General features: G+C 45.0%; 2 protein-coding genes across 2 annotated transcripts; both read right to left on the reverse strand.

Annotated features, from left to right (window-relative positions):
* Positions 1-9564: 9564 nt before the first annotated feature.
* On the reverse strand, positions 9565-54219 carry LOC309555114 (asialoglycoprotein receptor 1-like). The gene is made up of 9 exons (XM_082256947.1): positions 54071-54219; positions 48963-49076; positions 39418-39513; positions 39274-39330; positions 39031-39102; positions 28086-28160; positions 24608-24759; positions 20730-20836; positions 9565-9866 (listed from the first exon to the last, which is right to left on the reverse strand). The coding sequence occupies exons 2-9, from the start codon at positions 49066-49068 to the stop codon at positions 9713-9715; spliced, it is 819 nt and encodes a 272-aa protein (XP_082113073.1). The 5' UTR covers positions 49069-49076; positions 54071-54219; the 3' UTR covers positions 9565-9712.
* Positions 54220-83534: 29315 nt separating this feature from the next.
* LOC309552163 (asialoglycoprotein receptor 1-like) lies at positions 83535-102580 on the reverse strand. The gene is made up of 10 exons (XM_082252976.1): positions 102419-102580; positions 100941-101019; positions 99679-99789; positions 94999-95094; positions 94865-94921; positions 92233-92304; positions 91750-91824; positions 89288-89439; positions 84969-85075; positions 83535-83881 (listed from the first exon to the last, which is right to left on the reverse strand). The coding sequence occupies exons 2-10, from the start codon at positions 101014-101016 to the stop codon at positions 83734-83736; spliced, it is 894 nt and encodes a 297-aa protein (XP_082109102.1). The 5' UTR covers positions 101017-101019; positions 102419-102580; the 3' UTR covers positions 83535-83733.
* Positions 102581-118746: the final 16166 nt, after the last annotated feature.

Raw genomic sequence — 118746 nt, forward strand, 5'->3', positions numbered from 1 at the left:
GCCATGGAAGTCTCCTGTAATGTTTTACCTGTTGCTGTGTTAAACAGCATTTCGTTTCCACAGCTGAAAGCTTTGTTCTAGTGGAAGAGAAGATGACAGCTGAAGCTCTTACCAATGCAGAAGTAACTATGGACTCTGCTGTGAAGACAACACGAATTATGAATGTGTAAGCAAGTATTAAGAATGACAATAATGATAAAGCAATGAATATGGTGGGTGGTGGTGAAGGGGTTAATATTGCTTGGAAAAATAAAAATGGCATTTCTCCCCCTTCTCAGCAGAGGAAGGATCCATCGGTTATACAGATCAATCCCGGATCTGTACAATCATTATCTGCTAGGTGTGTGTCAGATAGTTTAAAACAAACGGATGGATCTTCTGCTGGGAGGAATATAGGAAGCTATGCTTCAGTTTTGGGGAGTCGCACCAGGGTGGGTGGTGGTAATTCTGTTAATAGTCACAATTCAGGGAGGTTGGATGGGGGGCTGGTTAGTGGGTATAGGAGGAGGAATGTGGTACAGTTGAGGTGGGAGAGAACCCCATCAGTAAGGGGGAGGGTGGCTGAGCTGGTTTTGGAAATGAGGTTTAAAGCTTGTGATGTTTTTGCTTTGATTTGCCAGGTGGGAAGTTATGAATTTGATTTCTCTTTTGTGAAACCTGAGGGTTTGGATCTCTTTGGGAGAGATATAAGAGGTGCAAGGTCCTTCAGCAGTGGAGTTGTTTGGTGCCAAAGGTGAGTTCAAGGCAGCCTTTGATAAAATCGGTGACAATCTTGGTGCGTAACAAATCAATACCAAAGGCTGATTTAGTAGTGTGGCTGTTCCGATATGGTGAGGTCTTCACTCCACTGTGGAAGGTCCTTGATGAGCATGGGATGTGGACAGGGGCCTGGACAGTGTCACTAAATTGAGGGTGCTGGGCAATGTAGTTCAGCACCTGCCCTGCTCAGCCTTTCTGGGGAGGGATAGGCTGACCATTTTCTACCAGGGTCAGCCTAAGGTTTGTATTAAATGTGGTGATAAAGGCCACTTTGCATCATCCTGCACCATCAATAAGTGCTCACTGTGCCAGGATTTAGGCCATTTGGCCAGAGAATGCACCCAGATTCGGTGCAATTTGTGCCAGCAGCTGGGTCATTCATATAGCCAGTGCCCAGAGGCACTGCATAACCTGCCAGGATTGGAGACTGAGCTACAGAGGCTTGATAAAGAGGATGAAGCAGCTGAAGCTAGGGAGGAAATTTGGTATTGCCCCTCCTGTGTCTGTTGTGTCAGATTCTGTTTCCTCTGGTGATGTGATCCATGAGTCAGTCCCTCCTGTGGGGGTTCCTACATCTATTGTGCGTAGATCCTCCAGACTAGTGGAAGTTGCTGGGGGGGTGGGTTTAGGGGATCTTCCCTCGGCCTACTCCACCTCCAGCCCCTGTCCCTCAAAAGCGCAATGGTGGCCAAGAGGTTGCAGGAGTGCTGGATGGTGGTGGGGGTGATGGGGTTGAGGGAGGGGTGTCCATTTCCCATGTCTCACCCTCTGTTTAGGAGGATTCAGATGATGAGGGGTGAGAAGGGATTAGGAGGAAGAAGAAGAGGTAGACCAGTAAAGCGGTCATTTCTTCCTTAGTCGGACCCAGGAGGGGTTCCTCTTGGCAACACATTTTCTTTTTTTATCAGGGGATGAGTTGGTATTGGATTTGTCTATTTGTTTATCACCTATGGATGAGGGGGATTCACATAGTCTGAAGAGAGCTGTTTCGGGTGATGAGAGTGTGGAAGAGGTTAAAAAACGACTACCCCAATCCTCCTCCTGATGGCAATCCCGCTCCGACAAAGTTGGCGACCATTAATGTCGCCAGCATTAAATCTGCACAAGCTCCAGATATTGCCTTATTTTTGCTCATTAAGTGTGATGCTGCGATTTTATTTTTGCAAAAGACCAGGCTCAATACTTTGGCCGATGTCCATCTAGCAAAAAGGGAGTGGAGATGCGGTCCCTCCTTTTGGTCTCTTGCGGCTGAGCCTTGCAACGAAAATGCAGTGCTTTTTAAAACCGATATTGTAACATACTGGTGGGTAATTGAGATAGAAATGGAGAGATGCATGGTTCTTGATGTCTCTGTTAGGAGGCAGGACCTGCGACTGATCAATATCTATTACCGCAGTCAAAATGGGACAGGAAAAGCTTCCTCACAAAGATCAATCCTTTCCTTTTTATATCCCAGCAGGTTGTCTTTGGAGGGGACTTTAAAACCATAATTAGGCCTGAAGACAGGAGAGGCTCCATAGACAGGCTGGGTTATGATGCGTTTTTCTTAGAGATATAGTTAGACAAGCAAGCCTGGTAGATGTGCACATTAAGCACTGCCCTGGCAGCACAGGATTCACGTTTCAGAGAGGGAATAGTCAGAGTAGAATAGAGAGGTTTTTTTAAAAGGAGAACTCTGCTTTCTCAGCTCCTGAGTTGAGGGCAGTGGAGTTCTCTGACCACTGTATGCTTTCTGTGACTCTGAATGCCTCAAGTAGGGATGATCGAACTTTTGAAAAGTTCGGTTCGACCAGAACACCCGAACTTCACGAAAGTTCGGCCCGGATTTCAGAACCCCATTGAAATCAATGGGACCCGAACTTCTGTAATCAAAAAACACCATTTTTAAGCCCTAAAACCCAATAAATGCCCCTAAAAAGTGCCTAGGGTTCTGGGTCATGCCCCATTAACTATTAATCACACAAAAAAAAGTTCTTAAAAATTGTCATTTTTGATAAAAAAGCCAATTATTGAAAAATAAAAAAAAAAAAAAAAAAGAGATTTTTTTGATTTTTACTTTGGATTTAGTATCTGGGGGGTCTAAAAAGTGTACATGTGAAGTTTCAGCTCTGTAGCATGTCCAGAACCATAAAAAAAAAGATCGTTTGCATTAGAAAACTTTAAGCACAGGAATATGGCTTCTCTGCTGTAACACCTTGCCGGTTTAATAGAAGGCATTTTTTTGGGTTCTTTGCAGTCAGGAAAAACATCTGAACTTGTGTATAGTAGTACTGTGCACAAGTTCTGATGTTTTGCCTGCCTCCAAAACCCTCCAAAAAATGCCAGCAAAAACACACCTGGGCATTTTTCTTTTTTTTACGCTAGCGTTTTTTTTGGCATTTTTTGGGGTTCTTTTGAGGCAGGCAAAACAACTGAACATGTGTATAGGGGGGATATATAGACATATATGTCTGAATATATACCCCTAGACATATATAGGTGTGATAGTAGCAGAAATAAATGCTTGCGCTAATGAAATCATTTACAGTAATATATTTCTGCTACTATCACACCTATATATGTCTAGGGGTATATATTCAGACATATATGCCTATATATACACCCTATACACATGTTCAGATGTTTTGCCTGCCTCAAAAGAACCCCAAAAAATGCCAAAAAAAACGCTAGCGTCAAAAAAAAAAAATGCCCAGGTGTGTTTTTGCTGGCATTTTTTGGGGAATTTTGGAGGCAGGCAAAACATCAGAACTTGTGCACAGTACCACTATACACAAGTTCAGATGTTTTTCCTGACTGCAAAGAACCCAAAAAAATGCCTGCTATTAAACCGGCAAGGTGTTACAGCAGAGAAGCCATATTCCTGTGCTTAAAGTTTTCTAATACAAACAATCTTTTTTTTTATGGTTCTGGACATGCTACAGAGCTGAAACTTCACATGTACACTTTTTAGACCCCCCCAGATACTAAATCCAAAGTAAAAATCAAAAAAATCTCTTTTTTTTTTTTTTTTTTTTTTTTTAATTTTTAAATAATTGGCTTTTTTATCAAAAATGACAATTTTTAAGAACTTTTTTTGTGTGATTTTGTGTCTGGGGGGTCTAAAAGGTGTACCTGTGAAGTTTCAGCTCTGTAGCATGTCCAGAACCCCAAAAAAAGATCATATAAGTGTAAAAGAGGGGTCCCACCATCCCTGCTCTACTGAAAAATGATATTTTTTCTGGTTCTGGACATGCTACAGAGCTGAAACTTCACATGTACACTTTTTAGACCCCCCAGACACTAAATCCAAAAAAAGTCATGCCTGCCTCCAAAAATGCCCGATAAATGCAAGAAAAAGCGCCGTAGAGAAGCCGTATTCCTGTTCTAATAAAAATTATAAGAAAATGCTAATTTTTGGGGGGTTCTGGACATGCTACAGAGCTGAAACTTCACATGTACACTTTTTAGACCCCCCAGATACTAAATCCAAAGTAAAAATCAAAAAATCTCTTTTTTTTTTTTTTTTTTTTTTTTTAATTTTTCAATAATTGGCTTTTTTTATCAAAAATGACAATTTTTAAGAACTTTTTTTGTGTGATTTTGTGTCTGGGGGGGTCTAAAAGGTGTACCTGTGAAGTTTCAGCTCTGTAGCATGTCCAGAACCAGAAAAAAAAGATTGTTTGTATTAGAAAACTTTAAGCACAGGAATATGGCTTCTCTGCTGTAACACCTTGCCGGTTTAATAGAAGGCATTTTTTTGGGTTCTTTGCAGTCAGGAAAAACATCTGAACTTGTGTATAGTGGTACTGTGCACAAGTTCTGATGTTTTGCCTGCCTCCAAAACCCCCCAAAAAATGCCAGCAAAAACACACCTGGGCATTTTTTTTTTTTGACGCTAGCGTTTTTTTGGCATTTTTTGGGGTTCTTTTGAGGCAGGCAAAACATCTGAACTTGTGTATAGTGGTACTGTGCACAAGTTCTGATGTTTTGCCTGCCTCCAAAACCCCCCAAAAAATGCCAGCAAAAACACACCTGGGCATCTTTTTTTTTTTGACGCTAGCGTTTTTTTGGCATTTTTTGGGGTTCTTTTGAGGCAGGCAAAACATCTGAACATGTGTATAGGGGGTATATATAGGCATATATGTCTGAATATATACCCCTAGACATATATAGGTGTGATAGTAGCAGAAATATATTACTTTAAATGATTTCATTAGCGCAAGCATTTATTTCTGCTACTATCACACCTATATATGTCTAGGGGTATATATTCAGACATATATGTCTATATATACCCCCTATACACATGTTCAGATGTCATGTCTGACATCAAACATGTCCTCAAAAAAGCACTGGCAGTGGCAGCCCCTGCAGCATTAAAAAATGCTTGCTGGTGAGAAGCCACATTCCTGTCCCGAAGCAACACAGAGAAATGATCATTTCTCTATAGCAGTCACCCTGATATGGAAGGGTTTTGTCACCCTGCCATAGCAGTCACTGTCAGTTAACCCTACACTACACTACGGTCACCTTACACTTAACACTTTCCCTACAGAAACTACATTTTTGAAGCTAACTAAAGTGTAAAGGAGCACTCTAACTACACTAGATATCCCTTTCCTCACACTAAAAATAGCTAAATGACACTTTTAAAGTAAAATTAACAGAACTGCTTCCACTCTCTTCCATGTCCAGTATAACAATGCTGGGAATATGGCGGGGGCGATCTTATATACTGGGGGGCGTATTCACTAATGATTGGTCTAGGGACCCCCTAGTCACTCCAATCACATTCCTAGCATTCTCCTGCCCCCTCAATTGGCTTTTGCTAATGGTTCTGGTCCAATCACGGGCTTTTAAAGCCCATTTCCTGAAGCATTGCATTTTGGGCGGTTCTGGTTGCCGAATTCCGAACTTTTTGGGCAAAAAGTTCTAAATTCGGCCGAACCTCGAACACCCAATGTTCGGGCCGAACCGATGGTGGACCCGAACCGTTCGATCATCCCTAGCCTCAAGCATTCAATCCAGGGGAAGGGGTACCTGAAAACTGAATTAGGCTCTCCTGGAAGATAGAGAGAGAAGACAATCCTTTGTGGATTTTTTTCAGGCACAGCTTTCTATTCTGGACTTTTGAAGTAGGACGTCAGAGTGGTGGGAGCTTGTGAAACAAAGGGCAATTGAAAATTTCAAGGCCATAAGTAAGAAGAAGCAGCTTGGTATGTATATTGCCTACCAGCATTTGGAGAGGAAGCTTGATCGTCTTGTCTCATATGGAGGAGATCCAGGGGAGATCTCCGAGGTGAAGCTTCTTCTTAGGAAGTGTCAGTACGACCGGCATGCCTCCTTGGTTCTGGAGAGAGATTATGGGAAATATCACTCGCCTAATCCTTACTAGAACTGTAAGTAAGGCATAGCCATAGTCATAGGCCTGAGAAATAGTACGGGTTCCCTGGTGAAGCCTAGATCAGGGATCCTGGAGATCTTCAGGTCATATTACGCAGACCTTCTGGGAAGAAAGGACCTTAATCGGGACAGGATGGAAAGTTTTCTGGATTCTACTCCAGGATTAGGAAATGGTACATTGCCTTTGATGGATTTGACAGAACCAATTTTAGCAGATGAGGTAGTTCATGCTATAGAGAAGCTGGCTACCAAAAAATCACCTGGACCAGATGGGTTGACAGATGAATTCTACAAGTGTTTTAAGTCCTTTCTGGCTCCCTTTTTGGCAGAGGTTTCTAACAGCTGTCTAGAAGGGAGTTTGCTCCCTCCCTCCATGAGGAAATCTGCTGTGATTCTTCTGTCAAAAGGTAAAGACCTATCAATGATTGAAAACTGGCACCCCATCAGTCTTCTCAATGTTGATAGAAAGATCTTGGCGAAGATTCTTTTTTGGCACTTGTCGTCAGTAGCAGGCTATTCGTTGTCCAATCATCAGCACTGCTTGGTCCAAGGTAGAAGTACTTTTTCAGCAGTTTTAACTGTGCGGGTGGCTTTTGAGCGATTCAAAGCTGCCTCATGGAGAAAGTACTTGCTGCCATTGGATCAGGCGAAGGCTTTTGATTGAGTCAATCATGAATATTTGGTAGATATGGCCTGCAGGGGAGGCTTATAGATTGGCTAAAAACATTCTATAAAGGGGCTGAGAGCTTCCTACTTGTTAAGGGTTGGTTTGAATGGCCTTTTGAGGTTGGCTCTGGTGTGCGCTAGGGGTGTCCTTTGAGCCCCCTGCTATATGCATTCACAATCGACCTCTTCATAAGAAGGCTAGATGGTGGATTGTTGTGCAGGGTGCCTTTGGGCATTGCTAGTGTGCCGCCTTTGAGGGTCATGGCCTGATGTATTTGTTATTATCTCTGGGACGGAGGAGGTGCAGAAGGTGGTCTCTGTGATAGAGCAATACACAAGGGCTTCTGGCTCTAAAGTCAACCATGAAAAGAGTGATGTTTTCTTGATGGGTGAGGAGGGTGAAAGCTTTGAACTTCCGGATGCCTTTTCAGAGCCCCAGCAGGAAATTAAAGTGTTGGGCAACAAATTTCATCCTGGTGACTATGGTCATCAAAATTGGGAAAGCAGGTTGGTGGATGCCCATGCCAAAGTAGCAAGCTTTAAGAGATGGAAAATTTCCTTGAGGGAGAGGGTGACTTGATCAAAACTTACCTGATCCCGTTCTTTTTATATGTCCGCTTTTTCTGTATCTTGCTGGAATCTCCTCATGCAAGGGTGTACAGCTGCTTTTTTCAACTGTTATAGGGAAATAGGCTGAACCTGATTAAACGCAATGTGACTTACCTGTTCAGGCAGGAGGGTGGCCTAGTAATGGTCAACCCAATTGTTTTTTTTTTTTTTCTGCTCTTTTTAAAGTACAATCTTGGTAATATGTTAGCAGAGACCCCACAAGGATGGAAGGGTATTTTTCAATCTTTGTTTAGGCCTTTTCTAGGATGCTATGAAGATGGCGGGTCAGTGAAAAGTCTGAAAATCTCACATGGCAAGCTTCTGGTCTATGTTGCCCTGTGTCTGAAAATACTTTGGCAGTGGCAGGTAACAGTGGAGGATATCAAGTCCCTTCCCAGGAGAAGAGGATTTTGGGCTCTTCTTTCAGTGTGTCACTGGCCTTAAGGGATTGTCAAGGCTCTGTAATGAGGGAGGGGTTGCATTTAATCAATTTGGGAAGAATCCCTTTGAAGTTTAGGGATCAAGCCTGACTCGCTTGCCATGGAAGGTTCTATGTGAGAAGGTACCTGAAGCATTGTCCTGTGGATGATCGGGATTGTCCTAGAGCAGAGTGTGTTGGTAAAGTGGAGTCTATGGACCACTTTTTGCTCCAGTGTCCCTTTAACATAGAGGTGTACAAAATGGTGGGGAGAGTTCTAGGCATCTCCTTTCTTAATCGCAAAAGTTATGCAGAGTGGGTGTACGGGGCATTCCAGACTCACTGAGATTTTGATTTGGATACACTTTTTCTAGTTAGTATATTGTCCATTACTTCACGTGGAATGCTTGGTGCCAGATTACCCTGCGGAAGAAAGTCCTCCCTGTCGAGGTGGTGCTGCACGATATTCTGGGTGAGGTTGGAAAGATTCGGGGTCTTGAGAAGGGCAGGGAAGCTCAGTGGTCTGGATAAGGGCGTGGAGGAATATCAGACCTGCCTTTGGTGAACTGTCCATCTCTGCGTGAGGAGCTCTTTTCTTTTTGAAGAAGGGCTACATGCATAGGGGGGCGGGTTTTGTTTCTTGAACTCACAGGTTTGATGTCTGGTGTAGTGGATGTAGTAAGATTATTTCCCTGGTAATGACATTTTCATGATGAGAGTTTTGCTTTTGCTGTAATGCCATTCTTTGTTTGAGAGTATAATTTGCTATATTTTTTTCCCCTTTTTATGTAAATATGTATATATTTATTTATGTATATTGATTTTATGCTTATTGATTTTAAGACTTCTAATAAATAAAAAATGGGAAGAATGTTCCTTACATTGGTGGTCAGTGGGAAGAATGCTCCCTTCATTGGTGATCAAAGAGAAGAATGTCCCTTACATTGGTGGTCAGTGGGAAGAATGCTCCCTTCATTGGTGATCAAAAAGAAGAATGTCCCTTACATTGGGGGTCAGTGGGAAGAATGCTCCTTACAATTCCCATCAGTAGGAAGAATGCCCCGCCTTACAGATAGCTAAAAATGTAATTAGTGTCAGTGGTTACTTTTCTGAGAGATGGAAATTCCACATTGATCAAAGATCCCCAACCAAATTCTGTGGAAACCTTTTGAGTTCCATAGAACCCTGGTTTAGAAAGGCTGCCTTAGAATTAAAAAAGTAAAAAGAAATGCTTAAAATTATCCTTAAAAATGGGCTTTTCCCTGATGAAGTCCATTGACGAAATGCGTTGGACGGGACCTCCAGGAACACATCATCACACATCATGCATCTAAACCATTTTACAGAACCATTATATGGGTACATCTATCTCTATAAAAAAGCTAAAGTAGAAAAATTGCTCTTTATAATTTATTTAATTATTTTTTTATTATTGTTTAATATATATTTTTTTTTTGTTTCTTTATACATTTAGCTTAGGGTCTGAATATAACAGAGTATTTGTAGGTAGACAGAAGATACATAGCTGCACGCTGGGTGTGGTCACTGAAGAGCTGTGGGTGGCACCACTCATGGCTTTGCTCTGACCACACCTTTGAGGTGATAGTTCAATGCTATTTCAATAAGAGAGACAACATGCTTCCCGATGTATTTACCTAGAGACGCAAGGGTCTGGGAACAAGCTGTACTTTCATTACAGACAATTTAGTTCTTTCATGGGAAGAAGATTTTGGAGCGGTTGCAGACACCAAGACCATTCCGCTCCCGAGATACTACAAATCTCAGCATGTCCTGCAGGGTCAATACATTTTCTTTTGCTGTTGATGGTGGAGAGGTCATAAGCAGAAGGAGATGCTTTCTGGGATTTGGCAGAGTGGTTCAAGATGTTGTCTTCTCGCAGATATACGGAAAACTCCGAGAGCAATTTTCGTCCTCCCAGCCGTCTCCATCAACAAGTTGAGCGCAGTCTTCCCTTTCCTCTACATCGTCATAATAGCTAATATAATTATCAGGCTGTCCAGGCTTCCAGAACCTGCAGGAAACAATAGACAACAGTGACCAGGCCAAAGTACTGACTAGAAATGGTGAATATTTTGGTAAAGAAGGGCCTATAAATGGTAGAATCTTAATTTAGGGATGAGGTTCTGAATTGCGACAGTGAAGGGTTCACATCAAACCCTGTCTGTTCACTCTTTGCAGACCAACTGAACTGTTTGGCCAATTCACCCATACAAATCTCCATCAATAAATGACACTTAGAGTTGGACGAGCAAAAGTTTGTCCCGCTTATCGCCTGTTTGCTCGTTCGGCGAACATCTTAATTTTCTGGGCAACATTTTCCTACTGAGCACTCCACAATGCACTGCACAGTGCATTCTAAGCCCTGATTAGGCAAAGCTTTGCTCAATCAGGGTACAGAAAATAGCTGGTTGTTAAGAAGCAGGGCCGGAAAGCCAGCCGCCGTGTCCTTAACCACGGATTAGTCGTCAGCTATTAATTGGGTTCCTCACTGACAGCTGAATGAAAAAAAAACATTATCGGCAATCGAAAATCTATACCAGACCCTTATCTGAGCATGCAGCCTGGCAGGCCAGGAAAAAAGGGGGGCAGGTGAGCTCCCTCCCTCCTGAACCATACTAGGCCACATGCCTTTTGTACCCCTACTCATTCACAAAGAAAGGGTCTAAAATAAGGAAAAACAGTAGACCGTTTTGACAAGTCCTGTATAAAAAAAAAAAAATGTCCTCCAATGTAGATCCATCGTCAATAATGATGCCCGCCGCCCCCCCCCCTCGGAACCAAAAGAAAAAAAAGCTCTACCCCTGACGAAGGCTAACCTCCAAATGCCTACGTTGTGGGATGACAGCTCCTAAATAGATTAGGGGTCGTTTAGCCTTCATTTCATGCTGTTTATTTCTTAATTTTTTTTTAAATAGCAGAGTGACGGCTTGCAACTGCAAATCAATTTAAATGTGATTTGACTCATTTATTTTTCTTTAGAAATGTTATTATTGCTGCAGCAGGTTCTATACATGCTACAGATGTGCCACTTTACAGGCAGAATAAGGGGACCCCCAGACACTATATTTGAAGGGATTTTTCATTTTTATTGCTTCACTTTAGGCAAAGTTAAAGTCACTGCTCCTTTAAAAATGATTGTTTTTGAAAAAAAAGTTTGCATTGATACATGCCCCCCAGGGTGGTAACCAAGCCCTTTTTATGCCATTTACTTGCATATAAGCCTTCAAATCGGGCACTTTTGATTTTTCATGTTCGTCTCCTATAGACTTCAATAGAGTTCACAGTTCGGGGCTTGCAGGTCGCTAGTGTCATTGGTTGCTAAGATGCAGATAACCGCCCACATCCTAGCAACCACTGTCCTGCTGTCAGCTGGCTTATCTATATACAGCTTTTTACCTCCTAATTTGTTTTAGCGACTGAGAAGAGGTACTACGTATCCCCTATCATTTACAAGAGGCCAGATATCAGATGCCAACCCATGATTTTTAAAAGGGCCTTCCAAATTGCAAAATCCCCCTCACAGACCCCCTCATCCACTGGCCAGGGATGGGCAAAAGTAGCCCTTGTCCGTATCAACATAGACACAAAGTGTTTTGCCCCCCACTAAGATACCTTCCCAAAAATGAGGGCATGTGACTTGGTATGGTTCAATGGGAATGGGGGCACATGCTCATCCCTTCCTTCCTTCTTCTCCTTCCTGGCCAGGCAGACTGCATGCTTGGATAAGGGACTGGTATGGAATTCGGAAGGGACCCCACACTTTTTTTTTATTAAATTCAAAACAGACACTCCAATTGAAAAAAAAATTTAAAATACGGCAAAGGCCCTCCTTCCCCAAAATCCATACCAGACCCTTATCCATAATGAGGGTCAGGTATGGATTTTAGGAGGAAACCCCAGGCAAAACAAAAAGTGTGGGATATCCCCAAACTCTGTACCAGACTCTTTTCCAAGCACGCATCCTGGTTCTCCAAGCATGCATCCTGGCTGGATAGGAGGAGGCAGTGAGAGCGCACTCTCTCTGGCTTAATGCCATTAACTTTGGGGGGATACCTTGTCAGGGGAGACCCCCACTGGCATAGCACCTTATCTCACAATCCCGATCCAGTGGATGTTGGGGTCCCACGGTGTAAATCCATCAGTTGCTAGAATGTGGGGGGTGGTTTGCCTGCACTGCCTCCTTGGTTGCTAGGATGCAGGTGGTCATTTTTTTGTGTGTTTTTTCTTTGAATCCCCCTTATAATTGTTACACAGAGGTTTGAAAATTATGAAGGGTTGCCACTAAATGCCATTTCTCCGATGTTCCCTTGTGTTTGTAAAGAAAACAGCAGGGAAATGTAATTTAGCAGCCTTGTGTTTTGTAAATGTTACTTTTTCCTGTATACATGCATTATCCTACAGGTAAGCAACTTCACAGACATGCTTTACAGCGTCTCCCAGGCATGTTCGAAGACCCTTTTTCTTACACTTTTTGTAAAAATCAGTATTTGTTGCTAGAACATTACTTAGAACCCCAAAACATATATACTCTATATATACATATATACACACTGCTCAAAAAAAATTAAAGGAACACTTTTTAATTAGAGTACAGCATCAAGTCAACTAAACTCCTGGGATATTAATCTGGTCAATTAAGTAGCAGAGGGGGTTGTTAATGCAGAGGGGCAACAATGAGGCAACCTCCAAAACAGGAATGGTTTTACAGGTGGAGGCCACTGACATTTTGTTTCCCTACTCATCTTTTCTGACTGATTTTCACTAGTTTTGCATTTGGCTGGGGTCAGTGTCACTACTGGTAGCATGAGGCCATACCTGGACCCTATAGAGGTTGCACAGGCAGTCCAACTCCTCCAGGATGGCACATCAATACGTCCCATTGCCAGAAGGTTTGCTGTGTCTCCCAGCACAGTCTCAGGAGCATGGAGGAGATTCCAGGAGACAGGCAGTTACTCTAGGAGAGCTGTACAGGGTCATAGAAGGTCCTTAACCCATCAGCAGGACCGGTATCTGCTCCTTTGTGCAAGGAGGAACAGGATGAGCTCTGCCAGAGCCCTACAAAATGACCTCCAGCAGGACACTGGTGTGGATGTCTCTGACCAATCAATCAGAAATGGACTTCATGAGGGTGGCCTGAGGACCGGACATCCTTTAGTGGGCCCTATGCTCACTGCCTGGCACCGAGGCGCTCAATTGGCATTTGCTTTTGAACACCAGAAATTGGCAGGTCCACCACTGGCACCCTGTGCTTTTCACAGATGAGAGCAGGTTCACCCTGAGCACATGTGACAGACGTGAATGGGCCTGGAGAAGCTGTGGAGAACGTTATGCTACCTGTAACATCATTTAGCATGACCGGTTTGGTGGTGGGTCAGTGATGGTCTGGGGAGGCGTATCCATGGAGGCACCCACAGACCTCTACAGGCTAGACAATGATATTCTAACTGCCATTGGGTATCGGGATGAATTCCTTGGACCCATTTTCAGACCCTACGCTGGTACAGTGGTTCCTGGGTTTCTCCTGGTGCACGACAATGCTTGGCCTCATGTGGCTAGAGTATGCAGCCAGTTCCTGGAGGATGAAGGAAATGATACCATTGAATCGCCCTCACGCTCACCTGACCATTCTGAGTTGCTGCAATGAAATTTCAGTAAAATAGACTTGCCTGCTGCATAATTCTTTCATTTTTATTTTTTCGGGTGTCTTTGAATTCAGCCCTCTGTAGGGTGATCATTTTCATTTCCATCAAACAATGTGGCATCCTTTCATTCCTAACAAATTACCCAGTCCATACCAGTATAGATCCTAACACATTACTCAGTCCATACCAGTATAGATCCTAACACATTACTCAGTCCATACCAGTATAGATCCTAACACATTACTCAGTCCATACCAGTATAGATCCTAACACATTACTCAGTCCATACCAGTATAGATCCTAACACATCACCCAGTCCATAACAGTATAGATCCTAACACATTACTCAGTCCATACCAGTATGGATCCTAACACATTACTCAGTCCATACCAGCATAGATCCTAACACATCACCCAGTCCATAACAGTATAGATCCTAACACATTACCCAGTCCATACCAGTATGGATCCTAACACATTACCCAGTCCATACCAGTATAGATCCTAACAGAGTACCCAGTCCATATCAGTATAGATCCTAACACATTACCCAGTCCATAACAGTATAGATCCCAACACATTACCCAGTCTATACCAGTATAGATCCTAACACATTACCCAGTCCATACCAGTATAGATCCTAACACATTACCCAATCCATACCAGTATAGATCCCAACACATTACCCAGTCTATACCAGTATAGATCCTAACATATTACCCAGTCCATACCAGTATAGATCCTAACACATTATCCAGTCTATACCAGTATAGATCCTAACACATTATCCAGTCTATACCAGTATAGATCCCAACACATTACCTAGTCCATACCAGTATAGATCCTAACACATTACCCAGTCCATAACAGTATAGATATCTAGCCTGAGATTTTTCCCCATTGAGTTCTGATGTGTTTTCAGTGTTTCTTTAATTTTATTGAGCAGTATATATATATATATTTTTTTTTTTTACCGAGTCCCTAGAGAATAAAATTGTGGGCTTTGCAACTTTCTACGTCTCACGGTATTTGTGCAGTGTAATAACCTTTTTTTTTTTTTTTTATTTCATGTTTCATGTGTTACATATATTTTGAAGAACAGAATAAAAATCTTGGATGAGATTTGAAAAAGAACATTGATGAAAATGAGAGACCACTTTCAGATCCCTCCCAGTTATTGGTGGGAATCTGCCACCTTGTGCTAATTTCTTTAATTATCTGACAAACCTGATTTAACTGGCAGCCTAACTTTCCAGTTTTCACTGACTTTGCAAGATGGTGAGCCGTTCTAAAGTGAATGACACCCTCCGGCGGCAGGTTGTCCAGTTGAAGGCCAAAGGGATGACCCTTTCAGCCATAGAAAGAGAAGCGTGTCGTTATAAATCTGTGATTTCTAAAATATTGTATCTTTATAAAGTCACAAACTCCTTCAAGTCTTCCAAGAAGGCTGGTTGTCCACCAAAGACAAATGCAAGAAAGGAGGGGATAATGTGGAGAATCTCAAAGGGCAATTGGTTCAGCCCTGCAGCTGCGATTGCTGGCCAGTTTCTTTTTTTTTTTCATTTTATTATTTTCTTTTCTTATTTTTACAGTGTACCTTTTATAAAAAAAAATTCTGACCACTTTTATGGCTGTCACAAGGAATGTAAACATCCCTTGTGACAGTAAGGCTTCATTCACATGTCAGCTTTGCGATCGCAGGCAGAATCACTGCGATTCTGCCTGCGATCCGGAAATCATTGCAAATCGCGGGACACCTGTGCGTTGCCCGTGATTTGCAATAGCACCCCAAACACTGTGCGATGTTGCCGCGATTTGCGCCTGCCGAATCGCGGTAACATCGCGCAAAAAAAAATTGCGGGACACATGACGCCCCGCGATTTGCAATGATTTCCGGATCGCGGGCAGATTCGCGGTGATTCTGCCCGCGATCGCAACGCTGACATGTAAATGAAGCCTAATAGGCAGTGATAGGTGCTCTTTATGGAGGGATTGGGGGTCTAAAAGACACCGAACCCCTCCACTGCATTTCAAAATATTTAAAACACGAAGATCGGTGTTTTTTTTTTTTTTTAAAAAAACTGTAATTTTTTTTTGCGCCGTTGGCTGACGAGTAAGCTGAAAACATAGCTTCCAGCTGTCCCTGATTTAGAAGGACTGTGCCTCATTCAGAACAAAGTCCCTCTGTCCCTCTTTCCTCCTCATTTGATCCTCATTTTGGTCTGATCCATATATTTGAATATAAAATGCACTAAATGACTGCATTTGTAAATTCTAAAAGCCAATATAAAGGAACAGTAGTGGTAAAAAAAAAAAAAGCACTCGTGGGTTTAACCAATTTTTTTTCTTGCACACTTCCCTTTAAGAGGGGCGTGGCTGGCAGGGGGTGTGTCCTGTGCCTACATATGTTTGCTAATAGGTGTTCCTCATTCCCATCTCAGAAAGTTGGGAGGTATACGGAAGTGACGTTGCTTCTGGGTTTCTACATTAGAGACCTGATCAAAGCTGAATCCGGCTTTTGTTTGGGTCTCCGGTCAGCCGGTGGATGTGCCGGCTGGTGGCTCGGGTCTCCTGGTAGGACGGGAGACCCAGGGGGAGGCAGCAAATATCCCCTCTAGATCCTTGTAATAACAGCTGAGCGGCTGATTAGCTGCATTGGTTGTTATTCCTAGAAAGCCGACCGTCGGCTCTAAAAAATGGTTAACGGGGTTATGCCTGCAGCTGCATATCAACCCACTACAACCACTTCAACAAATTGACTTACAAATATGTGATTTTGCTGGAAGTGGTTCATTTATTTGGGTCCGATGGGAAACATTATGTTTGTCATCAAACTGGGGAAAGACTTGTAGCACCCTCCTACGTAGGTGCTAGTGAGAGAGTATAGTTTTGGCTCTGTCTGCCTATCAGAGGAGAAGCAGGGAAATCTATATTGCTTTCTGCTTACCGGAGAGCAGGATCTGTGAGTTAGGTCTGCTCATGGTGCTCAGTGTGTGATTCATCTGGTCTAGGGAGTGTCCCCACTGGTCCAATATGGAGGCATATTGGACAGTGGATGAAATCTGACCAATGGGTACACAGGCTTTGATACAGTCCCAGTGATTGGCACAGACTGATTGTCTCGGTGCATTGTGGGGGTGTGGTATAAAAGCCAGGAGCACATGTGCTGCGGGGTCTTTGGCTGGTGAGCAGACTCCCAGAGGGAGGGTGTCAGCTGCCTTCTCCTCTGTAGCAATGCCATGCGGTCACAGGTAGCTGGCCTGTGTACCAGGAAGGAAGGAGTTGAACCCAGAGGTCCATAAAAGCTGACTAGAGGGGTAGAGACACTGGAGACCCTCGAAAAACAGTATCATGAGTAAAGGGAATCGTGTCTAGGGGCCTGACCTGAGGGCGGCCACCCCGGTATGGGTTAGTCAGAGGACGGATGTCAGCAGTGTGTCAAGTGAAAGGGGGTACTAGGTGTGTATCCCGAAGATCATTCATCCTAACAAATCAATGGTATAGAGACTTAATCTTAGATTTATCTAGTGGCAAGGTGAATTATCAGCCTGGCTTCATCTTCAGACAGGAGTCCTCGTCTATTGTGAATAGTTCAAGCTGGAGTATCTCCCTCTTCCCTTCTCCCATCCCTAATTTAAATAAAACCACAAAAACAACTATATCCCCTAGACCAGTGATGGCGAACCTTGGCACCCCAGATGTTTTGGAACTACATTTCCCATTATGCACATGCACTCCGCAATGTAGTTCCAAAACATCTGGGGTGCCAAGGTTTGCCATCACTGCCCTAGACTGTTCATTGACTGAGCCAGAGTGTAAAGAGTTAATTTGTGCATGCTGCAGTTGCTATCGGTAACCCAGGGGAATCCCAAGGTGAACAATCCAGCAGTCCTCAAGGGGGCAGTGCTACCGACTGAACCCAAAGTGTGTAAAGAAGTCAGTGGAAAAGTGGAGGGGGAAGCCTCGTGTTGGGATGTTTTCTGCAGCAGGAGTTGGGCTTCTTATACAGCTACATGGCAGAATGACTGGGAATGTTTATCAGAACCTTCTTCAGCAAGATGCATTTCCTTCCCTGTGTTCATTGCCCAGTCAGCCAGCAATTCTCATGCACGGCAATGCCCTGCCGTCACACAGCAAAATGGGGGGAAAGCAGTTCACTGAAGAATGAAATGGCCAACCCAGAGTCCTGATCTAAACCCAATAGAAAACCTCTGGAAAATCCTTGGCAACAAAGTTATGGCCAAGATGGGGTTTTTTTTTGATCTCTATAAACTACGACAGTGTGTGTTTGCCTTCGTCCCAAATTAAATTGTATGTTTTTGGTACCTCAAGCCACGAGGAGTGGAACTTTAATGGCAAGTAAACTTTTATACAAGGTATAAACCGTAAAATATTAGAAATGTATTTAGAAAAAGAAAGTATTTACATAAATATACTCAAAAAGTATATGCATTCATTGTGCTGGGTTATAGACCCAGAGTGAATGAGTGAGAAGAGCAGAAAGTATTGTGACATGTGTCATATGGTGACATAGTTTTGGAATATTTATCTCTGTTTTTCCATGCTCGTGGGCTTGGAAGTTTTGTCAGAGAAGATTTCTGGTGCGTATCCTACGCGTTTCTGCTTATAACTAACCTTTATCAAGGATTATACATTTATTGTCACCTTTTCTGTAACAGTAAGAACAGAATAAATTAATTATTTTTATATACCCAGGATTTAACCATTGGCAGGGCTTTTTTTTCAGCGGGAACGCGGGAGAACGCAGTTCCGGCACCTCCAGTACTGAATCTGCTGTATATAATGGCAAGGGGTGCTGGGGTGTGCGGGAGGGTCTACTGATGCTGGCTGCCGGGGTATCTATTGTTGCTGGAGGGTATCTATTTTTGCATTGTGGTCTATTATTGCTGGGGAGGTCTACTGTTGCTGGTTTGCTGAGGGGGGTGGGTGGGCTTATGTTGGGGGGTCAATTGTTGCTGGAAGGGATCTTCTGTTGAGGTGGGGGACCATTGATACCAGCTTCTGAGAGATCTGTTGTTGCTGCTCAAGATCTGTTGTTGCTGGATTGGTATTTTTTTTTTTTTTTCAGGGGTCCATTGTTGCTTGGGGAAATCTATTGTTGCTGGGAAGGGTCTATTGCTGCTGGCTGCAGGAGATCTATTTTACTGCCTTTCTTGTTATCATTGACAAATTCCATACAAATTACTTAGCACCACAAAATGATACTTGGCTCTGTATTCTCTAAAAGGCCTGGAATGGAGAGGTGGATGGGGGGTGTAATCAAGAAATGGTGCTTGGAAATAGGTAGGGGGTAGATACAATAATTGACTCAGAAAGAGGAGTTCCTGCACCTATTTTGTGAGAAAAAAAAGCCCTGACCATTGGTATATCAGGATTATATATATATATATATATATATATATATATATATATATATATATAGTATATATATATATATATATATATATATATATATGTATAGATACATGCATTTTTTGTGTTCAGTCCATGTATGTATGAATGTAAAAATGTATATAAATATATCTATATATATATATATATATATATATATATATATATATATAATCCTGATATACCAATGGTTAAATCCTGGGTATACCAAAATAATTAATTTATTCTATTCTTACTGTTATAGAAGCGGTGACAATAAATGTATAATCCTTGATAAAGGTTAGTTATAAGCCGAAACGCGTAGGGTACGCACCAGGAATCTTTTCTGACAAAACTTCCAAGCCCACGAGCATGGAAAAACAGAGAAAAATATTCCAACACTACGTCACCATATGACACATGTCACAATACTTTCTGCTCTTCTCACTCATTCACTCTGGGCCTATAACCCGGCACAATGAGTGCATATACTTTTTGAGTATATTTATGTAAATACTTTCTTTTTCTAAATACATTTCTAATATTTTAAGGTTTATACCTTGTATAAAAATTTACTTGCCATTAAAGTCCCACTCCTCGTGGCTTGAGGTACCAAAAACATACAGGTTATGGCCAAGAAACCCATTACAGTCACCCAACTGTGGAAGAGACTGGAAGAAAATAACACCAGAGCCGTGTGAGAGACTAGAGATGTCCTGTGGCCAAAGTATGTGCTGAAGTCATTCAAAGCAAGGACCTCTCCCCCACTACCTACTAATTGTTCATTGTTGTAACCTTCAGAAATTTTAGATGTAATCTTTCCCTGTGATACAGTCTCTGTTCTCTCATTTTCTTCATTGCGTTTTCTACAAAATGAAGGTTTTTTTGTTGTTGAAGTGCCTCCTTGGTTATTTGGAAAAACGCGGTCCTATTAGCATGGTATCGCCACAACAAAAATTCCATCAAATGTTCTGCAATGAAGATTACATTATTCCTGAAAAAAATTAAATTGTTCTCTAATTTTCAACTCCAGTCTACATGTATGTGATTTGGCATTTAGTGGTTAAAGGAATTTGGCATTTACAATGTTCACTTTTTAAAAAGCTTTTTGAATCATTTCGGGAGGCGTCCAACAAATCGAACATCACAACTGACATCTGCCCAGAAAATGAAATCCTTCACATTTATGGAGTGTTTATCTGTACAGCTATAAAAGAGGTAATCTAATGTGAGGGGGGGGGGGGGGGGGGGTGACGGTACTCACCGTCACTGGGAGTGAAAGACAGATACTTAATGGTTTGGATTGCTTCAAGCGGGACTGTAATATTTGTCAGCCATGTATCTCAAGAAATATGTGAGGACTTTTATTGTTTGATTCTGAACATGTTCATTGAAAGAGCTAATCACATTGGCTTCTGTTCCATGTCCTTCAATGTCAGAGACAGGCTTTCCCTATTGTTTCTGTATTGAGATAATGTGTATTGTATTTCAGGAGCTCGAGGACGGAATGTCTGCTAGTTAATTGGCTCAGGTTGATTGAGTCATTGCCCTCTGTTAGTTGCTGAGTGGAAATAGTATACTGTTTGTGTTGGTTGTTCTTTAGATATGTTAATTCTATTTCTGTATACAAGTTCATCTGCATATGATAATGTAATCAGGCAACCCCTGATTTACATTAGAACATTAATTCCAGTAGAAGCTAAGTTGTCGGCTAGCTTTGTATGGGGGCGGCTGGAAAAACCTGGTATCTATGTTTATGACAGGGAGGAAGCCGTATACTGACGGAAGCCCACAAGTACAGTGTGGGTTGAGGTTCTGTTACAGGGGGGTCAATATCTTACTTTGGAGTCTTCTCCAAAGGAGTCTTATCCACCCATTTCCAGGATTCACTTTCCTTTCTGAGACCGATCCACGATGTTGATGAGCGTACAAATCCACGTAGGAAATCCTACCGAAAGACAAGAGATGGAAATTGTTACAATGTGACTTCTGATATTTTCTCTTTAACACCCACAGCGCTCCCAATCTCTGCACCACAGGAGCTTACACTTGAATCTCCACATCACAGTGGGTTGGATCCAGGGCTGCTGTAAGAAATTGCGGGGCCCCGTACAGATTACCTGGCAGGGCCCCCCCCCAAGAAAATATTAAAGATATATTTAGCTAAAATTTCAACAAAATCACTATTAGCAGACACAAATATAACATAACTCGCATAATTCCTGCTAAATCTAAAAAAAAAAAACTGTTAAATAAAAAAGAAGATGAGATGAGAAAAATATACAGGCTGGGCAGTTGGAGCTCAGTGATCACAGATACAGAGAGAGAGAAACAAAGTTGCAATTTACAAATAAACTCCTGAGCAGAGATAAGTGCTGGGAGGGGGGCCACACAAGGGAGGGGGATTAGTGAGGGATGACTGTCTCTTTATCAACAGATAAAAGCTGATAGCAGGGAGAGGGACAGATCAGATTCAGGTGCTGGAGGAAGATTTCTGTATTTGTTGTCCATCATTAATCCCCCTCTCTGTCTGGGCCCCCCTGTGTGCTCGGGCCCCCTACAAGAGGGCTGGTGGTCCCCCCCTATCAGCGGCCCTGGTTGGATCACACACCGATCAGCTGATCTAAACACTTCCAGGCAGAAACAGGATTAGGTGCCTCAAACGTTACAGACATTCTGAGCATAGACATGTTTTCCTACAAGTCAATTTTTGGCCAAAAAAATCTGAGATTTGGATTTATATGAATCTCTGACTGGACATACAGTAGTAACAAATGTCAACTAATCCGATCAAAGTTATAACGAAATTAACAAATGCATTTGTTCTATTCTTATGATGTCACATGATGCAATAGAAATTTGGGCCAATGGGGAAATTAATTACATTTTTGAATTCATTTGATAATTCAAGTTTGGATAACGAAGGATCCAAATTTTGTTCTGTTCGTTAACTAGTTACGGACCGCCTGCCGCAGTTTTGAGTCGCTACTCTGACGTAAATCCCGGGGTTATGCCAGCAGATACCTGCTATAACCCCAGTATTTTTTTTACTGGGCAGGCAGTCCTTTTTCATATACAGTGGGTACGGAAGGTATTCAGACCCCCTTAAATTTTTCACTCTTTGTTATATTGCAGCCATTTGCTAAAATCATTTAAGTTCATTCTTCTTCCTCATGAATGTACACATAGCACCCCATACTGACAGAAAAACACAGAATTGTTGACATTGTTGCAGATTTATTAAAAAAGAAAAACTGAAATATCACATGGTCCTAAGTATTCAGACCCTTTGCTGTGACACTCATATATTTAACTCAGGTGCTTTCCATTTCTTCTGATCATCCTTGAGATGGTTCTACACCTTCTTTTGAGTCCAGCTGTGTTTGATTATACTGATTGGACTTGATTAGGAAAGCCACACACCTGTCTATATAAGACCTTCCAGATCACAATGCATGTCAGAGCAAATGAGAATCATGAGGTCAAAGGAACTGCCTGAAGAGCTCAGAGACAGAATTGTGGCAAGGCACAGATCTGGCCAAGGTTACAAAAAGATTTCTGCTGCACTTAAGGTTCCTAAGAGCATAGTGGCCTCCATAATCCTCAAATGGAAGACGTTTGGGACGACCAGAACCCTTCCTAGAGCTGGCCGTCCGGCCAAACTGAGCTATCGGGGGAGAAGAGCCTTGGTGAGAGAGGTAAAGAAGAACCCAAAGATCACTGTGGCTGAGCTCCAGAGATGCAGTCAGGAGATGGGAGAAAGTTGTAGAAAGTCAACCATCACTGCAGCCCTCCACCAGTCGGGGCTTTATGGCAGAGTGGCCCGACGGAAGCCTCTCCTCAGTGTAAGAAACATGAAAGCCCGCATGGAGTTTGCTAAAAAACACCTGAAGGACTCCAAGATGGTGAGAAATAAGATTCTCTGGTCTGATGAGACCAAAATAGAACTTTTTGGCCTTAATTCTAAGCGGTATGTGTGGAGAAAACCAGGCACTGCTCATCACCTGTCCAATACAGTCCCAACAGTGAAGCATGGTGGTGGCAGCATCATGCTGTGGGGGTGTTTTTCAGCTGCAGGGACAGGACGACTGTTTGCAATCGAGGGAAAGATGAATGCGGCCAAGTACAGGGATATCCTGGACAAAAATTTTCTCCAGAGTGCTCTGGACCGCAGACTGGGCCGAAGGTTTACCTTCCAACAAGACAATGACCCTAAGCACACAGCTAAAATAACGAAGGAGTGGCTTCACAACAACTCCGTGACTGTTCTTGAATGGCCCAGCCAGAGCCCTGACTTAAACCCAATTGAGCATCTCTGGAGAGACCTAAAAATGGCTGTCCACCAACGTTTACCATCCAACCTGACAGAACTGGAGAGGATCTGCAAGGAGGAATGGCAGAGGATCCCCAAATCCAGGTGTGAAAGACTTGTTGCATCTTTCCCAAAAAGACTCCTGGCTGTATTAGATCAAAAGGGGGCTTCTACTAAATACTGAGCAAAGGGTCTGAATACTTAGGACCATGTGATATTTCAGTTTTTCTTTTTTAATAAATCTGCAACAATGTCAACAATTCTGTGTTTTTCTGTCAGTATGGGGTGCTATGTGTACATTCATGAGGAAGAAGAATGAACTTAAATGATTTTAGCAAATGGCTGCAATATAACAAAGAGTGAAAAATTTAAGGGGGTCTGAATACCTTCCGTACCCACTGTAAAAGTGGTCTCAGTGGTGGATTCACAGCGGGATCACTGTTATGGGTGGTGAGAGAGGTGCCTTCCTCCCGTCGCTTCCCGGTCAGTTTCCCCGCTTACCAGAGCCGTCGGTCGCGGGGAAAATGATCTGGTCCTTTCCCCTCCTAGTCAGGAAGTCGAGTGAGGGCAAGATGGCCCCTACTCCACTCTATGGGCATGGAGGACCGAAGCCCGGGACCCGAAAAAAAAATTGGCCCTTTAAGGCCCTTGAACCCTGCGCAGGGGAGGGCTGGCAGCCTCTGGCCTGGGGGTCAAGTCCAGTCAAGTGGCCCATTGAACCATGGAATCAGCTCATCATCCATGCCCACCTGGTTTTGGACTGACAGCTGTATACAGTGTCTGGACCCTACATTAATCTAGCCCTGAGTGCGGCCTTTTTACCAGTTTTTACCACTTTTCAGAGTGGCCTGGGGGGTAATTGTCACCTTGCCCCCCTTGCCAGTCCTCCCCTGACCCTACGGACTACGACTGGGATGCCATTAAAACTCATGTGCTTGTAAAGGCAGGCGTTCCAATACTTTTGGTAATATAGTGTATATCGAATACATGACAATCTTCCATAAAAACCGCAACATTTTTAGAATCTACCAATGACGCTATGAAATGAATGCTGAAGAATGAAGATATGAAACTAATTACGAAAACAAATCGGGTCAACACAACGAATGAACAATTGAGCAATGAATGATTGTATTCAAAACAAAACGAACATTTCTGGCATGCACTTGTCTATCTGAGCATTAAAAGAAATCCGTGTAGAGTCCACCCAGACTGATGTACAGAGCTCTACTGTAAAGGAGGACTTTGCATTCGCTCTTCTGCTGGAAATCTGTTAACATCTGCATTTCCTGTCCTTGTCTGCAGGAACATCCTCTAACTTTCATTACCAACTTATTAAAATTTACTTTCAGAGGTACCCTCAATAATTATAAATATTCATTACATTCTCCTTATGTCTCTACTCACCATCTCATCCTGACTATTAATGATCACCAGGTGGGCTTTCTTGTCTTCACAGCTTTTCTTGGCAGCAATCCATGGTTGTATTGGAATGAAACGGTAGTAGCAGCTTGAGCCATGGTGCACCCAGAATGTTTCACACAATGGATCAGCAGAACCTGAGAGAAAGGAGAAGAACAGAGAAAGGGACAGAGAGTTACAATAGTTAAATAGTTGGTAGGATTGAATAAAGACACGAGTCCATCCAGTTCAACCTGTGTGATTGTATGTGCTTACCATTTTCCATATTTCTGTGTATTGTGTTGACTAAGGAAAAGTCTTCTGAACTTCTCTACATGCCCCACTCACACTACCAACCCTACTACTATCCTTACCCCTCTAACAGTAGATTGCCATCATATCCCATCCTAAGCATCTCTTCACCAGGGAGAATAAGTTTCATGTTTGTAGTTGTTTCTCACAACTGAGGTCCTCCATCCCTAAAAATGGAGGTCCTTCACCCCCCCCCCCCAACTGAGGTCCTCTATCCTCCAAAACTGAGGTCCTTTTTCCCCCCCTCCTAACTGAGGTCCTCCATCCCCCATAACTGAGCTCCTCCATCCCCCATAACTGGGCTCTATCACGATAACTAAGGTCCTCCATCTCACCTAACTGAGCTTCTCCATCCTCCATAAGTGAGCTCCTCCATTGTCCATAATGGAGGTCCTCCATCCCCCAAAACTGAGGTCCTTCATCCTCCATAACTGAGCTCCTCCATTGTCCATAACTGAGATTCTCCATCCTGCATTAATGAGGTCTTCTGTCTACCGTAACTGAACTCCTCCATCTTCCATAACTGAGCTCCTCCATCCCCATAACTGAGCTCTTCCAACGTTCATAACTGAGGTATTCCATCCCCCAAAACTGAGGTCCTTAACCCCCCCTAACTGAGCTCCTCAATCCTGACAACTGAGGTCCTCCATCTCCCATAACTGAGGCCCTCCATTCTCCATAACTGAGGCCGTCCACCCCCCACAACTGAGATCCTCCATCCATCATAACTAAGGTTCTCCATCCCCCACAACTGAGATCCTCCATCCTCCATAACTGAGGTCCTCAATCCTCCATAAATGAGGTTGTCTATTCCCAGTAACTGAACTCCTCCATCCCCCATAACTGAGCTCCTCCATCCCCCATAACTGAGATTTTTCATCCCCCATAACTGAGCTCTTCCATCCTCCATAACTGAGTTCCTCCATAACTGAGCTCCTCAAGCCCTCATAACTGAGGTTCTCCAGCCCCATTACTGAACTCCTCCATCCCCCTTAACTGAGGTCCTCCAGCCCCTCATAATGGAAGACCTCCATCCCCTATAACTAAGATCCTACATCCCAATAACTGAGGTTCTCCATACCCTATAACTGAGGTCCCACATCCCCCATAACTAAGCTCTCCCGTTATCTGTAACTGAGCTCTTCTATCCCCAATAACTGATGTCCTCCAACCCCCATAACTGAGGTCCTCCAGCCACTTTATCAGCTCTGTCGTCCTTCTCTGGACTCTCTTCAGTTCAAGCACATCTTTCCTGGACTGGAGACCAGAACTCGATAGCATACTCCAGATGTGGCCAGACCAGAGTTTTGTAAAGTGGAAGGAATATAGTTTTATCTCTGAAGTAAATCTCCTTTTTCATTTTTATAAATGATTTTTAAGAAATTGATTTGTAGACTTTTAACACTCGAAACCAGGAGTAGGCAATCTCAGCTGGTCTTGTTTTTCTTTGAAACATAGATAAATTTGTCTGAACTGAAGACATCTGGTTTGCAGGTTAATCGGTGTTGCTTGGATCATCTTCGAGAAGCTTGCTGAGCTGCTTTTTTATTGAGCCTGAACCTCATTGGGTCAATGGACATGAAACCAGGAGTAGGCAATCTCGGTTGATCGTGTTCTTCTTTGATAAATAATTAATTATGTGTGAACTGAAGACATTTATCTTGCAGGTTATGCGGTGTGGTTTGGATCATGTTCGAGAAGCTTGCTGAGCTTCTTTTTATTGAGCTTGAACCTCACTGGGTCAATAAACATGAAACCAGGAGTAGGCAATCTCGGGTGGTCTTGTTCTTCTTTGAAAAATAGATTATGTTTGAACTGAAGACATGTTGCTTGAAGGTTATGCAGTGTTGCTTGGATCATCTTCGAGAAGCTTTCTGAGCTGCTTTTTATTTAGCCGAAACCTCACTGGGTCAATGAACATGAAACCAGGAGTTGGCAATCTCGGTTGATCTTGTTCTTCTTCGAAAAATAGATAATTATGTGTGAACTGAAGATATTTATCTTGCAGGTTGTGCGGTGTGGCTTGGATCATCTTCAAGAAGCTTGCTGAGCTGCTTTTTATTGAGCCAAAACCTCACTGGGTCAATGAACATGAAACCAGGAGTTGGCAATCTTGGTTGATCTTGTTCTTCTTTGAAAAATAGATAATGTTTGAACTGAAGACATTTAGCTTGCAGGTCATGCGATGTTGCTTGGATCATCTTAGAGAAGCTTGCTGAGTTGATTTTTATTAAACCTCACTGGGTCAATGGACATGAAACCAGGAGTTGGCAATCTCTGGTTGATCTTGTTCTTCTTTAAAAAAATAAATAATTATGTGTGAAATGAAGACATTTAGCTTGCAGGTTATGCGGTGTTGCTTGGATTATCTTCGAGAAGCTTTCTGAGCTGCTTTTTATTGAGCCTGAACCTCGTTGGGTCAATGAACATGAAACCAGGAGTAGGCAATCTCGGTTGGTCTTGTTCTTCTTTGAAAAATAGATTAATATGTCTGAACTGAAGACATTTAGCTTGCAGGTTGTGCGGTGTTGCTTGGATCATCTTCGAGAAGCTTGCTGAGCTGCTTCTTATTGAGCCTCACTGGGTCAATGGACATGAAACCAGGAGTAGGAAATCTCGGCACTCTAGTTGTGCTGAAACTACAGATGTCATCATATCTCTGGAAGTCATGCCTGTGGCTGTTAGTCTTGCAGTGCCACATGGGACATGTAGTTCCACAACGGATGGAGTGCTGAGGTTGCCTACCTCGGTTCGAAGCAATCTAGACCTTACATATCTGAAGAAACTATTAAGTCATATAGACCAACCTCCTCCCTCCTAGCACAAATCTTCTTCCTACCCCCCCCCAAAAGCAAATCTCCCTAAATCACAACTTTTAGCACATCCCCCCCCCAAATTTCCCCTTGCAGTACAATACCTACCCCCTGATGCCCCCCAAAATCCCCCTTACAACACATATCCCATCTCCTCCGATCCGCTTGCAGTGCCCCCCCCCCCCCATCTCAATGATACTTCAGTGCCAAGGGCAGCCATTCCTCCTGCCCACCCATTGCCCTGGCCCCTTGGGGCTCCTCAGACCTGAAGACTGGGCAAAGCAGAGTGGAGCATTTTAACCTCATTGGAATTCTGGGAAATGATGGCTCGGTGGGTAAGGAGTATAAGAGAAACTTACTGTTCCCTTTCCATATCTGCTCGGCCAGGTCACCCAGAGCTGCCAAAATCCTCTGATGGTCATTGGAAAAAGAACCTGAGATAAATAGAAATGAATGTCAGATATTTCCATATCGGGGAGGGGAGGAGAGATAGGATTTACACAAGTCTGATGGGACTTTAATGTCTGGCGTGAAAAGACAGACCCCAAAGTGTGACCCCGGGAAGGAGATTGTTAGGGGGAAGGGATTATTGCTTCATCTGTAACCAGTTCAGCCATAAAATGATTAGGAAAATAATGGATTTTGCTCTCAGTTACATTTTGGTGGAACAGAAACTCTAATTGGTTTGTAATAAAGCAATCTACCTTTTATTTAGAGGGCAGATTTTGAGGTAGGTTGGTTTTGTCTGAATGTATTAAATTTGTAAATTAATTTGAATTGGAAATGGAAACATTGCAGTAGATACAATAAGGTACAAAATGGAAAAACAAAGATTATGATTCATATTAAGGCTGCTCTATAGAAAAAAATAGAAAAAAATAAGGATAGAATCAAACAGGAAAGGATAGAATGGAATGGGACAGAAAATTATAAAACAGAATAGAATAGAAAATAAAATCTAATAATAGAATTGAATAAACCAGAATAGAAAAAAGGTATAAAATAGAATAGAATAAAATAAAACATAAAAAAATAAAATAGAATAAAACAGAACATAATAGAATGGAAAATAAAGGAATATAATAGAATAAAACAGAATTTAATTGAATAGAAATTAAAATAATAAAATAGAATAGAAAATAAAATAATAGAATAGAATAGACAATAAAGGAATAGGATAGAATAGAATGAAAAATAAAATAGTATAATAGAATAAAACAGAATATAATAGAATAGAAACAAAAGGAATAAAATAAAACAAATCAGAATAAAATAAAAGAAAAAAATAGCAGAATAAAATAGAATAGAATAGAAAATAAAGGAATAGAATAGAATACAACAGAATAACATAGAATATAAATCAAAATAATAAAATAGAATAAAACAGAATAGAATATAATATAATCGAAAATAAAGGAATAGAATAAAATAGAATATAAAATAAAATAATAAAATATACTATAAAAAAAATAAAGGAATAGAATAGAATGAAAAATAAAATAGTACCGTATATACTCGAGTATAAGCCGACCCGAATATAAGCCGAGACCCCTAATTTTACCACAAAAAAAACGTATTGACTCGAGTATAAGCCTAGGGTGGGAAATGCAGCAGCTACTGAACCCAACTGGACCACTACAAGACACAAAACAGGGGCTGCGGGCATGGTACAGGAGATGGCGCAGGTCATAGTATAGGCATTGCACAGGTCATGGTAAGGGCATGGCACAGGTCAGGGCACAGGTGATGGTATAGGCATGGCACAGGTCATGGTACAGGCATGGCACAGGTCATGGTACAGGAGATGGTATAGGCATGGCACAGGTGATGGTATAGGCATAGCACAGGTGATGGTATAGGCATGGCACAGTAAGTACAGGCATGGCACAGTATGTAAAGGCATTGCACAGTATATACAGGCATGGCACAGTAGGTATAGGCATGGCAAAGTATGTAAAGGCATTGCACAGTATGTACAGGCATGGCACAGTAGGTACAGGCATGGCACAGTAGGTATAGGCATGGCACAGTAGGTACAGGCATGGCACAGGAGAAGCAGTGCTGCGGGCATGGTACAGGAGAATGTCCTGTACCATGCCCGCAGCACTGCATGAGGAAATGCAGGGGCTGCGGAGGAGTCTCACTTACCTGTCGGTGAGCTGCTTTCGATTTAAGAATCGCGCCGCCCGGCGCCAATACTACGTCACCACAAATGCGCCGCCGATGCTCGGGAAAACCCGAACACATTCGGCTATTCCCATGCATGCCGCACATGCGCAGTGACACGTCGGCACCGAGCGGCGCCATTTTTAATAACACAGTGAAGCCAGTGACTCGAGTATAAGCCGAGGGGGGCACTTTGAGCATGAAAAAACATGCTGAAAAACTCGGCTTATACTCGAGTATATACGGTATAATAAAATAAAACAGAAAAGAATAGAAAAAAAAGGAATAAAATTGTTTGGAAAAAAAATAAAAAAATAAAATAAAACAGAATAAAATAAAAAAAATAAAGAATAAAATAGATTATAATAGAATAGAAAAAAAAAGGAATAGAATAGAATAGAAAATAAATCAATAGAATAGAATACCACAGAATACAATACAATAGAAATAAAATAATAAAATAGAATAAAACCGAATAGAATAGAATATAAAATAAAGGAATAGAATATAAAATAAAAGATTAAAAAATAATAAAACAGAATAAAATAGAATATAAAATAAAGAAATAGAATAAAACAGAATAGAATATAAAATAAATTAATAGAATAGAAATAAATAGAATATAAAATAATAGAATAAAACAGAATAAAATAGAATATAAAATAAGGAATAGAATAGAATGTAATAGAATAAAATAGAATAGCATAGAATAAAAAAGCATGAACATAGCCATATTCCGAAATGCAAAGTTGTAAATTTTGAATTGATTTGGAAATAACTAATATAAAAAGAAAAATGAATCCAAATATACAAAACAAATTATTAGAAGGAATGATTCTAACATAACGAATACGATGAAATGAAATGATTAACTTAACAAACAAATCGGAAACAAATGTTTGCGTCATGCACATCTCCACCACAGATGTATGACATGGGACCTTCCTCTATCTGCTGGTCTCTAATCCCATCTCACACCTCCACTTCTATTATCTTCTTAAGAAAATGGAATTAAAAGATGGAGTAGGGATCACTAGACTCTCACTAGCTGAGTTTTGTCTGTTTCATGCAATTGCTTTACTTTTCTGAATATTTTCAGTGTCTCAACCAGTAAAATCCATAACAATAAAATCATGGCCATTAATATTGAGTTACCCCTGTTTGTGGTTATAACATTCTCTTCTCTTCTGGTAAGGCTTTCCCTATATTTATAGATCCTATTGATCTCAGTACATCTGCCATATCATCAACCACCTACCGGTTTTCCACTTCTTTGCTGCTTTATCCCCCCATGTGCTGGATGATGTCTATGCCTCAGCCCCGGGTCAGGTATTTCTCGGATCAGCCTTCGTTTCCTTTTTCCCTAATTGGAATATTTCTGGATAGGTGACACTATCTCAGGTAGTGCCCATTCCATTGATTATCAATTTATTCCCCCTTTTTCCCCTTCCCCCATTTTTTCCTTTGGTATAGTTGAGATTCTTTATTTATTTTTAGATACCCTGTTTTTCTCTAAGCTCCTGATGAGTGGACGGAGGTCCACGAAACGCGTAGAGCCTATATTTACTCAAGTATTTTTATGTTTCCAGACCATGTATCTATAGAGAAATTGATGTCATATGTAACCTACTATTTTTACAGTTTTTATTGTATATGAAATAAGTGTATTTATCCTTATTTGCAATAATTGTATATGTGATTAACCACTTAAGCCCCGGAAGATTTTACCCCCTTCCTGACCAGGGGGTATTTTGCGATTCGGCACTGCGTGACTTTAACGGACAATTGCGCGGTCGTGCGACGCTGTACCTAAACGAATTTGGCGTCCTTTTTTTCCCACAAACAGAGATTTCTTTTGGTGGTATTTGATCACCTGTGCGACTTTTTGATCACGCGCTATAAACAAAAAAAGAGCGTCAATTTTGCAAAAATAGCAATATTTTTCACATTTTTTTATATGAAATTCCCCCAAAAAAAATGTAAAAATCAAAATTTTTTAACATTTTCGGCCAATTTGTTTTATGCTACCTATGTTTGGTAAAAAAAATCGCAAAAAGCGTATTTTGATTGGTTTGCGCAAAAGTTATCGCGTTTACTAACAAAGGGAAAGATTTTTGTCATTTTAGTTGTTTTTTTTTTTAACGCGTAATGGCGGCTATCTGCGATTTTTTTTTGCGGTACTGCGACATTGGGGCGGACAGATCGGACCCTTGACTGACATTTGTGACACTTTTGGGGGTCCCAGTGACATTTCTACAGTAATCAGTGCTATATATATGCACTGTTACTGTAAAAATACACTGGTAGTGAAGGGGTTAACTTTATTTGGGAGGGAGGGGCTGTGTGTGTCCCTAGGGGCGTGGTTTCTACTGTGATTGGCTGTGGCTTCAGCTGTAAGGACACTGATCAACGGATCTACATACTAGATCCGTGTGATCAGTGTCTTTACAGCGAGGAGAATGACAGGTGGCTTGTTTACACAAGCTGCCTGACATTCTCCCTCTCCCCCGCCGATCGCCGAGTGACCGGCGGACATCGGGTCCGCTGGTCACACGCGCGGGGGGGTCCGTGACCACGCGGGAGCGGGAGCGCGCCTCCGGCGCCGCACGCTCGCTCCCTAGACCCTCACAAGCAAGCGACGTAGACCTACGTTAGTTTGCCTGTGAGGGGCTGACCGCCGCCGTAGATAGTCGTGCGGCGGTCGGCAAGTGGTTAATAAATATGGTTTAATAAATTTGTACAATTGATATTATGTCAGCTCTTTATGGGTCCCCCTCCTTGTGTGGGGGTTTTTTACATGATACTCATTTGGAAACACATATGCCTGGTTGCAAACTCATTTAAAGTCCCGCATTTCTTCTTCTTTTACAATACAAATATAGGGATGGAGGCAACCAGACATACTGTACATCAAAACTTTTTTGTGGCAGATCTCTTCCCCCCTTTCTTTCTTTCCCTAAGATGTTGGAGGGTGTCTGTGGGAATTTTCAATCATTTGTGGGGTCAAGAATATGTTGGATGAGAGGACCTGACTCATCATCTGCATTTCAATTCACACAAAGGTGTTGAGTTGGGTTGAGGTCAGGGCTCTGTACAGGACATTTGAGTTCCTCCACACCAAACTGGTCACACCATGTCTTTATGGTGCTTATTGGAATTGAAAAGGACTTTTCCAAGATTGTCACCACAAGGCTGGAAACACAGGGGAAGCATAGAAGCCCAGCCATCCAAAAGAGCATTTGTGAGGTGTCAGATGAGAAGACCTGGCTTACCATCGGTGTTCCATCCCAAAGGTGTTGAGTTGGGTTTAGGTCAGGGCTCTGTACAGAACATTTGAGTTCCTCCACACCAAACTGGTCACACCATGTCTTTATGGAGCTTATTCAAATTGAAAAAGACTTTCCAAGATTGTTACCACAAGGCTGGAAACAGAGGAGGTCTACAATGCCAGTAAACCCAAAGAGCATTTGTGAGGTCAGGTACTGATGTAGGATGAGAAGACCTGGCTCACTACCAGTGTTCCATCCCAAAGGTGTTCAATAGGGTTGAGGTCAAGGCTCTGTGCAGGACACTCAAGTTGGACACCCCATACTAAAACCAAGGCCATTAATATGGAGTTTCCCCCCTTGTGGCTATACCATCCTCCACTCATATGGGAAGACCTTCCCCAAGATGTTGGAGGGTGTTTGTGAGAAATGTGGGAGGTCAATTATTGGTGCTGGATGAGAAGTCCTGCTTCACCTTTGGTGTACAGTAGGGCTGTGCAAGCCACTCGAGTTCTTCCACTACAAACTGGTCACACCGTGTCTTTTTATATGAACTTGCTTGACATATGCTTTCAAAATGATGGCTATTAATGTAGAGTTGCTCCTTTATCCCTTTGGTGGTTATACCATCCTCCACTCTCCTGAGAAGACTTTCCACAAGATTTTGGATGGTGTCTGTGGGAATTTGTGCCCATTTGTGAGGTCAGGTATTGATGAGAAGACCTGGCTAACCTATGGCGTTCCAATTCATCCCAAAGGTGTTCAGTAGGGTTGAGGTCAGGGCTCTGTACAGAACAACGTAAGTTGGGCAACCCATCCTAAAACCAAGGCCATTAATATGGAGTTTCCCCCTTTGTGGCTATACCATCGTCCACTCATATGGGAAGACCTTCCCCACGATGTTCCCCACTTGAGTTCCTCCAAACCAAACTGGTCAAACCATGTCTTTATGGAGCTGGCTTTGTACACAGGAAGGGGGGGGGCACAGTCATGCTGGAAAAGAGAAGGGGCTTCACTAGACTGTTACCACAAGTATGGAAGAGCACAATTGTCTATACCAGGCTTGTTCAACCAGGATACCCTGGGGCCCTAGGGTTCCTTCAGAGGTTGCTAGGGGTTCCTTGAGTTGTGACAGATTGATCTCCCACCCACAATAACCACAAATGTACTGTTTTTACCACTGACACCCAATGTAAAAAGTTAATTCTACAATGATCGCTAGGGATGAGTTCAAAGTTCAATCCAAGCATTGAAGTTTGCCTGTTTTGGTGTTTTGGTGCTCATATTAACGTTCGATGTTTTAATAATTTGATGGGAGCCGAATGGCATGTATAGAAGAGATATTTCTACCACTACTACACATGACAGCTTCCTTGTTATCAATGGTTGCTGGCACCTTTTGTGTCCTGGCCAACAGTTATTTACAGACCAGGAACACCCAGTCATGTAAACAAAACGGCTCCCTCAAATTCCATACCAGAACCTTTAGGCATGGTATGGATTTTAAGGGGGAACCCCTTGCAAAGATCAGAAAAATAAAAGCATGGGATCACCTGTGAGATCATTGACCAAATATGTTCAATGGTCATGTCCATATCTGGCCAATGACATCACTGGGAGACCCCAATCCTTTGTTTCCCTAGATATAAAAATGTAATTCATGGATGAGAAGTCACCAGGGTTCTTTGGTGAATATCTCCCAGGGCACTGCCCAGCTCCCCATGCCATTTGTTTAAACTGTGGTCCTTTAAAATTGAAAAGCAAGGGGGATTATAGAAGGTGTGTGGGAACCAGCCGGTCCCTAGTTTGATATACTTACCCACCAGTCTGCTAATAAACCAAATATACCTGTCTAACAAATTGGATTAAAAACAGGGGTTTAGTTAACACACATTTGCAAATGCATGTATATGCTGCAAGGCCAACAACAAGGCACCCTGTGTATCTTGCAGTCCTAACACTTCCTAACACTACTCAACCTGAGTGTCTCCACAATGGAAGTACATGAATGCTGATGGATGGATGGGAAACAGATGGGCTTGGAGATCGCCCAATCCTCCCCCAACCTGCTCCAATCCATGACTGGTAATGAAAGACTAATGGCTATGTAATAGCCATAGGGTGCAAATTAAAAGTGATCAGCTGGGAAACACACTGTGGTCCTTTAGACCCTGGGTCCCATTAAAGAGAACCTGTTATAAAAAAAAAAATTATCACATAGGGGACTTTTTGTCCCCTATATGATGAAAAAAAGTTTCTATTTCTAGCACAAGGTCTCCTCTCGCCTACAGAAAATTTAGGGTACTGAAGTTTGTTGCCATTTCACGGATGTCAATTTAGGGTTTGACATGTTGAGTATCTATTTACTCGGTGCAGCCTCGTCTTTTATATTTTACCAACAGATTGGGTAACTTATTGTGTTTGCATGCCCTAAGAGCTGGTTCACACTACCACTACCAGAAAGTCGCCCCGTGACTTGAAAAGACTTGTTTAGAGACTTGTTTAGAGACTTGGAAGAGACTTGGAAGAGACTTGTGCACTACTTTGAAGAGACAGGCGACTTTGTCTGTGGGGAATGCCTGGCTAATCTCTTTCTTCTTCCTGGAAAGTCTGATAACAAGTCGTGTCAATTAAGATAAGGAGGCGACTCCCATTGAAGTATATGGGACAGTCGGATCACAAGTCGCCTCAAAGTAGTACAGGACCCTTTTCTGAAGTCGGAGCAACTTCAGTAGTGCCAATTAAGACAGCACTGATTGATTAACATTGCTTTTGTTATGTCAAGCTACCTGGGGCAACACAAGTTGCCTAACAAGTCGCGCTAGTGTGAATGGGCTCTAATAATTTCTTGTAAGTGTATTTTTTACTGAAATTTTGAGGATCCTAGACCTTTGCAGTAATATTGTGTGACATAAAAAATTTTAACTACCACTATTTTATTCTCTGGGGTGTCGTCTTTCAGAAAATATATCATGATTTTGAGGTTTTATGTACTCTTCAGGCCTAAAAAGATTTTTTATTCATGTGTGCAAAAAAAAAAAAAAAAAAAAGTAAAAAATGGTAACAAAGAAATGACCCCTGCCCCCATCTATAACTGGCCTTCACAGCAAGGAGCACATGGAAGGGCAAACGCATAAAACACAAAACCAGAGAAAATTCCCCGCTCAACCCACCAACCAATCTGCTTATCAACCAAATTAACCTGTCCAACAGTATGTGTTAAAAACAGGGGCATGTGCTTCCACTGTGGAGACTCTCATAAATTTAGAAGGGTTAGGGCTGTAGGTAATACAGGGTGCCATGAAGCGGCCCTGCAGCTTACACATGCATTTGCAAATGTGTGCTAACTAAACCCCTGTTTTTAACGCATATTGTTGGACAGGTTAATTCGGTTGGTAAAAAGATTGGTTGGTGAGTTGAGCTGGGAATTTTCTCTGGTTTTTGTCCAAAATGCAAAATCTGCTCTGGCCGCGGAAGGGTTAAGCATATACATGGGCATCCGCAGGTAGGGGCAAGGGGGGGGGGGCAAATGCCCCCCTCTGGAATCTCAACTTCCCTTTTCAAGTGGTTGTTAAGCCACTTTATACCATCCTGTCTGGTCTGTTTAATAATCCTGTGTGCCTGTGTATGTGCCTTTTTTTGCCAGTTTTCAAAGGGCCGAGCGCTGCTCACGTGACCCGTCAGGTCTTTCCTCTCCCCGTCTGACAGCTGCCTGCAGGGCCAAGGATTCCTCACTGGTGTCAGTCTGGAGGGGAGGAGGAGGGGAGGGGGAGAGGAGGAGAGAGGCGACGAGTCACGTGAGCGGCGAGTGGCACTCTAAAAACTTGTAAAGAATGGCTTATTTTTATAAAACACAGACACGGGGCACACAGGATTAATAAATAGACTGTAGACAGGATATGAAACTTCAAATAAAACTATAGCAGCAGGAGGGGAGGGGCACTGACACAGGAGCAGACTGGCAGGGAGGGATGGGGGAGAGAGGACAGAGGAGGACAGGAGGGCTACGGATGACGGAGGCACGTAAACTGACCACGGTGTCAGGGCTCAGCAGCCATGGTATACTGTGGTCAGTTTACAGAAGGGAGGACACAGCCAGGCAGGATCAGCCAGGTATTTTAGGTGATAGAAGGGGCCAAATTACACAGCAAAGCACTGTGCTGTATCACATGATCAATATTTTTTTTTTTTTTAGGTTAGCAAATGCTTTAACCACTTAAGCCCCAGCCCAATTTCGGACACTTTTTGTTCACGCGTTAAAACCAGTATTTTTTCCTAGAAAACTACTTAGAACCCCCAAACATTATATATATTTTTTTAGCAAAGACTCTGGAAAATAAAATGTCGGTCATTGCAATATTTTTTATCACACGGTATTTGCGCAGCGGTCTTTAAAGCGCCATTTTTTTGAAAAAATTTTGAAAAATCACATTTCACTGCATTTAAAAAATACTAAATAGTAAAGTTAGCCCATTTTTTTTGTATATTGTGAAAGAACATGTCACGCCGAGTAAATAGATACCCAACATGTTATGGTTTAAAATTGCGCCCCCCCGTGGGATGGCGACAAACTACGGTCAATAGAGATCTCAATCTGCGACGCTTTAAATTTATTTAACGGTTACCAGTTTAGAGTTAGAGTGTAGCTCTTTTTTTTAAATTATTGCCCACGCTCTGGCGATCGCGGCGATAACTCACATGTGTGGTTTGAACAGCAATTTCATTCGCGGCTCGACTTCTGTATACGTTTTTTTTTGTGTGCGCGAGCTAATGGTGACGGGGGCGGCTAAATTTTTATTCTTTTTCCCATTTATTTTATTTATTTTTTTAACTTTATTAAAGTTTAAAAAAAAAAAAAAACCTGATCACTTTTATTGCTGTCACAAGCAATGTAAACATCCCTTGTGACAGCAATATGTAGTGACAGGTACACTTTATGGAGGAATCGAGGGTCTAAAAGACCCCAAACCCCTCCACTACACTTCCCTGTATGCAAAACGCCAAAAACGGCATTTTTGCATACAGCCGTTTTTCAAATTTGCCGCCTTTTGCAGCACAGTAACCCGGACGTGACGTCATGGACGCCGCCTCCGGGTTACGTCATCGGAGCCCCGATCGAAGACATTTCCGGCATTCATCGGGACTCCATCCAGCCGGCGGACGTGCCGGCTGGGTGCTTGGGGCTCCCGGTGGGACGGGAGCCCCGAGCAAAGCCACGGAAGGTGGCGGGAGGGGGGGCGTCCCCTCCCGCCCCCCCGGGTACCGATCGAGCGGCTCCCGAGCTGCATCGGTCGGTACCGACGGAAAGCCGACCGTCTGCTTCAAACCACGGTACTGGGATGATGCCTCTAGCTAGAGGCATCATCCCGGTACACTACCGCAAAGTTTACTGACGTAGATCTACGTTAGTATGCGGTAAGTGGTTAAAAATAAATGCTGCTGTTTGCTCTTCAAAAATAAATACTCATAATAAGTATAATGACTAAGCCCCTCCCCTTCATGACATTGTTTAAAAGGGGCATGGGTGACCTTAAAATGATGCCCCCCCCTGAAAAAAGTTCTGCGGACGCCCATGAGCATATACAGTTTGGTTCAAGGTTTTTGGCACGTAGGTTAAGAAATTCTAATTAAACAGCAGGTGGCGTTCCTATAAAATAGTTTTCCACTGCTCCTTACACGTCAGAGCATTACTGATAGATCCCAGAGATCCCGAAAATCTTCCTGACATTCGTTCTGTTCTAGCACCCATTCCCAGGAACTGATCACCATCGGCGTAGGTCCAGTAATCAGGACATGTTGGTATAGGGACAGTTGGAGGTTTTGCACAAGCCCCATTATAGGTTCCCCATATATTATTGGAGTCTGTAATTACCTGCTATTTCATCAGATAAAATATGTTTCATGGAAGACTCAATTTCCGCCACTTTACTCATCATCTCAGATTCTGCATAAAAAGAAACACCAAGATCAGGTTATGAATAGATTTTTCTCGGTTTTATACATTCCTGTGAGCCACACACCCAGCACATGGGATTTATCCTAAATGCTTTGAGGGATCATAGCTCCCCACTCTGTACATAACCCCTCTTTACAACAACCCCCACCACCAACTCACTTCTGAGGTCCTTCACAAATATTTCCATGGCCTTCAGTTTTTCCAACATCAAGGAGTCTAGTAGAAGAGAAAATTCAGTTGGTGAGTAGAGCAGACCTCCGTTACTCAATGTCACCCCCATCACCACTTGAAGGTCCATCTTACCATGCTCGGACAGTCCCTTCACTCTTGATTGCACCCCTAGGCTCAGATTTCTCAGCTTCACCTCCATGATGTGCTCTGTCTGATCCACCCCTTGACCTGACAGAGACAAAGTCAATATTTCACATTAGTCACCCCTGTCTATCTGTGCAGAGGTGCCACGTGGTGTGGTGACAGCGAACACACAGAGTTTGTTTGCAGCAGGGCTTTTTTTCAGCGGGAACGCGGGGGAATGCAGTTCCGGCACCTCCAGAACTGAATGTATGTATGTAATGTATGTTGCTGGGGGTCAGTTGTTGCTGGGAGGGAGGTACTGTAGAGGAAGGGGTCTATTGATGCTGGCTGGCTACTGAGGAACCTTTTGTTGCTGGAAGGGATCGATTTTGGCAGGGGGGGGTCTATTGTTGCTGGTAGGGATCTATTTTTGCAGGGGGGGGTCTATTGTTGCTGGAAGGGATCTATTTTTGCTGGGGGTGAATCTTATGTTGCAGGGGGTCAATTGTTGCTGGCAGGGATGTACTGTTGAGGGAGGGGTATTTGTTTCTGGCTGCTGGAGGGTCTATTAATGTTGGCTGTTTGGAGTCTATTGTTGCTGGGGTGGATCTATTGTCGTTGGAGTGTCCATTGTCGCTAGATCTATTTTACTGTCTTTTTTGTTATCATTAACAAATTCTTAGGGTCTTACTTGGGTCTATATTCTCTAAAAGGGGCGGTATTGGGAGGTGGGTAAGGGGTGGAACCAAGGAATGGTTCTTGGAGGTGGGTAAGGGGCAGAGGCGAAGGGTGACTTAAAAAAGAGTTCCTCAACCTATTCTCTGAGAAAAAAAGCCCTGGGTTGCAGTAAAACTTGAAACTTGTATTGAGCAGAATGCCAACATTACAAACACCACAGCGGGAAGCGCCACTTAGGGAAATAACTTTCAGTTCAATGCAGTCAAGGATGTGGCTGAGGAGAGGTGCCGACAGCGTCTGTTTCAGAGGGTGAAATGTGGCCTGGCCAGTCTGGTCCCAAGTAGGGTGGCTCCTTTGCAGGTTAGCAAGTTCCTAGTCTGTCCCTTCTCGTCTGGAATCTTTCCCTACCACTAGTTACTTTTATAACAAGCAGGGTCTCTCTATCTACACTAGCCACTCACAAAATGTGCGCCAAAACCAGCGGGCATTGACTTATATAGACCCTGCTGACCCAAGATGGCTACCAAGGGTCACATGGATGTAGCATAACCAACTGGAGCACTACTCCATTGACCCAGGAAACCACAGAGAAACTATGTTTCCCCTTGACTTCCTCTCCAGGCTGTGGTATGACTTGTATTGAGCACCGGCCACAGTGGAGAAAATAGACTGCACCTGCCCTACATACCTTTATTGTCACAGGCTGTGTGGCCTTCCCCAAGGCTGAGATTCTAAAGCAGAGTGCCGTCTATCCAAGAGGTTCTGGCATTTCAACACTTATTCACCCAGAAGAATGGAGAAGCCATAATCATTCGATGATTTGCCGTGCTCATGGAGACTTATGTAAAATTATAGGATTTGTCCAAAGTTGTTTTAATTGTTCATACAAAGATCACATATGTAACGCTACCCCCGCAGGAGCTGCTGGAAATTTCAGTATTCTTCCAGCATGTACAGCCAGGCACACAGAATTTTCTGCATTCTTCCTCTAGCACCCTCCTACGTAAAACACATATGTGACCCTGTTCTGCTTATCAGGAGGGTCTGATCTGTCAGGTAGCCTGTCACATGTTTCTGGGTGTGTTCTGTTGAGTCTGGGGAGTCTCCCCACTATGTCCAATGAGGGGCCTTGTTGGACAGTGGAGGAAACCTAGTCAATGGCACACCAGGGTTTATGACCATCTCAGTGGGTTGGCATTGTTGCAATGCATCCTGAGATTGGGAATAAATCTGGAGGGAGAATGTGACAGGGTGTCGGGAGGAGGGTGACGGCTGTCTCTCCTCCTGTTGCTGAGGAAGGTGGTCCAGGCAGTCAGCCTAGGCACCAGGGGTTGAGCTGAGCTGACAGGATCCAGTGTGCTGACCGAGTGGAGCTGCAGAGGACTTTAGGAAAAAACAGTGTCTTGAGTACTCAAGGGTCTGCCCAGGGGTCTGCCTAAGAGAGCGGACCACTCCAGAGAGGTCAAAGGGATCAAGGAGCCAGTCAACCCAGAGTGTAACAGTAAAGGGGGTGCCAAGTTGTTAAGCCCTGAAGATTAGGGATAAAGTGGGCGCCAGGAAGGGCCCTGAAGTTGCTCAGCTGTACAGTCTACTTTAGAGGACAGCTACCTCAGGAAAAGAGTGCTTTAGGAAGCTAGAGGACTCTTACACAGTAAAAAGGCAAAGCAAATTAAGCGGCCCAGCTGTGACTAGCTCAACTCAGCGTTAAACATCATTTATCAGATGGTCCCTGCTTATTGTGCATAGTTTAGTTCTGTTGGAGTATCCCACTCATCCCTTCTCCTATCCAAGTTCCTAATAAAACATAAAAAACAAAAGATACTGGACTGGTCCTTGTCTGAGATAAAATCACTCGGAAACATGTCTGAATGTTCTACTGTTGCTAATGGTAACCCTGGGGAACCTGTCTTTAGCAGTTCCCTTGGGAGTAGTGCTAGATTCCTTTGGCTCAAGAATCAATCTAGGGTTTTTATTGGGAACAGGAACTTGGATAGAGATGGAGAGCATGGGATACCCCGAACTGTAGAGCTTGAGGACTGCTAGGCTTCCGGCTGCTACGTACACATATTCAGGCTGTATTGCACAACCTCAGGCTGCACTGCATTCTCTTTTGTCTGACTAGTACAACTCCTGTCTGTCTTGAAGAGCACCTTGCTACACTGCACTGGCTTGTAAGATAAATCACCCTACAGTCACTTCACTTCTGTAAAGCAGTATCAAGCACTCACTCAGTCCCAGGGGGATTGAGCTTCTTCACACCAACTCTCTTGGCTCTACTCAGACTCTGATCCAGGCTCTTTCTCTCTCTCTCTTCAGTAGCCCCCCCCCCCCCCCCCCCAGCTAAGCCTAGCTGGGACCTCAGTGTCTTTAAAAAGGGCTTCACAGCTTCCTCTCACTCTGCCCCAGGGGCAGAGCCCCCAGCAAGGGAGTCTCCTCCCCTGTAACTCTGCACCCTGTTGCCAGTCCTCAAAATATTTATTGGTTCTTCCGCCACCTTCTGGGTACACCTCCACAGGGATTGGCCGGAGTCAAATAAATATTTAGGCTCCCTATCCTGCTCTCCCTCCCACTATACTTTCAAAACTCCCTACAAGACAGGGGGAGTAGCAGAACAGCAGCCTGTAAGACACTAAACAGCCACAAGCAACCAACCCCTGCCCCTCTACAGAAGACCCAACTAAATTTACCTAGCAGCCTACTATGAACTAGGAGGGTGCTACCTATAAAACAACCAATGCATTTTTTGAGGGAAACACAGTGCTCCTTCATGAGGGCTTGGTGACTTTGATAATGCTTAAATGGACTTGGTAAGAAATAGATTACTAGATAGATCCAGCGCTTGCTGCTAAATGAGAATTCACCAAGGTGGATCACATCTTTACAGACGCTTTCCAAAATAAGGACATTTGTACCAATGTGCCAGTATGAAATGGATGCAGCAAAACCTACAGTGACCATGTAGGGCAGTACAGAAGCAGTCCCACAAAAGTTAGCTCAAGAATGGGGCCAGGATCAGTGAAATTAGCTTTTTTAACTCTGAGAGCCATTTAACTTGCCGACCGCCGCACGACTATCTACGACGGCGGTCAGCCCTTCACAGGCAAAGTGATGTAGGACTACGTCGCTAGCCTGTGAGGGTCTAGGGAGCGAGCGCACGCCGCAGGAGGCGCGCTCCCACTCCCGCGTGGCCACGGACCCCCCCCCCGCGCGTGTGACCGGCGGACCCAATGTCCGCCGGTCACCCCTTGATCGTCGGGGGAGAGGGAGAAAGTCAGGCGGCTTGTGTAAACAAGCCGCCTGTCATTCTCCCCGGTGTATGAATGAATGAATGAAGATCATACGGTTCTACTATGTAGAACCGTTGATCACTGTTCATACATCTCAAGCCACAGCCAATCACAGTTAGAATCACGCCCCTAGGGACACAAATAGCCCCTCCCTCTCAAAAAAAGTTAACCCCTTCACTGCCAGTGTAATTTTACAGTAACAGTGCATATGTATGGCACTGATTACTGTTGAAATGTCACTGGTAACCCCAAAAGTGTCAAAAATGTCAGTCAAGGGTCTGATCTGTCCGCCGCAATGTCGCAGTACCGCAAAAAAAATCGCAGATCACCGCCATTACGCGTTAAAAAAAAAACAACAAAAATGACAAAAATCTTTCCCTTTGTTAGTAAACGCGATAACTTTTGCGCAAACCAATCAAAATACGCTTTTTGCGATTTTTTTTACCAAACATATGAAGCATCAAACAAATTGGCCGAAAATGTTAAAAAATTTTGATTTTTGCATTTTTTGGGGGGAATTTCATATAAAAAAAATTTGAAAAATATTGCTATTTTTGCAAAATTACGCTCTTTTTTTGTTTATAGCGCATGATCAAAAAATCACACAGGTGATCAAATACCACCAAAAGAAAGCTCTGTTTGTGGGAAAAAAGGATGCCAAATTCGTTTAGATACAGCGTCGCACGACCGCGCAATTGTCCGTTAAAGTCACGCAGTGCCGAATCGCAAAATACCCCCTGGTCAGGAAGGGGGTAAAATCTTCCGGAGCTTAAGTGGTTAAGGGTAACCTAAACAGGGCAGGCAGGTAAAAAAAAACTAGTCACCAGTATTGCCTGGGGTCTCTCTGCAGCTGATCTTTTCCTAATTTTTGTCTTACCATCTCTTGTTTGGCACAGGGTGTTTAGGCCGCCACATTGGCCGAGGAGCAGGGCTTTGCTTCCTCATGACAGAGTTGTCCCCCACAAATGAGTAGTGAACCGATGGCTGGTGGGGTAATGATAGAGATGGCTGAAGCACAGAATTACAGAATAGGTGAAGCATGAGCAGGGAGATCCTTGCACTGCTGGTCCTCATGTATAGCTTTCTCTCCAGCAAGGAGAACAGTGAACAGCACAGTAATTACATCACCAAATCTCCCTGCAAATCGGGTGAGACTGGCAAGTCAGTGGCAGTAGTGTTTTAGATATTCTCATACTGCAGATACAGCCATCTCACAAAAATGAGTACACCCCTCACATTTTTGTAAATATGTTATTATATCTCTTGATGTGACGACACTGAAGAAATGACACTTTGCTACAATGTAAAGTAGTGAGTGTACAGCTTGTATAACAGTGTAAATTTGCTGTCCCCTCAAAATAACTCAACACACAGCCATTAATGTCTAAACCGCTGACAACAAAAGTGAGTACACCCCTAAGTGATAGTGTTCAAATTGGACCCAATTAGCCATTTTTCCTCTCCCGTGTCATGTGACTCGTTAGTGTTACAAGGTCTCAGGTGTGAATATGGAACAGGTGTTTTAAATTTGGTGTTATCGCTCTCACTCGCTCATACTGGTCACTGGAAGTTCAACATGGCACCTCATGGCAAAGAACTCTCTGAGTGAGGATCTGAAAAAAAGAATTGTTGCTCTACATAAAGATGGCCTAGGCTATAAGAAGATTGCCAAGACCCTGAAACTGAGCTGCAGCATGGTGGCCAAAACCATACAGCAGTTTAACAGGAGAGGTTCCACTCAGAACAGGCCTCGCAATGGTCGACCAAAGAAGTTGAGAGCTCAGCGTCATATCCAGAGGTTGTTTTTGGGAAATAGACATATGAGTGCTGCCAGCATTGCTGCAGAGGTTGAAGGGGTGGGGGGTCAGCCTGTCAGTGCTCAGACCATACGCCGCACACTGCATCAAATTGGTCTGCTTGGCTGTCATCCCAGAAGGAAGCCTCTTCTAAAGATGATGCACAAGAAAGCCTGCAAACAGTTTGCTGAAGACAAGCAGACTAAGGACATGGATCCTGTGGTCTGATGAGTCCAAGATAAACTTATTTGGTTAAGATGGTGTGTGGTGGCAACAAGGTGAGGAGTACAAAGACAAGTGTGTCTTGCCTACAGTCAAGCATGGTGGTGGGAGTGTCATGGTCTGGGGCTGCATGAGTGCTGCTGGCACTGGGGAGCTACAGTTCATTGAGGGAACCATGAATGCCAACATGTACTGTGACATAGTGAAGCGGAGCATGATTCATTCCCTTCGGAGACTGGGCCGCAGGACAGTATTCCAACATGATAACTACCCCAAACACACCTCCAAGACGACCACTGCCTTGCTAAAGAAGCTGAGGGTAAAGGTGATGGACGGGCCAAGCATGTCTCCAGACCTAAACCCTATTGATCATCTGTGGGGCATCCTCAAACAAAAGGTGGAGGAGCGCAAGGTTTTAAACATTCACCAGCTCCGTGATAACGTCATGGAGGAGCGGAAGAGGACTCCAGTGGCAACCTGTGAAGCTCTGGTGAACTCCATGCCCAAGAGGGTTAAGGCAGTGCTGGAAAATAATGGTGGCCACACAAAATATTGACACATTGGGCCCAATTTAGACATTTCCACTTAGGGGTGTACTCACTTTTGTTGCCAGTGGTTTAGACATTAATGGCTGTGTGTTGAGTTATTTTGAGGGGACAGTAAATTTACACTGTTATACAAGCTGTACACTCACTACTTTACATTGTAGCAAAGTGTCATTTCTTCAGTGTTGTCACATGAAAAGATAGAATAAAATATTTACAAAAATGTGAGGGGTGTACTAATTTTTTTGAGATACTGTATATAGCTATGAGGTGTATAAAAAAAAGGAGTGCCTAGGCATGGAGGAGGAAATAAAGGCAGAAGATACATTTCTTAGGGGACTACTTAGACACTATTAACATTTCTAGATGTTCTCTATAGGTTATTAGAGATGTACAGAACAGTTCCCGGCGAACTTCGCATGTTCGCGTTCGCCGCTGCGGGCGAACATATGTGATGTTCGGTCCGCCTCCTATACATCATCATTGAGGCAAACTTTGACCCTGAACATCACAGTCAGCAGACACATTCCAGGCCAATCAGCATACCTCCCTCCCACACCCTCCCACCTCCTATAAATAAGCAAGGGCAGCATCCATCTTAGATCATTTCTGTGTTACTGAGAGCAGGGAAAGTGCTGCTGCTGCTGTTATAGCTGGGGACAGTTAGTCAGTGTTCCCGGTCTTGTTAGCCAGTGTTCTTGGTACACTTCTGCTGTAAGGACAGCACCCCAAAAAGCCCTTCATAGGGCTGGTATTTGAGGTTTTTTTTGGATATATATATATATATATCTATTGTCCCCAAAAGCCCCTTTGAGGGCTGGTATTTGAGTATTTTTTTAATATATATATATATATGTAGCATGTCCAGAACCAGAAAAAAAAATTCATATAGGTGTAAAAGGGGTTCCCACCATCCCTGCTCTACTGAAAAATTATCTTTTTTTTCTGGTTCTGGACATGCTACAGAGCTGAAAATTCACAGGTACACTTTTTAGACCCCCTAGACACTAAATCACACACAAAAAAGTTCTTAAAAATTGTCATTTTTGATAGAGAGCCAATTATTGGAAAACTTAAAAAAAAAAAAAAAACTTAAAAAAAAAAAAAAAATTCTTTGGATTTATTGTCTGGGGGGTCTAAAAAGTGCACCTGTGAAGTTTCCGCTCTGTAGCATGTCCAGAACCAGAAAAAAAATAGAATTAGGGTTAGGGTTAGGGTTAGGGTTAGGGCTAGGGTTAGGGTCAGGGCTAAGGTTAGGGTTATTTTTAGTGCTTAGGGTTAGAGGGTTAGAGTTAGAGGGGTAGGGGTAGGGCTACTAACTCTAACCCTAAGTATCTCACCGTAACCCTAACCCTAGCCCCTAACACTAAACCTAACCCTAACCCTCTAACCATAACCCTAACCCTCTAACCATAACCCTAACCCTCTAAGCCTAGCCATAAAAATAACCCTAACCCTAACCCTAGCCCTAAGCCTAACCCTAACCCTAATTCGTATTTTTTTCTGGTTCCGGACATGCTACAGAGCTGAAACTTCACAGGTACACTTTTTAGACCCCCCCCAGATGCTAAATCCAAAGAAATTTTTTATTTTTCTTTTTTCTTTTAATTTTTCCAATAATTGGCTCTCTATCAAAAAATTACAATTTTTAAGAACTTTTTTTTGTGTGATCCCTCTCCGGCATGCCACAGTCCAGGCGTTAGTCCCCTTGAAACAACTTTTCCATTACTATTGTGGCCAGAAAGAGTCCCTGTGGGTTTTAAAATTAGCCTGCCTATTAAAGTCTATGGCGGTTCGCCGGTTCGCGAACATTTGCCGATGCTCCCGTTCGCCGTTCGCGAACGGCGAATTTTAGGTTCGCGACATCACTATAGGTTATCACATCCTTACTTCCTCTTTTAAAGTCAATTTCACTGTTAAAAACCACCAACAATCACCATACTTTCACCTACCCCCTTGGGTCCAATAATTTTCATCAAAATACAGAAATTCGCAGAACTCTTTCAATCTTTGCAGAAATTTTTGGGGCAATGAAAACTGTTTTCCTCCATACTGCAGGTCTATAGGTCAGAGGAGAGCCTTGGATGATGGAACTTCCCTTCAATGTCACCACAAATGAGACATAGATAACCAGGCCATTAACTCACCTTATTCACACACTTTCAGCCCAATGCCTGAACTGTGGCAACAAAAACTCCTCCTTCATCTCCCTAATATGTGTCCACCCACATTGATAATGGAATCCACATCAAATAAGATACATAGGGAGCAGCCATTTACTTCATTATATATGCAGGCCGTGCTTCCTGCTCAGTGATTGTGCTTTGTCGTTCCCCTCTCCCAATGGTTTAGTGAATACAATACCCTCTCTAGCAGCTTGCAGGCAGGTGCAGTCTCTTTCCTCCACTGCAGATGGCGCTCAGCCGTAGCGGTTCTGCAGCAGGAGAGGAAATTATGAGGAACAGGGTTCCTCTATGGTTTCCTTGGCTCACTAGAGAAACAATCAAGTTAAATGCTGTTGCCCCATATGATTCTGGCAGCCATCTTGGGTCAGGTAGAGCCTATTTAAGGCCCTGGTTTCCTGGTTTGGCACTCTTTTATGTGAGTGGGTAGCATAAGGAAAGATACCCTATTTGCTAGGGACAGCTCTAGTGATAGTAAAAGGTTTCTGATGAGAAGGGAAAGCATAGGGATGCAAATCTTCTGGATACTTTCCTGAATGTGCATGAGATGGCCAGGCTGCATTCTACCCTTCTCAGCAGATGTTGTCAGTCTGACTGAAATCTGTCTTTGTCATGTTACTGGAAACCATGATTGCACCCGGTTGGCAGGGTTCTCACAGGGTTTTTTTTGTGTTCTGTTGCTGTGTTTCTTCAATACAAGTTTTATACTGCACCTGTGTGACTTATTGCCACCGAACCACACTGCACCTTCCCACCTACAAGCTATGTAGAAAGGGTGTAGTTTACAAATGGATAGAATGTGAATGTGGTGTTTGTGTGGAGAGGCAGCAAGCATGGACTCACGTGTGATGGTGACGAGGAGGATGATGATGATGAAGAGGAGCCCGGTGCAGAGAGATGACAAGAAGCAGATCAGGGGGGAGGAGGGTTGAGGGATCCACCTGGTCATGATGACTCCTGATAGGTAAATGAGAGAGAATTACAATGAATTACAATAAAGATTTAGGATCCACTCAGATCTACACTTTATGGCAACATTATTGCAATGTATGTATGGCTGTGTGCTGCAGTGTCATTTATTTAACCCCCAACTCACTAATACAAAAGCGAGCAGAGCACTGCACTTCAGCACACCACCGCATTGGTACAAATGAAGCATATTGGTGTTTGGCTGAGGTGCAGTGCATTGGCCAATTATGAAAAATTAATGGGCTGTCCTAAAGCAACATGTGCTGAAATGTTAGTTGGGTTCTAAACGTTGGGGTTCCTTAAGCAAGAGCCCAATGAATTTCCACTGGGGCTCTATAAATCTTGTCTTATTGTTGAAGGACCAATTACCAGACAACAACAGCAGCCACCCTGTCAGTATAAGGAAACTATCAAACATCTGTACAATGTCACACATACCTCTTATTAACTTTGTTGTGTTTGCATCATCACATTTAACATGGTCTTCCAACAGACCGCAATGCACCAATCACAGTTCCCAATGCAAAGTGCATCAAGGCGCCATTCTAGAGCTGTGCTGGGGGAAGCTATATCGAGGGGGTAGAGCTGTCCTTGGGGTGAAGCAGTACTATGGGTGCAGAGTTGTACTGAGGGGGCAAAGCTGTACTGGGGATGGGAGGAAGAGTTGTACTGAGGGGGAGAGCTGTACTGGGGATGGTAAGAAGAGTTGTACTGAGGAGGCAGAGCTGTACTGGGAAAGAGAGGAAGAGTTGTACTGAGGAGGAGAGCTGTACCGGGGATGGGAGGAAGAGTTGTACTGAGGAGGCATAGCTGTACTGGGGATGGGAGGAAGAGTTGTACTGAGGAGGAGAGCTGTAGTGGGAATGGGAGGAAGAGTTGTATTGAGGAGGCAGAGCTGTACTGGGGATGGGAGGAAGAGTTGTACTGAGGAGGCAGAGCTGTACTGGGGATGGAAGGAAGAGTTGTACTGAGGAGGAGAGCTGTAGTGGGGATGGGAGGAAGAGTTATACTGAGGAGGCAGAGCTGTATGGGGATGGGAGGAAGAGTTGTACTGAGGAGGAGAGCTGTAGTGGGGATGGGAGGAAGAGTTATACTGAGGAGGCAGAGCTGTATGGGGATGGGAGGAAGAGTTGTACTGAGGAGGAGAGCTGTAGTGGGGATGGGAGGAAGAGTTGTACTGAGGAGGAGAGCTGTAGTGGGGATGGGAGGAAGAGTTGTACTGAGGGGGCAGAGCTGTACTGGGGATGGGAGGAAGAGTTGTACTGAGGGGGCAGAGCTGTACTGGGGATGGGAGGAAGAGTTGTACTGAGGAGGCAGAGCTGTACTGGGAAAGAGAGGAAGAGTTGTACTGGGGAGGAGAGCTGTAGTGGGGATGCTAAGAAGAGTTGTACTGAGGGGGAGAGCTGTACTGGGAATGGAAAGAAGAGGTGTACTGAAGGAGCAGAGCTGTACTGGAGATAGGAAGAAAAGTTGTACTGAGGGGGGAGAGCTGTACTGGGGAGAACTGCACCAGGAGGTAGAACTGTGCTGAGGGAGCAGAGCTGTACTGGGGATAGTAAGAGAAGTTGTACTAAGGGGGGAGAGCTGCACTGAGGGGGTATAGCTGTCCTGAGGGGGAAGGGAGAGCTACAATGGGGGGGGGTGTACTGAAATGTCAGAGCTGTAGAGGAGGGAAAACCTGTATTGAGGGGGAAGAGCTGTACTGTACTAAAGCAAAAGAGTTGTATTGTGTGGAAGAGCTGTAGTGAGAGTGCAGAGCTGTACTAAAGGCAGGGGGGTGGTTGGGTGAGTGGCTGCACTGGAAGGAGATCTGTGCTGAGGGGACAGGGCTGTACTGGGGATGAGAGGGAGAGTTGTACTGAAGGGGGAGAGCTGTACTTGGCAAAGAGCTGTACTGAGGGGGCAGAGCTGTACTTGAGGAAGAGCTGTACTGAGGGGCATAGCTGTACTAAGGGAGGAGCTGTACTGGGGGGGGGGGAAGAGCTGTACTGGAGAAAGAACTGTACTGAGGGCAGAGCTGTACTCGAGAAAGAGCTGTACTGAGGGGGCAGAGTTGTACTGGGGGAGAGCTGTACTGAGGGGGCAGAGCTGTACTGGAGGAAGAACAGCCTGTACTGAGGGGGAAGTCTGTACTGAAGGAAGAGCTGTACTGTAGGGGCAGAGCTGTACTGGGGGAAGAGCTGTACTGTTGGAAGAGCTGTACTGGGGGAAGAGCTGTAGTGAGAGTGCAGAGCTGTACTGAGTGAGGAAAGCTTTACTGAGGGCGAGGGGATGTAGTTGGGTGGATGGTTGTACTGGAAGGTGATCTGTACTGAGGGGGAAGAGCTGTACTGAAGGAAGAGCTGTACTGAGGGAGCAGAACTGTACTGGAGAAAGAGCTGTACTGAAGGAAGAGCTGTACTGGGGGAAGAGCTGTACTGAAGGAAGAGCTGTACTGAGGGGGCAGAGCTGTACTGGGGGAAGAGCTGTACTGAAGGAAGAGCTGTACTGAGGGGGCAGAGCTGTAGTGTAGGAAGAGCTGTACTGAGGGGGAAGAGCTGTAATGGAAGAAAAGCTGTACTGAGGGGAAGGAACAGTACTAGGGATGAGAAGGAGAGTTGTACTGAGGGGCAGAGCTGTACTGAGGGGCAGAGCTGCACTGGGGGAAGAGCTGTACTGGATAAGGAGCTGTATTAAGGAAAGAGCTGTAGTGAGGGGGGGAGCTGTACTAAGGGGGCAGAGCTGTACTGGGGGAAGAGTTGTACTGAGGGGAATAGCTGTACTGAGGGGGAAGAGCTGAACTGGGGGAAGAGCTGTACTGAGGGGGCAGAGCTGTACTGAGGGGGGGAGAGCTGTAGTGTAGGAAGAGCTGTACTGAGGGGGCAGAGCTGTACTGGGGGCAGAGCTGTACTGAGGGGGGAGAGCTGTAGTGTAGGAAGAGCTGTACTGAGGGGGCAGAGCTGTACTGGGGGCAGAGCTGTACTGAGGGGGAAGAGCTGTACTGAGGGGGCAGAGCTGTACTGAGGGGGCAGAGCTGTACTGAGGGGGCAGAGCTGTACTGGGGGAGAGCTGTACTGAGGGGGAAGAGCTGTACTGAGGGGGCAGAGCTGTTCTGAGGGGGAAGAGCTGTAGTGTAGGAAGAGCTGTACTGAGGGGGCAGAGCTGTACTGAGGGGGAAGAGCTGTACTGAGGGGGCAGAGCTGTACTGAGGGGGCAGAGCTGTACTGAGGGGGCAGAGCTGTACTGGGGGCAGAGCTGTACTGAGGGGGAAGAGCTGTACTGAGGGGGAAGAGCTGTACTGAGGGGGCAGAGCTGTAGTGTAGGAAGAGCTGTACTGAGGGGGCAGAGCTGTACTGGGGGAATAGCTGTATTGAAGGAAGAGCTGTACTGGTGAAGAGCTGTAATGGAGGAAGAGCTGTAGTTAGAGTGCAGAGCTGTACTAGATGAGGAAAGCTTTACTGTAGCAGGGAATATGTTCTAGTTTTGCCTTGGGAAGGGAGGTAATAACCCCAGAGGGAACCAATAACATAATTTATTGGTCTTAAAGAAACTCTGCTTAAACCTATTCATTGGGGTTCAGGAGAAAGATGCCTTATACATTGGTGGCCATATGGAAGAATGCCCCATTACAATGGTGGTCGGTGTGAAGAATGCTCTATTACATTGGTGGTCAGTGGGAAGAATGCTCTATTACATTGGTGGTCAGTAAGATAAATGCTCCTTACATTGGGGGTCAGTGGGGTAAATGCTCCTTACATTGGAGGTCAGTGGAAAGAATGTTCCTTATATTGGTGATCAGTGGGAAGAATGCCCCTTATATTGGTGATCAGTGGGAAGAATGCCCCTTACATTGGTGATCAGTGGGAAGAATACTCCTTACATTTGTGATCAGTGGGAAGAATGTCCCTTACATTGGAGGTCAGTGGGAAGAATGCTCCTTACATTGGTGGTCAGTGAGTAGAATGTCCCTTACATTGGTGGTCAGTGGGAGGAATGCTCCATACAATGATGGTCAGTGGGAAGAATGGCCCTTACATTGGAGGTCAGTGGGAAGAATGGCCCTTACATTGGTGGTCAGTGGGAAGAATGCCCCTTACATTGGTGGTCAGTGGGAAGAATGATCCTTACATTGGTGGTCAGTGGGAAGAATGCTCCTTACATTGGTGGTCAGTGGGAAGAATGCTCCTTACATTGGTGGTCAGTGAGAAGAATGTCCCTTACATTGATGGTCAGTGGGAAGAATGTCTCTTACATTGGAGGTCAGTGGGAAGAATGTCCCTTACATTGATGGTCAGTGGGAAGAATGTCCCTTACATTGGAGGTCAGTGGGAAGAATGTCCCTTACATTGGAGGTCAGTGGGAAGAATGCTCTATACACTGGTGGTCAGTGGGAAGAATGTTCCTTACATTGGTGGTCAGTGGGAAGAATGTCCCTTAAATTACCGGTCAATAGGAAGAATGTCCCTTATATTGCACGTCAGTGGGAGGAATGCCCCTTACATTGGTGGTCAGTGGGAAAAATGTCCCTTACATTGGTGGTCAGTGGGAAGAATGCTCATTACATTGGAGGTCATTGTGAAGAATGTCCCTTACATTGGAGGTCAGTGGGAAGAATGCTCTATACATTGGTGATCAGTGGGAATGATGTCCCTTACATTGGTGGTCAGTGTACAGACACATAAAAAGATTATTATTGTCATGTAACTGACTCTGTGAAGAAGTGTTGGGCCTGGAACTAAGCAGGCACCACCACACGGGGAAGGGGTGGGGGGGGGGGGGTTGCATCAACTACAACTCAAGGAACCACCAGCAACCTCTGGAGGAACCCTAGGCTTCCATTGAACCCAGGTTAAGAATGGCTGTATTAAACTATTCTTCTTGGGTTTAGATACACCATACAATTGTGAATGTGTTGATGTCTTGTAATATATTTAAATTGAAAAGAGATTGCAGTGAAATTTTACAATCAGATTGTAAAGTGTGTGACAGATTGTCTTCCTCACCTTGTGTCCTGCAGTGGTGTGGAGTCCTCGGAGTTGGAGATATTATAGTACGTTGCTGGGGTCCTCTTATTCCTGGTGTCTGTCCCGGGCTCGTCTCATAAAGTGAGCCATCACCCTCCCTCCTCCCTCCTTCCTCATCCAGAGAGACATTTCATCATCACTTTCACTAGTAGGAAAGCTGCAATTTATCATTAGATCCGTTGTGAGGATCAGGATGGGGGAAGATTTATTTAAATCAATAAAATAATTAATATGAGCAATTCAAGCCAGTTATTGTTTCATTTGAAGATTTCCTCATAGAAGATACGCCAACTATTAAGACAATGAACACTTTGCTCATGAGTATATCATTACTATTAGTATGTAAAGTGCAGAGGTCAGGTGCATAGAGCATATAGGTCAGGGTTCAGGAGTATATAGTTACTGTTAGCATATAAATATATATTGTGTACACCTGACCTCTACACTTTTCCAGGAAAATCCCCCCAAATCACCAGTGTCCACCTCTTCACCCTTTGTCCAAAGCTCTCATCTGCACCTGTTCTCCACTGCGCACCTCTTTTCCTCCATCACCCCTCTTTCGCCACTCACCTCTGCATCACCTCTCGACTTTGCACTCCTCTTACAGTGCTTAATTCTACACTCCTCTTGCACCCCTCACCTCTGCACTCCTCTTGTGCCACTCACCTCTGCACTTCTCTTGCACCACTCACCTCTGCACCAGTGAACTTTGCACCCCTCTTACAGCACTAAATTCTGTACCCCATGTGCGCCACTCACCTCTGCACCACCTCTCGGGTTTGCACCCTGTAACGAGACCCTTGCTCGCTCGCTTCCGCTCTCCAGACACTCCTCTGTTTCTAGTGAGTCAGCTTGCAGATCGCAACGTCTGATGGTTCGGTCAACCAAAGCTCCGGGATCCGGACTACAGCTATGTGCCGTCCGGAATCCATTAGAACAAAACACCAAGCAGGCTGTATGTAAGTTCAAACAGGAAGACAATTTATTGGAAGAACACAGCACACTTTTATACAGAATTTGGAACATCCTGCTCCCAACAACCGCTTTCCTATTGGTCAATTGCACAGTACATGCCATTCTCCTTCAGGTCCTCCTTAGCCATGCAAATGAGGACTCGAAAATGAGTCAGCAGGGATTGGTCAGATAGCTTGAGTAGAAGGACTGTTATGTGTAATGAGACAGAAGCCCCCAGGGGACCATCAATGTACACAATATCCAGACACAGAACAATGGTTCCATAACGAGCCCCCAATACACATTACTCTGAGTGTCAATACATCGCTTAGCAGTCAACAGGTGAGGTCATTAGCACACTCGACAATAGGTGAATGGAAAGCCACCTCAGACAAAAGAAAAATTGTTAGACAGTCAGTCTCCTCATTGAACTTCCTGGAATGACCATATTAGGAGTTGTACTTCCTGGTCAGAGACCTCATGGCAAATGGGAACAAATCTCAATATTTCTACATGGAGACCTGGCTGACAAATATGAAGCAATCCAAACCATCACCCATCTGTTCTTAAATTCCAGTGACGGTGAACACCGTCACACACCCCTCTTACAATACTCAATTCTACACTCCTCTTGCACTCCTCTGCGCTCCTCTTGCACCACTCACCTCTGCACCTCTCTTGCACCACTCACATCTGCACCTACCGTATGAACTTTGCACCCCTCTTACAGTGCTAAATTCTGCACCACTTTTGCACCTCTCACCTCTTCATCACCTCTCGGCTTTGCACCCCTCTTACAGTAATCAATTCTACACTCCTCTTGCACCCCACACCTCTGCACTCCTCTTGCACCACTCACCTCTGCACCTCTCTTGCACCACTCACCTCTGTACACCTCTTACAGCGCTAAATTATGTACCCCTCTTGCACCACTTACCTCAAATATCAGATTTGCACCTCTCTTACCCCACTCAGTTCTGCACCCTTCTCGCACCACTCACCTCTGCACCCTCTTTTTTTTTTTAAACACTTTTTAAAAATGTGCAGTACATTTACCAAATTCAACACGAGCACCATAGCATATAAATTGCATGTAACCAACATACTGTATATCAAGTTATTTGAGAATAAATACACAGCTTCTCTTCCTCTGCACCCTCTTGGACCACTCACACACCTGTCGGCTTTGCGACCCTTTTTCACTGCTCAATTCTGCACCCCCTCTTGTACCACTCACCTCTGCACCCCTATTACACTGCTCTATTCTGCACCCTACTTGTACCACTCACCTCTGCACCCCTATTACACCTCTCTATTCTGCACCACTCTTGCACCTCTCACCTCTGCACCCTCTTGGACCACTTATGCACTTCTCAGCTTTACACTCTTCTTACACTGCTCAATTCTGCACCCTTCTTGCACTGCTCACCTCTGCACCACTCTGCATGATGGTGGGAGGTGTGGGGCACAATTCCTGGATGCTGGCACTTGTGACGCGACTGGAAGAAACGTTGGTGAGAATTAAACTTCAGAGAGCATAACCAACCCCAAAACCTAATACTGTAACCACACTCTGCCCCCTAAACCTAATTCTTAAATTCAGTCTGACCGCTAGACCTATTCCTTTAACCTAACCTCAGAATCTAACTCTTCCCCCTAACCTGAACCTCTCAATGTAGCCCTTAACCAAAACTTGACTACTAGACCTAACAGCTACCCTAAACCTGACCCTTAAAACTAATGACTAACCTCCATCTGAAACTCAGTCATTACCATCAGCCTGAACTCTAAACCTAGCCATTAACCTCAATCTGAACCCTAAATGTAACCCTCAACTTAAACACTAGATCTAGCCATTACTTCAGCCTGAACCCTATACCTAACCATTAAGCTTAAGGCCTAACAATTAACCTCACCCTGACCCCTAAACCTAATGACTAACCTCCATCTAAAGCCCAGCCATTAACATCAGCCCCAAACGCTAAACCTAGCCATTAACCTTACCTGAATCCTAAATGTAACCCTCAACCCGAACCCTAAACTTAACCAATAACCTCAAGGCCTAATAATTAAACTCAACCTGAACACTAAACCAAACTATTGACCTCAACTTGAACCCTAAACCTAACCCTCAGTCTCAACCTAAACACTAGACCAAACAATTAACCTCAACCTGAACCCTAAACCTAATCATTAACCTCAATCTGAACAAGACCCAACCATTAACTTTGATCTGATTCATAAACCTTACTATTAACCTCTACCTTACTCCTAGACCAAACTATTAACCTCAACCCTAAAGCTAACCATTGACCTCTATTTGAGCCCTAGGTCTTACCAATTACTTTAACCTGAACCTTAAACATAACCATTAACCTCAACCTGAAAACAAGTCCTAACCATTAAAATAAACTATTAAACCTAACCATTAAACTAAAGGCTGAAGTTTTGTTTTTCATCATTCTTTGCATGAAGGTAAAAAACCTTCAGTGTGAAGTCCCCCCGATGCTTACCTTAGCCCCACCTCGATCCAGCAATGTGCACAAGAAGAGTGGCTCTCCCATGACTCTCTCTCCTCATTGGCTGATACACAGTAGCAGGAGCCATTGTCAATCACAGCCAGTGAGGAGGGAGTAGGGGCAGGGACCGAGCCAAGCTGTGTGTGTCCCGTAGACACACAGAGGCCGCTCAGAAGCGAGCACATATGAGTGTTGTCCCCCCCACCTCGAGTAAGCAACTTGCTCTGGTGGCACTCGGCAAGGAGGAAGGGCCAGAAGCAGATGCGGGGGACCCGAGAAGAGGAGGATCAGGGCTGATCTGTGCAAAACTATTACACAGAGCAGGTAAGTATGGTTTGTTTATTATTTGAAATAAAAAAACCAAGCCTTTATAATGACTTTAACCTCAACCCCAACTTGACTCCAGACCTAACAATTAACTTCAGCCTGAATCCTATACTTACCCATGTCACCTAGACCTAACCATTAACTTTGATCTCACCCTAGACCTTGCAGGTAGCCTCAACCTAATCCCGTGACCTAACCTTTAACCTTAACTTTACTTCTAGACTTAATCGTTAACCTTTATTTGACCTGTATACTTAACCATCCACCCCTTCCTGACCCCTGATTTTATCCTCAAACTAAGCAGAACCTTGACCATTTAAAAGAACTTGACCAAATCATTTATGTGTCAATATTTTATTGTTTTAATAAAAGAAAGGTTATAAACATTTGCATTCTTGGTGTTGTGTCATCTTTGCGTAGCACTCACCCCTTTGGTGGCTGCTGGTGATAGCTGGTCCATCCTAAATAGTACAAAGGCTGTCCATCCCCCACAAGCACTAATCCATACACACTGTCTCCCCTAACTTAGTGTAGGGAATGTCTTTTTGGTATTTATTGCATGAAGAACTATAAACAGGAGAGGGGTTAGGGCATTGGATAATCCAAAATGCTTGCATAGTAACAGGAGGACATATTTCTCTCTAGGCTCCCACTCCAGGACTCTGGTGAAGATAGGGAATTTCCAGAACTTTGAGACCCCATGAGAGTCCAGTTGTGGCCGGTGTGTCGGGGGCGGAGGGGCGCCGCCCCCCTATCCATGCGTTCGGCCCCCTAATCTACATGCGGGGCGCCGGACGCATGGAGTTCAATGGGACATTTTTTTTTTTTTTTTAGCCATGTGATTAGAGCCAGAGGCTCTCACAGGCTAAAAAAAACAGTGGGCCCGGGGCGCAGAGCAGTGCGTCCCGAGCCCACCCAGTAGTATGACAATAGCGAATGAAAATTCGCTATTGTCACACGGATCCTCCTCTTGGCCAATCAGGAAGCGGGTCTAATACGCGCTTCCCGATTGGCCGAAAGGCAAACCCCATGATATTGGCTGGGGAGGAAGCGGGAGCCAGGAGGACTGAGTGAGGACTCGGGAGACGCCGCCATGCCGGGGAACTTGCCGCTGTGAGAGTCCAAGCTACTTCTGACACTTATACATTACGCACAAGTCCCAAGGACAGCTGCACACCTTCCAGCTTCCTCTGGACACAGCCCAGTGAGAGATATTATCCTTCTACAGACTAGGGATGATCGAACTTTTGAAAAGTTCGGTTCGGCCAGAACATTGGAACTACCCGAAAGTTCGGCCCGGATTTCAGAACCCCATTGAAATCAATGGACCCGAACTTCAGTAATCAAAAAACACCAATTTAAAGCCCTAAAACCCAATAAATTCCCCTAAAAAGTGCCTAGGGTTATGGATCATGCCCCAGGGACTATTAATCACACAAAAAAAGTTCTTAAAAATTGTCATTTTTGATAAAAAAGCCAATTATTGAAAAAATTAAAAAACAAAAAAAAAAAAGATATTTTTTGATTTTGGATTTAGTATCTGGGGAGTCTAAAAAGTGTACCTGTGAAGTTTCAGCTCTGTAGCGTGTCCAGAACCATAAAAAAAGATAATTTTTCAGTAGAGCGGGGATGGTGGGACCCCACTTTTACACTTATATGATTTTTTTGGGGGGTTCTGGACATGCTACAGAGCTGAAACTTCACAGGTACACCTTTTAGACCCCCCAGACACAAAATCACACAAAAAAAAGTTCTTAAAAATTGTCATTTTTGATAGATTTTTGATAGAGAGCCAATTATTGAAAAAATAAAAAAAAAATAAAAAAATTTAAAAAATGTCTTTGGATTTAGTATCTGGGGGGACTAAAAAGTGTACCTGTGAAGTTTCAGCTCTGTAGTATGTCCAGAACCATAAAAAAAGATCGTTTGTATTAGTGCAATTATAGATCTGGAATATGGCTTCTCGCTTTTCACACCTTGCCGGTTTAATAGCAAGCGTTTTTTTTTTTGGGCATTTTTTTGGGTTATTTGGAGTCAGGAAAAACATCTGAACTTGTGTATAGTGGTACTGTATACACAAGTTCAGATGTTTTGCCTGCCTCCAAAAACCCCCAAAAAAATGCCTGCAACAAAACACCTGGGCGTTTTTTTTTTTTTTTTTTGACGCTAGCGTTTTTTGGGCATTTTTTGGGTTCTTTGGAGGCAGACAAAACATCTGAACTTGTGTATATGGGTATATATACACACATACTTATATGTATATACACACCTAGACATATATAGGTGTGATAGGAGCAGAAATATATGGGTGTTAATTATTTCATTAGCGCAAGTAGTTTTTTCTGCTCCTTTCACACCTATATATGCCTAGGTGTATATATACAGACATGGGTGTGTATATATACCCCCTATACACATGTTCAGATGTCATATCTGACTCCAAACATGTGCTCAAAAAAGCACTAGCAACGCCTGCAGCCAAAAATGCCTGCCATATCCCTGCAGCGAAAGTGACACAAGAGAAACTAGCTTTTCTCTATAGCGGTCACCCTGATATGGAAGGGTTTTGTCACCCTGCCATAGCAGTCACTGTCAGTTCACCCTACACTACACTACGGTCACCCTGGTATGGAAGGGTTTGGTCAGTCGGTCACCCTGCCATAGCAGTCAGTTAACCCTACACTACATTACGGTCACCCTGACACTTCATACTTTCCCTACAGAAACTAAATTTTTGAAGCTAACTAAAGTGTAAAGGAGCACTCTAACTACACTAGATATCCCTTTCCTCACACTAATAAATGCTAAATGACACTTTTAAAGTAAAATTAACAGAACTGCTTACACTCTCTTCCATGTCCAGTATAACAATGCTAGGAATTTGGCGGGGCTATCTTATATACTGGGGGGTGTATTCACTAATGATTGGACTATGGACCCCCTAGTCACTCCAATCACATTCCTAGCATTCTCCTGCCCCCTCAATTGGCTTTTGCTAATGGTTCTGGTCCAATCACAGGCTTTTAAAGCCCATTTCCTGAACCATTGTATTTTGGTCGGTTCTGGTTGCCGAATTCTGAACTTTTTGGGCAAAAAGTTCTAAATTCGGCCGAACCTCGAACACCCAATGTTCGGGCCGAACCGATGGTCGACCCGAACCGTTCGATCATCCCTACAGACCAGATCCCTTGTGGCGAAGTCCCACAGCCAACTCCAGATCATTCCAAGTCCCCAGCTTTGCCACAGCTGAGATCTCAAAGAACAACAACTCAGTCCACAGGCTGCCTCTTAGGTCAACAGCTTTAGATGCTTTGGAACCCTCCTTGCTGGGGAAATAACTCTTTCCCCAGGGCTGCAAACTATTTATCACTTCTCCAGCCACCTTCTGGACATGCCTCTCTAGGGATTGGCTAGGGAACAATAAATATTGGGGCTGTTTTTTTTTAATCTTCCTCCCTAAGTTCTGGAAGCTTCTTCCAGAGACAAGGGGAAGCAATTAAACTCCCTGCCTGTGAAACCCTTAACAAACAATCACTGCTCCCTTGACTGCAGATGGAGACAAAAACTAAATTTGCACAGCGTCCTACACTTGGAGACAAGTAATTAATGTGTCACATGACTGAGAAGAACACTTGTCTGGGTGACGACCTCTTACATTATAGTTTCAACAGGGATTTTTCTAGGTTTCTATAAACCTACTGTTCCCTGAGAATATTGGAAGGTAGAGAAAGACAGATGAAAGGTGGGATAGATAGCAGTGCATATTACGTGTTTTCAGGTTCTCGAATGACCTTTTGCTTATCCTATATTACGTGTGCCAATTTTTCACGGAGTATTATTCAGGAGATTCTGTTTTTGGTTGTGTCAGTGTTTATCCTGGAGGATTTCCGAGGTCTTGCGACAGATATCTGTGGTAAAAAAAAAAAGCTTTACAATAAGGCCGTGCCAGCAATTTTGCGGATAATAATATTAGTCACATAATTTATTACCATGTATTCTAATTCTGCAGTGCTAGATTTTGGACATGTCCACCACATATAAAATACTGTTCCCTGTTACACGCAATAAATGCTTAGTGAAGCATTGTGATAATAGTGGACCTGAATTAAATCCACTACTGCCCAAGGTATAGAAAATATAGTCCCAATGCTTCCAAGCAGAGCCTTCCTTTTCTTTCTCCTCCCCCACCCTTTCCCAGTTTTAGTCTGAAGGCAAGGTCAATAATTAATTGGGCCCACATGGTCCCTATATATATATATTATTGTATAACAGTGTAAATTTGCTTTCCCCTCAAAATACCTCAACACACAGCCATTAATGTCTAAACTACTGGCAACAAAAGTGAGTACACCCATAGGTGAAAATGTCAAAAATTGGCCCAAAGTGTCAAAAGTTTGTGTGGCCACCATTATTTTCCAGCATTGCCTTAACCCTCTTGGGCATGGAGTTCACCAGAGCTTCACAGGTTGCCACTGGAATCCTCTTCCCCTCCTCCATGATGACATCACGTAGCTGGTGGATGTTAGAGACCTTGCGCTCCTCCACCTTCTGTTTGAGGATGCCCCACAAATGCTCAATAAGGTTTAGGTCTGGAGACATGCTTGGCCAGTCCATCACCTTCACCCTCAGCTTCTTTAGCAAGGCAGTGGTCATCTTGGAGGTGTGTTTGGGATCATTATCATGTTGGAATACTGCCTAAGCCCAGTCTCCAAAGGGAGGGGATCATGCTCTGCTTCAGTATGTCACAGTACATGTTGGCATTCCATTCATGGTTCCCTCAATGAACTGTAGCTCCCTATTGCCAGCAGCACTCATGCAGCTCCAGACCATGATGCTCTCACCACCATGCTTGACTGTAGGCAAGACACACTTGTGTGACGGAATCCAGACACCCCCAACTGGGTATCTCCGCCAAGAACCTGCTTCCTAAGCTCTGGAACACAGGATCCGTGAATCTGGCTATAATTACCCCAAGAACTCGACAGTACAAGTTTTGGAGTCAAACCAGAATCAAACTGTTTATTAAAACACATGCACAAAGAGATATATACTCTGACAACCCCTCCCTCTTAGAACCAATACACACAAACATACACATCCCATAATAAGCTTACTCAAGGCAGACAGGAACAATAGAACAATGGAATGCAGGTATTCAACAATAACAAACCCCCACCCCACTAGTACGGGTCTATGAAAACACTTTATGCAATATCCTAGCAATCTGCAATATATCTTTATTTCCTGAGGGACACTGTTCAGAAATATTACAGTCCCAAGTGAAAGAGCCCCCTCACTCCCCCAACACAAACCACACATATAGAACTCAGGATAACTGGGGTAACACGAAAGGCTGAGTCCAGTGTGGTTGTACAGCGAGTCTGATTAATGCAGACCCGACTTGGGTTCTTGGTCACCCTGTGCCCCTAATAGACATAGGGTGACTTACACATAAGAGGGGCTGGGGAAGCTCGACAAGTAGTCTCCCAACCTCCCTAAAACAATCTGGGTTCCACAAGCGCCCCCAGCCAAGGTGACTCACATCACAACTTGTCTTTGTACTCCTCACCTGGTTGCCACCACACATGCTTGACACCATCTGAACCCAATAAGTTTATCTTGGTCTCATCAGACCACAGGAGATGGTTCCAGTAATCCATGTCCTTAGTCTGCTTGTCTTCAGCAAACTGTTTGCAGGCTTTCTTGTCCATCATCTTTAGAAGAGGCTTCCTTCTGGGATGACAGCCATGCAGACCAATTTGATGCAGTGTGCGGCGTATGGTCTGACCACTGACAGGCTGACCCCCCACCCCTTCAACCTCTGCAGCAATGCTGGCAACACTCATATGTCTATTTCCCAAAGACAACCTCTGGACATGACGCTGAGCACGTGCACTCAACTTCTTTGGCCGACCATGGCGAGGCCTGTTCTGAGTGGAACCTGTCCTGTTAAACCGCTGTATGGTCTTGGCCACTGTGCTGCAGCTCAGTTTCAGGGTCTTGGCAATCTTCCTATAGCCTAGGCCAGTGATGGTGAACCTTGGCACCCCAGGTGTTTTGGAACTACATTTCCCATAATGCTCATGCACTCTTCAGTGTAGTTGAGCATTATGGGAGATGTAGTTCCAAAACATCTGGGGTGCCAAGTTTCGCCATCACTGGCTTAGGCCCTCTTTATGTAGAGCAACAATTCTTTTTTTCAGATCCTCAGAGAGTTCTTTGCCATGAGGTGCCATGCTTACCTTCCAGTGACCAGTATGAGAGAGTGAGAGTGATAACACCAAATTTTACACACCTGCTCCCCATTCACACCTGAGACCTTGTGACACTAACGAGTCACATGACACCAGGGATGGAAAATGGCTAATTGGGCCCAATTTGAGTTATTTTGAGGGGATAGCAAATTTACACTGTTATACAAGCTGTACACTCACTACATTGTAGCAAAGTGTCATTTCTTCAGTGTTGTCACATGAAAAGATAGAATAAAATATTTACAGAAATGTGAGGAGTACTCACTTTTGTGAGATACTGTGTATGTATATACTGTATATATACCGTATATACGCATAAGCCCAGAGATTCTGTTTAACCTATAGCATTTCTAAGGTTACTAAAATTCTGAAGTAGAGGTGCCTTGTGGTTTCAGTTTTCCAAACAATTCCTGTGTCCTCTTGCAGCCCCTTAGACTCCAGGCCAAGATTAAGCTTCACCGTTTTTGCCATTAGGTCCTCCCCACTGGTCATTCATGTAGCATGGCCATGCTGCCTACTAAAGTTCTGGCATTGGAATATCAAAGGACAGGTGTTGGGGATCAATCTGTGCCATCTGAGTCTAAAATTCTTACACTTAGATTGCCACACTGAAAACTGTGATATGGAGGAATAGGTAGAACACAATATGTTTTCCCAGTAACCAGGGTCAAAGGTAACTTGGGTGGGGCAAAATTGTATTAAATGAAATTCAATTGTGAGCATATTCATTGTACACAGTAACATATAGCACAGTCCTTATACCCAAAACATATTCTAACAGGGGTCAGGGGTCTGTAGCACACACAGTGCAGGGGTCAGGGGTCTGTAGCACACACAGTGCAGGGGTCAGGGGTCTGTAGCACACACAGTGCAGGGGTCAGGGGTCTGTAGCACACACAGCGCAGGGGTCAGGGGTCTGTAGCACACACAGTGCAGGGGTTAGGGGTGCATAATGCATAGATCAATAGACAGAGTATAGAGATGGGCGGAACAACCCCCTGTTCGATTCACACCAAAACTCTCGAACATGTAAAAAATTTGTCCCCCGAGCTGCAAACTCTATTAAGGTCTTTGGAACCTGAACATGAACCCCCCACCCCACCAAGTACGGATCACCCTAATCAGTATGGATTTTCACCCCAGGACAGATCTTCCCCTCCAGTACATCCCCCCACAGTACAGATACCCCCCAGTACAGATCTCCTTGGTGCATGAAATCCACTCACCACTTTTCAGGGTGGGGGAAATTCTCCTTTGGTTATGTCATGTGACCAAAGCTAAGGAAGACATGCAGGCTGAGGCTGCAGTACTTCAGGTGTGCAGTAACTGGCTATGCTAGCTGCGGTGCTGCTGCCCCTTTGATGGGGGTTTAAACCCCACTATCCCCCCCTTTATCTTTGCTCCAAAGTTATTTGTTTATGCTTCTACATTTACTACATTTAGTACAGCAAAAACATCCCTCCTTATCCATGTATGGGCCCATTCTCCGTCATCAGAACTTTCGTTTTCATGAGAAAGGAAATATTTCTGAGAACATTATGTGAAAGCTCAGCATCATCCTCGCTTCCTGAGCCAGATAAAACGGGAACTGAGATGAATGAGTTACTCATCTTCCACTTCCCATCCCTGATTATTGACTTTCTGAACTTACTGAGTCCTTTTGTGGATTGTGTAATCCTCTGGACCTGATTCACTGCATTCTGAGTATAGAGGATCTGTACTGACCCGTGTACTGAAAGTATCCAGCCATTTACAGATGGGCATCTCGTTATATTCCACGATTGATGACCATACTGGTTCACTTCACTCCCAATGATATAAAATCCAATGGAGGATTATAAAGCTCTAAGTGTAATATAGAAAGTCAGACTGATTCAGCTGATATTCAGATACACAGAATTATGAGGTCCTCCAGGGGGTGTGGTGTGTAACCAGGTAGCCAGCTCTCATATTCCTTGTTGGTATCAAATTTGAAAAAAAAAAAAGAAAATTGTCTTAATATATTAGCAAGAACGCAGTTCCTAAACCTGCACCCCTCTACGCCTATCTGTGCTCATTCCCTGACCCCTTGTAATCTCTCTAAACCTCCATAGGTCTACTCCTTGCACTCCAACTTTTCACGCTTTGTATGCAAAATCCTCCACCCAATTATCCCTTTCATTTACTCTCTATCTAATCTGGCAGCCCTCTCAACCGTCCTGAGTCCACTCCCTTACCCCACACATTCCCCACCCCACTCATTTCCCCATTACCTACTCTCCCATCCCTCTCAACCTCCCTGAGTCCACTCCCTCACTTCATACATTCCCCCACCCCACTCATTTCCCCTTTACCTACTGCCCCACCCCTCACAACCTCCCTGAGTCCATTCCCTCACCCCACACATCCCCCCACCCCACTCATTTCCCCATTACCTACGGCCAAACCCTCACAACCTCCCTGAGTCCATTCCCTCACCCCACACATTCCCCCACCCCATTCATTTCCCAGTTACCTACTCTCCCACCCCTCTCCACCTCCCTGACTCCACTCCCTCACCCCACACATTCCTCCTCCACACTCATTTCCCTTTTACCTACTGCCCCACCCCTCACAACCTCCCTGAGTCCATTCCCTCACCCCACACATTCCCCCACCCCACTCATTTCCCCATTACCTACTCTCCCACCCCTCTTCATCTCCCTGACTCCACTCCTTCACCCCACACATTCCTCCACCACACTCACTTCCCCATTACCTGCTCCCCCACCCCTCTCAACTGCTCTCAGTTCACCTTCTCACCCCACACATTCCCCCACTACCTTCTCCCCCACTCCACTCATTCCTCCTCTACCTTCTCCCTAACCCCACTCATTTCACCTCTACATACTCCCCCACCCCTCTCATTCCCCTCTACCTACTTCCCCACCCATCTCATTCCTTCTCAACCTACTCCCCCACCCCACTTATTCCCACTCTACCTTCTCCCCCATCCCACTCATTCCTTCTCTACCTACTCCCCCACCCCTCTCATTTCTCCCTCTACATACTCTTCTACCCCACTCATCCCCCCTCTACCTACTTCCCCACCCCACTCATTCCCCCTCTACTTACTCCCCCACCCCACTCACCCCACCCAAAAATGAGCCCACATGGGTTTACCTGACAGCTAAGAACGTAGTATTCTGTGGCCGAAGGTACATTAGGCATTCACAGGATACAGAAGTAAGTGTCGGCCATAAAATGCCCCAACAATTAGCCCACATGGGTTTACCTGACAGCTAAGAACGTAGTATTCTGTGGCTGAAGGTACATTAGGCATTCACAGGATACAGAAGTAAGTGTCGGCCATAAAAGGCCCCAAAAATTAGCCCACATGGGTTTACCTGACAGCTAAGAATGTAGTATTCTGTGGCTGAAGGTACATTAGGCATTCACAGGATACAGAAGTAAGTGTCGGCCATAAAAGGCCCCAAAAATTAGCCCACATGGGTTTACATGACAGGTAAGAACGTAGTATTTGGTGGCTGGAGGTACATTAGGCATTCACAAAAAAAATAATTGTCGGCCCTGAAAGGCCCCAAAAATTTGCCATTCGATGGACATGAAATGCCTTTAATGCCGCTGTATGTAGCGAAGCCAAGGACCAGGAATTGCTGTGGGTGGATGGCGGTCTGGCGGATATTTGTGGCCTGGCATGAGGAGTTTCAATGAAACATGGTCTACTGGTCACGTGTGTTGAATTCCCCAGAGATCCATGACTCATTCATTTTTATAAATGTGAGGTAGTCTACACTGTCATGAGCTAGGCGAGTGCGCTTATCGGTCACGATCCCCCCTGCTGCGCTGTACGTCCTTTTGGACAGGACACTGGATGGGGGGCAAGCCAACATTTCCATTGCAAATTGTGCAAGCTCTGGCCAGAGGTCAAGCCTGCCCACCCAGTAGTCCAGGGGTTTATCACTCCTCAGAGCGTCCACATCAACCATTAACCCGATGTAGTCGGACACCTGTCGATCTAGGTGTTCCCTCATGCTGGATCCGGAGTACAGCTGTCGATGGTTTGGCTGAAAGAAGGATCTCATATCTGAAGTGACCAAGACATCTTCAAACCGCCCTCTTCTTGCAGGCGCTGTTGGATTGCTACCCGCAACTGTCTCTCTGTGACTGGAAATTCCTCTGCCAGCACACGGAAAAGCAGAATGCAGCATTTCCCGCAGCAAGGCATGGACCGCCCTCTGTGATTGTGGTAACATTTCCGCCATTTTGTGTTTGTACCGGGGGTCTAAGTACGTTGCCACCCAGTACTGCTCCTTGGCCTTTATGCGTTTTATACGGTTGTCCCCCTTAAAACACTGGAGCATGAAGGCCCCCATTCGCACTAAACTGGAAGCGGTGTAGTGGCCTGGTTCCAGCTCATCATCCAGGATAATGTCGTCCTCGTTCTCCTCCCCCCATCCACGGATAACACCAGGGATCCCAGAAAGGTTTAAAGCATGCTCTTCTTGCTCCTCCTCATCCCACCCAGCACCATCCTCCTGTGACTCCTCTTCAGACTCCTGTTGTTGATTTGTCTCAGATGGAGTAGCACCAACTGGGAATTCATCCAAAATTGCGACTTCCTGACCTTCCTGCTCCTCGGCGGCTTGATCAATGACACAACGCAATGCACGCTCCAGAAAGAAGGCGTAAGGTATGATGTCACTTATGGCACCCTGGCCGTGACTGACCAGTTTGGTGATCTCATCGAATGGCCGCAGAAGTCTGCATGCATCCCGCATGAGCAGCCACTGGTGAGGTGAAAAAAACCCAAGCTCCCCAGAACCTGTCCTGCCACAGAGTTCGAACAGGTAATCGTTAACTGCACGTTTCTGCTGGAGCAGCCTATCAAGCATATGCAATGTTGAGTTCCATCACGTCGGGCAGTCACAAATAAGACGCCTGAGGGGAATGTTGTGTCGCCGCTGAATCTCAGCAAGGTGAGCCATGGCTGTGTAAGATCTTCGGAAATGGGCCGAGATTTTCCTGGCCTGCCGCAGGACGTCCTGGACCCCAGGGTATTTGCCAGTGAATCGCTGCACCACCAAGTTCAGGACGTGTGCCATGCAGGGCACGTGTGTTATTTTTCCCTGTTTCAGCGCGCTCAGCAGATTGGCACCGTTGTCGCACACCACGTTACAAACTGTCAAATTCAGTGGTGTCAGCCACTGATCTGCCTGTGAACACAAATCTGAAAGGAGTGCAGGACCAGTGTGGCTCTTGGCTTCCGGGCACAACAGACGCAGCACAGCATGGCAACGTCTCACCAGGCATGTGGAATAGGTTCTGGGGATCTTGGGCGGCGCAGTGGAAGAGACTGTAGCAGCGGAAGAGGAGTCGTCAGCTAAGGAGGAGAGGGAGGATGGAGGAGGAGAAGACGAGCCAGGCCTGCTTGCAATCCATGGCGGTACAACTAAATCTACACGGATGCCATGGGTTACATGCTTGACGGCCATCAGAAGGTTCACCCAGTGGGCAGTAGAAGTGATATACCTTCCCTGCCCATGTTTGCTAGACCATGAGTCTGTGGTCACATGTATCTTGGCACCAACACTGTGTGCCAGAGATATATTAACTTGCCGCTGAACATTACCATACAGCTCTGGAATGCCCTTTCGGGAGAAATATTTCCTGCCTGGGACCTTCCATTGTGGTGTTCCAATGGCCACAAATTTACGAAAGGCCTCCGAGTCCACCAGTTGATATGTCGGTAGTTGGCGGGCTATCAGTTCCGACAAGCCAGCAGTCAAACGTATCCGACTTCATCATTTTTTTCCGCTTTAACATTTGGACCACAGAAGCCTGCCTTTTTCCAGAACTACGTGACAACGGCATCATGACAGGTGGAGTGGAGGACAAATGTGAGGAGAGAGGAGAAGGAGAAGGGGCTGGACGGTGAGAGCCTGGCTTTAAATTACTTTTGTGGATATTAACAGAGTGATTTGTGTTACTGCTGCCGATCTCTAACTGCCCCTAAAGCACAGACTGGATACTTGACCCTAACCTGAAAAGAGACTGAACCTATACCGGAATACCAACCCTTTAAATGACTTTTGTGGACATTAAAAGAGCGATTTGTGTGGCTGCTGCCGATCTCTAACTGCCCCTAACCTGAAAAGATACTAGTAGACCTATACCGAAATACCAGCCCTGAAAAGGACTTTTGTGGATCTTCACAGAGCTATTGGTGTCTGGCAATCTCTCCCTCATGAGCACAGGCAACCTCTCCCTACGCTGGCAAAAAGCAGAATGTGAAATGGCCGAAAGCTCAGGTCTATTTATAGGGTAGGGGGTCCATGCTGAAATGTTTTAATTGGCTGTCCCGTTCCACCTGACGGCTGTGTCATGGGTCAAAGTTCTCCCCAATGTAAACTAATATGGCCACCGCGAACAACGCCATGTGTTCGCAAATTTGGCGGGTAGCGAAACAAGCAAAATTTGCCGCGAACCGACAGCTGGGCGAACCGCAAGGCCATCTCTAGTGGTGGCAGCATCATTCTGTGGGGATGTTTTTCAGCGGCAGGAACTGGGAGACTAGTCAGAATAGAGGGAAAAATGAATGCAGCAATGTACAGAGACATGCTTGATGATAACCTGCTCCAGAGTGCTCTGGACCTTAGACTGGGGCGAAGGTTCATCTTCCAACAGGACAACGACCCTAAGCACACAGCCAAGATAACAGACAAAGAGACGTCCATCCTTAAAAAAGGTCTTAACTTTGCCCCTAGCAATCCCCCCAATCCTTTCACTCTCTTTAGAGATTTCAATAGCTTCATATGGAAGCTAACTCTGAAGAGATTTTTCTACATGAAAGAATTGGCCAAGTCCAATAGTCTTTCTCCACATGGTTCCTCGTGTGAACCTGTGGTAGAAACCTATAGTGAAGAGGATGCCAAGATTTTGGAGATCCTTGAGTCCTTACAGGCTGAGGCCTTGGGAAAGGGATACCCCACTCCCACTCCGATATCCTTTGCCCCCATCATACATACCAATTTCAAACCTACATCAAGTTTTTACCCCACTCAGGACAAGGGTTTTTTCATAGACGCTTTCTACCATGTCACCTTCATGGAATTACCCCAGTTATGTTCCTCTATGCAATCCCACCCACATAAACATTCTAACCTTACTACTAAAGGGGAACAATTGGCCCTTATTCCTTGGGAAACAATTCTGAACTTATCATCAGACAGGCTGACAAGGGAGGAGGGGGGGTGGTTATTCAGGATTAGGGATGATCGAATGGTTCGGGTCGACCATCGGTTCGACCCGAACATTGGGTGTTTGAAATTCGGCCGAATTCCAAACTTTTTAGGGTAAAAGTTCGAAATTCGGTCACCAGAACCGCCCAAAATGCAATGGGTCAGGAAGTGGACTTTAAAAGCCCGTGGTTGGCCCAGAAACGTCAGTAAAAGCCAATGAAGGGGGCAGGAGTCTGCTAGGAACGTGATTGGAGTGACTACAGGGTCCAGAGGCCAATCAGGAGTGAATAAGCCCCCCAGTATATAATATAGCCCCGCCTCACCTCTAGCACTGTAATACAGAGGCTTTTGAAGAGAGTGGAAGCATGTGTGTTTCTCCTGCTGTATGGAGCTGTTCTTTTAGTGTGAGGAAAGGGATATGCAGTGTAGTTAGGGTACTATATATCACTATAGTTAGATTCAATAATCTAGTTTCTGTAGGGATACTTTTAAGTGTCAGGGTGACCGGAGTTTAGGGTGACCTAACTCTGCCATGCCTGGGTGACCGAACTCTGCCATGTAAGGGAGACCGTAGTGTAGTTTAGCTGACTCTGCCTGCCATATCAGGGTGACCGAACTCTGCCATGTCAGGGTGACCGTAGTGTAGTTTAGCTGACTCTGCTTGCCAATGCCATACCAGGGTGACCGAACTCTTCCATGTCAGGGTGACCGTAGTGTAGTTTAGCTGACTCTGCCTGCCATACCAGGGTGACCGAACTCTTCTATGTCAGGGTGACCCAACTAAACAGATTTTGGGTTAGGGGTATACATATATATATGTACATGTATATATATATATATATATATATATATATATATATATGTATATATATATATATATACACACACACATATATATATACATAAATATATATATATATATATATATATATATATATATATATACATATATTTTATATATATAATATATACAGTATATACACACATATATATATATATATATATATATATATATATATACACACATATATAAATATACCCCTATACAGAAGTTCAGATGTCATGCCTGCCTCCAAACGCCCAAAAAACGCCTGAAAAAAGCCTGAAACAAAACGCCCAGGTGTGAAAGGAGGGTAACACCATCCCTGCACTACTGAAATTCTAAGAAAAATAATCAGTTTTTTTTTTTTTATGGTTCTGGACATGCTACAGAGCTGAAACTTCACAGGTACACTTTTTAGACCCCCCCCCCAGACACTAAATCCAAAGAAATCTCATTTTTTTTTTCAATATTTTTTTCAATAATTGGCTCTCTATCAAAAATGACAATTTTTAAGAACTTTTTTTTGCCTGATTCATAGTCCCTGGGGCATGACCCAGAACCCTAGGCACTTTTTAGGGGCATTTATTGGGTTTTAGGGCTTCAAAATGGTGTTTTTTGATTACAGAAGTTCGGGTCCCATTGATTTCAATTGGGTGCTGGAATCCAAACCAAACTTTTGGGAAATTCGGGTGTTCTGGTCGAACCAAACTTTTCAAAAGTTCGATCACCCCTATTCAGGATGCCTCAGATTATCTTTTGGAATCTAATAGACTCCTGTCAGATAGTAACACATACATCAAATTGAAGGGAGACCCATTAGAATCCTATAAAACAGAATTAAAATCCTTGGTAGATTTGGCTCTGCAGGACAAAGTGATTAATAAGATGGAGTACCAATTCCTGGTTAAGGAATTGTACAAACATCCATATTTGGAAACAAGGGTCAGTGCTCGGAGGTGGGTAGGGGGCGGAGACACAAAGTGATTTAGATCGGGGGAGTTCCTGCACCTATTCTCTGAGAAAAAAAGCCCTGCATACATGTATATGTATTATGTAATATTATGGTTAATTTACATCTCCTTCTTTGATTGATTAGTTACACCAAATTTTTTTAATTTTTATTTTATTTTATTTCATTCAACATATGTATGTGAATTGTATTTTTGGAATACATGTATCCCCTGTGTCATTGTGAGTCATGTGTATGGTTTATGATATGTAAAGGATGGATTCTTTATTAGTGATGCACAGGTGGGGGTTTCATTAGATCAATCTCCCACATCACTATCTGTATTCAGCCACCTAACTTAACCACTTAAGCCCCGGAAGATTTTACCCCCATTCCGACCAGGGGGTATTTTGCGATTTGGCACTGCGTGACTTTAACGGACAATTGCGCAGTCGTGCGACACTGTACCTAAACGAATTTGGCGTCCTTTTTTTCCCACAAACAGAGCTTTCTTTTGGTGGTATTTGATCACCTGTGCGATTTTTTGATCACGCGCTATAAACAAAAAAAGAGCGTCAATTTTGCAAAAATAACAATATTTTTCACATTTTTTTATATGAAATTCCCCCCAAAAAAATGTAAAAATCAAAATTTTTTAACATTTTCGGCCAATTTGTTTTATCCTACCTATGTTTGGTAAAAAAAATCGCAAAAAGCGTATTTTGATTGGTTTGCGCAAAAGTTATCGCGTTTACTAACAAAGGGAAAGATTTTTGTCATTTTTGTTGTTTTTTTTTTTAACGCGTAATGGCGGCGATCTGCGATTTTTTTTGCGGTACTGCGACATTGCGGCGGACAGATCGGACCCTTGACTGACATTTTTGACACTTTTGGGGGTCCCAGTGACATTTCTACAGTAATCAGTGCTATACATATGCACTGTTACTGTAAAAATACACTGGTAGTGAAGGGGTTAACTTTATTTGGGAGGGAGGGGCTGTGTGTGTCCCTAGGGGCGTGCTTTCTACTGTGATTGGCTGTGGCTTCAGCTGTAAGGACACTGATCAACGGATCTACATAGTAGATCCATGTGATCAGTGTCTTTGCAGCGAGGAGAATGACAGGTGGCTTGTTTACACAAGCTGCCTGACTTTCTCCCTCTCCCCCGCCGATCGCCGAGTGGCCGGCGGACATCGGGTCCGCTGGTCACACGCGCGGGGGGGTCCGTGACCACGCGGGAGTGGTAGCGTGCCTCCGGGGGCGTGCGCTCGCTCCCTAGACCCTCACAAGCAAGCAACGTAGCCCTACGTTAGTTTGCCTGTGAGGGGCTGACCGCCGACGTAGATAGTCGTGCGGCGGTCGGCAAGTGGTTAATAAGACATCTCTGTTTTTATAAAGTTTTTTAATGCCAAACATCAGGGGGGTTCATATTCCCCCTTTTTGTATCCTTTAATCACCCCCCTTTTTTCAGTTTTTGATGTTTTTAAATTGGATCATTTTCTCCCCAGTTAGGTTAGAGGTCACTGCCCCTTATAAATATTTACTGTTGGTGGAGGGGTAGGCCTGCCTGATGAAGGAGGTGGACCTCCGAAACTATGTGGTGTCTCGCCCTCCACTATTTGCTCTGCCGCATGACCTCCTGTCAGATTCTGTGGAGGAACCGGCAGTGTGTAATTGCGTCACTTCTGGCCTCGGGCATCTGAGACGCTGCCTATCCAAGGAGCCTTCGCAACACACAGCAACAGCCTAGTGCTTGGACAGTCCACACATACATCACAGGATCACCGCCGGGCGATTCCACACCACCTGTCATCACTGTGAGAATCTCTCCTCGACACCGCGCAGACAGATGCTGGAACTTTTATATGTAAGTTGCTACAAATAAAGTCACTGCTTTTTTACTACTCTCTGTGACCTGGTGCCCTTGCTTTCTGTTTGCTACATGGCGACGTCCTTTGTTGCTTTATTAATCGTTTAATTTATTTGTGTAGGGTAATCTGTTGTGTATATTCCTTTTTTTTTTTTGGTTAAAAAAGTGACCTTGACATTATCTTTTGCTTTGCCTCCATTGCAATGGTTTGGCATGAATCCATGGTGGAAATGGTGGCTTAAAAAAATGTGCATACCTGTTCCTTGTGCCTGTCTTGGGAATACAGTGCCTTATATATAGTAGGAGTCCAATTGGTTTATTGAACATGACAGAGTGGGAGTATCATTGCTAGTCTTGGTTTTTTTCATGAGAGGATCTATGGGATAGGAATCTACCTCCAGAGATTCAATATCTATTCAGTCAGGCCTATAGGCCTTAGAATATCGTTGTGACAATTCAGTTATTTGAGTCTTCTCATATTATTTAAGGAGGCTTGGGACTCCCAAATGTACACAAAAATTTGGCAGTACATATTGTCTTATTGGAGAACCTACATCCCTGAAGCACCATATACTGTAAATTTCATGAAGGGGAATTGAAATCCTTTTGAATCCAATAAAAAGGTCCAGATTGGGAAGATTCTTATATGATTTAAAAGTTTTGGCAACATTCATATTTTTAGCATTTATTCTCCCAGTCCATGAGAGAGATTGTGTCAGGTACTTGTAGGCAGGTGCAATCTGCTGTCTCCACTGCAGGTGGTGCTCAACCACAGCGGCAATGCAGAGGGAGAAAAAGTCATGGGAAGTCTGGTTCCTCTATGGTTTACTGTTACTGGGGCAGCGATCCAATTGGATGCTGGCTGCCCATGTGACTCTGGCAGCCATCTTAGTCCCCTAGGTTTTGTGCGCTTTAGGGACAGTACTAGTGGTAGAGAAAGGTTCCTGATGAGGAGGGAAAGCGTAAGGTTCACAACCTCTCTGGGCTTCTGCCTGCTTGGGCTTAAGACAGCCAGGCCCCATTCGGCCCCTCTCTACAGACGCTGTCAGTTTGGCTGAAACCTACTTCCCAGGGACCTTGATGGGTGGACAGATAGAGCAAAGGCAAGGAGTTGCACAAGTGCCTCGCTGGTCTGCTGCATGCTGGTACAGGTGAAAGGGGGTTTTTGGTTGGGTCTGTGATGTGTGGACTCCCCCTGGAAGATGACTGACAGGGGACCAGCCACTAAAGCAGCAGATGTGATGGCAAAATACAGGATCAGCAGACTGGTGGGAAGGCGGGGGCATAATAGGTGGAGCTGTAGGCAGGTAAGTAGATGAGATGCAGGAGCTCAGATCTGGTTTGGGGACAGGCATGCCAGATCACCATCTGATGGGCAGATTAGGTACAGACTCAATAGAATGTGCTAGTTCAGGTTCCAAGCTAGGGTCAGTATCAGATGAGCAGATCTAGACCAAGAGGAGAAGACAGAAGCATGGTTGTGGAGCAAGCTAAGGTCAGTACAAGTGGATAGCAAGAGCAGATCATGACAAGCCAGGTTGGTATCAGACGAGCAGATCTAGAGCAAGAGGAGAAGACAGAGGCGTAGTTGTGAAGCAAGTTAAGGTCAGTACCAGTGGGTCCCCGCTGTTGCTGCCTACTCCGAGATCTCGAAAGTTAGTGGTGGGGAAGGTGACATAGATGATGCAGAGGCAAAATTTCTGCAGTACCCAAATACACTATTATTATTAAAGTATATTGATATATAACACCCCTGCTTCAATCAGTCATTTTGGGGGGCCACTGGTCTATCACACCAGTTATAATACTTTTTTCTAATTGCATTTGTCACTTCTTGTAGTTGAAGTATCGCTGCAGAACCGCTCAACGGTCACAATGCTGCACAATGCAAATTCACTATAATATTCTTTCTATATTCATCCAGCATTGCGACTTACGCATCTTCCTCTTCCTGCTCCTCGACGGCTTGATCAATGACACGACCCAATGCACGCTCCAGAAAGAAGGTGTAAGCTACGATGTCACTGATGGCGCTTTGGCTGTGACTGACCAGTTTGGTAATCTCATCAACTGGCCGCAGAAGTCTGCATGTGTCGTGCATGAGCAGCCACTGGCGCAGTGAAAAAAACCCAAGCTCCCCAGAACCTGTCCTGCCGCAGAGTTCGTACAGGTAGTCGTCAACTGCACGTTTCTGCTGGAGCATCCTATCAAGCACCGCTGAATGTCAGCAAGGCGAGCCATGGCTGTGTAAGATCTTCTGAAAGGGCCCGAGATTTTCCTGGCTTGCCGCAAGACGTCCTGGACCCCAGGGTATTTGACAATGAATCGCTGCACGACCAAGTTCAGGACGTGTGCCATGCATGGCACGTGTGTAATTTTGCCCTGTTTCAGCGTGCTCAGCAGATTGGCACCATTGTTGCACACCACTTTACCAACTGTCAAGTTGAGCCGTGTCATCCACTGATCTGCCTGTGAATACAAAGCTGAAAGGAGTGCAGGACCAGTGTGGCTCTTGGCTTCCAGGCACAACTGATGCAGCACAGCATGGCAACGTCTCACCTGGCATGTGTTATAGGTTCTGGGGATCTTGGGCGGCGCAGCGGAAGAGACGGTAGCAGCGGATAAGGAGGAGTCAGCCCAGGAGGAGAGGGAGGATGGAGTAGGAGGAGGATAAGAGGCAGGCTTGCATGCAACCGTGGCGGTAAAACCAAATCTACACGGGTGCCACGGGTTACATGCTTGACGGCCATCAGAAGGTTCACCCAGTGAGCAGTCAAAGTTATATAACTTCCCTGTATGTGTTTGTTAGACCACGTGTCTGTGGTCAGATGTATCTTGGCACTGACACTGTGTGCCAGAGATACATTCACTTGCCGCTGAACATGGCCATATAGCTCTGGGCTGCTCTTCTGCGAGAAATATTTCCTTTCTGGGACCTTCCATTGTGGTGTTCCAATGGCCACAAATTTTCAAAAGACCTCAGGGTCCACCAGTTTATATGGCAGTAGTTGGCGGGCTATCAGTTCCGACAAGCCAGTGGTCAACCGTTGGGCAAGAGGGTTATCTGGTGTCATAATTTTTTTGCCCTCGAACATTTGGGACACGGAAGCCTGCCTTTTTCCAGAGAAACGTGAGGACGGCATGATGGAAGGTGGAGTGGAGGACAATTGTGAGGAGAGAGGAGAAGGAGAAGAGGCTGGACAGTGAGAGCCTGGAGTGTGGCTTTGTGGGTTCTGACGGCGTTGCTCCCACTGGGCTCGGTGATGGGAGTCCAGATGCCTTCTTAGGCCCCATTCACACAGGCGGACCGTTCAGATCCGCCTTTTCATTTTTTTTTTTTAGCGGATCTGAATGGTCCCCCCATGCATGTCTATGGGGCATTGGATGTCAGCGGAGACATGTCCGCTGACATCCGATCTGATCCGTCAAATCTGGACGGATGGAAACCCTATTTTCCATCCGTCCAGTGGATTGTCCCTAGGTGAGTGTTGGGCTTACCGCGACGTATGCGTTGACTGCAAAGGCTCCAGCATCAGGGAACGCATAGACCGACAGGTGTCCGACTACATCGGGTTAACGGCCGATGTGGACGCTCTGAGGAGTGATGAACCCCTGTACTACTGGGTGGGCAGGCTTGACCTCTGGCCAGAGCTTGCAGAATTTGCAATGGAACTGTTGGCTTGCCCCTCATCCAGTGTCCTGTCCGAAAGGACGTTCAGCGCAGCAGGGGGGATCGTGACCGATAAGCGCACTCACCTAGCTCATGACAGTGTTGACTACCTCACATTTCTAAAAAATGAATGAGGCATGGATCTCTGAGGAATTCAACAGATGTGACCAGTAGACCATGTTTGATTCAAATTCCTCATGACACGCCACAAGTATCCGCCACCACCCATAACAATTCATGGTCCCTGAAAGGTAAGACCCCAATGGTAATGAGGTCTACTAAGCGCTTGCTGGAATTGAACCAGGGCACTCACTTCCTTTATTGGCACTCAAGATTTATTTGTACTTTGACCCAAGTCACATATGAACTTTTTACTTGGACTTTAATTTGCACAATTTTGCACTAAAGGCACATATATATGTTAATATATTCATATTTATTGTGATTTTCTTATCTATTTATATGTATTTATCATTACCTTCCTCTCACCCATAGCATTGATTTTACTGTGTCATCCATTTATACTATATATTTAATTATTTATTTGTTGGATTCCACATTTTCTGATTTTTCACACAGTAGCACTCTGCACTTTATTCAAACGCCTACCATTTCCTAACCTTGGATACCTACAAGTCATTGTCCATCCCTGGTTTAATCCCAGCAAGCACTTTAGTAGACCTCATCACCTTTGCAGTCTTACCTTTCATTTATCTCATTTCCTATAGCAGTTGCTTTTAACCTCCCCCTTTTGTATGTTAATATCCAAATATTTTTTATATTTTATAATTTTTTTTATCCATTTATTAGAATATCCATAGGCGCGAGGGATATACACACCAAGATAATTTTGAGGTATATCTAACCTTCTCAATTCATGGTTCCTGTCTTAGGTAAATACGTACAGCGGCATAAAAGGCCTTTTATGTCCGTTGAATGTCTAATTGCTACAGTCTGTCCCAGCTTTACACAGCAACCTCTCCCTACACTGACAAAAGACTTTTGTGGACCTATTAGCTAGCGACTTGTGTCACTATACAGTCTGTCCCTGCTCCACACAGCAACCTCCAGCCACAGAATACAAAGTTCTTTGCTGTCAGGTGAACGCCTGTTGGCTAATTTTTGGGGCATGCACTGGCTGGCACTTACTTCTGTATCCTGTGAATGCCTAAAGTACCTCCAGCCACCGAATACAAAGTTCTTTGCTGTTAGGTGAACGCCTGTGGGCTAATTTTTGGGGCCTGTACTGGCTGACACTTACTTCTGTATCCTGTGAATGCCTAATGTACCTCCAGCCACCGAATACAAAGTTCTTTGCTGCCAGGTGTACGCCTGTGGGCTAATTTTTGGGGCCTGTACTGGCCGACACTTACTTCTTTATCCTGTAAATGCCTAATGTACCTCCAGACACAGAATACCAAGTTCTTTGCTCTCAGGTGATGCCTGTGGGCTAATTTTTGGGGCCTGTACTGGCCGACACTTACTTCTGTATCCTGTGAATGCCTAATGTACCTCCAGACATGGAATACCAAGTTCTTTGCTGTCAGGTAAACGCATGTGGGCTAATTTTTGGGGCCTGTACTGGCCGACACTTACTCCTTTATCCTGTGAATGCCTAATTTTTCAGACCGGAAAAGCAATGGGTCTGTAAACGTTCTGCTAAATTGTGGAACGGATACAGACCCATTTTACAGATATGTGAATGGACCCTATATGTATTTGACATGTATTTACCGGCTGCTGTCAGTTCTGGCTGATTTAGAAAAAAAAAAAATGATTACATTTTTATGGCAACTTTTCCAATAGCAATACTTCTGGTATGTCAGTGTCCATGTTGTGGGACTATGTGTGCACAGCTAGTAAGTATATTGTGGCTGCAAATATGACCTGGAGGTTTTTAATGTTTGCCTGCTATTGAAGTGAATGGGGTCCACCGCGAACTTGCGGTCTGCAAACATTTGAGAAAGTTTGCGGATGGCGTTCGCGAACCGCCCCATCTGATGTTCGTCCATCACTACCAGTGGATAGCAAGAGCAGGTCATGAAAAGCAAGGTCAGTGTCAAACTAGCAGATCTAGAGCAAGAGGAGAATATAGAAGGGTGGTTGTGGAGCAAACTAAGGTCAGTACAGGTGGATAGCAAGAGCAGGTCATGACATGCCAGGTCGGTGTCAGACAAACAGATTCTAGAGCAAGAGGAGAAGACAGAGGCATAGTTGTGGAGCGAGCTAAGGTCAGTACAAGTGGATAGCAATAGCAGGTCATGAAAAGCCAGGTCAGTGTCAGACTAGCAGATCTAGAGCATAAGGATAATAAAGAAGTGTGGTTGTGGAGCCAGCTAAGGTCAGTACAGGTGGATAGCAAGAGCAGGTTATGACAAGCCAAGTCGGTGTCAGACGAGCAGATCAGAGCAAGAGGAGAAGTCAGAAATGTGGTTTTGGATCAAGCTAAGGTCAGTACAGGTGGATAGCAAGATCAGGTCATGACAAGTCAGGTCTGTATCGAATGAACATATCTAAAATAAGAGGAACAGGCACAAGCAAGGTCATGGAGCAAGCCGAGATTGGTAGAGGAGATAGCAAGAGCAGGTCAGAACAAGCCAAGCCATTATCCAATGAGAAGATCTAGAGCAAGAGGAACAGGAGAAGCATGGTCATGAAGCAAGTAGAGCTCCGTAAACGCACATAGCAAGAGCAGGTTAGGACAAGCTGGGTCAATATCAGGAAATCAGTCAGGAAATACTGGACATAGGTTAACAGGCACTGATGAAGACAAGACAGCAGTGGCCATGTACAGCTATTTAGGGTGTCAAGAATAGCAGAATGTGTTTGCGTACGTGGCAATGCAAAAGCCAGCCAAAGCATGGGGTTCCCCCTAAAAGAACATACCAGATCGTTATACTTGAAGAGGGTCTGGTAAAGATTTCAAGGGGGGCTCCTTACAAAGAAAAACATTTTTTAAAAACAGAATGGGGTCACCCCCAAATTCCACACCAGACCCCTATCTGGGTATGTTATCTGGCTGACCAGGAAAGTGGGAAGATCGATGCGTGTTCTGCCCCCCCCCCCCCCCGAACCATAACAGGCCACGTGTGCTCAACATAGGGAGGGCACCTTGCCAGGGCAAAATCACTGGCAAGCACCTTGATGCTATGTTGACGAAGACAAGGGCCTCTTCCCTAGAACTCTGACCTAGTGGCTGTATGGTCTTCAGAAATGCTTTTCTTTTCAGAATCTGGAAGTCTGCTTTAAAAATACTTTAATGTGGAGGGCAGATGCCTTGTATATGTTATATACTGTACAAATGTTCTGTCAGTGAAGGGAGATTTCCTGTCCCCACCTCCCATTTCATTAAATAATGCAATTAGGCATTAGGGATGATCGAACTTTTGAAAAGTTTGGTTCGACCAGAACACCCGAACTTCCAGAAAGTTTGGGTCCGGATTCCAGAACCCCATTGAAATCAATGGGACCCGAACTTCGGTAATCAAAAAACACCATTTTGAAGCCCTAAAGCCCAATAAATGCCCCTAAAAAGTGCCCAGGTTTCTGGGTCATTCCCCAGGGACTATTAATCACACAAAAAAAAGTTCTTAAAAATTGTCGTTTTTGATAGAGAGACAATTATTGGAAAAATTATTGGAAAAAAAAATGAGATTGCTTTGGATTTAGTGTCTGGGGGGTCTAAAAAGTGTACCTGGGAAGTTTCAGCTCTGTAGCATGTCCAGAACCAGAAAAAAAAGATAGTTTGTATTAGAATTGCAGTAGAGCAGGGTAGTGGCTCTGCTATTTTCACACCTGGCCATTTTTGTTGCAGGCGTTTATTGGGCTTTCTTGTGGACGTCTTTGGAGGCAGGCATAACATCTGAACTTCTGTGTAGGGGTATATATACACACACACATATATGTATTTATACACATACACACATATAGGTGTGACAGGAGCGGAGCCACTACCCTGCTCTACTGCAATTCTAATACAAACAATCTTTTTTCTATGGCTTTCACCCTGAAATGGAAGAGTTTGGTCACCCTGGCATAGCAGCTAGAGTCAGTTCACCCTACACTACACTATGGTCACCCTGACACTTAACACTTTCCCTACAGAAACTAGATTATTGAATCTAACTATAGTGGAAAATAATACCCTAACTACACTAGATATCCCTTTCCGCACACTAATAATTGCTAAATGACACTTTTGAAGCAGGAGTAACAGAACTGCTTCCACTCTCTTCCATGTCCCTGTATTACAATGCTAGGAATTTGGCGGGCTATGTTATATACTGGGGGGCGTATTCACTACTGATTGGCCTCTGGACCCCCTAGTCACTCCAATCACATTCCTAGCATCCTCCTGCCCCCTCAATTGGCTTTTACTGATGGTTCTGGTCCAATCACGGGCTTTTAAAGCCCAGTTCCTGTCCCATTGCATTTTGGTCGGTTCTGGTTGCTGAATTCCGAACTTTTTCCGCAAAAACCGATGGTCGACCCGAACCGTTCGATCATCCCTTTTAGGCATTTCTCTTACTGTAAAGCAGTTGGTAGAATTGTGAAGGACACTATGGGCCCTCTTTGATTTCTGAGCCTCTGGTGACTTCACAAACTGACCTGGGTCCAGAACTACCCAGACAATGTCACATAAAGAACTGTATGTAAATCCAAAGGCACTGCTTGCTGAGTTTATTGATTCAAGCTATCTAGGCACATTGCACTGTACAATATACTGACATAAAGGAGGGGGTATTGAAAACATTCCCTGCCCCTGAGGAGCCTACTAACCCAGTTCAGCACAGTTTCTAGTATTCTCTTTTATCTCGCAAGAAAGAAAACAGTAGAGCTCCGCCCACTACGCACACACTGTTTTTTGGTTGGCTGGAGTGGAGTTCCTGTTTTTCTTACAATGAAGATTGTGTAAGTTGTCCTTTCCTTCTGTAAATCTTGTCGAAGTCCCAGAATGTAATGCGGGGTCAGGCCTATATAGTGTTAGTGGATTCCAGATCACTGAAGCAGGGCAGAGGAGAGAACACGGGGGGGGGATTATTGGGAATTCCTGGGCTTACAATATCTTCTTCTCACAAAAGTACAGTTTGGCCCAGGAACATATACGGCTCTCCCATTCACCCCCATCTCCATAGCAGGCACAATACTCCAATCTGTACACTTCATTAGTGTATACGCTGGAGACCTCTCCTTCCTTCCAGAACCTGCAGGAAACAAGATAGATTTCAGCAGGGCTGGTCTACATTCTTCATACAGGGGGCCCCAAGTGTGGCCTCTGACATCACCAAGGGGCTGCACATAATATTTAGTAATTGCTGAAAAATTATGTTCGAGACTGCAGACACACTACAGGAGACGGTCAGAGACTGCAGACACACTACAGGAGATGGTCAGAGACTGCAGACATACTACAGGAGACGGTCAGAGACTGCAGACATAGTACAGGAGACGGTCAGAGATTGCAGACATAGTACAGGAAATGGTCAGAGACTGCAGACATAGTACAGGAGACGGTCAGAGACAGCAGACATACTACAGGAGACGGTCAGAGACAGCAGACATAGTACAGGAGACGGTCAGAGACTGCAGACATACTACAGGAGATGGTCAGAGACTGCAGACATAGTACAGGAGACGGTCAGAGACAGCAGACATAGTACAGGAGACTGTCAGAGACTGCAGACATACTACAGGAGACGGTCAGAGACAGCAGACATAGTACAGGAGACTGTCAGAGACTGCAGACATACTACAGGAGATGGTCAGAGACTGCAGACATAGTACAGGAGATGGTCAGAGACTGCAGACATAGTACAGGAGATGGTCAGAGACTGCAGACATAGTACAGGAGATGGTCAGAGACTGCAGACATAGTACAGGAGACGGTCAGAGACTGCAGACACAGTACAGGAGATGGTCAGAGACTGCAGACGTACTACAGGAGACGGTCAGAGACTGCAGACATACTACAGGAGATGGTCAGAGACAGCAGACATACTACAGGAGACGGTCAGAGACAGCAGACATACTACAGGAGATGGTCATAGACTGCAGACATACTACAGGAGATGGTCATAGACTGCAGACATAGTACAGGAGACGGTCAGTGACTGCAGACGTACTACAGGGGATGGTCAGAGACTGCAGATAGACTACAGGAGACGGTCAGAGACTGCAGACATACTACAGGAGATGGTCAGTGACTGCAGACATACTACTGGATATGGTCAGAGACTGGGGATATGCTATAAGGGTTGTTAGAGACTGGGGACATGCTTTCATGTGTCTTACTTTGGAGACGTCTCATAAGGTGTCCCATCTACCCAAGTCCAGGTTCCATCGAAAGGCCTGAGACCGATCCACCATTCTGAAACCCATGAAATGTTACGTAGAAAATTCTGAAGAAAAATAAAAGACACAAATTGTTACAAAGTGACTGCTGGGAATTTACTAGGTTTATATTTTTTTTTTTAATTTCTATCTTTATTGGTGATTTTTTATATATACATACATTTCAAACAAACATTGTCATGATCTGACCAAACCCCACCCCCCTTACCTCCCCCTCCCTCCTCCCCCCAATTAAACCAAAAAAAAAAAAAACCAAAAAGAAAGTTTTTATACTTTTATACACTCATTCCCAACATTTCTTCGTATGAAGATGTATTCCATACTATATTACCGTACGCCAGAAGGGGTATGGGGACCGTCCCCCCGCGGCCTGGACCAGGCTCCGCCCAGGGTGACCCTCTCTTAAACTCCCTTTAAGAAGAATTGGCTTCCAAGTATTGCACCCAGGGTCTCCATCTCAACTTAACTTGATCCTTTGAATTTCCCAATATGGCGGACAGTTCTTCCATCTTAAAAATCTCGTTGACCTTCCCACCACCAAGTTGAGATCACTGTCTGTTTCCAGAAAATAGGTATGCATGCCCTTGCTGCATTCAACAGACGCAGAGTCAGGGACCTTCTGTAGCTCCGCACTGAACTTCCTGTCAAATGCAGCAAGCACAACGCGGGGTCCTCTAGTATATCCACGTTGGCTATATGTTTTATAGCCACTGCTATCTTATTCCAAAATGGCCGCACTCTTTTACATCCCCAAAAATATGTACCATATTTCCATCCTCCAATCCACACCGCCAGCATTTTCCTGAGACCTCCTCTTTTATTCTGTGTAATAGTGATGGGACTCTATACCATCTGGTTAGAATTTTATACCCTGTCTCTTGGATCTTACAATCTAGTGATGATTGGTGAACTAATTTCAGGATCTTATTTATCTGCTCTTTTGACCACACGGTGTTTAACTCCTGCTCCCATTTTTGGATAAACGGCAATTGTTGGTCTCCCTCATCTTCTGACAATTGTGTAGAGAACCTTGAGATCAAATGGCCCGTCGCTTTACCTGTTCTACACATATTTTCCAGATCTGTTAGATCTCGTGGTGCGTACCCTTTCTGCCGAACTGATCTAATATAATTATACAACTGATAAAGGCTGAAATAATCTAGCGATTTTACTAGGTTTATATAATCATTCCCACACTTTATAGGGGAGCTTACACTCTAATGCCCCCCCCCACCCCCATCACACACTATTATTATACATTTATACATTAGCTATGACATATACCACATTGCTGTACAGAGAACACTGAGCCAGTCACATCAATCTTTGCAGCAGAGGAGTAAAATGTAAGCCTGGTTATACCTGTTTTAGGCCTAGGACTTTCCCTACGCTGTGCCTGTATGAGTCTCCCAAGTAAGCCTCAGTTCAGGTTATTCTTATATACACTATAGTATACCAGTAAGGTATTGGGACGCCTGCCTTTACACGCACATAAACTTTAATGGCTTCCCAGTCTTAGACCGTAGGGTTCAATATTGAGTTGGCCCACCCTTTGCAGCTATAACAGCTTCAACTCTTCTGGGAAGGCTGTCCACAAGGTTTAGGAGTGTCTATGGGAATGTTTGATTATTCTTCAAGAAGCACAATTGTGAAGTCAGGCACTGATGTGAACGAGAAGGCCTGGCTCACAGTCTCTGCTCTAATTTATCCCAAATGTGTTCTATCAGGACTCTGTACAGGCCAGTCAAGTTCCTCCACCCCAAACTCACTCATCCATGTCTTTATGGACCTTGCTTTGTGCATTGGTCATGTTGGAACAGGAAGGGGCCATCCCCAAACTGTTCTTACAAAGTTGGGAGCATGAAATTGTCCAAAATGTCTTAGTATGCTGACGCCTTAAGAGTTCCCTTCACTGGAACTAAGGGCCTTCCCGGAGAGACTATCATAGAGAGACTTCCTCAGAAATTCAGCCAGGTTCATGGAGAGGCTATCATGCAGGCACCTCCCTGGGAATTCAGAAATGCTAATTGAGAGGCTATCATGGAGACACGTCCCTGGGAATTCAGTGGAAACCATGAAGAGACTATTATGGAGGCACTTCCCTGGGTATTCAGTGGGGATCATGATGAGACCATCATGGAAACACTTCCCTAAAAATTCAGGCACATGGAGAAAACATCATGGAGACATTTCCTTGGGAATTCAGCAAGGCTCATGGAGAAACCATCATGGAGGCACTTCCCTTGGTATTCCGTGGGGATCATGGTAAGACCATCAAGGAGATGCTTCCCTGGCAGTTCAGTGTGGATCATTGAGAGACCAGCACGGAGACACTACCCTGGTAATTTAGCATGGTTCACTAAGAGGCCATTGTGGGGGCAATTCCCAGGGAACACAGTGGGGATCATTGAGAGACCATCATAGGGACACTTTCCTGGGAATTCAGCTGGGACCATGGAGAGGCCATCATGGAGGCACTTCCCTGGGAGTTTATTGGGGATAAAGGAGAAACCACCATAAAGGCACTTCACTGGGAATTCAGTGGGGTTCATGGAGAAACCATCATGGAGGCACTTCACTGGGAATTCAGTGGGGATCATGGAGACACCATCATGGAGGCACTTCACTGGGAATTCAGTGGGGATCATGGAGACACCATCATGGAGACACTTCCCTGGAAATTCAACAGGGATCCTGGAGAGGCCATCATGGAGGCACTTCACTGGGAATTCAGAGGGGTTCATGGAGAAACCATCATAAAGGCACTTCACTGGGAATTCAGTGAGGATCATGGAGACATCATCATGGAGGCACTTCACTGGGAATTCAGTGAGGATCATGGAGACACCATCATGGAGGTACTTCACTGGGAATTCAGTGAGGATTATGGAGACACCATCATGTAGGTACTTCACTGGGAATTCAGTGGGGTTCATGGAGAAACCATCATGAAGGCACTTCACTGGGAATTCAGTGGGGATCATGGAGACACCATCATGGAGGCACTTCACTGGGAATTCAGTGGGGATCATGGAGACACCATCATGAAGGCACTTCACTGGGAATTCAGTGGGGTTCATGGAGAAACCATCATGAAGGCACTTCACTGGGAATTCAGTGGGGTTCATGGAGAAACCATCATGAAGGCACTTCACTGGGAATTCAGTGGGGATCATGGAGACACCATCATGGAGGCACTTCACTGGGAATTCAGTGAGGATTATGGAGAAACCATCATGGAGGCACTTCACTGGGAATTCAGTGGGGTTCATGGAGACACCATCATGAAGGCACTTCACTGGGAATTCAGTGAGGATTATGGAGACACCATCATGGAGGCACTTCACTGGGAATTCAGTGAGGATTATGGAGAAACCATCATGGAGGCACTTCACTGGGAATTCAGTGGGGTTCATGGAGACACCATCATGGAGGCACTTCACTGGGAATTCAGTGGGGATCATGGAGAAACCATCATGAAGGCACTTCACTGGGAATTCAGTGGGGTTCATGGAGAAACCATCATGAAGGCACTTCACTGGGAATTCAGTGGGGATCATGGAGACACCATCATGGAGGCACTTCACTGGGAATTTAGTGAGGATTATGGAGAAACCATCATGGAGGCACTTCCCTGGAAATTCAACAGGGATCATGGAGAGACCATAATGGAGACACTTCACTGGGAATTCAGAGGGGATGATGTAGAGACCAACATGAAGGCACCCTCAATGGGAATTTAGTTGGGATCGTGGAGAGACCATCATGGACACACCTTCCTGGGAATCCAGTGGGGCTCATTGAGAGGCCTGTCAGTCAGACAGAGGGAAAAAAAGCAGGCAGTGTCCCTTAAATATTGGACTTTGTTTTCCTATGTGATGTGTGTGGTACATCTGTTAACATCTACAATAGATCCTTTGTCTGCTTGCCAATTGCGACCCCCCCTCCTCTTAACCACTTATTGTCACCTTATTCTAAACTCAGAGTGTGTAACACCCATCCGGCTTCCCTTACTGAATTCAGACCAGTGCAGGGTAAATGCTGACTACATTCTTAATACCATACTTTGCATGTATCACTGTTTTTCTTTTAAATTAACACCAACATTTTGTGCCCCAGTGAGGAGTTCATAATAGACGGGGATATGGCAGTTGATAGTGCTTAGCCCTTAAATCATGGATATCAGGCTACATGAGCAAAGTGAATTTAAACCAATAAGGGGCATAGAGGAGCACAAGAATCAACCCGTTTATTCTCACCATCTCCTCTTCCCCATTGATGACCACCAGGTGTGCCTTCTTTTTCTCACAGTATGCCTGGGCATGCTCCCAGGAACGTACACTCCGCGATTGGAAATAACAGCTGAAGCCGTAATGTATCCAGTCTTCACCACACAATGGGTCCACTGTGCCTGGGAAATGGGGAAAAGAAAGAGGGGAATGGAAAGAAAATATAGAGGGGGGGGGGGTGAGAGGGAAGGAAAGGGAGGGGGAGGGGGTGAGAAAGAAAATAAATAGGGAGGGTGGGGGGAGATAGCAAGAGGGGAGGCGGTGGGGGGGACAGAGAGAGGGAGAGAGAAAAGGGAGAAAGGAGGAGGAGGGAGAGGGGAAAATGGAAAAGAGAGAGAGGGGGAGAGAAAAGAGAGAGAGGGGGAGGGAGGGGGTTAGAGAGAGAGATGGGCAGAGAAAAGAGAGGGTGGAGAAAGAGAAGAAAGGGGAAATAGAGAGGAGGGGGAGAAGGGAAAGAGAGGGGCAGAGATAGAGAGGAGAGAGTGAGGGAGGAAGAGAGATGGGGGAGAAACAGAGAGGAGAGGGAATAAGAGATAGGAGAAAGAACGGGGGAATGGAAAAGAGACAGAGAGATGGGGGGGGGAGAAAAAAGAAGAGAGGGGAGAGATAGACAGAGTAAAAAGATAGAAGCAGAAAGAAGAGTAAAGAGTGGGGAGAGAGATGAGGATGGAAGAGGGAGGAGAGGATGACAGGGAGGGAGAGGGAGGGGGAAGAAAGAGAGAGGGAAGAGTAGGGAAGTAGGGGGTGGGGAGGGGAGAGGGGAATGGGGGAGAGGGGGAGAGTAGGGGGTGGGGAGAGGAGAAGGGGGAGAGAGGGGGGATTTGAAGACGGGGGGGGAGATAACGGGAAGAAGAAAGTGAGGGAGAGGGGGGGAGTAAAGGAGAGGGGGGGAGAGAGAGTGGAGGAGAAAAGCTGAGAGGAGAGAGAAAAGGAAGGAAAAGAAAGTGGAAATAGAGAGGAGAGAGGGGGTGAGAGAGAGAGGGAAGAGGGAGAAATACACAGTAGAGAAAAGGGAAAGGGGGGAGAAGGGAGAGAGAGGGGAAGAAACAAAAAGAGAGGGAAAGAGAGAGAAAGGGGAGAAAGAGAGGGGGTATGTAAAAGAGATAGAGAAAGGGGGAGGAGGTGTGGGGAAGAAGTAAAGAAAAAGAAGAGAGGGGAGAGATAGAGAAAAAGATAGAAGGAGAATAAGGAGTGAAGAGAGAGGGGGAGAGAGAGAGGGAGTGAAGTGTAGGGGAGAATAGGGGGAGAGGAGAATAGGGGGAGAGGGGGGAGAGTAGGGGGGAGAAGAGGGGGGAGAGAAGGGGAGGAGGGACGAGGGGGAGATAAGAAAGTGAGAGAGAGAGGGCAAGAGAAAAGAAAGAGGGTGGGAAAGAGAGGGAGAGAGCAAACAGACAAAGGGGGAGGGAGGGGAAGAGCAGGGAAGAGGCAAAAGAGAGAGAAAGTAAGAGAGAAAATAGAGAGGGAGGGAGTGAAAGAGAGAGAGATGGGCAGAGAAAGGAGAGGGGGGGGGGAGTGGAAATAGAGAGGAGAGAGGGGGATGAGAGAGAGGGGGAAGAGAGAGAGAGAGAAATGTAAAGTAGAGAAAGAGAAAAAGAGAAAAAGAGAGAAGGGAAAGAGATGGGGAGAGATAGAGAGAGAGTGGGGAAGGAAGAGAGATGGGGGAGTAACAGAGAAAAAAAAGAGAGAAAGAGAGGGGGAGTAGGTGTGGGGGAGAAAAAGAAAAAAGAAGGGAGGGGAGAGAAAGGAGGGAGGGAGATGGAGGGGGAAAGAGAGAGAGGGAAGAGTTAGGGAGAAGGTGGAGGGGGAGGGGAAAGAGAAGAGGAGGGGAGAGGGGGGTAGAGAAGAGGGTGAAGAGGGGAGATAGGCGGGGGGAGGGGGGATAGAAGGGGGGAGAAGAGGAGGGGAAAAGGGGGAGAGAAGAAAGTGAGGGAGAGAGGGAAGGAGAAGAAGAGGCAGAGATTAAAGAAGGGGGGGAGAGAGGGAGAGGAGGAGAAATAAAGAGAATAGCAGAGAGAAGGAGAGGGGGACAATAGAGAGGGAGAGGGGGAGATAGGGGAGAGGGGGTAGAGAAGGGTAAGAAAGGAGGGATGAGGGAAAGAAGGGGAAAGAGAGGGGGGAGAGACGGAAAAGAGAGAGTGAGGAGAGAGGAGAAATAGAGAGAAAAATAAGAGAGAGGGGTGGGGAGAACAGTTAGGAGGGGGGAGAGAAGGGTAGAGGGATAAGAGAAGGAAGGGTAAAGAGGGTAGAAAGAGAAAGAGGGGGGGGATAGAAAAGGGAAGAGAAGAGACAGAGGTGAAGATGGAAAAAAGAGAAGGGATAAAGAGATAAAAAGTAGAGGAGAGCAGAAAGGGAGGATGGCTAGTGGATATCAAGGGGTATTCTGGGAAATGAAGGTTCGGTGGGTCTTTGTAGCTGGAAGGCGATGAACTCACCATTTATTTTCTGGATCTTGGCTTTTATTTTGCTCACAGCTGATAAAATCCTCTGATTGTCACTGGAAAAGGATCCTGTAATAGAGAGAGATACACTGAATAATATTGGGGTTAGGTCACCAATATGATGGATGGAGGGTTGGGATGATCCTTGGAGATATTTCACAGAAAGAGCATCTGGATATACTCTCATATTTCAAAAAACCACACCCAATCTCAGGTAAGTCCACCACCCTACTTATGTAGACCCCACAATCAGCACCTGCTGAATAGGGATGATCGAACTTTTCAAAAGTTCGGTTCGACCAGAACACCCGAACTTCCCGAAAGTTCGGTCCGGATTTCAGAACCCCATTGAAATCAATGGGACCAGAACCGTTCGATCATCCCTACTGCTGAAATAGGGAAAATTAGCAGTTTTTACTAAGATGACGAAATTCCCCATATCACCCCCTCGGCATGCCCACCCCATCCTGCCATTACCTAATATATCAGGGGATAAATAACGCCTCATCATTGATGCACTCTCTGCCACTTTAGTTATCACTCTGGCAGCTGTAGAGACAAGAAAACCGGCATTAGTCTACAAATAAACCAAACTTAGCCATCAGCCAGCCCTCAGAACTATACATACATTCATCTTCCCAGACGCTATTGCTGGTATATACTGTATACGTTTAAAAGGCAAAGACTGAATGTGCAGTATATAGAGTCATTTCATCACAGTTTTTTTCCCTAAGGTCTGTGTTGACAGGCTTTGAGCTTAAAACGATGGAACCAGTTTAAAGTCAGATCATTCAGAATGAATTGGCAGGTGCATCTGACACAAGGTTGACCACCTTCTGACCTGCTATTGACCTGCTTCAAGCTGGTTTTGCATTGCTATAGGTCTGGCATTGTCAACTAAGGTTCCTCGTGAGGTTGCTAAGGGGTTCCTTGAGTTGCGGCTGACGGACCTCCGATATGACGGTGTCTTCATTTTTCCAGGGCAGACTCCATTTGGCAGAGCCAGCAGCATGACACCAGAGATCTTTTTATTTGTCTTTAAGGATGGCATTCTGCCCACCGCTGTAAGGGTTTCTAACTGACCATCAATGTAAGGAGAATTTTTCCCATCAGCCAATTAATTGGTTTTAGCAGGGGCTCCTTGACAACTCAGAATGATTTTAAGGGTTCCTCTAGGGTAAAGAAGTTAACCACTTTACCACCGGAGGATTTTGCTGTCTTACGTCTGGGCCACTTTTTGCGATTCGGCACTGTGTGACTTTAACTGACAATTTCGCAGTCGTGCAACGCCGTACCCAAACGAAATTTACGTCCTTTTTTTCCCACAAACAGAGCTTTTCTTTTGATCACCTGTGCGATTTTTACTTTTTGCGCTATAAACAAAAAAAGAGCGTTTATATTGAAAAAATAACAATATTTTTAAAAATTTTTTATATGAAATTCCCCCCCAAAAAATGTAAAAATCAATTTTTTTTAAAATTTTTGGCCAATTTGTTTTTTGCTACCTATGTTTGGTAAAAAAAAATAGCAATAAGCGTATTTTGATTGGTTTGCGCAAAAGTTATTGCGTTTACTAACTAAGGGAAAGATTTCTGTCATTTTTGGTGGGTTTTTTTTAACGCGTAATGGCGGTGATCTGCGATTTTTTTTGTGGGACTGCGACATTGCGGCGGACAGATCGGACCCTTGACTGACATTTTTGACACTTTTGGGGGTACCAGTGACATTACTGCAGTAATCAGTGCTATACATATGCACTGTTACTGTAAAAATGACACTGGCATGGGAAGGGGTTAAGTTTATTGGAGAGGGAGGGGTTAATGTATGCCTGGTGCTTACTAACGTGTGTGGGGGGGAGGTGACTGTGTGACACAGGGACAGATCGCATGTTCAGCTATGCTGAACACTGCGATCTGTCACTCCCTGTCACTGAGGAGATCCGCCCGCTCTGTTTACACAAGCGGGCGGATCTCCAAACTAGATTCCCCGACGATCGGGGAAGAGCAGCGGCGATCGCCGCCGCTTCTCCCCTGGCCCGACTCCCGCTGTGACTGAAAACACCGGGAGCGGGAGAGAGGGGAATGTCTGGTGATGTAGACCTACGTCGCCAGACGATAACGAGCCACTGTGCCGCAGTAGCAGCAGCACAGTGAGCAGTGGGGAAGTGGTTAAGTAAGTTTGCTATAGACCAGGGGGTCGCCAAAATTTCTAAACAAAGGGCCAGTTTACTGTCCTTCAGATTTTAGGGGGGCCGAACTGTTGCCAGTGGGAGTAGAAAAGGTCCCAACATGAGTGGGAATAAACAACACCCCATCCTTGGTGCCATTGGGAGGAATTGTGTCCCTATAATTGGCATCATTGTGCTACATCGTTGGTGTCCTTGGAAGGAATTGTGCTCCAACGTTGGTGTCCTTGGAAGGAATTGTGCTCCAACGTTGGTGTCCTTGGAAGGAATTGTGCTCCAACGTTGGTGTCCTTGGAAGGAATTGTGCTCCAACGTTGGTGTCCTTGGGAGGAATTGTGACCAATCGTTGGCGTCACTAGAAGGAATTGTGCACCTTCATTGGTGTCAGGGGGGGGGATTGTGCCCTATTGTTGGTATCTATGGGCGAAATAGTGCCAGATAAAAGCAAGCAAAGGGCCGCAGTTTGGAGCCCATTGCTTTAGACTGTTATGGGAATGCAAAACTTGTTTAACACTAATGGAAGCCGATCGATACAAGCACTAATTCTATGGTGGCCTGGAAGAATCAATATAAGGAGGCAGAGGCTAAACTATAAACACATTTCTGGTACCCTATAAAGAAATACATCTGCTGGGGTTTGGAAACTTCAAGGTTAAACCACCAATATAATCACTTGCTCTTCCTCCGAAACCAGAAAATAATTTTGACTGTGTTGTTGGCTTGGTGGTCCTCAGAAAAAGATAGAAAGGCGGCAGTGGCTGGTCATTAAACATGTAAGGGGATCTGTTTTTCTTTGTATCTCGCCCATAACCTCTGTGTCTCAGCAACTGACAGCACTTGCTGGGGTCAGCACTTAATAGGGTAAATTACAAGTTATAATTTATGCACCCCCCACTCTGGACATCTCCAGACCCCCACACCTACATTTGAAGTCCTTTATGAAGCTTTCAATGGTTGTCAGTTTCTCTGTCATCTGGAGATCTGGTGGAGGAGAACATTCATAGAATGAGATGATTTGGCCAATCCCTCATCAAGCATCACCCGTGCATTCCCCTTACCATCCTCATATAATTGGCTCAATCTGGAGTGTATTTCAATACTCAGGTTCCTCAGCTTCTCCTCAAGGTTGTGTTCAGTCTGATTCACCCCCCCACCTGCCCCAGACACAGAAAAAAAAAACAGTTTTAGTTTCAATGTCAAGGACCTTAAATTGCTCTGTGGATACCCCCCCCCCCCTCACATTCTTCTCCAACCCTCCACATTCCCATTCCAACCAGGAGATCCCACACTGATAATATGTATAAAGTAAACGTGTTCTAGGTGAGCACAATTATTACTTGCACAATATTGCAGAGATTTTTACTTTTCACCAGAATGAGAAAACAGAAACAAAATCCGGAAATGGGAACCTGGGACGGAAAGTCCCAGATGTTATTGTATTAGTACAGAATTATTGTAATAGTAAGCATTCTCTTATAAAGAACAAAAATAATCACATGACCGACAACGGAAAAAATACACGATTAAACAATTTCTCCTAGATGAAGTGTGGATATGGGAAGAACAGAAACTGTTTATTAAATAGCCGTTCCATCCTGAGTTCAAACTGACAAAGGTGATCTCATTATCCTATGTGTTCCCATATACTCAAGTATTTCTTATTGGTACATCTGCAAGAAACTCAGACATAATGTCCTCCTATAACATTGAACAGGTCAGTTAGTTTAGGGCGTTATTCCTTACATGTGTGAAGATGGGGTGCTGTTCGAACAGATATACATATTTTGCAAATGTTTTCCACATGGCACGACTTATGGCTTTAACATGATGACAGTTGGGTAAACTAGATACAATAGGGAAGGAGATGGCAGTGGTTGGAGGTGATGGCAGTTGGGTACACTAGATACAATAAGGGAGGAGATGGCAGTGGTTGGAGCGGATGACATTTGGGCACACTAGATACAATAGGGAAGGAGATGGCAGTGGATGGAGGTGATGACAGTTGGGAAAACTAGATACAATAGGGAGCAAGATGGAAGAGGATACTGTTGAAGACAGTTGGGTACACTAGTACACTAGATGCAAGATCAAAGAAGAAGGCAGTAGATAGAGGTGATGACAATTGGGTACACTAGATACCATAGGGAAGGAGATGGTAGTGGATGGAGATGATGACAGTCGGGTACACTAGATACAATAGGGAAGAAGATGGCAGTGGATAGAGGTGATGATATTTGGGTACACTAAATACCATAGGGAAGGAGATGGTAGTGGATGGAGATGATGACAGTCGGGTACACTAGATACAACAGGGCAGTAGATGGTGATGAAATTGGGTACACTAGATACAATAGGGAAGAAGATGGCAGTGGATAGAGGTGATGATATTTGGGTACACTAGATACAATAGGGAAGAAGATGGCAGTGGATGGAGATGATGACAGTTGGGTACACTAGATACAACAGGGCAGTAGATGGTGATGAAATTGGGTACACTAGATACAATAGGGAAGGAGATGGAAGTGGATGGAGGTGATGACAGTGGGGTACACTAGATACCATAGGGAAGGAGATGGTAGTGGATGGAGATGATGACAGTCGGGTACACTAGATACAATAGGGAAGAAGATGGCAGTGGATGGAGATGATGACAGTTGGGTTCACTAGATACAACAGGGCAGTAGATGGTGATGAAATTGGGTACACTAGATACAATAGGGAAGGAGATGGAAGTGGATGGAGGTGATGACAGTGGGGTACACTAGATACAATAAGGGAGGAGATGGCAGTGGATGGATATGATGACAGTTGGGTTCACTAGATACAATAGGGAATGAGATGGCAGTGGATGGAGGTGATGACAGTCGGACACACTAGATACAATATAGCAGGAGATGGAAGTGGATGGAAATGATGACAGTTGGGTAAATTAGATACAATAGGGGAGGAGGTGGTAGTGGATGGAGGTGATAATAGTTGGCTACATTAGATACAATAGGTAAGGGAGATGGCTGTGGATGGAGGTGATGACAGTTGGGTACACTAGATACTATAGGGAAGGAGATGGCAGTGGACGAAGGTGATGACAGTGGGGTACATTAGATACATTACAGGAGGAAATGGCAGTGGATGGTGGTGATGACAGTTGGGTACACTAGATACAATAGGGAAGGAGATTGCAGTGGCTCAGTGTCACTACTGGAAGCATGAGGCGATATCTGGACCCTATAGAGGTTGCACAGGCAGTCAAACTCCTCCAGAATGGCACATCAATACGTACCATTTCCCGAAGGTTTGCTGTTTCTCCCAGCACAGTCTCAAGAGCATGGGGGAGATTCCAGGAGACAGGCAGTTACTTTAGGAGAGCTGGACAGGGCCGTAGAAGGTCCTTAACACATCAGAAGGACCAGTATCTGCTCCTTTGTGCAAGGAGGAACAGGATGAGCACTACCAGAGCCCTACAAAATTACCTCCAGTAGCCCACTGGTGTGAATGTCTCTGACCAAACAATCATAAACAAGCTTCTTGAGGGTGGCCTGAGGGCCAACGTCCTTTAGGGGACCATGTGTTCACTGCCTAGCACTGTGGAGCGCAATTGGCATTTGCCATTGAACACCAGAATTAGCAGGTCTGCCACTGGCGCCCTGTGCTTTTCACAGATGAGGGCCTGGAGAAGCAATCGAGAAGGTTATGCTGCCAGTAACATTGTTTAGTATGACCGGTTTGGTGGTGGGTCAGTGATGGTCTGGGGAGGCATATCCATGGAGGCATGCACAGACCTCTACATGCTAGACAATGGCACCTTGACTGCCATTAGGTATCAGGATGAACTCCTTGGACCCATTGTCAGACCCTACGCTGTTGCAATGGGTCCTGGGTTCCTCCTGGTGCACGACAATGCCCAGCCTCATGTGGCGAGAGTATGCAGCCAGTTCCTGGAAGATGAAGGAATTGATACTAATGAATGACCCCCATGCTCATCTGACCTAAATCCAACAGAACATCCCTGGAACATTATGTTTCGATCCATCTGACTCTCCAGGTTGCACCTCAGTCTGTTCAGCAGATCAGTGATGCCCTAGTCCAGATCTGGGAGGAAATACCCCAGGACACCATCCGTTGTCTCATTTGAAGCATGCCCTGATGTTGTCAGGCACATGGGGGCCATACATGCTACTTAGTACCATTTTGATTTGCTGCAATGAAATTTCAGCAAAATGGATTAGCCTGCTGAATAGTTTTTTCACTTTGATTTTCGGGGTGTCTTTGAATTCAGCCCTCTGTCGGGTGATAATTTTAATTTCCATCAAACAATGTGGCATCCTTTCCTACCTAACACATTACCCAGTCCGTATCAATAGAGATCCTAACTAGGGATCGACCAATTATCGGCAAAGCTGATATATCGGGGGCCGATATACACTTCCCCGATATATCGAAATCAGCCCCTGAGGTTACCGATATTGCCGATATTTCGGGAAAGTGCATGTACCGAAGTGATGCCTGCAGCTAGAGGCATCACCCTGGTACCGGTGTCTATACCCGAGGGTCGACTGTCTTGTAATGACAACTGATGCGGCTGAGAAGCCACTCGGCTGTCATTACAAGGAGCGGGAGGGGACGTCCCCCCCCCTCCCTCCTGCTGCCTTCCACGGCTCACCTGGGTCTCCCATCCCACCGGGAGACCCGGGCAACCAGCCTACACAGCCACCGAAGACCCGATCAAAGCCGCATTTGGCTCTGATCGGGTCTCCATGCAAAAACCTGGAAGTGATGTCGTGACATCACTTCCGGGTACTATCACCAGATTGAAAAAAATGACAGCATTTAAAACAGCTAGGAGGGGTGTGGGGTCTTTTAGACCCCCCAGATCCTTCCACACGAGTACCTGTCAAGAAAAAAAAAATGTTAAATGTATGAAAATATCGGCGCATACCGGTCAAACACGATATGCATTGGCCAAAATATCGGTATCGGTTTCGGCAACAAAAAAATGATATCGGTCGATCACTAATCCTAACACAATACCTAGTCCATACCAGTATAGATTGTAACACATAACCCAGTCCATACCAGTATAGATCCTAACACATTACCCAGTCCATACCAGTATAGATCCTAACACATTACTCAGTCCATACCAGTATAGATCCTATAACATTACCCAGTCCATACCAGTATAGATCCTAACACATTACTCAGTCCATACCAGTATAGATCCTAACACATTACCCAGTCCATACCAGTATAGATCCTAACACATTACTCAGTCCATACCAGTATAGATCCTATAACATTACCCAGTCCATACCAGTATAGATCCTAACACATTACCCAGTCCATACCAGTATAGATCCTAACACATTACCCAGTCCATACCAGTATAGATCCTAACACATTACTCAGTCCATACCAGTATGGATCCTAACACATAACCCAGTCCATACCAATATTAATCCTAACACATTACCCAGTCCATGCCAGTATAGATCCTAACACATTACCCAGTCCATACCAGTATAGATCCTAACACATTACCCAGTCCATATCAGTATAGACCCTAACACATTACCCAGTCCATACCAGTATAGATCCTAACACATTACCCAGTCCATACCAGTATAGATATCCAGCATGAGATTTTTCCCCTTTTATATCTGATGTGTTTTCAAAGTGTTCTTTCATTTTTTTGAGCAGTGTACTAAACAGGAAGACAAATGTGTTGACTGCGCACTCACGTGTGATGGTGACGATGAGGATGATGATGATGAAGAGAAGTCCAGTGTAGAGTGCTGACAGGGAGATGAGGGTGGTGGAGGACCAGGGGATCTTTCCTTTCATGATGACTCCTAGTAAAAAAAACAGAGAAAAAATAGGTGGAAGTGCCACCATGGAGCCCTATAAATCTTGTGTGGGCCCCACATTTCATATTATTACTGAGGAACCATTTTAGGGAAATGACAACTATAAGACAGAACACTAACTTCTGACTTATCAAAGTAACTGTGACGGTATTCACCGTCACTGGGAGTGAAAGACAGAAGGAACACTGAGAAAATGGTTTGGATAACTTCAAATGGGAGAGTAATATTTATCAACATTATCTCTCAAGAACTATGAAGATGTAATCCCACTTTACACTGTGAGACCTATAGCCTGTTGCCATGAAGTCTGACTCCTAAATAATCATAGTAATACGTAGATGTGTATTCCATGAATTTCATTATAAGAGACGGCAGACTGTCATTGACAGTTTTGTCCTGTTGTCTATCTATTGAGATGGAATGTGGATTGTGTTAAGTCTGCCTGTCCCATTGTTAAATGTTAATGACCTCACATTGTTCTGTCCAGATGGCTAGATAATTAGCTCAGGTTAATTCTGTTTCTGTATACAATTCCATCTACATATGATAATGTAATAAGGCAACCCCTGATCTGTGTGTGGTAATTTGATCAGGAGGGGAAGGTCAATGCTGTATATAAATTCTGTGTGACTGTTCAATAAAGAGTTGTACTTCACCCTCAATCTAGAGTCCTGTCTCTTATTGGGGAAACCTGCTACAAGGGATTGCTATGCTCTTCATACTCCCTTGAATAATCACTAAGCTCTTGTAAGAGCTTGTTCCTGTTCCTGCTGCACTCTCTGGGGAAAGAGAGGTTCCCCCATTAGAACCTGGAGCCTTGTCGTAGGTCCAGGGTGGGTAGGAGACGGCGAGACTCCAAACAAGCTGCGGCGGTTCGTGGGGTCTGCAGTGGTTATAGTGTCTGGTGGAGTGCTTGGAGCCCTCGGGAAGCACTAGGAGCATCTGTCAACTGAGGTACCCAGTCGGGGTGCCAGTTGATCCGTTACAGTAACCCCCACTAACTCCAAGATCATCTTCTTTGCCTAAACTGGATCCTCAGTCCTCAATGCTGGGTGTAATTTTCGGTATCTGTTCTTATTCCATATGTATAGACTTTGCACAGTACCACTTCTGTCCTGTAAGTTGGATGTTTTTACCTTGCAAGCCATTTCCTCTGTTTTTAGGTGTTGTGTCTTCTTGAAAGTTTTGAAAGTTCTCTTGCTTCAGTGACATGATCTGGAAAAAGAGCACACAATAGTAGCTACATACTATATACAGAGAGACAGATCAATAAAAAGTCCCCCCCTCCCTCTCCCCTTCCCTGCCCCTCTCCCACTCCATCTCTTTAGTGCTGCCCCCAGTGGAGATGGCCTGTTTGGGTCCTTCTGTTTCTCACAGTGATGACTCGCCCTGTACCTGGACCCGACAATCACTGGCACAATGGATAACAGTGGAATTGGCTTTATTATATCTGGAATATGCCCTGAAAGGGAAACTTGGTTAAACATAGCAATGCAATTCTTATAAAGACAGCGTGTCACAATTTCAAATACTGGTACAGACAGACTGAAAGTACAGCACAGTATAAGGGAGGCTGCTCTATCACTTGGGGAAATTGGTCTAACTTTAAAAAAGCGACCACTGGTCAGTGGGGTATAAACTGTTGTCCTTCCGGCATTCGGGGCTTTTGAATTTTTTTTAGGGATATTCACACCCAACTGGGAGTGTTAGTAATCCCAAGGAGAAGAAGAAATCCCCCCAGCCTCAATGCTAAGGGCAGACCATTTATTAGGCTAGAGTAAACGTTCTGCCAGGTTGGTTAACCACTTGTACACTGTACAGGCAGAGTGACGTAGGACTACGTCGCTAGCCTGTGAGCCTCTAGGGGGCGAGCACGCGCCGCCGGAGGCACACTCCCGCCCCCGCTCGTTCCCTAACAAGTCCGTGCGTGTGACCGGCGGACCTGATGTCCGCCGGTCACTCGCGATCTCCCGCTGGAGAGGGGGAAAGGCAGGCGGCTGATGTAAACACAACCATCTGTCATTCTCCCTGGTGTAACTTCAGAGATCATACGATCCTGCTATGTAGGATCGTATGTCTCTTTGCTTACATCACTAGCCACACCCCTTTACAGTTAGAAGAATGCCCCTAGGGACACATTTAACCCCTGCATCACCAATAAAATTAACCCCTTCCCTGCCAGTGTCATTTTTACAGTAACAGTGCATATGTATAGCACTGATTACTGTAGAAATGTCACTGTTACCCCCAAAAGTGTCAAAAATGTCAGTCAAAGGTCCGATCTGTCCGCCGCAATGTCGCAGTCCCGCAAAAAAAATCGCAAATCGCCGCCATTACTCGTTAAAAAAAAAAACACCAAAAATCAAAGAAATCTTTCCCTTAGTTAGTAAACGCAATAACTTTTGCGCAAACCAATCAAAATACGCTTATTGCGATTTTTTTTTACCAAACATAGGTAGCAGAAAACAAATTGGCCAAAAATGTTAAAAAATTTTGATTTTTACATTTTTTTTTATTTGGGAATTTCATATAAAAAAATGTGAAAAATATTGTTATTTTTTTCAAAATTTACGCTTTTTTTTTGTTTATAGTGCAAAAAGTAAACCTCTCTTACCTTGTCTTTCTCTGGTCTCTTGTCGGTCTCACCCCCTCTCTCGTGTTTTTCTGGTCTTTTATTGGTCTCTCTCTCTCTTACCTTGAACTGTATTTTTCTGCTCTGTCAGTCTCTCGTTCTTTCTGATTTGGAACTCTTGTGATGATGATGATGAGACAGTAATTCTAATCTCCTATTTTTTGGGTTTTCCTTCCACTCTCCTATCTCCCCCCTCCTCCTCTTCCTATCTCCCGTCCTTCCAGGCAGATAGTTATCCTGTAGCTGGACACTATACTAATTTTTTACATCAATGCATTTCTATGATAAAAGACCATCTGTCACTTCTGACATGTAGCACTACCCCCCCCCCCCCCCATAGGGGCTCCTGGTAATAGCTGGTTCTTCCATAATAGTACAGAGGCTGCCCACTATCACAAGCAGCAATCAATGTACTTCTGCTCCTATAACTAAGTCTAAAGCATCTGTTTGCTTTTGGTGCCGCTCAAAGTAGAGGTGATAACATATCCCTGTGTCCCAGAACATGGGGTGCAGGTTTATCCTGATACCAATCCAGGGGGCTAGTAAATGTAAAGAGGAAAGGATCACCACTACTCCTGACCAGCCCAGGTGCATAAAAGGTAAAGAGCGGCCTCAGCTTGCATGCAGTGCCGGGAGAAGGTCATCCAGTGCCCATTACAAAGATGGCAAACTGCACCCACCATCCTTACCCCCTTCCAGCAAAAAAAATCCACTTCTCAGCAGAAACCCGCCTCTCTGTTCCTCCCATCCCTGCACAAATCCCTCCTCTCAGCACAAACCATTCCCTCCTTCTCCCTCCTCTCCCCCTCTCAGCTCAAACCCCCCATATTCCCCTTTTCAGCAATAAATCCCCCCAAAACCCCTCCTTCTTACAAAAATTCTCTTTAAACCCCCCTTCCCCCAAATCCCCCCTCCCAGCACAAACCCTCCCTTATAGCACAAAGCCCCCATCTCTGCACAAATCCCCCTTAGGACAAACCCTTGCCTCCACCTCCCCCTTCCAGCACAATTCCTGTATCTTATCATAAATCCTTCCTCATCTTCCCCAAAGCACAAATGCACCCCCCCCCCAGCACAAACCCACCCCTTCATCTCCCCCTTCACAACACAAATCCCCCCAGCCCAAAACCTCCACTCCATCTCCAACTTCACAGAACAAATCGCTCCAGCACAAATCCTCCCCTCCATGTGTCCCTGGCACAGCACAAATCCCCCCCACATATTTTTTCCCCTTATAGTATAAATCCTCCCCCACCCCAAACCTCTCCTTCTTACACACAAAATTTTTCCTCTGACAAATCCCCCCTACAAGCAGAACTCTTTTCCTAAACTAATCCCTAACTCATGCTTGTGGCTGTCCAAGCATACGGAGACTCCTTCCCAATTGTATCTAGTGTACCCAACTGTCATCACCTCCATCCACTGTCATCTACTTCCCTATTGTGTCTAGAGTAGTCAACTGTCATCACCTCCATCCACTGCCATCTCCTTCCCTGTTGTATCCAGTGTACCCCACTGTCATCACCTCCATCCACTACCATTTCCTTCCCTATTGTATCTAGAGTAGTCAACTGTCATCACCTCTGTCCACTGCCATCTCCCTTCCCTAATGTATCTCGTGTACCCAACTGCCATCACCTAATCCACTCCCATCTCCTTCCCTGTTGTATCCAGTGTACCCAATGTCATCATCTCCATCCATTGCCATTGCCTTCCCTCTTGTATCTAGTGTACCCAGCTGTCATTACCTCCATCCACTGCCATCTCCCTTCCCTAATGTATCTAGTGTTCCTAACGGTCATGACCTCCATCCACTGCCTTCCCTTTCCCTATTGTATCTAGTGTATCCAGCTGTCATCTCCTCCATCCACTGCCATCTCCTTCCCTATTGTATCTAGTGTACCCAACTGTCATCACCTCCATCCACTGCCATCTCTATTCCATGTTGTATCTAATGTACCCAACTGTCATCATCTCTATCCACTGCCATCTCCTACTCTATTGTATCTAGTGTACCCAACTGTCATCACCTCCATCCACTCCCATCTCCTTCCCTGTTGTATCTAGTGTATCCAGCTGTCATCACCTCCCTCCACTGCCATCTCCTTCCCTATTGTATCTAGTGTACCCAACTGTCATCACCTCCATCCGCTGCCATCTCTATTCCATGTTGTATCTAATGTACCCAACTGTCATCATCTCTATCCACTGCCATCTCCTACTCTATTGTATCTAGTGTACCCAGCTGTCATCACCTCTGTTCACTGCCATCTCCCTTCCCTAATGTATCTAGTGTTCCTAACTGTCATGACCTCTATCCACTGCCTTCCCTTTCCCTATTATATCTAGTGTACCCAACTGTCATCACCTCCTTTCACTGCCATCTCCTTCCCAGATTTCTCTAGTATACCCAATTGTCATCTCCTCCATCCACCACCATCTCTTTACTTATTGTATCCAGTGTTCCTAACTGTCATTACCTCCATCCACTGCCATCTGCTTCCCTGTTGTGTCTGGAGTACCCAGCTGTCATCACCTCAATTTACTACCTTCTCCTTCCCTATAGTTTCTAGTGTACCCAACTGTCATCACCTCCATCTACTTCCCTGTTTTATCTAGTGTATTCAAATGTCATCACCTCCATCCACTGTCATCTCCTTCCCTATTGTATCTAGTGTACCCAACTGTCATCACTTCTGTCCACTGCCATCTCCTTCCCTATTGTATCTAGTGTACCCAACTGTCATCACCACCATCCACTGCCATCTCCTTCCCTGTTGTATCTAGTGTACCCAACTGTCATCACCTCCATCCACTGCCATCTCCTTCCCAATTGTATCCAGTTTGCCCAACTGTCATCACCTCCATCTACTTCCCTGTTTTATCTAGTGTATTCAAATGTCATCACCTCCATCCACTGCCATCTCCTTCCCTATTGCATCCAGTGTACCCATCTGTCATCACCTCCATCAACTGCCATCTTCTTCCCTATTGTATCTAGTGTACCCAACTGTCATCACTTCCTAATTCTCCTCAGCAAAAAATAATTTTAATCCCTCCAAGCATTATCCCCCCCCCTTCCATTTCTAGCACAACTACTCTTTCTTCCCAGGCTCCTCCTCCTGTCCTGTCAGAAGACACAACATTGCTGAGAAGGAGCCTACAGGAAACGTCACTTGGCGATCTGACACTACTGTCGCTATAAACACATTCAGCCAGCTGGGGGAGATACTGACTGCTGCAATGTCGATGATCACTGTGCTGGAGACCAAGTAAAACCCAGCAGCTGATGTGGACAAGTGCTCGGTGCTAGCAATCTTCGACATTGTAATAGGCGAATGATACACCCTAAGCTATCACAGTGCACCCAGTGCAGATGCCTCTCTCACCCAACTCCTTGTCCCGAGCCTGCCTACATGTCGCGACCAAACCACACAATCTGATGCATTTCACCCTGCCCATTGCGGCTATTCATAGGATCTAAGCCCTGATGTACAGGGCAAAATGCATCAGTGTGTGTGGTTTGGGGGAGATATTTAGGCTTAGGTCAGTCTAGGGGATGTATTTTTTAAAAAAAATGTATTACATGAAGAACTTTAAACAGGAGAGGGGTTTGGGCTTGGGATACTTAAAAACGATCAGCAACAGCAATGAGAGGACATTCTTCTCTTTAGATAATTGTGAATATTGAACAGTCTGAGGCCTCACAGACCATGAGGCATGTTTCTTTGGCATCTGGTTCCATTACACCACTGCACAGCTATAGGTAACCAGTGCAGTCTCCAGAACACTGCACTGTAATGTGGGAACATGTGGGCGCGGTCGACTCGCCCAGTGCACATGGGGCGTTTTTGTTCTCTCTCACACTTCTCCTTCCTCTGGACTCTCCAGTGTATGTGCTTGCTAATGCTCATAACCAGGTGGGGCCACGTTCATGTGACATCAACATTATGGTGGCACTCCAGGTTAGAGGGGAGCTGTACACACCTGTGTCTCTGTATCATAACCTGAAGCTGTCATACAGGTGTCATGCACCTGCTCAGGATGTAACATTTTAAAGGAGACACCACAGAGCAGCGTCTCATTCCACCAGACCAGCTTAACTCTTCCACCTTTCTCCCAGTTATAAAACGTGGTCCCACCAAGCACCAGCACAGTGTCAGGGCCTACCTTGGTTGGAGTCTGTAGCGCAGCTATGTATGCTCACCCTTGCAGATATCCACAGTCCAAGGTGACCAGGTAAGAAAGCCACCTGGGCTGTGAATCTGTGCACGGGGGCTTGGCAGGAAAGGTGCTCCAATTAGCAGTACCTGCAGGAATACAAATGGAAGGAAAGTCCAGGAATAATTGTAGTCAATGGATGCCACAAGTCCGGATAAGGATCAGGAGATAGGAGGAAGATAAGGTCACAGGAACAACACAGAGGGGAGGTAAGGACAGAAGCCGGAGTCAGTCTGGAAAACACGCTCAGGAGACAAGAACACAGGAACTAAGTCTGTCAACCAGGAACAATGAACTGACACTGCTCTCAGGGAGAGGCAGTGTTTTATACCTTGCTTAAACTAGCAATTAGCTTCAGGTGGACAATGAGAGACAGGAGCATACAGGGGTAAAGTCCAGCCCCCTAGTGCTGCAGGCAATGCCAGATAAACAAGACTGGATCCATATGAGCTGAATTGTGGCTCAGAGGCAGGATAACAGGACAGAACATCAAAGCACCCAGCTTCAAATCCCCTGTTAGGTACTTAACAGCGGCCACGCCTGGCTTTCTGTAAGGCAGGGCGATAACCGTGACAAGCAGACACCATGTGCATGTGTGATTAACTGTTTTCTCTCCCGTACCATGTGGCTAGGTCCCTAGGGTCTCCGCCATGTGGATGCCATCTCGATTGCTGGGAAACCCATGCTTCCTTCACTATGCATGAGACCCATCACCCCTGTGGTTACCACTGTCTGGCTGTCATATCATCATGCTCTTGTCCTTGTTGCCCCTAGTAACGGCATGTCCCCACTTCATCCTGTTTGTGTATATGCATCCCTTTCAGTACCTTCAGACTAGGCATGACAAATCTTTACTGGAAACTCTCAGCATAACAGTTTAAAAACAAAGTGCAGCATTTTCCCTAAACTAATCCCTAACTCAGGCTTATGGCTGCCCTAGCGTACCTATACAAACAAGAGTCCATGAACAGCAGAGACCACAGTGGCAGATCTCCAGAGCTGGTGTTCTTCAGGGAGACCTGCAGGTCCCAGAAATCCCCCTACATGTGGAAGGTTCCTAGGCTCTCTCTGGCAGTTGCAGTAGCTTTATGATGTGGAAGAGATTACATGCTGTGTCCCGTCTGTGTCTTCGCTCACATGCAGACTGTCTGCCTGGGCAGAGCCCTCTTCCCTTTTATTATCAGCACAGGGAGAGAGGCAGAGCTTATTAGAAAGTGCAGGGAACAGGTTAACTGTTTCCCTCTCAGGCAGCAGCTGTCCATAGCTCCCAACTTTCCTTTATTTGGAGGGACTGTCCCTTATTTGGAACAAAGTCCAGAGTCTGCCCCTCTTTCGTCCTCATGCGTCCCTCATTTTGGTCTGATCTATATAGTTGTGTATAAAATGCATCTTTTATATTTCAAAAAGTGTTTCTCAGTGCTAAACCTTTCATTCAATTTCTAAATTGCTGAATTCGTCGAAAGTCCTGCATCCAGATGCAGCTTGTCTCCAGGTCTCAGCTCTGCCACCACTGAGACCTCACATTGCAGCCACACAGTCCATGGGCTGCCTATCAGGCAACAGCTCCCTGAGGCTTGGAACCTTCCTTGCTGCAGAATGAACAATCTCTCCAGGGCTCCAGACTATTCATTACCTCTCAAGCCACCTTCTGGGCACACTTCCCCAGGGATTGGCAAGGGCCGCTAGGCCATGATATATAAATATTCGGGCTGGTTATATGCATCGCCCTCCCTATTCTCTGGAAGCTTCTTCCACAGACAGGAGAAGCAATCAAACTCCCATCCTGTAAACCTCTGAACAGGCCAGGGTAAGCAATCACTGCTGCCTTGATTACAGAATGAGCCAAAAACGAAATTTACTTAACATCCTACGCTACGAGGGTGCTACAGACATTACAATTAAAATGTTCAGGGGTTAGACTGAACGTAAACACTATGTGATTTGCAGGATGAAAGCAGAAGTGATGTAACATTTTTTTTTTTCTTCCGCTGTGTGATAAGACCTCACTTTCGTCTTTAGCTGTGTGCTCTGCTAGTAGTACGGAGTTATGTTGGAGCTTACTGAGCTTCAACTAGGGCAAATTGTTAGTGCCACTTAGCTGGTGCCTCTGTGACTGTCTGTGTCAATTTATTTGCCATGTTGCGAGGTACAGTATTGTCCCTCCTAGATAGGTGATAGGCAGGTAAAATATAGTTTGCTCTGTCTGCTTATCAGGGGAGTCTGATTAGTAGTTAGGCCTGCTCAGTGTGCTCAAAGTGCGGTTCATGTAGGCTTAGGGAGTGTCTCCACTGTATCCAATGAGGAGGTTCATTGGACAGTGGAGGAAACCTGGCCAATGACGCACAGGCTTTTGTACCTGTCACAGTGGGTTGGCACCGTGAGAGGTGCATCATGGGATAGGGTATAAAAGCCAAGAGCATATGAGGCAGGGGGTCTTTGAGCGGGAAGCCAAGTCTCAGAAGGAGGGTGATGGCTGTCTCCTCTTCTGAAGTTGTGGAAGGTGGTCACAGGCAGTCAGCCTGGTGAACCGGAAAGTGTGGCTTAACCCAGAGGTCCAGTGGATGCTGACAAGTGGAGTTTGGAGGCAACGGTGACTTTGGAAAAACAGTGTCTGTGAGTACAGAGGAACTTGCCCAGGGGTCTGCCAGGAAGAGGACCACTCCAGAAGCTAGGTTCAGCAGATGGTGTCAGCACACAGGCATTGAGAGTAAAGGGGGTGCCAGTTTCAGAACCCTGAAGAGAATATTTACACAGGAACATTTAAAGTATCTTAACTTAGTGGCAAGGTAAAGCAGCCGCCTTGCCACATTCTACAGTAAGCTGTCCTTCAGACTGTGAATAGTTAATAGTTGGAGTATCCCACTCATCCCTTCTCCTATCCAAGTGCTCAATAAAACCACAAAAACAACAACCCCTTGACTGATTATTGACTGAGCCAAGAACTTCCATTGCTGTCTATCTGCTGTCAGTTGCTAAGGGTAACCCAGGGGAATCCAGAAAGTGTAATTCCCCAGCAGTCCTCTAGGGGGCAGTGCTACAGTATCAAAGGTTATATACAGATTCTGGGAAAACATTGTCTGATTAGCATAAGCACGGTCGACATGCTCAACTGACCTGAAAGAGACAAAAAGACATTTTGCAGTATTGTGACCCGGATTTTTTGTCTCAAATTCTATAACCCACCATCCAAGACTTATATTTGTCAATTCCCAGGACAATTCAGGCCATGTCGGATGCCAAAGGCAGTCCAGCACCATATTAGGTGCCAATTTCATTCTTTTACCATACAATGATGTAGCACACCCCCTTAAGGGCCGCAGATGACCTGGGATTGACCACCCTGCACAGCCAGGCAAACTGAATTTTCACAGGCACTGCAGAGTCAGAGAACAGCCCATGACTTTGTTTTTTTGTTATTTATTGAGGGATAATAACTTTGATAGGAGTGGGAGGTTATGGGATGCCCACCTGACTTCACAACAAACCTAACATCCTATATACAGTCTCTATATACAGCTCCTCTTCTTCCTCCAGCACTCACTTGCCTGCAGAACCCAGCTGCATCACTGTGAAGATCTAACAGTAACTCAGTCAGATTGAAGGCAAAGGCCCATTACAGGCAGGAGCCCCTGGCCCCCTAGCTGTGTAGCAGGAAAAATTACAGTGTCCAGCTTGCATTACTCTTCCTGTGGCTACCGATCTCAGCACCACCTCTTTGGGCACTGCCAACCCCTCCAGGCTAACTTCTCCCACAGCAGTCCTCCAGACTAACACTCACCAGCCCATCCAGCTGACTCTCAGGAGATCTCACAGACATGCTGACCTGCTCCTGCTGTCCTCTCTCCTTGCTCCCGTGCCTCCAGCAAGGGCTTCCTTCATGTGTTATGGCCAGATTCTTCAAGCACGCGAGCTCCAGGCCTGAGGTTACCACCCCCAAGACTAGGGGGCACCCTCAAGGACCACCACCAGTCTCCGCTGCACTACATCTCTATATTCCACCCGACTGCCCCTCCTCCATGACCAATGCCTATTTATGAGGTGGCCTTCTCGCTGCTCCCTTTACTGGGTATTGGCTGAGGTCCTCATAAATATTCCAAACAGCCCCTCTTAACCTCCACCCACTATGTCTAGAACATTCTCCAATGTCCTAGAAAACAGGAGAAGGCACCAAAGAGGCTGCTAGAATGAGTCATCCTGCCCTGAGTCACTGAACCCTGACCCATATTTACAGCTCTGGCTTGGCCCTGATGCCAAAATAAATTTTCCTACACAAAAGTGTCAGAGTTTTACTCCCTCATGGGATGTGTAGTTCCACAACAGCTGGAGGGCCGTAGTTTGAGTATCCCTGCACTAGAGGGTTCTACAATGATGATGATGATGGCTGATGATATTAGTGATAGAAGGAAGAAGTGGCATCCTTTAAATAAACCATATTATAAGTAGGTAACCGACAGATCACTCTCTTACCCTATAAAAGGAGTTTGGCCATTTTCCTGCACATTGGAACACCTCTTCATCTTCTGATCCAATATTAGAGAATTGTCAACCAGAGATTTTTTTCTTAGCAATTTTCTTCCCTGCACAAACTAGCCCCAACACTTATATTAAATGAGGGTTACAGAAAACAAAATTGTAATAAAACATAATTAGTGATGGGCTGAACACCCCCCTGTTCGGTTCGCACCAGAACATCTCGAACAGGGGAAAAGTTCTAGAGAACATGCGAACTCCATTAAAGTCTATGGGACACGAACATGATAAATCAAAAGTCCTAATTTTAAAGGCTTAAATGCTAGCTATTGCCATATAAAGTGTATGGGGGTTCGGGTACTGCCCTGGGGGACATGTATCAATGCACAAATAATTTTTAAAAACAATTGTTTTTACAGGAGCAGTGATTTTAATGATGCTTAAAGTGAAACAATAAAAATGAAAAATTCCTTTAAATATCGTAACTGGGGGGAGGGGGTCCCCTTAATGTGCCTGTAAAGTGGCACATCTGTACGATGTATGGAGCCTGCTGCAGCAATACTGACATTTCTAAAGGAAAAAAATGTCATTCAAACTTGCTTGCGGCAATACAGATAAAAAAACATTTAAAAAATGGCGTGCCCCCCCCCCCCCTCCCCTCAGTCAATACCAAGCCCTTCAGGTCTGGCACACAAAAATTAAAAAAAAAAAAAAAAAAGGTGTGGGGTCCCCCCTAATATCCATACCAGATCCTTATCAGATCAAGCAGCCTGGCTGGCCAGGATTGGGGGGGGGTGGTGGTGGGGGAAATGAGCGAGCGCCCCCCCCCCCCCCCTCCTGAACCATACCAGGCCACTTGCCCTCAACATGGGGAGAGTGCTTTGGGGGGACAAGGACCTCTTCTGGACAACCCTGGGCTGTGGTTGTCAGAGTCTGCGGGTGGGGGGCTTATTGGAATCTGGAAGCCCCCTTTAACCAGGGGGCCCCCAGATCCCTGCCCTCCCCCTATGTGAATTGATATACGGTGCATCGTACCCCTACCCATTCACCATTCACAGGCTGCTTGCTTGGGTAAAGGGTCTTGTATGGATTTCGGGGGGATCCCACGCCATTTTTTTTTTTTCAATTTTGGCGTGGAGTTCCTCTTAAAATCTGTACCAAACCCAAAGGGCCTGGAATGGGTTTTGGGGGGGACCCCACATCGTTTTTTATTTTTCTGTCATAGGGTTCCCCTTAACCACCTAAATACAGGGCACTTTCATCCCCTTCCTGCCTAGACCAACTCTCAGCTTTCAGTGCTCATTGGCGTCTATGGGAAATCTCGGCGAGCTTGGCATGGCACTGCTCACAAACTATAAGTGACAGGGACACAAAACTTGGGGAATACTGAGAGAAGACCCAGAACTACAACATACTGTATCTATACATTATAAAAGTGGGGCATGCCTGTACACTACACAGACTGCTCTAAACTAACTCAACTCACTATCAACTAACTACCTGCCTAACCTCTATTATCACACACTATACATGGCTGCAGTGTAACCAGCAGCCTTATATAGTGTAGGGCGTTGGCCTTTGGCCATTCATGGCTCTGACAGGACACTGTGCTGTGATTGGCCAAAGCATACAGGTCATGTGCATTCTTTGGCCAATCATCAGTAATTTATTCACTGCACCAGCGCAGTGCATCATGGGGCGCTCATTGGCGGTCAAACTTCCTGCCGAGCGCCCCATTCGTTCATGTGTTCAGCAAACACACGAACAGCTGATGTTCGAGTCGAACGTACATCAAGCCCATCCCTAAACATAATACATAATGATTTTTATTGTGTCAGAAGCCCTGCCAGTAATAATGTAGATGTTACAAGTAACACTAGGAAGGCCAGAGAAAGGGTTTCTCAGACCCAGCAGCCCCATGGAGGAGTCTATGTTGGAGAACTTTGAACATGACTTTAGTGAGGCTTTAGGCCTCGTGGTCATGGTCTTGTTCCCCTCAGCTCATCCAACCTTGTAGAGATTTAAGCCCCGTACACACGTAGCGATTGTCGGCCGTAAATATTCGGCCGCCGAACGATCGGCCGATTGTCGGCTTGTTAGTATGATGCTTCCGACAACCGACAGCGACTTTTCGGCCGAACAGAATCGGGTGTGCAGGCTATAACATTTTTGTTGGCCGTCACCAGAACGGCCGATTGTTCGCCAGTCAGTACAGAATTCGGCCGACAAACAGCAGATGAGCAAGACTGGGCATGCTCAGAGAAGAAAAAACACACGGAAAGTTAACCATCACATGACATCACTTCTGCAGTCGGCTGTTGTTGGCCGACAAAATTCGTGTGCAGTCTTTAGCACTTTTCAACCGACAGGACAGCACCGGACAAAAGACGGCCGATCGTTCGGCCGACATTCGCTACGTGTGTACGGGGCTTAAAAAGAATGTGTGGATGTGTGAAAGATATAGTGTACTATGTAGAAACAAGTAGGAGGGACTGTGGAGACTCAGGGTTATCTTACTCCTAGTGAGCTTGTTATGGTTAAATATTGAGAGCATCCTCTAGAACAGGGATCTTCAAACTACGGCCCTCCAGCTGTTGCAGAACTACAAATCCCATGAGGCATTGTAAAACTCTGACATTCACAGACATGACCAGGCATGATGGGAATTGTAGTTCCTGAACAACTGGAGGGCCATGGTTTGAAGACACCTGCGCTAGAAATTCGAAAGTCATGGAGGTCTACAGGGATACATCAGTGGGTGTGGCTGGTATTAATGAAGGGCATGTCATATGCTAATCAACTGTTTTGCATAAATGATCAAAGTGGTTAATATATCCTGAAAAGTAAACAAGATTAGAAAATTCCTTTCTGCTGTTAAGGTGCCTCGTAATTACATAAAATAAACTTGGATTGGGGTTGGCCTACAGATGGAAGAGTCTGCAATCAATCAGGGTTCCCATGTACGTCTTTGCTGCTGAGGCAGGGTGTGAGGAGGCTATGGTAAGAGTGGGAGTCTGAACTGCTGGGGACCAAAGTTAGACCTGATGTTTGACCTGAGGAACAGTAGAAGACTGTCCATTAAATATAACTCCCCACTAATACCACTTCAAGACACCAAATTTTTTGCACCAGGGGAAGGTAAGGAATATGGAAAATGGCTGGGAGAAGGGGATGTAAGGTTAAAGGATATTATGAAACAGGGAAAAATAATCACGTTTGAGGATTTAAAAAAGAGGAGGAACTGGAATCTCACTGAATGGAGGTACGGCCAGTTGAAGCACTTCGTCAATTCTCTCCCTCAACCGATTAGGGAGACAAATGAACTATTACCATTTGAACAGATTTGTATATCTGAGAAAACACGAAATAATATCTCAAATGTATACAAAATTCTGGGCAAAGGGGATGGTCTGGCACTACCTCCATTCGTGGATAAATGGGAAAAAGAACTGGGGGGCCACAGTCAAGGTTTTCAATGGGAAAAAAGTCTGAAATTGGTTCATAGCTCTGCAATAGATACGAGTATGGCAGAAACTAACTTTAAATTGATATCCCGGTGGTACAATACCCCAGATAAAATGGGAAATTACCACAGGGAGAACTCAAAAAACTGCTGGAGGGGATGCCAAGCTTTGGGCACAATAACGCACATTTGGTGGGAATGCCCAAAAATTGGCAAATTCTGGCAAGAAGTCTTAGCCGCTATTAAAGAAATTACCAACATAGATATTGATAAAGATCCTTGGGTCTGCTTATTCCATGGGACCAAAATGGCGATAAAACAATACAAAAAATCCTTGATTCCACATTTGTTGAATGCAGCAAAAAGCTTAATCCCCCTAAAGTGGAATGAGAAGGAACCTCCATCATTTAAGGAGTGGCTCCTACGAGTGGAGAAAACGAGAAAGTTGGAATCTTTAAGAGTATGGGGAGAAGATCAATATGAGAGCAGGATTGAGATATGGGAAACATGGCAAAAATATAAAGAAAGAAGGGACTGTTTCTAGTTAAAAGATAGGGTGGGCGCAGATAAGGGGAAAATAGGGGGGAGGGGGAATGGGGGGCCACTGTGGGATAAATTGTTTTGTCACGATGAATATGAAAAGACGTGTATTACTTTTTACCTTTGTAACTGAAAATCTTTAATAAAGAAATAAAAAAAAAAAAAAAGAAGACTGTCCATTGAGTTGGTCCAACCTAAATATCCAATCCAGCAGGAAGCCATGGTTAGAGTCATTTTGCTGGGCTAGGAGAGCAGACAGAACATTCTGGGAGGATCTGAGTCCCTAAAAGTTCTCCATGGAGACCATATTAAATACTCAATATACTGTATATGTAGCAACCATATTCCAAAGGGGATAGCGGTTGTATTTGGCCCTCTTAGCCTGTCTAGAGTTAAACAGTTACCTAGTTTCCCATAAGACTTACCAACCCACCAATGGTGACCAGTTGATTTACTTTCACACTGTTGAGTATTTGCTTGCAGATAATTTAGTCAGCAACTTTGAGGAAGAGAGGGCACAGTCCTGCTGGAATATTAAAGGGTCTATGATCTACAACAGGGATCCTCAAACTACGGCCCTCCAGCTGTTGTGGAACTACACTTCCCATGAGCCATTGTAAAACTCTGATATTCACAGACATGACTACAGCATGAAGGGAATTGTAGTTCCTGAACAACTGGAGGGCCATAGTTTGAAGACACCTGGTCTACAATGTCTTTGTATGATGGAGTATTAATGTAGCGGAGTGCCCATGTGTGCATCATGCTCAGATGCAGGAGAAGGCCCTTTTATCTCCATTTTCCACAACTCCCTGGATTCCTGTACATAGCAGTATGACTTCCTCAGCTTCCCTCCCTTAGCAGCTGAGAAGGGCCAGAGTTGATGAGGTAGAGGTAGCTGGGTAAGTGAATAGCAGCCAAATGAGACGGTCTCCGCTGTCAAAGCAGCTGAGGAGGAGCCTAATGGTAAGAAGCCTCTCTGAAAGATCCAGCCGATGTCAGAATCCCCTCCCAAATTGCTCCCAAAGTACTTCAGTTCCAGTGGGGCGACCCCCCCCCCCTGTGTCTTTGGGCCTTGGATCCCTACAACTGTTCATATGTGTTACCAGAGCTACTACTGTGACCGTCACTGAAAGGGGTGCCCTTTATAAAGATAATTGTAAGTATCTGTTTGTATTCTGAACCTTTTTACTGAATTTGTAATTCTCAGCTAGACTCCCTGTTGTTATAGAGTCTTATGGAGACAAATCTTTGCCATTCCGAACGTGTGTTGCAACATACAGTAGTTTCTGACTTTGCATATGCTTAGTAAACTGCAAGTTACAGTTACCCTCTGATCATTCTGGTGTAGCAGTATTTCCAGGCAATGGGCCTGATGTGGGTCTGCCATTGTCACCGGTGACACCTCCAACACATTTAAGTTGTGAATCCAGGCGTGAGATTGGAGACAATGACCATTCTGGCATCTTTGGTTTGTTTTGTTTATTTTATAATGGGGATGGGAGAAGGGAATGAGTGGGAAGCTCCTTTGGCTCAACTAGGTTTAACTGAGACACTGTACAGAAAAATGCCTGTTGGCGCTGTCTTGACGCCAGCTGGATGCCGACCAACGCTTCCTGGCGCTTGAAAATACTGTTATACTGAACTTGTGCTAGACTTGTTAACTCAGAAGATCCAGGGCGGTAATATACTTGACTCCTTAACTCAAAAGCCCTTCACTGACTGAGGTAGCTCCTTGTAACTGCTTGTGCTGCTGCAACTCTCAACTCTGTACACTGCACACTGTACACTAACTCTTCAGGGCCCAACTGCTGGCGCCCCCTTTTTACTTCAGGGTCCTCTGACTAGGCACCCCCTCTAACAGTTCAGGGTCCTCTGCAAGGCCGTCTTTAACACAGAGCAAAAGGGGCAGCTGCCCTGGGTCGATTCAGTGTTGTGGGGCCCAAAGCAGCTTCCCCTTGAGCCCACACTGCCTGCAAATAGTTAATAAGTGTTTTTGGAAGGGCCCAAGAAAATATTTTCCCAGGGTCCAATCAATATTAAAGATGACCCTGGTTCTCTGACTAGGCACCCCCTCTAATACTTCAGGGTCCTCTGACTAGGCACCCCCTTTACCGCTAGCTGACTCCTGGATCCCTGGGACCTTCACCGGAGTGGTGCCCTCTACACTAGGCAGACTCCCAGGGGCAGTTCACAGTACTCACGACCTTGGAAGGCTTTCCTGGAACTGAACCCCTCTTCCTCCACTGGTCCTTGGCACACCGGATCCCCTCTGCAGCTCAGCTCACTCTGTAACCCTCAGGTAGCCACCCGAGACTCCTTTCTGACAGGAGGAGAGACAGCCGTACTCTCCCACCTGGGACTCTGCTTCCCGCCAAAGACGCTGTGCCATGCATTCCCCTCAAACTTATATCCACTCCCAGAATCCTCTGTGGCAGAATCTGCCTTCTGGGGTAGATTCAAGCCCAAATTGTCTACTTATTGAGTTTCCTCCACTGCCCAATGGGAATCCTCTCACAGAGGCAGTGGGGAGACTCCCCTCTCAGTAACCACACCTGGGAGACATGACAGCCAGCTGAAATCATGGCCCTGCTGTTAGGCAGCCAAGGCCCACTATACTTTACCTAGCACCTACCTGGTAGGGTGCTACACTGGTAATAACACACATGGGTAAGTATCTGGCTGATTGGGTTTCCTCCACTGCCCAATGGTAATCCTCTCACAGAGGCAGTGGGGAGACTCCCCTCTCAGTAACCACACCTGGGAGACATGACAGCCTAGCTGAAATCATGGACTGCTGTTAGGCAGCCAAGGCCCACTATACTTATACTTAGCACCTACCTGGTAGGGTGCTACACTGGTAATAACACACATGGGTAAGTATCTGTCTGATTGGGTTTCCTCCACTGCCCAATGGGAATCCTCTTACAGAGGCAGTGGGGAGACTCCCCTTTCAGTAACCATACCTGGGAGACATGACAGCAAGCTGAAATCATGGCCCTGCTGTTAGGCAGCCAAGTCCCACTATACTTTACCTAGCACCTACCTGGTAGGGTGTTACACCGGTAATAACACACATGGGTAAGTATCTGGCTATGTAAAGTGTGGAGATTAAAGCTTCTGGAATGCAGCTGTAGACAGGTTTGCTAGGAGTTACACACATTTGGGAGCATTGCTCCTTACTTGTGACACAAGGAGTGTTAAATGAATTGCCAATACTGAGCTGCAGTGACCATCTTGGGGAAGACCATGAACAGTGCTCGGCTACGGAGTGTCTTATTGAGTCAATATGTATGCTAGACAGATTGTGATTGGCTGAAGGAGGATATAGGTGAAGGAGAAATGGACTGCTGTACATACTGGGACAACAAGAGCCTGCTGGGAGGAACTGAGACTGGTAGGTAGATCCCAAGAATATTGAGCCTGCATTATAGATTGGCACAGGGACTTGATACCCCAGGATTACTAGAGCTCTGTAGAGAGGAAAAGGTTTGTTCCTGGGCTCAATATAGATGTGGTGAGGACACTGTGAGGCACAGGCTGTACTGCAGGCTGCTTGCAGAACCTTTTGCTACTGCATCAGGAATGCTAAGAGGTAGAGTAGCGGACATCTTCT

This window comes from Pelophylax lessonae, assembly GCF_965119305.1.
Source record: "Pelophylax lessonae genome assembly, chromosome: 4".
Lineage (NCBI taxonomy): Eukaryota > Metazoa > Chordata > Amphibia > Anura > Ranidae > Pelophylax > Pelophylax lessonae.

Coding starts and splice junctions, on each gene's coding strand:
- LOC309555114 (XM_082256947.1), bottom strand. CDS start 49,068: ATGACCAGGTGGATCCCTCAACCCTCCTCCCCCCTGATCTGCTTCTTG. Junction 39,103..39,273: donor ATTTGTGAAGGACCTCAGAA/GTGAGTTGGTGG, acceptor CTTTTTATGCAG/AATCTGAGATGATGAGTAAA. Junction 20,837..24,607: donor TTAATAGTCAGGATGAGATG/GTGAGTAGAGAC, acceptor GTCTTTCGGTAG/GATTTCCTACGTGGATTTGT.
- LOC309552163 (XM_082252976.1), bottom strand. CDS start 101,016: ATGTCACTGAAGCAAGAGAACTTTCAAAACTTTCAAGAAGACACAACA. Junction 85,076..89,287: donor TCAATGGGGAAGAGGAGATG/GTGAGAATAAAC, acceptor ATTTTTCTTCAG/AATTTTCTACGTAACATTTC. Junction 83,882..84,968: donor CCTTATGAGACGTCTCCAAA/GTAAGACACATG, acceptor TGTTTCCTGCAG/GTTCTGGAAGGAAGGAGAGG.